Source organism: Xiphias gladius, chromosome 14 (assembly GCF_016859285.1).
Source record: "Xiphias gladius isolate SHS-SW01 ecotype Sanya breed wild chromosome 14, ASM1685928v1, whole genome shotgun sequence".
NCBI classification, from domain to species: domain Eukaryota; kingdom Metazoa; phylum Chordata; class Actinopteri; order Istiophoriformes; family Xiphiidae; genus Xiphias; species Xiphias gladius.
Window position 1 is genome coordinate 7,128,697 of NC_053413.1, and position 144,179 is coordinate 7,272,875.

Consider the following 144,179-nt stretch of genomic DNA (forward strand, 5'->3'; position numbering starts at 1 on the left):
AGCAGACCACATCCTTGAGTTCAACTTTAAGGTCCACTTACTTTTTTCCAGAGCCTACCGCCACATCTCAGGATCTTTAACAGCGGACGGAGTTTGCTCTGATGTCATGGGTGTAGCCCATTCGCAGGTCACGTGATGAGCTATCTCTCTGACAAGTGATTCAAATCTATCTGCTGATTGAGACTCAGTTGCAAGCTCAGAAAAAAAAAGTTAGTGAGCGGATTTTTGGTTAAGATTTTTCAAACTTCTGTGCTTATCTAAACTACTACAAGGCTCCATAAAGGTGCCTTATAGTAATACCAGATCAAATACAATATATTAATCTTTTTTCCCTTTCTTTCTTTAAGGCAACATCGTCAATATATTATATAATGACAATGTATCAAATAACAATGCGAATAATATTGTGTCAGCATGAAGAGTCACTCGTGATGAATCCAGAGAAAATTAGAGCACCAAACATCAGAGAGACACAGTTCGCAACTAGCTCGTGAACATAGTGGAGCATGCAGCAGGCACAGAGCCAGATATTTCCTTCAGGAGTAGGTAGAGACCAAAAAAAGAGCTAAACGAGTGAATGTTGGAGTTACATTCAATAGGTGGATAGAAACATGACACCAAATGAATAATAATGTTACTCTATAATTGTTGGATGTGTAAAAAACAACAGGTCCTCAACAAGTCGAAACATCCTTACAGGTCGTTTGTCCCCACTCTCTGATACGACCCACAGGAGCATTTGATGTATTAGCACCCCTACTGGCGGCAGGAGAAATGCAACAGATAAACTGTTAAGAATGACTGTCAGAAAATGAATAACTAACCGTTTTATGTTGTGGCAATGCTGTGGTGAAGGTTTGGTTTGGTTTAGGCACAAAAACAGCTTGGTTAGGTTTAGGGAAAGATCATGGTTTGGGTTAAAATAAGTACTTTGTTAAGGTTAGAGGACCTTTGTCATCATGGTTACAATAACAAACACGTGGTTAAGGTTACAGAACGATTGGATTAAAAGAAACAACGTTGACCATCAGTTTGAAAAGGGAAAAGAATAGTGGTCTCCTGTGTTAAAACCCAGTGTTTTGTCGACTCATGCATCTACCATGATCTCCTCCATACCCGACTTTGTCACGCTATAACAACATCACCTGACTTCTTCCTTTGTGTAATTACTACGGCCACTAGGGGGCTTTGTCACTTGAACATAACATTATGCAACAGGTAACTCAGTGGGGCACAATTGAAACCACCCCATTGTTGCTAATTCGACAACTAATAGTCACTAGATGTGACAACTTTTAAGGCCCCTTTTGCAAGATTTCTTTTCTAAAAAGGAGTCTTTGGTGACAAATCTATTGATTTTTTGGCAAACATTTGATGCTTGCCCTTGAAGAGAGTCAGTAATATTACTGTATCTCAGCTGTATTCAGTGAGTGACAGAGAGCAGGCTTCTTCACTTGGCCACACAGCAGCCAGACTGAAACACGCAGAAGAGCACACACAGCATGAGTGAAAGCTGCAGATATATTTGTTCTGTGTACCAAAGGGCTGTGTTCACGGTCCAGGAAAATTACACTTGCTTAGTCTTGTTAGCAAGTGTCATCATTGAGTCGATTTTATGTGTTCAACTGGCACAAAGTTTGTCTTCATGTTCATATTCATATTCATTTTTTTTGCTTAGAAGCCTTAGGGTATGCTATTCTATTTGACTCCTCTAAGAAGGTTATCTGATCATTTCTGTCCATCTGTGTTTGTTTTCTTTGTCTGTGATCAACATATTTTTAAAGCTAATGGTCGAATTGGCATGCAATCTGTTGTGTACATTCACACTCCCACCAGGAATCCCCACCATCAGGCCACACTTTGGATACTCTTATATGACTAATATGTCGGTACAGTGCATGTAACTGCTAACTGCGAAAAATACAAGGCTTTATCAGTGAAAAATGAAATAGATGCTACTCTATAATGCAACTGTGGAGCCATACGCATTTTCACATGTTTTGTTTTGAAATCATTTCAATTGAATCAAAACCCTGAAGAATTCTGTGGCATTAAACAGCAAGCTTTGAGCTGCGGCAAAGTAATTCTTACTTCCTGTACCTTGGCATTCAAGAAGAAATTCACGTCCTTGAAAAATATGTGGTAAAAAGGGAACAAAGCAGGAGATAGAGTGGTTATAATGGCTCGAAAAGTCAATCAATGTATTCAAGCATTGGGTTTTTACAGTGGAGGTGAAATTACCACATCTGCATAGCTTGCATTAGCATAGGGTAAGAGTTGAAGAATTACACAGTTAAGCACACTCCATTTAATTCAACAGCGTGGTTTTGAAATAGCTGAAGTGGAAGAGTGGGCAAATGTTTATGCATTTAAGGACAGAATTCATGGATGGGTGATCAGTGGTAGTTGCAGTATTGCTCAGAGTAATTACCACATCCGCCTCATAGTGGGGTATTGCAACTTCTGCAAACTCAAAAAGTCTCTCTTGGCCTCCATGCAGTCCCCATCTGTCAGTTCAGTTTTCTTGGAAAGCAGTCCTTCATGCAAAGGTTTATGAATGCTTTCAGATTGTAAAATAATAAGTTGCAGACATGAATATATACAGTATATATATGCATAATATCAATGAAAAGAAATGACCATCTAGTCAGTAATATGTGCATTTTATGCACCTGGATGTGGGATTATGATAGATTGTGCCAATATTTAACAAGGTTACTGAACAAATGTATGTTATGGATGTATTTGTCTTTGTCCTTGTGTATTGCATACAAACAGGTACTTGCAGTTAAAATTTATTACATTTCTTGTAAGTAACAAGAAAACATCATGTAGTACACTGTGATCTTTGAAAAGTCAGATGAAAAAAAGGTCTGGTAGCAAAGAAAAAAAACACTATAGCCTTTGGTGAAAAAAATTAATTGTAAATACATGTTAAATAATTTTCATTTTACATTACTACAGGCAGTATATGCACTGGTCATGAAGAACCATTGTTCGGAGACATGTTTTGTAATTACAAATAGAAAGTTTAAAAAGTTATTATAATGTACAAATATGATACAGGATGGATGCATGTAAAATCATAGGTATTGAAAATCAGTATTCCTTCTCTTCTCAAGAGTCTCTGATTAGCCCAGTCAAGCATACCTGCTGCTCCTCATTCATTCTCTCATTAATTTTCTTTGCCCATCTGTGCCGTCTCTGGGGCAGGGGTGCTGGAGTCTATCCCAGCATGCAATAAATCTGTTAAAAAATGAGTAATGCTCAATACCATATAATCAGCAAGAAACTGCGAATGACTGCAGTTTTGTGTGTTTGAACTCTTTCCTGGTAACAAACCCAACCCTTATTGCATCAGGCAAAACTTGACGCTGTCCAGCCCAAATTGAATGAAGCATCGTTAATGCAGTTTGATTCTCTGGATATGTGTTCTGAGCTTTAAAATGAACAAGCACTGCAATACAAACTTAATTTGATGTGTAAATGCCAACTAAAACCATTTACTGTATTCCACTAAACAGAGCAGTGTGTCTCTTGACAACACAAGACTTAAGATCTGGACTGTAGCTCTCTGAGAAATGTTTACATTTCCAGCTGTTATCATTTACAGCATGCAGATTTTCTAGCATTGCAAAATATGTGACTTACCGTACAGTACATGAGTAATTTTACTAAATTACCTTGTTTTTTTCAGCCTTACTGTTTCTGTACACTATATAGACTAAACCGGAATACATACACAATACAAGGGAGTCTAAGGCACACCACCTGAATTATTATGCACTATTTCAGTAGTTAATTATAATCAGTGTTCATCGTAAGCAGTTAGCGATTGCCTTTATGAAAAAATGATTTCTAAAGTGATTAACTAAATGTACATTTAAATTAAATTTAAATAAATACATTTAAATATACAATTATAGGATTTGGTAATATCTAGTGAAGTTGCAGAGTGCAACCAACTGAATACCCTCCCCTCACCCTTCCCTTTCCTAGCATGTAGGAGAACCTATGGTGGCCTTCAGGTAACGTAAAAATGGGAAAGAACCACTATAGAGCCAGTGTTTAGTTTGTCTGTTCTGGGCTACTGTAAAAAACATGGCGGTGCGACATGGTGGGTTCTGTGGAAGAGGGACCTGCTCCCTATGTAGATATGAAGGGCACATTCTAAGCTAACGAAAGCACCATGATTCTTATTTTCAGGTGATATATACACTATTGAAAACGTAATTATGAATATTATATTCCATTTCTACCAGTGGATCCCTACACACTGCTACTTTAAAGATATACATAAAATTATAAAATTTCATACATTTATAAGATTATAATTTGGTGTGCCAATTTATAATTCTATTTCATTTTTCAGCCTTTAAAAGATGACTACAATATTCTTTAATGGATATGAAAACTACCTATATACATGTATAAATTACCTAATATGTGGTATTTAAAGTCCAACTTTTGTTAGTCTGATAACTAATTTGCTTTGTTATTATATTCAGTAACATAAAAATCTCTTGTTTTATTTCAAAGACATACAGCCAGTATCTCACAAAATCAAACACAGAGCAACATTAATGGAGTCTTGTCCCATATTAATTTTCCTTTTAGCTCTGTTTTGGTCTGCGCCAACTCCTGAAAAATGACTGAAAACAGCATTATTGTGCCATATATCCAAAACAGTGAACGAAATTTGGCTAAAATGCTAAGAAAAGATGGAGAATGGGGTGATAATTCCCTATGCGTTTGTCTCTGCAAGCAAATTAATTCACACTACATGCAGTCGCTTGATTTATTATCGGTATTGAAAAAAAAAGATATTTTTTGACTGAATATTTATAAATGACCTGGAGCTGTACCTAGATTGTGGGTGTGATGTTAAGAGTATTGTGTTAGACATCTTCAGGGTCTGCAGAATGGCATTAGATAATACCTTTTGTATTATTTCACTTTTTCATCTTGAAGGAAGAGAAAGAAGTCTTGTCAGAAGGCAGGCAACTACAAAGAGCAGATCAGAGGAAAGTCCAAGTTTGTTCTTTTTGATACACTTGATGGTGCTTTGCACATACGCAAATGTCATAAAAGATCAGTCTCATCATGAGACAGCTGTGACTCTTTTCAGAGTTGGCGGTCTGTGCATTTTGCAGTTACCAGAAGTCTTCATACATGATGAGAGGGATAATGCCAGATTGCTCAAATAATGATTTGTAACTTACAGAGCCAGAAAGAACAGAAAGAAATACTAGAACAAATACAATGGCCCTATGGGTTAAGGCTTGACAAACCTACTATTCCTTTCAGGGTAGTGTGGGATTTAAACGTATCATTCTGTGAGGGTAAAGATAAAGATCTCTGATACCTCATCTCTGTAAAACCAATAGTTTTTGGTATAACAGTACGTAGTGAACACCCCTTGCCCTTTTTGCTCTCACTGAGATGGAGATAGTCATACCTCAACAGTGGGCAGTAAGGTGTATAAAACATTACCCAAGTTTAGATTATCCTGCTGATGATAGACTGTAAGGAACTGTGAGATCAGTTTGGTAGCATTCAGCAATCACAAGGAATCCCATGAACCCTAACCACTGGCATCTGAGAAAACTGATCGAGAAAAGATGATCATGGCTGTTTTATGGAAAACTCGGTTTCTGATTGGACAGTTATTAAAGCTGCAGACAAAAGACAGACAAAAGTCATGCATGTAACTTTCAATGTCATGAATGCATTTTTTTTCCCTCTTTTATTGAACTTAACTGTTAAAAAAAACTCTACACATCTTCACAGCATTCTTACAACAATTACAATTATTTTGTACAGACTCAGAGAAATGTAGTTTTTTTTTTTCAAAGGCAAAGAAAAGCTGATATAAAGGGCTGTGTGATTATTTCTGGGCATCATTTCACAAGTTTAAAATCATTATGACCTTTATTTGATCCCACACACCATGATATGGACACGTTGGGATGATAGACATCTCCCGATGGGAATATAAATTTTGCAGGACTTCTGTTGTAGCCAAAATGATCAAAGATTCTGTTGTTTTTTTCTGAGGATTTTTGTACCCCTGCCATTATCTGCCCTTAAGGCTAATCTGTTTCTCAGAAAGAGCTAAGTGCATAGTGGGTCTCTTCAGGATGGTAGACAGACTTGTCAAGGTGAAAGAGAAAGACGTGTTTTATGTCATTTTATATCATATTAAGTCTAAAAATCTTTCCCGGAGTTCAGAAATCTCACACTCATGTGATAAAAATATGAGTATTACTCAGAACCCTCAATTACATCCTGTCTCACAAAGCATCCACTTCAAACTCCTTCTCATTACTCACAAAACCCTCCATAACCAGACCCCCCTCCACCTCTCTGGCTTTCTCCACCGCCATACACCTTCCTGCAACCTCCGTTGATCAGATGCCAACCTCTTATCCCCGCCTTTCAGGACCAAGCACTGGACCCGGGGTGACAGGGCTTTTCCATTAGTGACTGTACCAACCTGTCCACGTACAAAATTTAAAAAAAACTACACAAACTTTTTACAGCTTTTAATGTCTGATTTAATTTCCCCTTCTATTTATTGTACTTTTAGTATGTTCTTATGCTTTTAGTGTCTTTTATATTATTTGGTATTTTTCTTCTGTTTAAAGTGTCTTTGAGCATCTTAAAAAGCGCTTTATATATAAAAGGTATCATTATTATCATTATTTATTATTTATAATCTTGAACAAAATAGAGTCACGGGTCTGTGTTCTTCACCATAACCTCAATCTGGTTGAAAACAGGTCTTATAAGGTCTTATAATATGCACTGTAAGTGGAATTTTCTAAGGGGTAATAAAGGATTAATGATTTATTAAGATAAAGATTTATACCCTGAACAGCCTTTGCCACTTCGAACATCAAAGTAAAAATGTTGGAAGAAGGTCTGGCAGTTTGGTTGACAGCATATCACTACTGCTGTTCCAGGATTTGTAGCATAAACAGTAAAACCCCGTGCTGTGACAGAGCCCATTTCAAAACAGTTGTAGCTTTTGATATTTCACAGTAGGAACACAGGTTGAATATAAAGTCACTAATCGATCAGAGATTCCAGATCAAATTACTTGTTAATAACCAGCAGGCAACAAAATAAATAGAGGAGGAATTGTTCTCTTTAGCTTTTTACAATTGACAAATATCCTTTCCCTTTCATTTAAAGTCTTTGTCTTTAACAGAAATAGGAAAGAAAGGGAGAGGAAAAGATATTTAAAACTAATTCACTGACATGTCTTCACAAATTAAGTTAAGAGTCAAGAAGTGTTATTATCGTCTGCACAATTAAAACACGGACGGTTACACCGCACAATGAAATTTTTACTTTGCTTGTGCACTGCGCACAAAATTAACATTTTTAAAAAATATGATAACAATGATAAAAATAAAAATACTGTTGTATAAACAAAAGAAAAAAGGCAGAGAGCAGCAATCCTGAAGTGACCAGGAACCAGGTCATAAAGTGCACTACGCATATACAAATAACAATTTAATTTACAGCAGCAGTAAAAATGATGTTAGTCTGTGTGTGGAGGGATTCAATAAATAGTGTGTTTGTGCGTGTGTGTGTGTGTGTGTGTGCGTGTCTGTGTGTATGTTAGCCAGAGTTCAACCGATCAGAGTGATGGGCTGGTGTGTGAGAGAGTCATTCACAAGCCTGATGGCCTGTGGACAGAAACTGTTTGTCAGTCCTGTTTTCTTGGACTCCTGTAGCATCTGCCTGATGCCAGCACAATGACAACACAACACAAAATCTACCAGCTTTTCAATAACCCCTATTTTCAAAGTTAATTAAAGATTACCTTTCTCAAGGACTCAGCTTCTACAGTGATATTAATTCTGCACCTTCTTTCAGCAAGTTTCCAAAAAAAGAGAAACGTTCCAAGATAATTAGCTGCCTCTTTGGAACTAATGTGAAAATAAACTAATCATCTCATACTGTTTTGTGTGTCTGCATGTGTCAGTTGGTGTGTGTGTAATCCCCTTCATAATTCTAGTCATCAATAGGCAGGGTAGTATATTAATGAATAATAAGAGTGGGTGGATCGATGCCAAGTCAGGGAGTTCATGTCAGTTCTACAGAAAGTAGAAGATATTAGCCACATTGTAAACCTGTATTAGTAGAAAAAGAGCAGCTGAATGAATGCTACCGTACCATTTAGGTTTGGATGCAGTGACCACCACACTAAAGATCTTGCTATTTTAATGGCTTTACCTGTAAAAATGTAACCAAAAACATATCTTGAAAGTGGTGCTATAGGAAAGGCCATTAGGATATTACAGTTAAAATGGTTTCTCCCTCTGAGAGCACTATTTATGACTTCTGTCGAAAGGTGACATTTCTGCCTGAAGGTGTAGAGGAATGTTGACGGAGCGTCCAGCATGGAAAGGATTCATGCTCCCCAGAGGATGAATACCTAATGGCAACTTCACATTAAATTTAGATTCTTTTATGTGTATAAAAGAAAATTATAATGTGACGGTGGTGCTAGAGGAAATGTCAGATGGGAGATGGGGACCATGAAAATTCGGAACAAATGTCGTTGAAAATTAGCCATTCGTGTATCAGATACTTTATCAAGGACAAAGTGGACAAAGGGAGATTTTGACCTGCGGGTGTGACAAGACAAACAATCAAGGGGTCAACAAAATTGCTAGGATCTATCTTCTGGGGACCACAAAAATCCTACAAGCAAGAGAGTAATAGCTGCTGCAATCCTAACACCATCTGCAAGCAATGAGTGTTAAAACTGGAGTTTCTTCTTTTATGTAGTGGTAAATTTTAATGTCAAACTGGTCATTAAATTGATTTTTTTTTTCTATACGAGAGGAAAATGTCACCTCTTGTTGGTAGTAGAAAAAAGCTCACCATAAACATGAGGACTCATTCTTTGGGGGGAGGCAAGAAAGTAGAAGTTGCTGTGGTGTTGACATTTCCAGGCTATTCTACAGTATGCAGTACTTGGACATGGATTTAAGTGCTTTGCATGAATGTTTTGGTATGTTCAGGTTAACTTATAGATCTACCGACACATATTACTTTGTTGGAGTGTTGGTAAAATGCACAGTGTGTGAATGATTTGTAGATGATTGAAAGAATAAAACATGATAAATAAATATGCGATCATAAGGACAATTAAAACTAAACTGCTCATCTTTATGGAGACCATCTGGAATATACCAAGAGTCTCTACGTGTTCCAGTTTCACCATTTTTACAGGAAACTTTTAAATATTCACTTTCAAAAGATTTACTGTGGCTCTAATTATGGACTAATTAATCCACTTGAATTCATCTGTGTCTTTTCTTTATTCAAAGACTCTTATTGCCAATTTACAATTTCTTCCTTCTCTGCCTTTAATTTTACTGACAGCTCTGTTTGCCCATCTTTCAGTGCAGCGAGTAAAAAAAGTAGCTGTGGTCTGTATTTTCCTCTGCTGCATCAGCGGGGGACTGATGACTGTGATCACAGAAAAAGGATTTGAGACAGCTGGCTTATAAAACCTACTGAGTCTATAAGTCTGTAAAATATATTAAAAAGTTATCTTGAGACCGACTGTGGTATTTTCATTCCGTCTCTATCCCAATCTTTTTGTGCTGAAGTCTCTCATAGGAGTTTTTCGTGAGCTACTGTAGCTGCTGCTCAATGGGAAATTGAGCCTAATATGGAAAATGGAAAATGCAATTATTGTGGCTTGTAGTTGGAGAAAAGCCAGTAGAATACAAACAGCTAATAGAATTGGATAAAAAGATGCCAACCCAGACTCTATTTTGCATACAGAGCGGAAATTTTACAGCCTTATTGGCCCTTTTACAGATACACCTTTTCTAAATTAAAAGATTTAAAATTTTATTTCAGTTCAGAGACATTTTCAGTAATTTACTTTCTCTCTTGTAGGTGTCAGCAAAACTTTCAATCCATACAAAATGTTTCACGATATGTTCCTGCAGCAAAGGAAAGATGGCAATACTGCAAGAAGTTTTTTTGTATCATGTATCAAAATGCCTAGGGAAACCTCACATGCAAGACTCTCAGCAAGCCCCAGTTTATCTTATATGGCACCAAATCTTGAATTTGATTGTTTGATGTGATGGCTAAAGCCAGGGGGCAAAATGTAGGGGGCAGTAAGCGGTTTGGAGTAGAGCGGATTGACGGACATGGGATCAAAGAGAATCATCACTAACTGGGAGGAATTTGAGGAAGAAAGGTGTGCAGAAGAGTCAGGGGATGAGGGGAAAAGCACCGCATATTACCCTAAACTGTTCCCAACCCATTTGTCAAAGCAGAGCACAACCTATGACCTGTGGTAGCAGTGGTGTTGCTCTTTCTGGAATGTCGCTTTCCTGAGTGATTATGTTTGGGAAATCAGATTTAGTTCTGCAGAAACTCAGATCAGTTGAAGGTTATAACTGCCCAAGGTCTGTTCCAACAGTTTGTCTCTGAAGCCACGTTTAGTCAGAGTGTGGAGAAAAAAAAAGTGTTGAAAGCTTTAAAGGTCCATGATCCAATCGTGAAGCAAACAGTTCTCAGGACTGGAATCTGCTATCACTCCCAAATTACATACTAATTATCATTAGATGAGGGAAACACAAAATGCTGATTTCTGATTTGTAATTCAAACTCTCAAATTATAATTGAATATAGTTTGTTAAAAAAAAATACTGATTGGACCTTTATAGTACAGTTTATCCCTGAAGGATCTGTTTGGGGTCCCGTAAACCTGGGCCCTCTTTGACAGCTTAACCTTGTTTAATCAACTATTATCAGTGTTTTTGTTTATATGACCAGACCAAAAAATAGCTGATTTTGATCCACACAGGACAGAAATAATATCATCAGCATGACTTTATAGGAGTAATAACGGCAAAGCACTGAATACTCACAGTCACAAAGTAAACACATGTACATTATGTTATGGTCATGTATACTTTGGTGTTTTGAATAAACATGGCATTATCATATTTATAGATGTCTTTGGAGATAGGCTGCTCATCAGGGGCCTTACAGAAAGCCCATCAAACTTGCACAATCTTATTTGTTTTATTAGTTTTATTAACTTTGTCCTTCAGCAAGATCCCACTGTACTGCACTGTAAGTTTATAAATGTCCTTTTGTGGACGCAGTAAAGCCAGCGATGTGTTTTCCAATATGACGCAGAATTAGCTGACACAATCACAAATACAGGTTATTTCTGTAATTAAGTCAAAGCTGATCATTCTCGAAAGCATCGTGCAGATATAATCCCTTCTTTCACACTTTATCTGATTACCGCAATAAATTTTAATGAGCTATTCACTTAGTTTCTCAAATTGAAATTCCGTACATCAGTTAGTCAAATATTTCTGGAGACTGAGCCGCTGGTGTGTTAATCTCCCAACATGAAGATTCCTCAGCTCAACCTTGTCCCTGTGGGATTAGAATTTTTTCCCTACGTCCCAAATACATGCAGGTCAGGCAGAACGGAGAATTTTCATTGACCAAAGGTGTAAATTTCTATGTTAGTTTGTACAAGTGAGATAGCTCTGTAAGGAAACAGATGATCTGTGAAGTGTGTTCCCTCTGAACCTGCTGGGATGGGCCGCAGACAGCCTCTGAATGAACATAATCAGAGGGGGGTAGTCAACAATTTTCAAGGTTATCATTCCAGCAGGTGGCAGCAGACACAAACCAATACATGTAGCTGGGTGGGAATGTTTATGTCAGTGTTGCTGGACATGCTGTGGGTTTACTTTCAGTGGAACCGTGGGAGCTCTAATCAAGCGCCCGACTCTGATCTGCCAGAGCGTGGCAGATCAGAGTCGGCCCATTACTGTTACTGTCGTGAATTTCAGAAACTGTGGGATGCCGAGCAGCTCTGGCAGAGCTTACACTCTGGTCGCACAGGTCCTCTTCATTCAAGGCCAACTCTGTGTAATAGCAGGTTGAAAAACTTGTCATGGCTCCTTTAACCTCACACCACAGTGATGTCACGGTGTACGGACACACCCTGGGCTACACCTCGTCGTCACTGCAGGAGGATGAGTTAAACCACTGGAGGTCAGCATAAAGCAAGATTTTCTGCTGGAATTAAGTTGCTTTTACCATATAGATGCCCTTAACATTATCTCCATGTTGAATAATGCAGATTTTGACTTAAGTCCTTCCTTAGAGTCATGCAGATATAACAGGTAGTGATATACGGAGGTGCATTGACTACAAAGCCCCACAAGAAGCAAAGCAAACATGTCAGCAAAAACAAAAATAAGGACAGGCCCTGGAATAAGCACAAAAAATTATAGTAATACAAGTGAAGTAATGGGGATATTACAGGGCAACACAGTACACAGCCCTATGTCCTAGTCAACATCATCAAAGCCTCTGAGCATTATTGAGTCAGGATAAAGAGAAAAAAGAATAAGAGGCAGAAACAAACAGAAAATATAAACCAAAAAAAAGAAATAAAATACTAAGACAGAAATTTGATACAATGGACAAAAAAGCAAAATATGTAGCCCCACGCCAAACTACTGCTTTGATTTTGAGTATTAATTTTTACAAAAATAAAGCAAACTAAATTTAAAATTCAGTATATTCTATTTATGATGTCTATATACATGGATTGTCTTGGTCACATCCTGCAGATGTGATGTTAAAACATAACTAAAACGTAGATAAGTTAAGTCAGTGAGTAGGGGGCTTTTTCCTACTTATTCTCCACTAGTATTGTTTTACTAAACACAATATATTTTAAGCCAAACCAGGGCTATGTGCACTAAGAGGGACCGATATGTTTATTAGGCAAAAGTCTAGTGCAATAATTAGTTCATTAATTAATAGAATAATTCTGTCAGATGACAAGGATATTCTTAATGGCCACACACACACGGGCAGTTGACCAAACACTGGCTCTACTTTTTCTGAAGACTTCAGCTGTTAACATTTCTCCGTGATCTGTGTAGAACAATGAGAGGCACAGCTGATGAGAATAAATCCCTGTGAACATTTCACCGAAGGCATAACATCCCACTCAACTTATTATTCTACTCACTTCATTGAACAATTAGCCAATCTGACTCAAAGGGCTAATGAACGTACTTAACTCTGTCCCTCTGTCTCTGTGTCTGCGTGTCTATAATTGGCTATTGTTCTCTTTTTCTTTTTGTCTCGATCAGCTGTGTAAATAGTCCCTCACCTCCCAACACACACACACACACACACACACACACACACACACACACACACACACACACACACACACACACACACACACACACACACACACACACACGCACACACACAAACATGTCCACAGACTTCTCTCCCAAGTCTTCAGACGCCACGGCAACATTACCACAGATATGATCACCCTGCTCGGACCGGTCAACCAGGTCAGCTCCCAGGAAACCGTGCAGAGCAGATAAAGTAAATGACGCTCCAGACACTATCTCCCGGCCTCACCATTTAGAAATATTCCGCAAACCAAGTGTATCTGTATGTTCTCTGCAAATAAAGCACCAGCTGGACAGCTAAACAAAATAATCTGTTCTACAGGCACCAGTAAAATCTCACTTAGGCCAGGGTGCTGTACTGCTTTTGTGGGCCCTGTCACTGGATTAAGTCCTGGGCTAGATCAACTCGCGTGGTTTCCCTTCAGGCAAAAATCTCTCTTCCTCAGCTCATTGCTTCCACAAAGAGGACTGCCAAGGGATTCTGATGGTTTCTGATAAGAGAGCAAACTACAATAGAACTACAGTGAGAAAAGACATCATTCACTGAAGGAATTCAAAGCAGGCACCGCAAAGAAAAGTGATTTTACTACTTTAATTTCTGGGAACATATTGTATATTTTCATTGTGCTAGAGCATACAGTGATTGTTTTATTTACCACCCAATCCCTGCACGCATTTGTTAAATGGTGTTCTGTAGAATGTGGATAAGAGAGGGAGCATTGGGCTGCATGCTTAGCAGTGTCTTTGAATGATTACTGTCTGGTATTAGGCAAATACTCTTTGCTTATGCAAGCATGATAAGGGATTATGTCGCCTCAAGTAACACCATGTCACCAAAAAGCAAGACAAAAAGAATTCCAATGAAGATTACTGACTAATAATGCCCCCCCTCTGGCCTGTCCTTCCCACTGAGCCATGGTTGGCCAACAATGCAGAAACGAAAACTGCAGGCTCACCACCATGTATCTCACATAGGTTGGATTATTATTCCAGTGTCCGCCATCAACCAGTGGGTCACTTTAATTATCCACCTCCTCCATCCATTGCCCCTGGCTCTGAAGTGTAAATACCTCTTGTGTAATTTACTTTGAGGTTCCCATTCACTAATTACCCCCTCTAATCCCCTATCACTACCACCACCACCACCTTCCCGAAACCAACTCCTGCTCCAGGTCTCCCCCTTTTACACTATGGATTCCCTGTCGGCTTGCTATGGGGAGATCGAACTCTAATTAAGATTTTTAATGAAGATTTAATTTTCCACTTCAGATGAGCCAGTGAACTCTGAGTGCGTCCCTGGTGAAACGCATGAGCGTGAAAGCGCGAGAAGGAAAGAAAGAGAAAGACGGGGAGGTGAGGGAGAGGAATGGGCAGGTGTAAAAACCACAGGGGCAGATGGTGGTAAAGGCTACTTAGGAGGTTGTTAGACTCTAAGCTACGGAGCAGGAAGACGTCACAGCCACAAAGTTACTCCAGCCTTTAGTTCCACAGCTGTTGAAATTCACCTCATTCCCTTAGACTTTACTTGTGTTTAGAAGCTGCCTTTAAAGCCCATGCGTACTTGAAATGCAAAGATGCACAGGCTTAAGTACAGACACACGCTGTGCACACACAGAAACACACGTACACACAAGCACTCACACTGAGCTGAATAGCCAGAGGGATTCTGTGTCAGTAAGGTTCAAACAGAATGAACAATCTCCATGTACTTGAATTCACTAACACATACACACACACACACACACACACACACACACACACCAGCTTGTGTGTTCTGTGATGCAATCCTGCAGCACATTGTGTGTGTGTGTGTGTGTGTGTGTGTGTGTGTGTGTGTGTGTGTGTGTGTGTGTGTGTGTAGCTCTCCAGTACAGTGGATAGTAAGTTGCTCCCAGGTGTATGGCTTTAACACAGCCTACTTTATCTCCAGCGCCGCCATTAAACTATGATCAATTATGCAAACTGTAATTATTGACAGTGCCATGACAGCTCATCTCACCTAGAACGCTGCATTGTAGTGTTGATGCTTGAGGCAGACTGATAATCGTACATATAGGAGTCATAAATCGATAAGAGAGTTGTGTTGGTTACAAGCTGATGTATTTTATCAGTCTGGTGGCAGAGAGTGGGGGGTTAAAGCAAGTCGAATCTCTGTTTTGCCTCCAACTGACTTCATACCCTCTTAGATGCAGAATGTTGTTTCCGTAGGGGGCAGGTCAACCCACGAATCGCATAAATATGGGAATGCACAGACAATGATTGATATGGCGAGGGCTTTTTCTTCAGCACACTGCAGAATCAGCGCTAACCCAATCACAAATACAGTTTTATGTAATGCAACAGACTTGCATATTAACTGGTAATATGGTTCTTTCTGTCCCTTCCCTCTCCCTCTTTCTCTCCTTCTCCTAACTTGAGGCGGGTATTATCATTGTAATCAAGCGGAGACCCAGCTAACATGATCATTCTCTAAACCATCATGTAGAAATAATCTCCTCCTTCATATTTGATTATTGTAATAAATCTTTTTAACCAGCTATTCAGTCACACAGCAATGGCGCACATCTCCCCGATCCATCATTCAGCTGGGACGACCGCTGCAGAGTACAGGAGGGCTGCAAGGGTTGGAAAAGGGGCCTCTTATTATTTGGTTGAAGCTGTCAGGTCTGCTCTATTTGCTGCTGCTCTGGAGTTCAAAACATCCTTTTTTTCCCCTCTTTTTTGCCAGCGAGCAAACAGAGAACTCTCCCCCTTCATTTGAATTTGTGATTGCTCTGCAGACCTCTCTGTCTGTCCACTATTACTGACCTCACATCCCCCCATCGGGCTGGATCCCACCAGAAAAGGTGCTCCTTCTTCCTGCACTGAAACATACACACACACACACACACACACACACACACACACACACACACACACACACACACACACACACACACACACACACACACAAAAAACCGTCTGTGGTTTGGAAATTTTAAGGGGCCAATTTGACAAGGCACACCGACCTACTCACAAGACACATGCTCACAAGGTGTGCACACATTTGTATGCACTGCACAGCACATTTCCCATTTGCTCTCTGTCGCTTTCTCTAGCAGACATGCACAAACATTAGGCACATAGAAGCAGCAGAAGTCTGATTATCCAGAAATTCAGGAGACTGCGGAAAGGAGCACACAGCAGATTTGACTCATCTCTTTGAAATAGTTCCTTTTTTATTCAAATTTACAAAAAGAAAAAGTACAACAGAAATAAATACACTTTGTTCAGCACGCAATTGTGGAATTGTATCAACATTGCGCTGGAGCAATGAAGTCATCAGGGGGCGCAGAACCAATGGGGTCTACTTGTTTGGGGTCAAGAGGACTCTTAAGGTGAGAAGTCATGACCTTCACCCTGCACCCTTAAGCTACATATCAACATATTTAGATATTAAGGTAACACTCCTGATAATCCTTTGAGTGGGACTCCATCCTTCTCAGTATAAAGGTCTTTTATGACAAAGCACTTGACAAATCGCCTGACCGGACCACTTTCGTCTGTCGCCTTGAGAAGGCGTATCTGAGTTAGCTAAAAGAGTGACAAAAGAGCTGTGGATTGCTGCAGACACTGCAGGCTTTTATTCTATTTAAAACAACTGATGCAACTAATCACGCTTTTGATTGAACCAATTTGCTGGGCTCAGGAGGTGGGATAATCAGTTCCGCCAAGTGGTTTAGTTGGCGCAGCACTCCAGAACTCTGAAATAAGACAAATCAGGAGAATCATCACTTTGATTTTAACCAATCAGCCAGAGCAAAACTTTGAATTAGACCAATCAGCAGAGATGAAACACCTGGAGCCAATCAAGACTGTGAAATAAACCATATAATTAGAATGGCAAGAAAGGTCACTTATTGGTATACCGTTCTAATTGCTTTTGTTATGACTGCCCAAAAATTGGCAATGCTATTATGAAAATGAGGATAGTTTTTACATGTGTTGAGAGACAGAGACTCAGAAAGTTGGCACATTTCACATAAATTCTAGGGAAAACATTGCCCACATGATGATTTGGCAAAGAAACACATTATCTCTCTCTACAACAATACTTAATCTCATAATAAATACTTCCAAGTTCATTTTAGGTGTACCAGACAAATTATGATTCCGGACATCAACTCATTCTAATAATTCTGGTTTATTATGACTTGAGTCTTGTTTTTGTTGTTTTGACCGTAATTTCTATCGGTTGTGATAACATTTTACACATCCGATTAATTGCTGAAAACAGAGATCATGGCAACATTGCTTCAACAAAGTCAAATAGGGCAAAAAAGACGAGAGGCCAGACAAACTGATAGATTGTAAAAAAGTAATTTAGTGAGATTATCTAAAAGAGTTTATGTGGCGGTAAACCAAAAGTGAACACACCCTAGGCCCCATTTACACTTGTTATTTCAAGTGTCTCATATCCAGATAATATCCAGATGATATTTAATATACTTTCATTTACACTACATTTACACACATATTGTATATGCTACTTCGTTGCCTAGACCATGAAATCTGATTGCAATCTGTCTTGGTTTTCTAAGGTTTTGTAATAAAGTTCATCTATATATATCTAACCTGCAGGTTTGTTTAAAACCTATAAGCTTGTGTTTCTTGCTCCACTGGACTTCTTTTAGTGATGTTGCCCAGTCCCAGATCTCAGAAAGTAACTTGCTGAATCCAATGTTATTATTACTGATACAACAAATAGCAAAAACTATGAAAATAAGATGCATGTTTTAAAAAACGAAAAAAGAATTGTCCTTCAGTTTTGGCACAGAGTATAATACCATGAAAGGTGTAAAAACCCATATGTCTTTATCACTTTGGATTACACTTACATACAGTAGCCAATGGAAGGTTTAGGAAGCTTTAGAGTGTTGAGGTATTGTTGATCAGCCAAAAGTAATTATAACTCAGATCTCCCAAAGGTTCTGCACCCCCCCACTCTTCTCCAGTTATTGTGCGGTATTTTTACATTGGTCCTGATACCATCCACTCTGCAAGGTGGTACTGTATGGACAAGTCTGTGGCTCAGGTACTGTAAAGGGTATAGAGGTGTATATAGGTTTCATTTCGGTCAGTCTGTAGCCTGACTTCCTGATTGGTTATCTAAATGCTGACAGTAGCAGACCTTGACAACACCATTATGTTGGACAAAACTGGTGGACACAAGCAAAGCTGGAGCTCGACTTATGTAGGGGGCTTTACAGTGAACCAGTGATAAACGGTGACATTTCTGCGATGGCACACCAAGGATGTCCACATTCAGGTGGGGTATGAGCAATATTCATGTCTGGACTCAAATAACCTCAACTCAAATTTGACTGTTTGGTTATTATTCTACAAAATTACAAGAATTTGCAAGAGATCAAGATATTGCAAGATGCACTATTAATATGGTCTTTGAGTTGCACTGCCAAAAATGTATGAAAGATCAAATTTGCTGGTCACTTCCCTCACTACTGAATTTTAAAAATATTCCTCTTAACTTGCACAGTTTATTGTATTTCTAGAGAGAAGTAACTTTGTTCCATATCTCTCAGGCAATGCAACAATAATGACAGCAATGTCCTCAAAAGTCCTTCCAAATTCCAAATTAGTATATTACTCTGCAGAATCATAATCTAGATTTTAGGGAAAATACTAATTTTTTTGTTGTATGCCTAGTAGGGGAATTTCTTCTCACTCCATTGGATTTTCATCAAATTGGTTCCTTGCTGGGACAGGGTAGCTCATGGGCTTCCTGTAACTAATATTTTGCACAAGAAACGTCTGCCAGAGGCCACGTGTACACCGATCAGCCACAACATTAAAACCCCCTGCCTAATATTGTGTAGTTCCCCCTAGTGCCACCAAACAAGCTCTCACACATCAAGACATGGATTCCACAAGACCTCCGCTGTCCTGTAGTATCAAGCCCCAAGACATTAGCATCACATTCTTTAAGTCCTGTAAGTTTTGAGGTAGGGCCTCCGTGGATGGTTTTTTCAGCTCATCTCACAGATGCTCGATCAGATTGAGATATGGGAAATTTTTGCAGTGTGGCAGGGCGCATTATCCTGCTGAAAGAGGCCATCCCTGCCATCAGGGAATACCGTTGCCATGAAGAGGTGTACTTGGTCTCCAACAGTGTTTAGGTAGGTGTCAAAGTAATATTTACATGGATACAAGGACCCAAGGTTTCCCAGGAGAACATGGCCCAGAACATCCCACTGTCTCCTTCAGCTTGTCTTCTTCCCATAGTGCATCCTGGTGCCATCTCTTCCACAGGTAAACGACACGCACGCACCCGAACGTCCACATGATTTAAAAGAAAACATGATTCATCAGACCATGCCACTTACTTCCATTGCTCCATGGTCCACTTCTGATGATCCTGTGTCCATTTTAAGTGCTTTCGATGGTGTATAGGGGTTAGCATGGGCACTCTGACCGGTCTGCGGCAACACAGCCCCATATGCAGCAAGCTATAATGCACTGTGTGTTCCTACAGCTTTCAATCATAGCCAACATTGAGCTTTTCCGCAATTTGTGCTACAGTTGCTCTTCTGTGGGACCAGACCACACGGGCCAGGCTTTGCTCCCAACGCACATCAATGAGCCTTGTGTGGCCATGATCCTGTCACCGGTTCACGGGTTGTCCTTCCTTGGACCACTTTTGGCAGGTACTAATCACTGCATACTGAGAACACGCCACAAGACCTGCTGTTTTGAAGATGCTCTGACTCAGTCATCTAGCCATTGAATTTTGGCCCTTGTCAAAGTTGCTCAGATCCTTTTGCTTGCCCATTTTTCCAGTTTCCAACACATCATCTTCAAGAATTGTTCACCTGCAACCTAATATATCCCCCCACTTGACAGGTGCCATTGTAAGAAGATAATCAATGTTATTTACTTGACCTGTCAGTGGTTTTAATGTTGTGGCTGATTGGTGTGTAATTGAATCCTTGGCTTGTCCATCTCAGATGAGAGCTACCACAAAGCAAACCTAAACCTGCTCACTTATACACAGATGTTGAAAATGGGGTTTTGTTTTCAGTCCAGGAGGCTGTTAAATCCTGCTCAGTTAATCCATTTATAATCTACAGTACATACAGATAATCCCAACAGTGCTCCATTTGGACATTTAAGGTTGTTTTTTTTTTCACTCATTTTATATACTCTCTTTTAGCAATAATATCAGTGGTATTTACATTTGAAATGCTTTTACATACAGTCAAACATTATATCTTTTTGTTTAATTGACATCTTATAAAACAACTTTAATCTTTGACATTATTTATTATCTATTATTGAACATCACACAGTATAAAAGTGAATTCCAGCAGAAAACTCCAGCTCATTTGCATCCTAACCTTTAACAAAAACAAAAAGCCTATCAAGGGATGTCTCTGTGGGGTTGTTCCCCTATAATTTCATTACAGATCTGTGGAAATTTTTATTGGGCGGTATGAGTGTTAAAAGTGAAAACAGATTGCTGTTTTAGATTTTTTGTTATTTTCAAAAATCATGCATATTTTGTCCTCAAGATGTGTCAAATGAGACTATGGGGGGCTACACATAAAAAATGGGAGACTTCTTCCATAAAAACATTTATTAACAGAGTCATCATTACTCCATATAGTAGATGGAATGCTTATGATTTACTGTAGTACAATCGAAGCCTTATGGTGTTCATCAGTTCTTTTGTGTCTGTGTGTGTGTTTGTGTGTGAATCTTTGTAAACATACCAAAAGTCAACTACAAAAAGTCCGGGAATGAGAAGGGTGGGGGTTAGGCATGGCTGTGTGAGAGGTTTTTTTTTTTGGGGGGTCACATCCCTAAATAATTTAAATTTTTCATAATGTCTGTTTTCCTTGTGGGTTGAGAGGAGGGAGAATCTTTTGCAGGATTTAAATGATTCATCATTTTCATTTAGAACGAAATAGTGAGCTGAATAATTCACTTTTCTGCCACCGCAGATGGAATAAAAAGTAACTGTTTCTGTACAATCGTCTCACTTCCCCGACCATGTCTATTTCTATACATCCTTCTCCTGTCCATGTGTTATCTTAGTTTCTAAACTTCCTTGTTAAATGTTTACTCTTGCACACTGTCCCGAAAACTAATGTTTCAGCTTATGTATGATCAGTCATCAGTCTCATTGTTAAAATGTCTCTTGAAATGATGATTTCTCCCTGCCACTCTTCCTCCGTCTATGTTAGATATGCACATATACACTCACGCACACAAGTGCATACATGCACTCTTGCTTGCATATCCATATTCCTTCATAGACTTTCGTCACACACAAACACACATGCAGAAAAAAGAACAGACCAACACACGAAGAGGAATGCTTTCCTTCTTGTTTCCTGCTGTTTCTCATTCCATACGTGACAGTTGAATTAAATCGAGTCTTGGATGTTTGGGTTGTTTTTCTTTGTCCAAAGTGTTTAACAAATTGTTGCTGCCCCCAGCAGAAGCAGCCTCTGCATTGTCTCAGTATCTGTGCTCAACCATATCAGCGTTTCAACACTTATTGCTTTAAATTACATCAATCACTCCCTCCCCTGCCTTCGCATTCTCCATCCTCCCTAGGCTCATTTTTCTCTGTCTCGTTTTATTACTTTGCCTCTTCATCTTTCTTCCCTTTAACTTCTCTTCACATTATTCTAACTCCAGTTGCCTTTTCATCATCGACCTCTTCCCTCTCTTCCTCTCTTACCCCCTTTGCCCCTATTTGTTTCATGTTTATCCTTCCTCAGTCTTTTCCCTCTTCTCCAGCCTGCTCTCCTCTCTCTTTTTGCTCTTTTTTCTCTGGCTCATCTTTCTTTTCCTTCTCCTTTTTGGCACCATCTTCAACTTTTTCCTTCTCTTCCCTCTCTTTCTCCCTTTCTTTGTAGAGTTGGGCTAATTTCTGGAACTGGGGACCCCACTCTTCCAGCCCTGCCCCCCAATCCTCCTTCTCTGTATCCTTCTCTCCTTCGCTCTCCAGTGAGCTGAGTGATCCAGCCCTGGACCCTGTGCCCTCCAGGCCGTACACTTGCACCGAGTCATACGGTGGCTGTGAAGGGTCGAAAGTGACCTGGGCAAGACGCAGACGTAAGAATTCACCCACCCTTAGTGCCAAAGAGGGACCCCCAGGCCCGGGTGCCCCTCTCACTCCCTCCATTCCTGGAACCCAACTGGCCCCAAAGCCCATCACTCCACCATACGCTCCTCGAGGCTGCCCTGGGAAGGGCAAAAGCTGTGGGGTCATATCCCTCCTGCCCAAAGCATAACCCCCCAGACCCACCCGATCACGCCAGTCCCCAATAAAGCCAGCTGCTTCTGTGTAGACAGATGGAGTCCCAGTCAATGACATCCCTCCACCCTCCCTGTCTGGCCTCGCCACCACAAAGTTGCTCCCCATCTCCAGTCCTCCTCTCCCTAAGCTGCCGGCATAGTCCCTTTGTCCAGATACCTCCCCCTGCAGCACAGTGGCGTAGTTGCGTCCACTGGCAGGTTGCTGTTGTCCCTCTGTGGAAGTGCCTCTGGTTCCATTTCCACCTCCATTTCCTCCTCCCCCTCCTACTCCAGTACCTCCTCCGTTGGAGTCAGACTCAGCCTGGTCAGAGCCTGTGCGTTTTGGGGACAAGCCGGCGCGGGAGGCCCTGCGTCCCGCCAGGGGGAGTGTAGCTGAGTCACTTACCCAGCCTCCTGCCCCGTGACCCTGGCCAATCATGGAGCCGGATCGGGTCATGACGAGATTATGCTCCCTGGGTAATGTCTCCGACTGCACCTGGAGGGAACGTAGGTGAGCACGAGTGGTTTCAGTTCGGGGCTGGGGTAGGGTGTGGTACTGTTAGGTATGGTTACAGTAACACAAAATGGGATGAGAACAATTGCCCAAGCAGGGGGGATAATTTAATAAGAGGCATAATAATAGCAGAAATAAGGGGGGGTGTGATGACAAAGTGTCCAAATAGAGGAAAAGCAGGAGATGGCAATGATAAAAAATGAGAGGAAGGAGAGACAGAAAATGAGCAGAACAGAGTGGAAGAAAAAGCAGAGTTGGAAGAAGCCATAGATATTAATTGATCACTAGAATGAGCTAACACTGCACTGTGAGAGGGAGATGGAGAGGGAAGGGATCGAGAGATAAAATATTTGAAAATTAAATAAAGAAAGGACAAGGGAGCCTCGCTATGGCCTAATAAATAAAACAAAACACCAAAAAGATCATGAACAGCAGGATATAAATGTGCTTATATGTCAGAATCATCTTCCCCCAGCACTGTCCTGGTACCGTACAAAACTAAAAATTATTGTGGTGTTGCAATCACTGTAATAACACTGTATAGTATAGCAGGTTGAATGCAAACTTCATTATTATTTTATATTTGCTTAATTACTTTCTTACTTACTCATTTGCTTGTTTGATTGAATAATTAAGTAATTCATTCAACTTTAATGCTTTCTCCAGTGCAGCCATCTATCATTAGTCAAGTAATTTATTCAAATTTAATTCATTATTCAATGCAACATCTTTCAAGTTTTCTCCTTCCAGAAACATTTAGCCAACCATCCATCCATGTATTAAACTGTGTTGCAGTACAGATTCCATTCTATATGCCAGTTTCACTGCAAATGGACAAGTATGCATTATTTGCACAATGTAGACTAAAGGATGAAGATCCTTTATGAAGATTACCTGAAGTATTACCATGGAGTACAGTCTAGACCTGCTCTTTATGGAAAGTGCCATGAGATAACCCCTGTTATGCTTTGGCACGATATAAATAACATTAAATTAAATTGAATTGAGTCTTACAAAATAGCTAACTACAATGCTACAGACTACATCGAAATTTAAACCTTCACATTATTAATTTTCTCACCTCATATCCCCCATCATCTTTCTAAAGTCACTCAATCGTAGCCTATAGTTACATAACTCTTTCAATTAAGGGATGCAAAAAATTAACTCCTCTATTTTCCTCTACAGTGAAACTGGCACCATCATAACTTCTACCTACTATAAATGTCAGAATGCTATTGGACACTTGTCATGGAGGTCAGTGTACCTGGGATCAAAGTTTAACTTAGTTGAAAAACCTGGAATAAAATAAGGATTGGCACACACAGCTGATGAGGACAACGGAACCAGCCTTTCACTGAAAAAAAATGGCCTTGCTATGTGCAGTGTCAAATTGTAATGCTTACCCAGTCCACATCTTGACTGTGGTTCACTTTGTCCTCATTGCTCCCCTCTGTGTAGTTGCTTACAGTTCTTGTCCCTCCTCCTCTCTCTTGGCTGTCACTGGTTCTTGGCGTTCCTCCATCTGAAGTGCTCACTGCACTCTGGGGTGCGGTCCCATCGCGGCTTCCCGTGCGACTCCCTGTTCGGCTTCCTGTGCTAAGGTCTGTGGGGGCTATGTAAACTGCCCCGGATTCCATCGGCCCTACCATGGCCCCCTGGTTTTGGATGACCAGGGAGTGGTCTGGCTGGCCTCCAGGAAAGCGATATCCCAGCTCTGCCAGGCCTGGCTCAAATGTTCCGCCTGGCGTGCGTCGGAGAACAGGTAAAGTGTGGCTGCTGTAACAGAGGCGACCATAGAGGGGTCCTCCTGGTCCTGAGTAGTTGTGATCCACACCTGGATTCTGAGCCCAGCTATAGGTACGAGCTTTGTCTTGGCAACGATGTGTGTAACGTCTGTAAGACACAATTCAAAGTTCTCCATTTAACTTTGGTGAGTGTGGTTGTATTTGCAGAATTTTTTACTGTAACTGACAGAGGAGAGACAGGAAATAATGGTCTCTGGTGTGGATCAGACTTGGATATTGCATTGGGAATGACTGTTATGTGTCTTAACTTGCCGGCCCACACTATCTCTGTTCAATTTGAGAGTATTTCTGATACCATGGTTTGTGGCATTGCTTTACTCTAAAGCATTATATCCTCCTTGTAAAGTACAGGGCTCCATCCAGACTGCAACCATTTAGTTGCATTTTGCGACCATTTTTAGCAATAGTGCGACAATATTGCCCCCCCCTTTTTTTTTAATCATCATTGTATATCGTGTGAAACACCAGGAGTAAGCAAGAATTTGGGTGTGTGTGTGTGTGTGTGTGTGTGTGTGTGTGTGTGTGTGTGTGTGTGTGTGTGTGTGTGTGTGTGTGTGTGTGTGTGTGTGTGTGTGTGTGTGTGTGTGTGTGTGTGTGTGTTGGGAGGTGAGGGACTATTTACACAGCTGATCGAGACAAAAAGAAAAAGAGAACAGTAGCCAATTATAGACACGCAGACACAGAGACAGAGGGACAGAGTTAAGTGTGTGTGTGAGTGAGATAGAGTGATTAAAGAGCTCCAGCGAGAGCTAAAGCGAGGCTCTCATCATCTTAACAACGCGTGATGGAGACAAATCTGCATGGGATGTCATCTACCTGTGTCTGGACTGTAAGTACTCACACTCTTGCCTTGCCCTTTGGTGACAATTAGAAAAAACTACTACCCTCCTGTGCCACTACAGTCCCAAATTTCTGATGAGGACAATTCAGACGAGGCATCAGCAAGTGACCTCGTGTTGAAAAAGGCAAAGACCTTCTCCTTCCGGCAGGAATGGCTCACACACTTTAAAAGGCTGAGATACTGCAAAGAAAGGAATGCCATGTATTGTATGTACTGCTCTCGGTTTGGCCCAACATTTGCGGGGAAAACTAACTTTGCCAACTCAACCACAAACTTTACAAAAAAACACACATAAAGCACAATGACAGCACAAAGCATAAACTGTGTGGGGACAGATGCACTGATGGAATTGCTGTGCCTCTGCCAGCAGCATTTTGAAGGCAGGAATCTACTGATCAGTCTGCAGAAGAGGCTGAAATGACAATAAAATTCAATACTGCCTATCAGACACTGAAAGAAGAGCTGACATTCACTAAATTCAAGGGTAAGATTGAATTGTTAAAAAATAACAGAGTTCAAGCGAATCCGACTCACAGCAACAGCACAGCACGTGCGCAGCACATTGGAGTTATCACAGATTCAATGAAAAGGAAGACCAGTGAAAAGATAAAGGAGTCCACTTACCTGTCCTTGATGACTGCCGATGACATTAATTGGTCAATCAAAGAATGCGAGATAGTCTACGCACAAATGCTGCATCAAGGGAGGCCGGTGAATATTTTGTTTGGCCATTTTCAAGTACAGCGTGCGAATGCTCAAGGTATGTTAAATACAGTATCAGGCCATGGAATGTAGATTTTTTTATCAGCACCTGTGTTACTACCGGAAAACGTCATCCTGGGGCCCTGTATTTCTGTTATTTTGTCCACCTTGGGAAAAAAATAACCAGATGGATAAAAATAACATTACAGGGGTGCTCCAGTGATTTAGTTTTCAGTTCCATTAAGCTGGGGGACTTCTGTAGACTGAATTGAAAAAAGTCAAAATTGATGGAGCCGAGGCCAAAATATACTGGCTTTTAGCCCCTAGTTTGAGGATGAAATTACAAACTGTTGTAATGCAGGCATCCTATTAAAAATTTGTAGCCTCCAAGCCCAATCCAAGATAAGCCTGACAGTAGCATCAGGGCTACTTTCTCAGACAGATTTTACACAACAGAAATTCATGTGTTTCTGTACGACCTTACCAATGCAATACGCCAGAATCGCAAACTACAGCTTCAAAGTTACCCTAAATTATTACTCCCTTGTGACACAGTGTCAACAGTAATGAAACATTGAAGCTTCACAAAGGTAGTATTTATTGCGGGGATATTGCATTGGATTGCGATAGATTTAGATTTAGACGTTTTTTCATGTTGTTGTGTCCACCTCGGAAAATTGCGAGAAGCAATTTTCAATACACTTAAGGCAGGCTTTGTACTTGTTTATGGTTGCTCCATATGACTTGCATGAATTCATCGGAGCTAATTATTAGTCCAAAGGCAATAACAATGTTTCACAGAAACATCAAAGTGGGTGTAAAAAACTCTCTGATGTAGCAGAACATAAACAAGCTTTAACAAAATGAGCACAACAAAGTGGTCCCCCAGGACTGCAAGACTTGATAGCCTTCTGTCTCAGCATTTTGATCGGTGACTGATTATGACCTGGGAGTTAAGGCTCGATCATTTACTTAAGTAGATCAATTAAGTGCTGGACAGAGATGAAAGGTTTTACCCTGAATGGGCAAATTTGTTCCCTTCCTGCCTTCCCTTTAACATTTAATAAGAGGCCAACCGTGATGTAAGTAAACAGGCACTGTTACGTATGTATCACCAAATGTAAACAAACTCTCCGAAACACTCCTTCTGCTACTTACATATTCCTGCTGTCCAGTGTGCGATAGCCATGTGAGCGCGAGCTGTGCGGAGCACTCTGGAGCGCTGCGATGTCAAAGGCAGCTGTGTCAGCCTCCCCCCCACCCTCGTCATCATATGTTATGATGTTCTCACGTACGTCGTCCTCCTCCAGTGGTGACAGGGAGTCACGCTTCTGACGGCGCAATGACAATGACAGGGCACTCACCGCTGCAGAAAGGGTGGCAGCGGGAATAACGGATATTGAGGCATAGGAGAGAAATTGGAAAAGGAATGATGAACAAGGGGGGAGGGGGCACAAGTCACAAGGGAAACAAAGGGAAGGACGAAAATTAGAGCATGAGCAAAGGAGAAAAATTCAGGCAGACAAAGAGGTGAGACACACACAGACAAAACGGATACGGAAGAGGCCTTGGGTTAGAGGGCTGGTATATCATATCAGCAGGCTGCATGCCTCCGCTCTGTAATTGACTTTGAGCTCCAGCCAGGCAAATGGACACTTTATTCTCCCACGACTCAATATTCCCAAAGCAGAAAGTTACATTTGACCCAGGGCTGTGGGCACAGAACCAAGCTATGGTAGCTTTTCAACAGTTGTCCAACAAGGCTATCTGTGTTAAAATCAACCTGAAGAGATGCATTTGTTTTGCTATAGTTATGTACTATTTGAATCTTGAATCTTTTTTTAAATTCAATAAGTACAGAAAAAATATATAATATGGGGAAATATTACACTTGTATAATGTTAATGTTATAGAGAATTTGTGTATGTACAAGTCCAAACTTTAAGACCCAATCCAATATCAGACCTGTGGGAAACCTAAGCAAATGTTATGTCAATAATTTATTTTTAAAAAATTCATCTGATCCAATAGGGACCCTGAGCATAGTCAGAATTGATCCAAAAAGAGATCCAAGATTAATTGACCATTCCGTAAGTTTTGCGAACTTAGGTACTCATGGTACACCTATCAAGCTTTCCATTCTAGCAAAGAACATATACATCTTACAGCAATAATGATGGAAGATTTAGCAACCATAATTTGCCGTAAATTTTTGAAACAATAGGTCTATGATTTCACGCAGAAATAAACAAAAGCAGGCTTCTCATTTGTGGCAAACCAAGGTGGATTTTCATCCACTATCAGCTATAGCAAGGTAACATAAGCTAATGCTAATGCTAAATTGCTACAACTGACTACTTAATGTTTCCATCTGATTTGTTTCAAAACAACAGCCCCGAAGAAAGGTTTTACATAAAGAGCCAGACAGAGCTGCTATCCTTACTCTAAACTAATATACTGGCATCTTATTAATGGATTTAGCTAACAAAATGCCCTTTGCCTGTGGAAGTAACGCTAGGTTACGGCTGTAGATATTAAGCTAGTTAGACAGACATGCTAGTGTTTCCAGCTTTTTATTAGAGCAGATGATCAAACTGTTTTATTCATTCCTCACACTTTTTTATTACACTCTTGTGTTTTTGTTTTTTTAAAGGCTAAATAAACACCACCTCCAAACAACAAAGATTGCAAGCTCTCATCAGAGCTCAGAGATAAGCATTTGGAGAAAATCAAACCTTGACAGATCTGTTGTGCCTACTTATGTCTGCTAAGATGACTGGACAATCACTGTTTGGGATAGGGGTTTAGCGAACATTCAGTTACACTGGATCCATTTTGAAACTACTTTTATGTCTCAGCATGTGCATATACTGTTTACTGTTTACTTACTGCAGTAAGTCAATCTACAGCCGTATTATTGTTGGAGGGTGCATTATTTGATTTCCATGGAACTAATCCAATGTGCCCCAGAAGGAGTGGGAAAACTTTAATCCTTCAGAACAGTTTGAGGGATCACCTTCATGCTATGATGTACATGTATTTCTCTCTTTATCAACAAGGCATGAGTGGCTACCCAGTGGCTTTATATCCACCTTATGCACGCCAAACCCTTTTTTAATAACCAGATGGGATTCTGATGGAGCTATTGTCAGAGCTTCTGTAAGAACATTTGGCATTTTGGGGAGGGCCAAATTATACTGTTTGGGATTAGCACGGACCTTTTATAGACAGGAAAAACAAAATTGCACAAGCATAAAAAATAGCTCTGTTTTAAAGCTACATACTTGATGCAATGCTAAAAAGTTGTGTGTATTTCCTGGTATAGTTCATGCCCTTGTCACTAAGGGAAGTGAATTCTAAACTCCACCAAAAGCCACTCAGCATGATCACCTTCACGCCATGTTGCATTTCTTTCTTGATTGAGCTGGTCTCTTCCAGAATGATAATGTCCCAATCAACAAGGCATGAGTAGTGATCCAACAGACTGAATAGAAATGACAATGTTGCTGGCCATAAGCCAAAGCCTTCTCAGCACCTAGACATTATCCAATTTAGCATTTGAGAGTTTCTGCAAAGGTGGCACTGACATTTTATTATCCTGCTATCAAAAACCAGAGGGCCTAGATAATCACTCACAATTGTTATTTTAGTAGCGATTAGTGCTGACCTTGCCGGAGGAGATAACTGGACCAAAATTGCGAGGAAAAGTAAACCCTGCTATTGAGCAGCTGAGGCTAAAAGAAATATTTACGCTGCTGCTTCAATTATTTTCATATGCAGATTAAGCATCCAGGGATGTAGTTGAGGGTAAACAGCCCTAAACACTATTTACTCATCTTTTTATTTGTAGATTAGCATTAAACTCCTTTATAAGCAGTAAAACTTAATGATATAACTTCACTGTAGACATAATACTAGGAGCTGTAGTAAAAACATAATATAAGTTCTATAACTGTCTTTCAAGGGACAACACACTTTTAGTCTTATACTGATCTCAGACTTCATCACTACGTATCTTCATAAACTCTATGTATCACAGTATTTACCTAGTAGTGTAGCAACACAAGCCAGGATAGCTAGCAGGGCGGCTGTACTGAGCCCAGGGGATGGCAGTGTGGACTGCTGAGGGAGACACACTGCCTCTCTTTCCCAGTCCCACTCGCCTTCCGTCTGTTTGTCCTTCTCTTTCTCCCCGGCCCGTGCCCCTCCTCTCAGGCAGGGACAGACAGACACAGTGACCGTCCCAGTACTGGTGAGGCCTGAAGTCCCGTCCCTCAAGACTAGCGGCACGTAGAGCGTTAGGGTGGAGGATGGGGAACGGGACAGCGGCTGGAGCTGGGACAGCAGCACCAGGCTGGCTGTGGGGCCTAAAGGAAGATAGACAGAGAGAAGGATAACTAATCTATTGGTAACTGCATGGTGCAATTTCCCTTGTTTTGTGTACTAAATGGCAGCAGGATGTTACAATTTGGAAATTATACACCAACGTCGTTGTGCACATGTTTTCAAATTTGTCATTCCAATCAACGATTTATATTACAACGGAATGAGGCAGGCCAAAAGATCTAACTTTAGTGTGTCCAGCCTCTTCCTGTATCATTAGTGTTTTGTTTCACATGTGCTTTAATTTGCAAACTTTTACTACCACTGAACCTAAATTGTCTCACACCAGAATAACAGAGTGTAGAGAGTGTCTCAATTATGCCTCCTCTCTACTGCAGCCACACTTCATGTTTTATAACTCCCATTGCCTAGAAAACTTACGCTGTCAAAATATTGTTTGACTTGTTTGATATATATATATATATATATATATATAGACTACCATCATAGCTATCTGCATTGGAGTACTGTCCAATACAAAGACTCAAACCTGTCAGCTCGCACCTGTCCTGATTGACAGTGCAAATAAAGTATGTGCAGAATAAAGCGTGTACATCGGAAGCATCAAGTTTTACACCATGTTTGTATGTTTTCGAGCATGGAACATCGTACGCCCACAAATCTTTCAATTTTTTTTTTTTTTGAGATATTCATCAGCAAAGAAAAAGAGCTATGGAGTGTCTGTGTGGAATATTTTTTCCAGATTTCTTCTAAATTACATGTACAAGTTCACAAAAATAAGGCCACAGATAGGAGGGCTCAGAGAAAATAGTGTGGAAAATAATAATTAGCAAAGCTGTACAAACGTGATTCAATTATCAAAGCAATCTTCTGTCATCCATATCACAGATCAAATCATTATTTTAAAAAAAGCATGCCTTTGTCAGACAAGATGTCCATATGAGATCAGAACATGTTCTCTTTCTCTGTTCTGGTGTTGGATATCACATCACAGAGGCGACTGATTCCTCATGTCAGTGAGTTGATCCCCCTGATCCTTAATCCAACCAGAGCAGGTTCACTCCTCATGGTTTTGCCTAGTTTAGGAACAATTAATGGGGTGTTCACCAGTATGGTGCCAATGATAGCCAAAAAGTACTCAGATCATCAGCTGGAATTAAACCATGCTGTTTAATGTGACAACACTATCAATCATTAATTATTAAAGAAAAAAATATCTACACTAAACAGTTCCCAGTGAACAAACAAACAAGCAGCATTTTCATCATTTACAAATAGGTCAATTTTTTTAGAGCTGCACTGATCAATCTTCCCCTCGGCTCTTCAGATCGTTCATTGGATTTCAGCTAACTGTTTTGGATTAACAGCACTCAACTTTACTGTTTTGGTTCACTCTCACCACATTCAGCCACCTGGGTTTAAACCTTCTGTGCACTACACAGGCTACGCATTGCACCAAATGACGGACAGACAAAAGTTGCAATTAGTTGGCAAACATAGTGGAGCTCTGAGCAGCTAAAGAGCCAGGTATTTCGCTCAAGAGTTGGTAGAGACCAAAACAAAGCTAAAAGGAGTGTTAATATTGGACTTACACACATAAGGTGGCCAGAAACATGACCTTTTAAGTGAATCCTAATGTTGCTCTGTGTCTGCTTGATTTGTATATAGGCAACTGGTTGCTAACATGTTCAGCATATCAACTTCATACGGGGATAATATTGTATGTCATGTTATATTTACAGTTTGCTTTACCAAAAAAATAACAAACAAAAAGAAATAGTACTGATTAAATTTGTTAGAATATGATATGGGACACATCAACATGCTACTGACATCTCTAGATAACAAAACACATCATTTCAAATTCAAATAGTAAAAGTAATAACAGTAACTTTGACTGAGTTGAGTTAGTCCTTTTAAGTGGAGAGAAATGACCACAGTGTGTGCGACTGAAAATGCACACATTAAAATTATCCTGTGGAATTTTTTCACCTTTTTTGGCACATTGTTTTGATTTGCATTACAACCCTGCATGCAAATGTATAGTGAAAGCTGCAAAGCACCCCAAGTTTCACCCTGTTCCATGAACTGAGAGTTTTTGGTTGTAATGTGCCAAAAAATGTAGCAATACAACAACAAAAGAAGAGAAAAGAAGACGTCTAGCTGATGTTATCAGGGATGTACTGTGCAGTAAATGCTAGAGGTTTCAAAATAATCAGTTTTGCAGATGTTTTATGTTTTATTCAGCATGTTTGTTAGGCCTCAAGCATGCACACAATGTGTTTTAGTGTGAAACACTGACTGCAAACAGTACTGTGCTTGTTCACAAGAAAACTCCAAAGGTGATGTATAACTCCAAAAATATATTTGTGGAGCAATTATTTTGTTTTTATGTGCAAAAAAGTTAATATGATATAAGATACAACATGTTTGTGAATGTAATTTAGCACAGTGTATCTGTTGGACTGAATGTGTTGAATGGACAAACTTATTTATTGTAGTACTAATTTGAAGTTTTGTTGAGCAAAAATAATGTACTTCTAGGAATGGATGCTTAGTTAAAATAATCAGTAGTAGATTACTTACTTGAATTAACAAACCCAATATGTGTGAAAGTATACGTTTACATGTTTGTACTGTATATGTGTACTTGCACGTGTGTGTGTGTTGTGTGTGTGTGTGTGTGTGTGTGTGTGTGTGTGTATTTGTGCAGTAAAAGGGGCCAAAGAAAGCGGTGCAGACAGAGAATGTACAAGAAACAAATGCTAAGTAGCTAAATTCAATTCAGTTGAAGTGAATTAAACGAAGCAGCTCTGATTTCTTCAAAAGCTTTTCATTGGATCTGTAAGTATATGTGGTAGCTGGGTGGAGAAGATGGATGTAGGGGAAGGCAAACAGGAGGGACTAACAAAAGAGAGGAGAATAACAAAGCAAAACAATGGGGCCACCAGAGTTGGGAGATGGATGGTGGAAGAGAAAGGCAGAGACAGAAAAGGAGAAGTGGGAGATAGAGAGGAGAGGGTTTGAGAGGAGTGTAAAAGAAAGAGAAAATAGGAGAAAAGATAATGATAGAAAGAGAAAGGTGGAAAGCAAATGTGGGATTAAGAGCCTTGAAAAAGTGTAAAAAAACAGTGTTTGTCTGCCAAGGAAACAAAGAAAAAGGGTATTTAGAGAAATACAGAAAGACGGAAAGATTGAGTGCCTACCACCACTGTCCCTGATGCTGAAGTTAAGGGCAACGCTGGACTCCGGAGGGATGCTGAAATACACAGTGCTGTCATTCCCTCCCTCATCTCTATCAATCGCCCGCAACACCTGCACCACCTGAAACACAGAGATAGAGAGAGCAGAGGAGATTGTGGGTGTGTGTGTGGAGGGGGAAAACCACAAAAAGAAAAAGAAGGTAATGGGAGAAACACTTACACAGAGATTGCTTTTAGCTACAAACCATTAGCCAACGTCAGCAGGAATCAAAACGGGCCAAACAATTAGTATAGAGACACTAGCTAATTGTGTCTGATTCCTCGCACCAAATAAATAACTGTGTGTGACGTGAATCACCTTTCAGTGTGGCTTTCTATTTAGTAATAGCATCTGCACAAGTCTAGAGTAGCAAACATGACTAAATTAAACTAAAAGAAATCTCCCACTGCCTACCCTGATGGGTAATTTCTGTTTAATGAAAAACTCTGGTCGTCATTATGCAGGCCGTTGTTTCAGAAATGCTTTCAAGTGCTAGTTACGAGACTGAAAGCAAGGATGAAGGGTGCCGCATGCCCTCTGAGTTAGTCAGTGTCTCTAGGCCTTGAGAAGATTTGTTATGTACAGTCGGTTGTTATCAGTTGCTGCATGTGAGCATTCAAACGCGTTTTGCCTAATGACTCGTCATACAGAGAGATGCATACCCAGCCCCAACACATTATAAGATATCATAATCTTTCGTTCTTTAACTGTGTCCCACTCACTCACATAACAGTATTCACAAACAAAAAGATGAACATCACAGGGCAAAAACAAATCAACTTCGTTGCCATAGAATCACAGATTTAGTGGAGAAACAACAAAGACACAAGCAGAGCAATGAAAACACCAGCAAAAACAACAGATGGGCCCAGACACCAAATTATGGCGATGGAGCCAGCAGGGATGCTGAAGATGGAGGAGAGGAAAAAAGAGCAAAGGATGGTTTCCAGAGAGAGATTGAGGAGCACAGTGAATGATTTCTGTAACTGAGATAGGATCAAGTAAAAGCACCGTGATTCAGAAAGATAGAACAGAATTTAAGCATAAGGGATAGCAGGAAGGAGGGAGACAGTGTAAAGGGAGGCTCGAGTTTAATTACAATGTGAATAGCTGCTGTGTTGTGATAGTAGGCCATTGAGGATTGACCTGCCTCTATAGTGAATGGGTGAGCTGTAGCTTCATCCTGCCACATCTGAATAGATAGAGCTTTCTACTCTGCATGCTCCTATACTTGAATGGGTATGACTTTGTATACTATGCGTCCTTATTTGAATGGAAACAGCTTGGAAGGTATGTTAAATAAACGTATGTTACGTATGTTTATTTACAGGAGACGTCACTGAAGTCACTGAAGTAAATGAATCAAATTCTTGACAACTGATAGCATTAACCTCTTATCTAACTCCTTGTCTGACAAAATATTGATGTGTTTACAGATTAGCCATTTTGTAGTTATATGAGTTGTACTTGAACATAAAGTACAATGTGTGCGTATCTTGTCTGACATAATAATGGCAACTTCTGGCCAGATTTATTATGAATATTTGTATATACTTTGTGCTCATACCTTACCACAACATACTATATGGTTTATACATGGCGTATGAAACAACCATATGCAAAAGTACAGCGTATACAAAAATACGAATCAATGAAATCTGTATAAAAATCCCAGTGACTATGCTGAGATTATGTAAAAATTACAAAATAAACACTTTGTGTTTTAAAGCTGAGGCTGATGAGAATGTCATTAGGTTTGCTGGTATTTATAAACCAAAGTTAATCAGAATTTTGACCTGATGATGGCATCTGATTAAAAAATAAGGTATCACCAAAGTTATTGCAATTCATTCTGAGTGGAGGAATAATGTCTGTACCAAATTTCCTGGTAATTTATCCAGTAGTTGTCCATACATATCACTGAAAAGCATAAATTTCAATGGTGGCAGTAGAAGAAAAATTCGTCTTGGAGCCATGAATGTCTGTCCAAAATTTCATTCTGATACATCCAGTAGTTGTTGAGATATCTCAGTCTAGACCGACTTACATTGCTGTTCAAAGAGCCATGCTTCTAGTGAGGCTAAAATGTATTCCGACCTCAAATTTGGCATCATCTGATGGCCATCTCAAAAAAGACAGCAATGCATGCTGATCACCCCCTCCAGCACCACCCCCACCACCCCGGATCCGACCCTGGGACACTGAGATGGATGTTCTGAAAGAAACAGATACAGCCCTTTTCCAATTGAGGAACATAACAACCCATAACTTGAAGCTTCCCACAATCTAAAAAACCTTGTGAAGCTCAGGTACGAAGAATTTCCTTGCATTTCCACTGTATTTTATAAACAGGGATGTTTCGGATATACGCGATTAAAGGGCCAAAAGCAGGACTGACTATTCAATTTCAAAGAACACAGAATGTGCTGTTTGGTAAGTTAGTGAAGTAACCTTTTGTGGAATGCACAATAATAGAAGAAGTGGTGTGAGTATTATTGATTTTCTTTCATGTTACTGAATCCAAGGTATTGTTGGGGCCAGCCAAATCAGTCACTGGCCCAAAAGTGTCCAAAGCATCAAACATTTCCTGCACTGCATATATTATGATTTTCTATCATGTAGATTCAGCTTTTTAATGTTTTCCCACTTATACTGTATGTTGAATCCACATTTTGAGAGCCTGGACTTCTTTTTTTTACAATCAGCTTTATCCATTCTTTTTTTTTTAAGTATTTATTGTCCTGGTCAATGCAGGTGCAGCACTAAAAGGGTGGTGGTATTCACCCTTGTTGTGATGTGACAACACATCTGCTTGAACAATCACGATAGAGGGCACTCCCAGCAAGCCCTGAAAATATCTGAAACTTTCATTCATTATCACCCCCTGAGCAGTGCAAAGATTTTGTTCGCCAAACTCGTCCCAAAGGCGGGTGGAGAACAGTGGAAACAAAAGCAGAACCTATGACAATGGCTACACTTTAGACTGCACCAGATAATCTCATTTTCATACAAAGAAAGGCTTGTGCCAGCAGAATAATTTGAGAGATGCTATAAAATGTTTTTTACACATGGGGGCTTTAAATCCTAGTTTTGGAACAGAACTCGTACACACAAATACACTGACATCAAAGGTCATTTGAACACATACTGACCTGCCCGATGGAGGATGAGTCGCACATGGCTGTTGTATATTGCCTGTCCAGCTCAGGTGCATTGTCATTCAGGTCTAATGTCTCTATTGCAACCAAACCTCTGGACACCTGGCTGGGATTGTCTGAAAAGGCCAGTCAAATAGAAACATATTACAATAGAGCGTCTAAGATGCACACACAGCTGTATATGGAAATTATATGAATACAATTCCGCATAGCAAAAAAACAGTAGTGTGTAAACACACTGAGGTGCAAGTTTGCACTCCATTAATTCCATTAAATTATCCTCAAAGGAGGAAAAAAAAAAAAAATTCAAACCCACTCAGATCACATTAGCGAGCACACAACTGGCTAAATATACAGTAGTACATTTGGTTTAATTTGGCTTGTGTTACAGCTCACGGGGTCCCAGCTGGAGTATAACTGATGTTTCCATAGCAGTCAAATTTTTCCACATCAAACTGTTCCATTCTTAGCCAAAGCATCTAACAGAGTTAAGTGTATACGTGTATGTGTATGTGTGTGTGTCTGCACACGTGTGTGTTTCTAAGAACGGCAGAGTTAGCAGAGGAGTGATGTAGAAAGTAGTCAATCTGCATGCAGTTACACCAGGGCACAGTTTAAAAAAATTTGGCAGAAGGTCTCCCACACCCCGTTCACTTGGATGTACGTACATTGGAACATCAAGGTCCACACTTGAAACGCATGAAGTCATAGTCTGAGCTGAACATTCACCATTACATTTTAGGCTACTCTTGTGTAGGACACAATCCAGGCTCACCAGCACACATCTTCACTCATTTATCCAAGCAGGCAACCTTGCAACACAGCTTGGGTCACACTTTCTGTGACATACACATGCACTCCCACACCATGTTCTCAAGCCTATAGCAGTGACAGTGTGTCACGGATGACAGCAACTGGTTGCCATCGTCAAAAAGCTGAAAATGAGCTCTTGCTGTAATGCCACTGGATGAGCTGGTCTGCCCGTGGCCATGGCAGAGCTCCTACTATGCTTTATGTCAACACAGTCTCCAACAGCCTGTTTATTAGATAGAGCTCATTATTCAAGACAGGCATTCACTGTGCTGCCTTCACAGTCCTACCAACACTGATGCCACAAGGAGCTGTGAGTAGATTTTAGGTAAAGATTAACTTTGTCCAGAGCAAGCCTTGGCAGGAAAACAACTTCTCTTCTTTGCACACATTGACCACTGGACGGCATTCTTCAACTATACTTTCACTTTTACACCAACCAGTTTGATCGAATTTTTTTAGGGCTGAAAAGAACATCCAAAATCTAGCTTGTTACCTGCCAAAATAGCTATTGGAACTTAGGCAGGATTTAGCAGGAGGCTGGTGTTATCAGCAGAGTGACATCGTTTGTAATCAACTTCAAAACCACAAAATGCCATAAAATTGATTTATGACTGTTTTCTGTTCTGTCATCACTATTGTTAAGGTTTGGTTTGGTTTAGGCAAAAAAACTGAATGATTAAGGAAAGATCATGGTTTGAGTTAAAAGAAAAGAACTTTGAGTATTGGTAGAAAATGGGATGCAAACATTGTGGCCTTTGTTGTCAAAGTCAGATGCTAAAATACCATCACACTACTTCCACTTTTGCCTCTGAGAGTCATAATTTGCAGGGTTAATATTAGTGCTCGTCGGGTAAGATTAAACAGAGATGGTTTTAGTCAGCTGAATAATCATCCAAGTTCTTACTTTCCGACCAATGACTATTGTAGCGGAAGGGCATTTTGAGAATAGGCGATCTGGTGATAATTAATGTTTTTATTCGTTCGTCAACAAATTCCATTAAAAAGCAAAAACAAAATATCTGTGCTATAGACCTCCATTGCTGTTGAAAACCATATCCGTGAAAAACACTGTTGCACTGGGTTACATGTTCCTTCATTACTATGAACATGGGCACTGTAGTTTATTTTGGGTCAATCCCCCATACATTGTCCTGTTGCCATAAATACTCACTAGAGCACCACGTGTAATAATCCATGGCTGAAAACAGATCTTCAAATGGCCTATAGGGTTTTACTACTATGAATGGATGCAGTTTCTTGATAAAATAAAACTGGTGCGATGAAACTAGTGCAGCGGAAGTTCAAATTGTGCCTGTCAGTAAGGGCTGATTGCTATAAATCCTTTCCAGGCTGCGGTGTGTGTGGTCAGTCGGTCTCGATTGTTACTGCTGGAGTTGGCTGCTCTGCTCCGCTCCGACTGTGTCTGGGTGACAGCATAGAAAGAGCTGTCATAGTTGAGTTCCGCCTCTCTTAAAAAACTGGCATGTTGACACTGCAAATTGTCCGGTTGAAGCACTACCCTCATAGGGTAGTTCCGCCTTTTTCTTCTCGTCAAGTAACATATAGAAAAGCAATGTTTGAAGCTTTCTGAAGAACCTATCCTCTAAAAAACCTTCAAAACACTGCACTTCTTTGGGTCCTCAGAAATACACTCAGGAAGTTTGAAGTCGATTGGATGAGCGGTTGTCAAGAAAATCGAAATAAAGACAGAGATTGCTTCATTTATAGTTAGATAAAATATCTCATTTTTGAGTTTCAATGTTTATTTCTGACCTTGGAATCAGCAGTTAACAAAACAATCTCAACTGATCATGACTGAAAGCTCCAGAACAGGTAATAACTGGACCCGTGATTGTCCTGTGATCTGCACTTTTGTTCGATTGTGGTGTCTTTCCTGAATTTTACCTGTGAAGTGCCTCAGTCTTTTCTGAAACTGGGTATCCTTTCTTGGAAACTGAAATATGTTTACCACTCTACTGCAATCACAGTGCGCCTGTAAAGCAATTCTTGTCCTTGATTTGTTGCTTTAATTCTTTGTTTCCAGTCAAATCCTTATGAGAACGGATCTATTGCAGCATCAGATAACTCACACAATATAGATCAATTGATTCTCAGGAAGTGCTGTAACAAACTATTTGTGGTGCCAAACAACATTCCCCTCATGGCTTGATGATTTGAGAGCTAAGCCGCTTAGTGAACTGCATCACACACTGGATACTGTGCTTTTCAGACACCACACAATATACCGTTTAAACTCCCATAAACCAGTAGGTGCAGGTGTCACAGGTGGTAAATGTTGGCTTCATTGAAGAGTTTTAGCTCTTAATAAAAGAAAAATTAAAGTGAATAAACTCTAACAATGTCTCAGTGTTAAGCGGTGTCCAAAAAAAAGGGACCTCTGACCTCTCTGGGTTGCAATGACAGTAATATTGTGCCAGTGTTCCCGTTCCCGGTCTAGTTCCATGGCGGTGGTGATGAGGCCGGTGTCTGGGGTGATACGAAACAGAGCCTCTGGGTCTGATTGAGGATCAATAGAGAACCTGACGAAGAGAAAATAGGGTAGAAGGAGAGAGATAATTATGTTTTAAGAAGGAAGGTGAACGTAAGTGAATTGAGGAAGGGGCAGAGAAAAGCATATGAAGAAAGAGTGAGGAGAAGAACTAAGCAGAGGTGGCAGTGGGGTGCAGAGTGAAAGAAGTAGACAGGGCAAATGTGTGAGAGAGCGATAAGGAAGTCGGCATTCAAATGGCCAAAGAATTAATATAGAGAGATTATCGCATCTGATAGGAGCTCTTTTGAAGTGCAACTGATTATCTAAATATCTCTGTAAATATACCAACTATCATTCCTCCCCACACACTCACTCTAAGCCTTTTTGCCGATGCTAATTGGGACATGGTTTTCTGTAATTGTTACAAACAAATCATTCACCCCCTTCTTGAACTATGTGAGACAAAACCTACAACAAACACAAATGAAATCATGGAACCTACAGGCTTTTGTGATTGCTGTCTGGTTTATGGGAACAGGGAATGGGTATTTGGTTAGCTTATATTTGTTTGGTTAGCTCCTCTCTGTTTTGTCTGGTTTCTTTTAGTTGAAAAGCTGGGTTTGGATTTCAATTCCAAAAGCATTTATATCCCTAACTTAAAAATGCTTGTGCTTGAGATTCAACAATTATTATTTTTTTTAAAAAACAACCCAAATTCTATCCTCAAAAACATTAAATGAACTGAGAAATTCTAAGAAAAACTTTCTGGACCAATAAATGCAAGGTTTTCATTTAGCTGTGAAATTCTTGTGTTGTTGATAAAAATAGCACAGATCATTTCATAAACAATGAATAATTAAAGGAACATTATGGGAAATACACTCCCTAGCTTTCTTCCTGAGAGTTAGACGAGAAGACTGATACAAGCTTAGCTCATCCTAGCACAAAGATTGGAAACAGAGGGGAATAGCTAGCTTAACTCTGCCCAAAGGTAACAAAATCCACCTACAAGCACCTACAAAGGTCACGTTATATCTTGGTTGTTTAATCTGTACAAAAAGAGCCAAGCTAGCTGTTGCTAACTCTTGACAAGAAAAAAAAATGTGTATGGGTGGACAGAAAAAAGGAACATAAATATTAACTAGCATAGCTAGCAGAGTAGACGTTACTGCCGCAATTTCCGTGATTTGATGTGGTTAATGTACCTTTAAATCATATATTCAAAATGTATTTTATTAAATATGAATTTACTGAATTTTTTAAATAGTTCAAATGTGAAAAAAACAAGAATGCATTTTATTTGTAGACACTTTGTTTTCACTTTCCAAACATAGAGTGTAACATTAGAATCTAAGTGTTATTTCAGGTGTCATGTAAGGTCAGTGACAGTAATTAATAATCAGCATAAAAAGGATTAACAGGTTTTACAGCTTGTACTGAATATCTGTTACACAGTTCAATTAAGAGCCTTCAAACTTCATACCTTTTTTCTCTGCTTCACTGTTTCTGTAATTATTAATTCTGCACTTTGTAAGTGGGTGTATGTTATGTGAGGAAAGAAACCTATTACTTCACCTGATATTATTGGTCAGACCAGTATCAGGGTCTACAGCGCTGACCCGGCCCACAGTGCAGGCTGGCGGGCAGTTCTCAGATACATCCATGTGATATCGCGCCCGGGAAAACCTTGGGGGCTCATCTGCATCCAGCACTGCTACTCTGATGGAGGCCCGGTCTTTGAAGGGGCCTCGACGCAGGAAGCGAGGGTCCACGATGGGGTTGAGGACCTCCACAGAAAAAGAGTAGGAGCTCCGGCTCTCATAGTCTACGGCCTGAGGAGGACAACAGAGAAGGGTGAGCCAGTAGGATTAAAAATATTTAATGTAGAAGTAGCCTATATAATCATTCAAGGTTTAAATAAACACTGTAAAATGAGTAATAATGACAAATTTTATTAGTAATAAATTAAGCAAAATGTAATTTTCACAAACGTCACATACAATAATGTGTTTTGTGGTTTTATAATGTGTTGTTGATGTTTTAATTTGATCCAATTCTAACATAAAATTTTCCACAGATGACTACTAAATTACATATAAAAAGCAGATGGCCAATAATGAATTATCATATCTTCCCACAGATAACAGCTTGCAGAGGCTAGCGAATGGTCACATCCAAAATCAGCTGAGGAGGATTTTGAGTAAATAATAGCACGGTTACCTTAACATGTTGTGACATTTTGATTTATGATGGGATACTTTGAAAGTTGTGGGTGGATGCTTGGATCATAGGTTTTGTGTGAAGTAGGGAAGACATTCATGAGGTGTTGATGTTAGAGCATTGCCAATGAGATTCCTGATGCTCAAAGAGTTGAAAGGAATTTTTTAGAGCTCCGACACTGACATAACTACAGTACATGTTTGAGCGTTGGTTTGACATTGCTTATCGTTAGTGTTTGGATATTCTTGACAGTCTTAGACTGGAGGATATATAGCTGTAGCATTTACTGCCGGGACCTTGAATGCTGGCGGTGCATTCGTGGGAGTTGTATAAGATTAGCGTTGCTTTCTACATTGCAGTACAGACAGAAGCAAGTGGTGCTTCACGTTGTTGCAATGAACACTTGATCTCATTTCGACATCGTTTGGTGCTGCAGTGTTGGCAACACACTTGGAACGGTGTGGGTGGGTACCTGGCAGGTATTGTGTTTCGTTATAATGTTACAGACATGTTGGTAGGGGTAATTTCAGACCTTGTGAAACATTGTAGGAGTGAAACTTGGACAAACTTGTTTTTTGTGAATCTACAGTATGGATCCTGAGTTTGTTTCAAGAGGTGGTTCAGATCGTGTACTGTGCTGACAAGTAATTTCCACCAACAATAGATTTTCCTATTACAGAATTTAAAACAAACCCACGCTCCCGTTTTACACCATCTCTATCACCATAGCAACTCTACCATCACCATAGAGACTCTTACCTGGCTATGAGGAGCGTCAAAAATTCCTTTGTATCCTTGCATCTACACGGGTAGAAGAGATTTCATTTGGGATAGGTGCTCAGGCCCCCGAGATTGTTTTTTTACAGAGAAGTTATTGAGCTTATATGTCTGAGGTGTCCATGTGATTGCGTGCCACACTCCCACCAGCAGTCTGGCTCTGAAGCAATGAGATCTCTGATCGGGTTTGCCGAAATGATTGGTAGCAAGGGCAGATTCACACACAGGTAATCACATACATCCACCATTTCACACACAAAACCTGACATTCACTTGCTGTTGATTAAATCTGAATAAAGCAACATGTTTGGGTCTGGTTCAAAATACCTGTTAATACGGGTATGTGTGTTTGTGTGTTCGAGCTTGTGTGCAAGTACAAGTGGTTCTTTTGAGCCTGTGTGTCCTCAGATCCTCTGTCAGAGTGCGTGTGTGTCCTTAAAGTAAGTGTGCATATGAATCATCGCAGTGTGATTGGCAGAGAGAGCCATGTTGGACAGAGGATAAATAGGCTCCCTGGCTATGCAGAATATTCGCTGTCAGATTCAAACAGGGGGAAAAAAATCATTCTGAGGGTCCCAGCAGCAGTGGGAATATTGATATCCTCTCACTCGTGCTCTTTTCTTCCTGTCTGATCTCTCTCTTTCTATTTCTTCATCTCTTTTCTTCCTTTTCTTTGAGCTGTAAACCAGAGTAAACTGCTTCATGGAAAATCAGCAGATTTAGAAAGAGGTGAAGATTGATTAAAAATTATGCAGAGAAAAAGGTGAATGAGAGGCATCAAAATGCGAGCAATTTGGGGAATATCTCTTCAGAAAAAATAAATAAACAATCATTGTCAAGGGGGATAGAGAGACAGAGATTGTGAGAGTAAGTGTGTGTGCAGAGGGGGGTTTAGCCGGGTAGACGGAGGGAAAAAGGTTCGCTGACTTGGTCCCCATTACAGGGAAGGAGAGGGACAATCTGTCTGAGGAGGAGAGGTGTCACTTACACTGTGAGCACACACTCATCACCCCCCAACCTCCCTCCATCAGCACTCCATCACTCCGCTCCCCTTCTTTCGCTACCTCCTATACTCCATCAACCCCACTCCCCTTCCCAGCCTCAAGCCATCTGTTTTTTCAAGCGTGTGTGCAACAGGACGCCAGTTCTGACAAACCACAGCACATACAATCATCCTTCTCCCTCATTCGCCCTTATAGTAAGCACTTATCACACGACCCGACTGGTTTTTCTGTTTTTTGTATGTTTTTGTGTTTTTCTGTCTCATGCACGTGTGGATGAATGGATGTGAACGCTCCTCACACATGCTCTGTTGGCTCATGTAGACCTTGCACACATGCATGTGGCGTTAAAAATAACAGCTTAACACCACATTTTAGCAATTTTCAGACCTTTTAATACCTCGATATAACATCTAACGGTCAAGAATTTATAGAACACTGGTTAAATATGTAATGTCTTTACAGACGTCTTTCTTACCGACCAAACTGAAAGCATTGATCGTGACTTCAGAGCTGGTTGAACTGCTAGCTAACCATTAGCTTAGCAAGGCCTCAGCAGAGGTAGCAGAGGCAGTGCAGAGTGAGAGAACAGGGGATACGAATGAGTGGTAGTGACGTTTTAAATTTGCCTCAGACACTATAACACTGATCAACCCTATAAACGACTTGCTTACAATTAGTAAAGCTAGTATTTATTAGAGCTGCAGTCTCCCGGTCGAATATACACTCAAAGCCGTTACACTTGAGGCTTTTAGTGTATATTCTTCAACTGTTCTTGCGCTGGGATCGCCACATGACATAGTTCTATTTTCGGAAATTATATGAATATTGGCAGGTGCACACTGGTCGGCTGTTAACCCGTTGTTATCATTTCAGTATAAAATAATTAGGTTAGAATGATGTAATATACTGCTCTTAATATACAAGCTCTTTTTGTTTATTTATAATTCATTTAGGCAAATAAGGCTACCAGGTAGAGTGCACTCAGTGCACCGTGGCCGATTTAAGTAATCTAGAGATAAAGTACAGAGGTTTTTTTTTCCCCTGTGGGCAAGTACTCGAGAACCAATCAATTGGTTCAAGAGTAGTTTTGATTTCAGCTGACCATTTTTTTTTCATTTGGTTGACTACAGCCCTAATATTTATACTACTGCAAGCTACAGTAAGTTCTATTCAGTTTCAGGGGCCGAGGTTCCCGGGTTACGGCATAAATTTTTCATACATTTTTGGTGGGTCTAGAGGACTGAAGCACTGAATCTCCTCTGGAAAAGGGAAAATAACTTCTGTTGCAATGAACACTATAAAATAGGATAAGGATCAATAGATAGTGTCATAAAGTGACTGTACATGTAATTTACTAACTCAAAAAAGTGGTTTTAGTGTGAAGTTCCTCTTAAATCCCATTTTCCTTCTCTGAAATCTTCTACCTCTCCTCTACACATTTTCTGTCACATAAACAAATGCTGGAAAGATGAGTACATGCAAATGCTTACATTACAGTTGATTATTTGCTTGGTCGGTTAAGAGAAAGTTCATCAACAAGAATTTTGATAATTGATTAAATGGGATTAAAGGGGCAAAAATTCACTGATTCCAGCTTCTCAAATGTGAGAATTGTCAGATTGTCTCTGTTTTATATTATTAGAAATTGAATGTCTTTCTGTTTTGGACTGTTGGTTGGACAAAAAAAGCAATTTGAAGACTTAATCTAGAGCTCTGAAAATTTCTGATTGGCATTTTTTCAATACTTTGTGACCTCTTACAGATATAAGCGATTACTCTACTAATCACAATCAACAAATTAATTGAAAATAATCGTGCATACACACTCCCTTATCTACACACACACACACCCACATGCTCAACAAGTGTAACCTTCTCCTGTCCTGCGATGCGATGCGCCCACAATCCTTTTTGAAATTCAGATTTCTCTAAACAATTTCCCTTTTAAATTCGCTTCACAGTTAGCAGATATTAATTAGCTAACCTGCATGCTAGACTGGCGATACATAATGCATCTCTCCTCAAAGAGGCCGTCCCATAGGCATACATGGTCAATTGCGAAACGGTGTGTATGTGCTTGCTTTACAGTAAATGTACATTACAGCAGGGTGAGGCTTTAAAGCACAGAGGTGGTGCTTCTCAGTGACTTGTCTGTATTTGATGGAGAATACGTATCCTGTAAATGTGTGGGAAATCAAGTAAGCATATGCAAAGTTGTGTTCACCTACGAGCACATCTGAGAGTATATATGGTCTCTGGTGTGATTGCTTGTGTGTGTTCAGCACCCTGCTGTCCTTGGCAGCCTGAGTTCTGTCTTGATTTTGTGCATTCTAAATCAAGATCATACAGCACATTTGTCTGATGACAAACGCAGCTTTGGACATTTCTGCCAACAAGCACAACTGCAGGGATGGGAGAACAAAGACTCTTCTAAATCTCCCTTTTGACTTTGTTCTTCCTTTGCTGCTTTCCTTTCCGTCTGTCACTTGTCTTCTGTCTCTGTCTTATGTCACTCTCAGATGTCCTGTGTTGTCCTTTTTTTCAATGTGTTAGCAAGACATTGGTCTCTCTTTCTCCTTTTCTCTTTCTCTTTCCCTCTCCATCTCTCTCTCTCTCTCTCTTTTTCCCTCAGAGAAGATTAACACAATCTCTCCTCCGTGTGAGAAAACAAACACAGATAATCCTGGGCGCGCTGCTGGCGTGTGACCAAGGATTAGCCAGCCGATTTAAGTGAGAGCATATGGAAATAATAACGGCAAACTGACACATGCGCAAGCTAGCTTGTCCCCCAGGTAAGAGGAATGAAAGGCGCACCAATAGCAGGCTTACACTGCTCACAGTACCCCGAAAACATACCTCAAAAGGAAACCTCATGAATTGGGATACGGCTGGATTCATATTAATGATGTTGTGACATGCCTAGTGTTGCGTCTAGTGATGCCACTTTGTTATATACATGCTATTAAATACAGTTTACATGTGTAATGATGTGCTGTGAAATCGGGGCATTATCCTAGTTTGTTTTCAAAGTTTTTGTGCTGCCTCAGTTGTTATAAATGCTCTAACAATCAAAACACACTGAGCTCTTTATTGACTCATCACCTCACTGATTTGCATCTGAAGTATCCGTGTCCATCAGCTGATTACAAGATTTCCTGTGTCTTTTCCTTTTGATTTAATTGCTCCTCATTGCAACAGTTGATTAGAGTTTGATTAGTTGATTGATTTCAATGAAACCTTAACCAGCAGCCACCAGTTAAAGCTCCCGTTGGCTTGAATGTTACCCTCTGGCCATTAGGGGGCACTGCTGCAGAGCAATGTCAAGAAGGCACTGTGCTGGAGACTGTTATGCTAATTCTTCAATTACCTGCTACTTACACTGTGGCCTTGTTCATATGCTGTATCGTAAATCTATTAGCAGCAATATGTACAGTCATTAACAGCAATGAGTAATGAGTAAATAAGTGGAGTGGAACAGAGCTGATCAGCCAGGGAGCATAGGTTTAGAATAAAATAAATAAAAATAAAATAGTGGAGAACCTTGAAAGAGGAAACCTATTTAAAATGATTGAATTAATAGTCCATTTGTGTGTTAGTATTCGACTGATTTTGTGTGCATATATCTGTATAGATATGTGTGTGTGTGTGTGTGTGTGTGTGTGTGTGTGTGTGTGTGTGTGTGTGTGTGTGTGTGTGTGTGTGTGTGTGTGTGTGTGTGTGTGTGAAAGTGAATGAGGCAGACCTGGGCTGAGTCAGAGCCACAAACAAACAACACACACTGTCTGACATGGCCTCCAGACACAAAACAGAGCAAGGACGAGATAGGGTGGGGAGGGCCTGTGTGTGTGTGTGTGTGTGTGTTTGTGTGTGTGTGTGTGTGTTTGTTTGTGTGTGTGTGTGTGTGTGTGTGTGTGTGTGTGTGTGTGTGTGTGTGTGTGTGTGTGTGTGTGATTGCATTTACTTGCGTTTTAGCGTGTGTGTCTCGCCCTGCATATTTGGACATGTGTGGGGAGATCAGAGAGAGAGAGAGAGAAACGAAATGCAGAGAGACAGCAGCAGATGATGAGAAAAGGGGTTGAGGGTGGGGGTTAGTTAAATGGGGGGAATAGAGGAAGGGAGAATTGGAGAAGGAGAGAAATCTTTTTATTGCTGGGGGTCTCTGTGGGACTAACAGTAAATAAGCAGTGATAAGCAGCAGGCAGCTTGAGTCGGCACCCAGTCTTGAAGGCTTTTAATGACCCAGCTTCTCCCGCGTGTCCCTGCCTAACCCTTGCCTTTCTATGGATTTACCATGTTCTCCCCCTTCCTCATCAGCACATCATCCACAGTCTTCCTCGTCTTCATCTGTCTGATTTTCTCTGTCTGCCTTCCTGTCCATTTTCCTCCTAGCTCCATTTTGCCATCAAATATTCTTTCTGGGTCACATTTTAACTATCTCCTAACTCTTTCCTCCAGCTCAGTCACTTGAATCTATATATCCCTAATCTGCTATAACGCCCCCCCGACACACACACACACACACACACACACACACACACAAACCCCCAGAGTCTCTCACCCACCTCCCATATAACAGATCAGACAAGCACTGAGCACTGCCGTGTAGCGTCCCTCGCCACCCTTAAGCGAGCTATCGTGCCTCTTTGCTGCTCTTTGCCCCTCATTCCCCACAGTTTAAACACAAAGACCTGCAAGGTCAAGTTTGTTATGTTGATGTGTGCCTCTGTATACAATATATCTTTGTGGTTTACTGGTGCTTGTGTAGGTGTGCGTTTCCATTATGTGTATCTGTGTTTTTATGCGTGTGTGTGTGTGTGTGTATGAGAGAGAGAGAGAGAGAGAGAAACGAAATGCAGAGAGACAGCAGCAGATGATGAGAAAAGGGGTTGAGGGTGGGGGTTAGTTAAATGGGGGGAATAGAGGAAGGGAGAATTGGAGAAGGAGAGAAATCTTTTTATTGCTGGGGGTCTCTGTGGGACTAACAGTAAATAAGCAGTGATAAGCAGCAGGCAGCTTGAGTCGGCACCCAGTCTTGAAGGCTTTTAATGACCCAGCTTCTCCCGCGTGTCCCTGCCTAACCCTTGCCTTTCTATGGATTTACCATGTTCTCCCCCTTCCTCATCAGCACATCATCCACAGTCTTCCTCGTCTTCATCTGTCTGATTTTCTCTGTCTGCCTTCCTGTCCATTTTCCTCCTAGCTCCATTTTGCCATCAAATATTCTTTCTGGGTCTCATTTTAACTATCTCCTAACTCTTTCCTCCAGCTCAGTCACTTGAATCTATATATCCCTAATCTGCTATAACGCCCCCCCGACACACACACACACACACACACACACACACACAAACCCCCAGAGTCTCTCACCCACCTCCCATATAACAGATCAGACAAGCACTGAGCACTGCCGTGTAGCGTCCCTCGCCACCCTTAAGCGAGCTATCGTGCCTCTTTGCTGCTCTTTGCCCCTCATTCCCCACAGTTTAAACACAAAGACCTGCAAGGTCAAGTTTGTTATGTTGATGTGTGCCTCTGTATACAATATATCTTTGTGGTTTACTGGTGCTTGTGTAGGTGTGCGTTTCCATTATGTGTATCTGTGTTTTTATGCGTGTGTGTGTGTGTGTGTGAGAGAGAGAGAGAGAGCGAAAGCGTGCATCTTAGATCAGCGGTTAAAGAGATTCAGCCCACAGCAGCGAGATGACCAGCAAGGTCAAGGCCGACTCTGTGGCAACACAAATTGTTCCGCTCGGAAATCCTTCCTTCTCCGGGGGCGCGCAGCTCATCTCATTCACCCTGTTAAAATTCTTCACAGTTTGAAAGCTGCCTGACTTCGGAAAATGAACACCGGAGCATGTAAGTCAATATTAACACAACCTAAACATATGCAAACAGCAACAAAAAAACAACAAAAAAAACATGGCTATTGTATTTTGATTTAATTTTTTTATTATTTTGTTTGTTTAACGAAGTGGAAACTGAGGGGGAGCTTAGCACTAATTTTACGCTTTGTTTATTTTAATTCTATTAGAGTTGTAGCCAATCTCACATGTTTTTCATTAGTTTTCCTGAAAGGCTAAATCCCTCTTTACTTATTCAAGCTTCTTTTTTTTTTTGTTGTCATATGAAGAGTTTACTGGAGCACACCTACCTTTACACAAAATCCCAGTTCTGCTAGGGCTACAGTGGATGTAAAAACTTATGAAATGGTACCTTACAGCATCTGAAAATATTCAATGTATGTTCCACTTTGCTTGAAATCATTCAAAATTCTTCAGTTTGATTCAATATTTCACCCATAGCAGCAATCCTGGTCTAATCTATTTCACGTTCTCTCCTGGTGCCTTTGTAGCAGGATTAAAGCAACACAAAATAGCACAAAGGAGGCCATGGTGAAATACTAATTGTACGTTTTGTTTTGTGTGACTGAACCCAGTGGGAGGAATACTGTGGGTGGGAGGTGTGTTACTGTATTTGTTTACACGTAGTTTTCCCGCCCGTTTCGCCCAGCACATGTTGAATTGTTCAATTCTCCTTTTTCACACAGCAGGTTGCTCTTTTTTCTCTTCCTTCCCTGCTCTTCTCTTCCTCACTCCGCTTGTTGCGGCCATGCTGCCTCCCTCCCTATCTCTAAGGGTTTTTTTTCTTCATATTAGCTCTTTTTTTTATTGTTTATTTTTTCATTTTTACCTGCCTGTCTTTCTGGGTGAGTATTTCTACCTCCCTGTGCTTCTCAGTCTTTACCTGTGCTAATTGTTCTCTATGGCTGTCACTGCATCTCTCTTCCTGCCTTTGTATGCCTCTCTCTCGTTCCTTCATACTTTTACTCCTTTGTCATACTGCACTCTCTGCTGTCACTGCCTCTCAAGACCTCATTTTAGCACTGCTCCCTCATCTCTACCATCTTCTCTCTCCTTCTTCATCCGTACTCTTTCCCATTATTCCTGGGTCCTCACCTTCGATTTCTCTCTTCTTGCATCTCTTACTGTATCCAGACCTCTCCCTGCCTTTCTGCTTCTCTTCAAAATAGCTCATACCAGGCTTCGAAATCCTGCTCCCATACCACCTCCAGGTGCGGATTGTTTTTAATGACTCCTACAAACCCAAGGCTGAGATCTGACACAGTGATAAATTCACACACACTCCCTACATGCACGTACACCAGTATGCTAGGCTACATGACTACGAGAGCTCACACACAATACTTGTGCACTCAGGTGCTCATCAGCACAAACACACATAACACATTTTTGAATACAAATAGCAATATTTTTGACAGGTTTGCAAAATTGTTGTTATTTTGTGCAGATTGACTCTATTCTCTGAAAACACATAGGGCAACATTTCAGAAGGACTTTTGGAGAGTTTTCAAAGGATTTGATTGGCATTTGAGTTTGGGGACTTTTTAAGTTATTTGAAAAATGTTTGAAGATATGGATGTCACTGTGCCATGGCGAAATATAATGGTAAGCGTCCACTAACTTAGCAGTAACCTAGCAGGTCTAATGGATGACCGAGTCCATCTAGCCAGTGAAAGGATAAAATTGTGTGCAGAAATGATGAGTCAATTCATCAGTTGTTAGACAATTTTGATTAAGTTCTGATCTATCAAGCAAAACTCCTTCCCGGGTTCCAGGTTCTTAAATGTGTGGATTTGTTGTATTTCTCTCTTTTTTTTATATACCTTTGAAATTTAATATATTTGTGTTTTGACTGCAGGTCACCTAAAAAAGCCCTTCAAGATGTTACCTTGAGCTCTTGGAAATCGTGAAAGTTTTTACTTTATTTCACAAGTTGAACTGTTATTTGGTTCTTCAGAAAAATAATGAATAGATATTAGAGTGCCCATGCTATTGCAATAAAGGAACATGTCATTCATTGCAACTGTGTGGCTCACTGGTGTGTTTTAAGAGGTTTTAGGCAATAATGGAGCTCTATGGCACAAAGAAATAAGATACACATCGATCAGGCTTTGGATACACAGGCAGAACTTGGCATTAGGATCAAATAATTGTTGGTTTTGGTATTTCCATGGAATTTGTTGACCAAAAAAAATCCCTTATTTCAAATTAAAGCAAATACATCAGCTTCATCATAATAAATGCACTGCATGTACAAGCATACATACGTACATGTGAGGACACACACTCGACTCCTGCATATGCAGGAATCTATCAGCCCGTGTATTAATATTACACAGCATACACAACAAGCACATAAGCAGACAAGCTCAATGACTGACATCCTATACACGAGAGAAGTGGCTGACAGGATCACAGTAGACACACATGTATTTTTATTGAAGTGTCTGAGGCACTTCTGAAGGGCTCCTTTCAAACGAAAGAATCATATTGTATCTCAACACTGCCTCCCACATAGGCCTACATTACATGTCCTTCTCCTGAGGCAGACATGTATGTACTTTAACAAGTCACACTGGAAATGAGTGGGCGTCAGCACTCATCACCCCCACTGTGCACACACTTCTTCATAAGAATGGGGTTATTTCGGGATGACAGGCCGCTTAGGGGATGACCATTTGACACTGAAATCATCTAGTATTACACTAAAGGGAACTATTAGCCAACTGAGCTCAGAACACTCTGCACAGAAAATCTTTGCTGAAAGGCAGCAGTCAAAACACCTTAACAGTGGTCAAAACATTTTTGCTGAAAAATTAGACTCGACTCAGCTGCTGCAAACATTTGCAGTTGGATCCGTCATGCTTTGATTGAGTTTCGAATGGAGGTTTCATTTTGTTTGCTGAAAACGGATGAAAATATTAATGAAAAGGAGGCTGGTTCACAGCGAAGTGAATCAAGCAGGAAATTCTGTTTTCAGAAACCTATAAAAACACTCTCATCTGATGAGAGTCAAATAAGGAGAAAAGGTAAGATGAATATGGATCACGTTTTAAAATCTTCACTAAAAAGGCTGCCGAGAGACGAGCCATGTATAATCTTATAGGCTTGTGTAGCATCTTTGTGTATTTCCATGTAGCTCCAGGTTAATGGGCTTAGGCAACATGTTGTTAGCTATGCATTGACTCATAGACAAAACAAAACTCCTCTCAAAAAACCTGCCCATGCTACCTTTATCATCTCCTCTCCTCCCCCTCATCATCTGCTCTCTTTCTCTATCCTCTGCTGTCCTGACCTTCTCCCCTTTACCCTTCCAAACCAGCACCTTTCTATATATGCTCTCTTACCCTTCCCTCATCTGTCTTCTTCTCCTCTTCTGCCATTATTTCTCATGACGTCAAAATGAACCTTCCCTCATCTTCCTCCATCTGTCCATCCCTCCATCTCTGTCATCTTTCCCTCACCTTGTTGAGCGTGATGACAGCCTCTTGGTTCACTCCGGTGATGTTGAACGTGTCCCCGGTCTCCCCCTCCAGAATGGTATATTCCAACTTGGCGTTCTCGCCAAGGTCGGCATCAGTAGCTGAAATGCGCCCGATCTCAGCACCCGGGATTGCCAGCTCGGAAACGGAGAAGGACCACATACCTGGAAGAGACACATAAAGGCACATATTAGGAAAGCAGTCTCCATATTCATTAGCGCTGGTAGAATCCATTTGTCAGTTAAAATTTAATTTTGTCTTTTGAACTGCTTTCAAATTGCTGTTTCCCACCTGTGCTGAGCCAATATTTACAATATTTAATTCAGATAAGACGCCATTTAATTTAACCGCACTGAGAGGATAAAGGAGAGAGATTAAAGAGGAGAAAGGCAGAGTGTGCATTTGAGCGCTCGACATAGAGATATTATTAAGAGTCAGGTAAAGTACGCTGTTAAAAGTAACTAAATTAAAAACGGTCTGGATTAAAAACAGAAGGAGCAGAGGAGATAGAGAAAAAGCAGTGACTACAGTACAACAAGCTGCTCCGTCTCCCTTGAAACATTTGAACTTGATGACGTGACCGGCTACCCATCACAAACCTCAACTTTTTAGTGCCTGAGTCGTCTATGCCTTCCTCCTGCTAACAAGTATTTATCAGTAAAACAGGCTCTTTCGTGTGTGCTGCCAGCAAACCAGCATTAAAACATGCTGGTTTTACTTTGAGAGCTGCTTCCGTTAAAGAGGCACATTATGAGTCATTTTGCTGGCTTTGCATTTTGTATTATAGGGACATACAGTACATTTCTCTTATGATTCATCTGATGCACGTTCCGATGAAAATATGCAGTACCAGACAGAACGTGGTACATCAGTGAACTCACATTACTGCATAAAAAGCAGGCACGCAGGCACGCAGGCACGCATGCAAGTACGCACACAAACACACGCACACGCACACACACACACACACACATAAATTCAAATATCCACCTACCACTCTATTTCATCCTAACACACACACAGCGGTAACCGGCTGCACTGACAAGACTAAGTATGATAGGAAAGATAGAAAATTGAGCGAGGGAAAAGGTAAGATATCATTATTTGGCTTGCACACACAGAACAGATAGACTCATTCAAACAGAGCTGTTATCTGCTCAGCTAAAGCTAAGGGAATCAGATAGACTTGTAAACGTGAGAGAGAACAACACTGCACAAACACATTGGCTTGACAGAATAAAAGATAGCCAGTACTTCAACCAGACAGTATCTGGGCCAACACAGAGTCAGATGAATTCTGTAAATCTGACAGCATCACAGCGAAACAAAATCTGAGGTTATTTCGCTTTGTGGATCAGTATTACAGTTCAGACATCGCAGTGACATTGGCAACCAAAGTTATCATTTTTGCTGGTGTTTGATTGTTGTCCTTTTAAGTCTGTTGATGTCAAATCTGTAGCACAGGCAATTACTAATATTGCAATTTAAAAAAACACAGAGGTTTCTCTCTCCAACAGGTCTTACCTAAACAACAAAACAGGTTGGTTGCCACTACCCGTATCATCATTTGATCTGAAACTCTGATTGGCAAGACAACATTATGTCAGTGCCTTCAAAACACATATGACTGGTTGAGAAATTGCTACATTTTCTGGTTTTCTAAATTGCCAACCCTTTGGCCAGGTTTTGGTTAAGTTTAAGCAATTAATCCCCCCCCCCACGCTCCAAACACCAAAAAGAGATTCATAACAGTGTTTCACTCTGGTGAAGAAACACTGAATCCTTCCTTATATATACTCAGTCTAAAACCACTGGAATCGGCAAAATAAATCCACCATGTGTAAATCTAGAAAGTAAACACCCCCAGGTTGCTAATCCCCCCCATATTGGTAGAAAAAAATACAGAGGGCATGACGTCAGTTTTCTCAGTTGTACAGTAGCTACAGCCCTGATTAAACTTCTATACAATGTAAGGGAATGATTGTTGTCATTGTTAAAAGAAACCATTGTTGAATGTTGGAGACAGGATTAAAACAGGGTTCTCCAGGTCAAAGTCCGATGCTTTGTGCACCCAAAAATTCAGCCTGACTTCTTCCATGAAAACTGGATTTTTGCTTGATACAAGGGGTTAGCAGAGTCCCACAGTAAATACCTGCGGTCTAGGTTTTGATTTAAATCTCAGTGTCCGATTTTCACCGGTTGATACCAGCACAACTGCAAAACTACACAGATGTATCTTAGGTGATCAGGTTGTATCATGCTATGTTCCCCACAGCAACTATATTTACATCCTTTCATAACCTTTGTGATATAGAGTGACAGCTGGCTATACACGTACTGATAGAACTGGAGTTATATCTTGTTTCATTCGCTTTAATAGAGAGCGGTGATCGTGGTGAGCAGTGTGTTTGCAGTGGAGATGTTTTTGTTACATGTGTGTTACTGAAAAGGAGAAAACTACGGAGTTTTTCTTCAGCTTCCTTAACATTGTCATCACTCTTGTAGGAGAGAACAAAACCAGCCCTGACCACCGGTTTTGTTGTGGCCTACGGCTTAGCTCACACGGTCACAAGAGGTTAAACATAAACACTAGATCAATGCTGTCCTTTATCTGATAGGGACTAGGAGGACAAGTCTGGGTCAAATTTAATTTCGTTTAAGATAAATTACCTGGGATACTCATAAAGGTTAAAGGAAAACATCAAAAGGTTAGACAACCACTTTTTAGAATAATACATGCAGAGTTAAAAAGAGCTTTTGAATTATTAAGCCTGGTGATCAAAAGTATGACGTATACTGTCATGAAAATTGGCAAAGTAGTAAAGATCATGTTTTGCAACAGTTGTATTTTTCCCGACAATCTTTGATTAATTTGCTTCTTGCCTGGAAGTCACTCCCAGTTATTGACGTTATCTTTACAGAACATAGACTCTGTTTTTACAGGAACTGAACATCACTACCAAAAGCTTTGCCCTCACAATGAAGACATCCATCAGGGAGATAAGCTCTTTGGTGGTGCTTCAAACTGAACATGATCAGAACAAGGCAATATAACTTTCCATTGCATTTATATATATATATATATATATATATATATATATATATATATATATATATATATATATATATATATATATATATATGGTCAGGGCTGCACAGGATATGGTAGGAAAACAAATGAAATATACATACAGTGTAGGTGAATGTTTTGAAGATACTTTTAGTTAAGTATAAGAAAATAGGGAGTAATAAAGACATACCATTAATTTTGGAATGTAGAGAGAGATGAATAAAAGAGAAAATACATCTTCATGAATAACAGCACTGTGGGAGTTCATTTTATGTCAAACTATGAAGTCCTATTTGGAAGCAGTGCTCCGGGACTATAGTACCTTTAAGTGATCTTGAATCCCCTTCTTCTTGTATTTTTCTTTTCAGAAAGTAGCCATTAGTGTATGAGTTGAAACCAGCCATTACATCCTGTGCATTACAGTTTTAGACAGTGGGAAACACTCCTCGATGGCATCTAGTGGAGCACCTTGAGTAAATTGTTGAAGGGGGAGAGGAGGAGGCAGCAGTTGTTCACCAGGAGGTAAATGAAGTAAAGTAAAAAAAGGAGTGGGTAAGGAGCAGCCTGGAGAGTAGTATATGTAAATGGCACCATTTCATGGCCCTTTAGTGCCATAAGGCCAGCAGGGAGCTTCATGCTACTGGCACAGTTACTACTTGTAATATGTGCAGAGAAAATGCTGTGGCACTAGCTAGCAGCTAGCAGCTAAGGCTCAATGCCTAAGAGACAGAGTTGTTTTATCAATCTCTTATCTAAACTTGCTTGGAATAAGAGGGGGACAAATAAGTGTGTGGAATAAGAATCAGGAATGTTGACTTTGAAATGTTTAATCATAATCTGATATTTAACTCCAATAATATTACAATTACACTAAAGTATATTTAAAAGTAAATATGTACCTTTGGCCCCTTAGTTCCAAAGTGTGCTTCCAACTTTGTGGTGACAGTTCTGCAAAGGACCTTTTCTGTTTTAACAGGAAAATGCCAACAGTATGTAAAGAAGTTGATTCCCCAGTTTGGTGGGGAAGAACTTGACTGGCCTGCGCAGACTCATGACCTCAGCCCCATCCAACACCTTTGGGATGAAATAGAGCACTGACTGTGAGCCTGGCCTTTTCAAAAACCACCAGTGTCTGACATCAAAAATGCTCTTGTGCCTGAATGGGTGTAAATCCCTGCAGATCATGTGGAAAGTGGAGGTTGTTAATTCAGCATAATAATGCCCAATAACACGTTCAATAATCACACATGGGTGCAATGTTTGGGTGTTACTTTGTTGTATTTGTTGTATTACCTGCTATAAGAATATATTACTGGGTTCATATTACATGAAAAAACATAAGAAAGTTTTAACTGTCACATAAAAAAACTCAAAGTAAATATTATCTGCTGCTGACAGAGTATGCCAACACCCACATGCCCCTGCAGGGGTCCGCCCACTGAAAGGGACAGCGTGTGCCAATGAATCAATGCTAAATACCAGTTTATGTGGTGTGACTACCATGCCTACCATCTGGGACTGACATAGCACCAGAAGGCTGAGACAAAGACAACTCGAACATAAACAGGCCTGTTGCTAATGAGACAGCGAATTAGAAAAGTTATTTACAAGCCAGTGACCTTGGTTTCTATTGATCTATACTATTGCAGGTGAAGCTGGTCAATGTACACCTACACCGAGTAAACAGATCCCGGGGCTCATGGGCTCTTTCTCTCACATCCAACGGCAGCGTGAAATGCTCCAGCCTCTCTCTTATACACTCTTGTCATACACAGGGAGGGCTCATGAGGACAGTGACAAAGGGGGTGTAATGCTGGCAGAGTAGGCTAGACCTAGTCATTATCAGCTTTCTGCTCACCCAGGAGAGCAGCTGGCAACACATGTAATACATCATTTCCACCCATGATGGACTGGGGGAAAATAAAAAGAGGAGATCCAGCAGCGGGGGGTGAGAAAGAGGATAGTGAAAAGGTGAGTGGCAGGGTGAGAATCCCAGCTCATTCAGCACATAAAGAACCTCAAAAAGCAGCACAGGTCTCTGATAAAATCACAAATTGCACGAAAATAGAGAGTGGTTGGGATCTGTCCTCTGCCTTTGTTCGCGCAGGTAAAGCCATTAGAGCGGGCTGTGAGGAGACAGCATGGGTGCACTGGTTCAGTGCTTCATGTCTCACTAATATAGGTGCTCCCCACTGAGCCGGCGATAATTGTGCCAGGGAGAGAAGATCGAAAGCCTTCTGGAGCTGTTTTTCGGTGCTGCTTCACAACAAGAAACTCTTTTTCCATATCAGCCAGTTCTGATTCCTCATGACTGTTTTCAAACTATTGTATACAGAATATGTAAACAGTATATACATATGTGTATATATGTACATGTACTGTATACATACATGTACATACATGTACATTTATATATATATATATATATATATATATATATATATATATACACAGATATATATTCACAAACAGAAGATACATAGATAGATATAGTTCAATAAGGGATGTAACAATTGGCCAGGGACTGGTGATCAAATGAATGTGGCCCTGTTGGCAGGGGGGATTAGTTGGAAATGAAAGACAGGTGGTGAGTGTTAACTAGGGTGTAGTTTAATACAGGTTTAGTGCAGAAGTACAGAAAAAGTGCTTGAATGGAAACTGCTGGTGGAGAGGGTTGGGAATGATCTAACAGGAGAGGGGGCGACTATAAAAATACAGATAAATGTGAAATGAAAGATGCAACACAAGAGGGACAGAGAAGGTGGGAAGAGAGAAAAGCAAAGGGTGAAAAACCAGCAGGGAACCACTTTTTGAAGACAGACGCTGACCGAGACCTGTGCTATAAAAGCACTCAGAGAGAAGAGGAGGGGAGGGTTGAGTGGGAATGAAAAAATAAGAGCATTTGACTCCGCAACATCTTATCTGAAGCAGAGGCAGCGTGTTTCTTGTGATGCTGGTGGTGGTGGTGGTGGTGGAAGGCGTCGAGTTAGGGGAGTCATTAAAAAATGTCTTGCTGGCTAAAGCGCACGCAGTGGTTTTGAAAATAGCCTGAATAAAATCTGCATCTGTTTAGGGGAAGTCCATTTACACAGGCATTCATATTCGAGAGGGCTTAACAGAAAAGGCCAGAGAGATGGAAGGGAGGATCAAGGGACAAGGGATTTAGGCAACATCATAAGTGTCAGAGACACAGAGAGGGAGCTATAGCTGGGGCAGGGAGAGATGAAAACAGAGCTGCTATCTAGGCAAAATTTTTATTCTTCCCAAGCCACTACAGGGTTAAATTAGACTGCATGCAGCAAGAGTGGATGTGAAAGTGAGAGTGAAAGTGACGCCTTCTATCTCGGTGCTAATGGGGTTAATAATGAAACACTGTAGATCTTTTCCTTCACAGGCTCCAGGGCAAGCAGTATAAAACACTGCATGTCGCAGTTGAACTTGCCTTGCGCAGAGAGGTGGGCCATTAGCCATTACTGAGCTCTGCTCTAATGCCCTATGAAGTAGGAGGAAAAGGCAGGGTGTGCCTGAGTGTGCGTGCGTGTGTGTGTGTGTGTGTGTGTGTGTGTGTGTGTGTGTGTGTGTGTGTGTGTGTGTGTGTGTGTGTGTGTGTGTGTGTGTGTGCGCGTGCGTGCGTGTGTGTGTGTGTCCATTAGTCCATTACTATGCGAATGCCTATACTTGCATACTGGCGTGGGCGCACCCAGGTGCCTAAGTGCAAACAGTGCTAAACAACGTTGACTCCACCATTCTGTGTCAATCCTGAATCAATGCTGGTTCCTTTCAGGGATGGATAAAGTAAAGCAGATATGTATTAGTAACTTACATTATAGACCTTTCTGCAGCAGCTTTTTTAAGTCACAAATTCTACATGATATTCTTTTTAAATGAAATCTAGCCTCAAGGTTATGACAAGAAGGCAATCACCACCTCCAGCCTACACGGGATATCAAGTGGCTAAAAAGCTTTACATTGACTGACTGCACCGCGCTGACAAAATGGTAAAATGACAAAGTGGCAGGCTGGCTGGTTGGCTGGTTGGCTGAATGACTGAATGACTGACTGATGTGACTAAGGGAGGGGAAAGGAGAGTTTGCGGCTGGCTCAGACCAGTTAGACTCGCCGCTGACATTCACTTCCACCTGCGAGATATTGCGAGAGAAGAGAGAAACTGAGAAATGTACAGCGGGAGCTCAAGGGAAGACAAAAAATGGGAGTAATAAGACACAGGGCTGAGAGTGAATGAAGGAGGGCTGTGAGTAAGGAGGAGAAAAAGAAAGAGAGAGGGAGAGAAAGAGATGTGACTGAGAGCAATGTCTCCAGCAGTGATTTTACTGTCTATTGAAGCAGAAAGCACTGAACTTTAGATGAAATATTAATACATAGCGAGAAAATACAGAGGGATAGAGAAAATAAAAGGATAAAAAGTATGCTGGTATTAGCCACCTCCATTTTAATTAGTTTTTCCTTTCATTTCATTTCCTCCATCTGTTATTTGAGCTGTGAAGATGTAAAACTTAATTAGGGAATAACAATTATTGGAAATTATTGCCTATTATCTAATTGTTTAGGTTATCACTATAATCATTATTACTCTTTCGCAAATACAACCGAGCATTGGAGCCAGATGAAATTAGTCAAACTGTTTTAGGAATCCAACACTCAATTTTCCCCCAGAATGTGCTGGTGCGAAGCAGGAAAATCCAGAGGTTGGGTTTAATTAACGCAAGGTGTTGTTCCAGCCTGAAGGCAGGCTGCAGACTGGGCATGGATTTACTGAGATGAGAAATGCTTCCTCTCGAGAGAAAAAGCATCATTTTGTGACAACACTGTGAGTTCTTACAGAAGGACAAGCTGGAAAAGAAGCACCAAAATAGAATTCAACAAGACCTAAATTGGGTATTTTTGCAGGCTTGTTTGTGCAAAGCGATTTACAGTGATCGCACGCATTATGTAATGCCAGTAAGTTTGAGAAATGCAATCAGGGCCCGTATTTTATCAAGCATCTCGGAATTACACTCAGGTATAACGCTAAAAGTGAACCTGGGGCTAAAAACACTCCCACCGCAGGGTAGGACGTGAGAGATATTCAGGAGTTTCCTACACTTACTTTCACTTTTTTTAAAGTTACTCCTTAGACAGAGTGTGACGTCACTGTTTTATAACACTCCCATTGAGTATAAAGTATGATGAAATATTTTTCCTGACAGTTGTGGTTTTTGAAATACTAGACAGTGGAAAATTAGAAATGCAGGAAATAGTAACATTTTTATGTGGAGGCTGCGGAGGTTACACATAACCCTCAATTCGATTAGCTGCGATTTTTGCTGAGATAGCATGTGGTGTAATTAATTCATATTTGCGATAATGGTATCTCTTAATAATCTCAGTGTCGTCAATTAATATCCCTCCGTCCACTGAATGTGCCCAAATGTGTCTGCCTTAAGGCCAACTCCTGGCAGCTTTTGACCGGTTAGGACAGTTACAGAGCTCTCTCTCTCTCCTTTAGATCAGCAGAGATACAAGTCTAAGTTGGGAAAGTTTATGAAATGCTTTTACTCCTATTCCAACAAGTAGGACTAAAAATGTATTACTCTTGAGGAGTTTTGTCCAGTTAAGAGAAGAAAAGAGAAGAGAAAAAAAAAAGGGAAGAGAAGAGAATAGAAGAGAGGAAAATTAAATTTATAACTGTAAAAGGATGATTGAGATAACATTAATCTGATCGTAATAAAATAGTGACTGCGATGCATTGTAGTTGCAGTGATAGGTCTTGAGATAACTTGGATAGAGCTAGAAGATAGCTGGTTATTGTACTACTGAGGAGAGTGAAGCCGCACTGGTGTTTTGTTGGAATTATTATAATTTTTCACATTTTACAATAACAGCTGATAATGGCGGCAGATGTTGATAACTCTATGAATATAAATTTACAGATTGTGAGCTAAATATATATATATATATATATTAAGCACTTTAAATGTAACGGATTACTTGTGGAAACCTACCTTGCCCTCTCTGGCGTTTAGTGTGTTTTATGCAAAGCAGTGTACTCTGCATTCATGCACTGTAGCAAAATGAGCCTGGTGAGAAGTGAACTCATAATTGAAAGTGCAGCGGTTACAACGCGCTAAACCACACGGGAACCTTTGTACAGTTCTGGAAAAACAATGACAGTGCAGGTGCACAGCTTCAACAGTGTTGGTGGAGAAAAAAATATAGAAAACAGAAAAAATTCAAACAGACAGAAAAAATATAATCAGACATGTTTTATTTGAAACCAAGAGTGTGGATGTTTCCTTTCCGGCTTCGAGTCGAGTACAACAATGAATAGTTTGGAGCTGTGATAACATTTGTTTCCTCCTCCAAGCGACTTTATGAGGTTAAGTTCAAGACAGGCCTTCTGTCTTCCTCTAGTCTATACCCTTGTTATGTTTTTTTTACATCTCCATTCCCTCCTCTTGAAGTTCTTACACCAAATCATGAAAGTTTGGTTAATCCAATAGCCCCTCAAAGCCCCTCCCGCCTATTTTTAACCGATTTGAACAGTGGGAAGCCACACTTTTCCCGCCAGGAGCTGCAGGGTCCGTCTTGGCATCACATCTGTCTGTCTCTGCATCCCCCAAATATGTACTGTATACCCATTCGGCTCACTGAATGATCATCTGTTTACCCAATATGGAAAGGTATTTTTATGATTTATAAGAATGCCATAAAGTTTCGGAGGAGCACTCAGTATGGCTTTGACAGCCTTTATGTTTAAGGTATGAGAGCGCAGGGCTGAGGCGATTCATTTTGCACCTCTGTGTAGAGTAGTTTACCCACCGCTGTTCTTCTGACCGAGACATTATAGTGGATGGAGCTACTTAGAATATCTGGAGGGACATGATGTGCTGGCTCACTTCCAGCTGTGTTTTGAGGAGCCCACGGAGAAGAGGGTCAAGAGTGTGGAGAAGCCAGGAGGGAATGGCAAAGACCTCTGGGAACATGTTCAGTCGACTGCACGTGGATCCTCAGAGAGTTAGGTGGGGATTTTACATGTTCAGCGAAGTGCACATCAGTGTAGTTCCTCGGTGCTAGGGGAGAAGGGATTTTAAAAGACTCTCAGAAAGGGTGCTTCTCCGTCTAACTTCTGTCCAAGGATCCATTTTGATGGGCCCGAGTTTGAAGCAGGATTTGCACTTGTGTATCCCACCACGAAAGGCAGGCTAACTCAAAGAAGAAACAAGAAAATACACCCAAACACACAGTGATGTGAGATAGCCAGCAGTGGCCCGCCACACCCCGTTGAGGATGTGCCGCTTACAGTCCAGGGACTCCATTCATCAAGCTCGACAGAGAGACAGAAAGCGCGAGAGAGGAAAGGAAAAAAGAAGAAGTAAACAGAGGCTGAGAGGTGAAAGGTAACATTGCAAGACAACAGCAGAGGGATTGAGTGCAACGGGCACAGCAGCAGGTAAAGGAAGGTATGCACAAAACAGACAGGAAGGAGTGATAGATGGAAAAGAAAGGAGAAAAAGCTTTAGACACCACCAGGAAGGTCCCATTAACATGGAAGTCACTTCCTCTTCTCCAGCTCTCCGTGGCTTGGCAAAACAAGAATGGCTTTAGCTCCTATTATTCTGCATGAAGGAGCGCACTGCCAGGTCAGATGAAAACATTAACACAAAAAAAATTTGAAAAAATGCACCCTGTCTCCCTGCCTTTCCGGTAGGTTCTGTAAAAGAAAAGGGCTCAAGCATTGTCAAAAAAAGTGCGAAGTGCGGATTCACCTAATGTCCACAGAGGTAAGAAACAGGGATAGAAAAAGCCCAGTTTCGGCGATTTAATGAAGTTTTAAATTTCCCTGGGATTCCTCTGTGATGGCACGGAAAGTCGTGAGGATGAAAATTTTCTGAGTGTGGAGAATTTAAGACCCTCTTGGGCTTCCATAAGGCGGGATTGCCCGCATGTAGGTCTATTGGAAACCTTGCGTTGTATGGAGCGATTACTGCATGATGAATCTCTCCTCACAGACTCGTTTGGCTGCACAGGATTGTGGAAGAAAAGCTCATCAGGGGAAGCGCTGCCCGCGGCTTCCTCGCAGGAGCCGCCAATTTGATGTGGTTCTAATGTCAGTGTAAAGCCTCATTTGTTTGTGCATGTACATGTGAAGAAGAACAAGAGAGAGCAAGATAGGGAAGAGAACAGAAAGCACCTACCCACGAGGGTGACTGACCCTGCTACTTCAACACGTGCGCACCCGCTGGACACATGACAGACACGTACACAATGCAGTTAGTGGGCTGCAGCACCATTCATACCCACGCATGATAAAAGCCTAGACGGAATCAGGCAGATTTCTATACTTTGCCTCCATTGACTCCAGGGCAAAGGCACTGCTAAAGCAGGCCTAATTGTGCAGCGTGATATGAGGGAGCAATTTCAGGAAAGACTTTCCGTGCCTCAGTGCTATCTCCCACTCCTGAGCCGGCTGCATATACAGATCCTGCATATGTACTGTATGTGAGACTGCATGCGTTACATGTAAATTCTCCAAGGCTGTCTTTAAACATATAGCATCAGACACAGTTTTGAATACTAAATCACATACAAGCCCTAAACTTGTCCCCTTACATGTTACGGATACATGTTCAGACATTCAAAATACAGACACATCTGTCTGCATCATGGCCATGACATACAACATTGAATACCCTGCTTCGTTCTATTTCCCAGCATCCCTTCGGCTCTGTGTGAGATGAGGTGATTTTCAGCTAGCCTGATTATCACTGTCGCCACTGTAGCCATAATCTTTACTCCTCTCCCTTCTTTCTGTTTCCCGCCATCTCTATCCCTCCATCCTGTTGTCTCCCTCCTCCCTCCTTCACGCTTTGGTGAACTTGCCCCCAGGACTCACTTTCATGCATTCTAAAGACTGCCGGCTTCTCATCTTTATTGTGCCATTCCAGACAATGGGGGACGTCAGCGCGTGGGTGCCAATCACTGGACAGAACGACAGGATGTGGGCGGCCGTGTTGGACCGGATTGGCTTATACTTGTGTTCCCTAACTCTGATGAGCCCATTACCAGTCCACAAATGCACATTAGTCCTGCCATTTAACTAAATCCATTATCGATGCACTATTGAAGAGGACACAAGATATTTTCAATATGCATCGGATTTTATTGGATGTGATTGGACTACTATTGGCTATTTTATTCCATTTATGGATTTTCTATGTTATGTAAGTGCACCATTGTTATATAGAAAGAGCTGTGAAAACAAAAAGAAGGCAACTTACTGCACAGTCCATGTCTTATTTTCTATTAACATTATTTTACATGTCAAAATTGCATAGGAAACTTTTCATTATTAAACAACAGTATCTGAAGAAACTTCGATGGCCAATATTTGCCGCAGGAATGGAAATTATTGGTTGGCAGTGAACACAAATGTTCATTAACAATAGCTACAGTAGTTTATAGTGGATGGTTTGACAAGTGGGACTTCTCACTGCAGACACTTTCTGCCACACTGACTAAAAATGATTGTCCGCTGAGGGTGTTTCAAAACAGGAACAGATGGGAGAAAGTGCGATAAGGGACACAAGGATACCGGGTGTGTGATGAGCACACACTGAGAGAGTGGGAGTCAGGACTATCTGTGTATGTTTGTTGGTGGGGAGGGATGTATGTGTGTCTCTGGGCCTGACACGAGATTACAAAGTCTGTCACCTCCCTGTCTCCTCAGCTCTGACTGATCATGAAAGTGTGCACAAATGTGTCTATGACCCAAATGCGTGTCAGAGGCAATGAAAACAAAAAAGTAGATTCCAACAGATGAAGAAGAAGCTCATGCCACAGATAAATAAAACACACACGAGGTCATGCCATTATGCCAATCTGTTTTAGCTCATCCACTCGTCCTCCTTTCTTGTCTTTCTTGTTTGTCTTTTTTTTTTGCATCCATTCTCACTAAAGGATATTATACCTTGAGCATCCCTCTTGACCCCTTCCATTTTCTTTCACTCCTCCATTCCCTTTCTTGTACATTTGTCTCCTTATCCCCTTCGTCTCACTATAGTTCCCTCTACATTTTCTGAGCCGCTTCTCACCCACTCCCTCTTTACTTATTCCCCTTTGTCTTACTTCCTCAGACAACTTTATCACACCTTTCTTAGCAACTCCAGCTTTCTCTTTTTCTCTTTCCGGAAAAAAATACACACTTAAGCACAAAATAGAGACACACACAGGAAGACATACATTCCCCTCCACACACCGCCTCTTTCTCCCTTGCTATCTCCTCCCATTCACACTCTCACTGTTATAGTCTCACTCTCCAGGGAAATGAATTAGCAATATTTATGATGAAGCCCTCTCTGAACTACTCCCTCGATCTCTCCCCTTCTCTCAGTCTCATCTCCCTGGTGCATAAAATGACACTGTTCTTATTGGTGCTACCTATGTTGTCATCTGTCAGCCCATCTATCTTTTCATCCATCAAACCACTGGGAGATGGGAGTGATGGCTCCTTGTACGTTTTTAGGTGGCGCCATTGGCAAGCCAAGGTTGTTTGGAAACCACATAAAAACAGGAAGCGGCACCTGCGTCTCTGTCAGTGAACTTGTCACTGAGCAGAGTTGTAGCTATTCAAGCAGTTCTTGCAGGCAGAGCAGAAGACCCAAAAGTTTTCAAAGAGCACAAGTTATGAGTCTCCAGATGCATCTGGCAGTTTCTGTGTATGTAGTTAAAGTATAACAAAGTGCTGTTCAAAGTGTCACAAGATAATGAATTAATGTTTTGCTCTTTGACAGCCTACAGATTCATTTGAGCTCCATAAAGGTGGTACATTTGGTGTACAGATCTTGGGGATGGGGCCAGATGACACATCAAATGTTGAAATTACACCGATAGTAAGCATAAGAAGAGTAACATTTCACTTTCTGATAATTCAGATAGAAGGCTGTGGTTGTGAGTCATCTCTGAATATTTTAATTTAAAGGATTTAGATTCAATTCAAGATCGTCTTGTATATAAAGTGAAATACTTGGAAGGCAGTGTGTTTTTAATGATTCTCTTTATGCTTTTATAGCACTGAATGTGAAAAAACAGGATTCCTTTTCAGCTGTGCTAATCATATTTTTAGGTGTTTAACTATTCAGCATTTCAGATTAGGCACTGTTCGTGAGTGGAATGTTATTTTATGGTATAAGATAAATACGGAAGGTGGATCAATAAAGGAGTACAACAGAGTCTCAAGAAATTCTCACACTTCTAAACTGCTTGATCTGCTGAATGGGCAAGATGAGAATAAATTAAAGCAGTGTGGAAGAAAGTACTTTAAGGATGGTGAGCAACCAAAGCACTTTGCTGAATGTATTTCAAAAGTTAAAATGCAATGACATTCAAAGAACCTTCATATTTTGTAATTGAAAATGGAAAATTAAAAGGTTTTGTGAAGAGGTAACCAATTACATCTTAGATTTTATGTATTAAGCTTCATTCTTGAACTTTAAATGGTAGTTTGTCAAAATGATCCCAATTCAATGTTAAAGTACTAACTTTTACCATAACTTTCAACCCTATCACATGGTCTTCGTCAGCAGTTGAGGTTTGGTCATGTGTTCTGGACATGGATCTGTTAAAATGTGGCAGTTATGATTTCATTCATAGCACTTTTAGCACTTCTCCGTGACAACTGAGCAAAATCCATCCACTGATGACGGCCGTGTGATGTGGGTGAAAGCTCTAGAAAAAGCTAGAAAATGGATAATGGATAGGGACTGTATTCTAAAACCATTTTTTTGAAGGTCGAAAATGAACTTTCATGAACTTTCAACTTTCACTTTAAACCAACGCAAATAAAAAGTCCTCAAAAAGAAGACGGAAAGAAAAAGGGAGGAAAAAGGAAGGTAGTAGGTGGACTTCGATTTAGGATAAATTTTGTAAATATTTTCAGGGAACCTTGGGATATCTTCCACAATGCACGAAGACTGAGATTGTGTGTGTGTATGTATGTATGTATGTATATATGTACAGTATGTGTACTATACTCAGCTGATCTATCTCAGTGATATGTGTTCATCGATATGTCCAAATCATAAGAAAATCAGCTGTTATGATATAGCACGTTGTTTTGTGATAAAGTGCAATAGTGGGAATCTTCTCATGCGACAGGAAGAACTGGATCGTGTTTATTTTTATATTTTGAGAAGGGAAAGTTATGTGTTTGTTCCTTTATCCTTTCGATTTTTTGTTTGCTCTATCTTGTGTATATCATTTCCTCAGGTGTTAGAGTAGGAATTGCTACAATAACAAGGCAATACTTTTTTATTTATTTTTGGTACTGTTGGTAAGAGTTGAGAAAAATAAGGTAGAAAAGAGAGAGTATCGGGTAGAGGTGGATGCCATGTTTGCTGTTTGTGTTGATATGATATTTCATGGAAGATATCTGCGATAAAAACTCCAAAAAAAAAAAAAAAAAAAGGTCTTCAAAACCCTATAAATAAGACTGTATATATTTCATCATGTGATATTAATTCATCATTCATCTTAATATTCCAGAAAAGACAGGTTATCCTCCTAAATAACCCACTTTTCTGAGTAGTTACAGTAAAAAAAAATGTTGTTCTTTGCATTAAATTTAGTGGTCATCTTATTTTTAGCTACACTTCCAGCCGCTGCCTCAGCCTCTACTTCCGTTTATCCCGGGGAGAATTCAGCTGTGGAGTACACACAGCCATAAATTATTTAGCTAAGTAAACATGGAAAAACATGTCTGAGTAAATGACTACATGGAAAGAGGACTATGAAATTTCAAATCCGCCCAATGATAACACTATGGCCATACTACAAAGCTATATGATGCTGTGGAAGTCCCATCACTTTAATATCCCTATGGGTTACCAGGGGACTAGAAAGTCATCTACTGTGCCTATCCTGAAGCTTTGTAACAAGAAGCTGATCATTTGAGATGTGATTTGATACCTAACACCCTTGTTTACTCTCAGACAATTAGCCAACCATGTATTCCACACTGCACTACCATAATAAGAGCTTAATCAGGTAAGCAGTGATGTGCAATGAGACAGTAATAGAAAGTCCCCTTTAGCACAATTTTTACATCTGTCTGCCTTGTTAACGATACATTGTAGGGGAGCATTTGGAAAAAAAAATTCATCTACTCACAATCTGACATGTTCTCATGAAAAACAGGCCCACTGAGAAATATGTAGTCCAGTGAGTATTAATGCAAATGCAGGAAGAAAATATCAAGAGTCCAATGATATTTCTGGGATAAAGACTTCAAATAATCTTTGAATAATATCCAGCAAGATACTAAAAATGATTACTTTGTCGACTGTGTGTCTAAATATTTGTCACCTTAAACAATGTTCAAAAAGTACTGGTACCTTTAAAAAGTTCATTTGATATGGATGGAAATAAAATTAAAGCTCTTCTAGCACCAATGAATGCAGCGCTAAAACATCAAAAAAATTGTTGCTGTCCAAATATATTTGGAGCGCGGTGTATGCCATTTGATAATGAGGCCCAGAAGAAAGTGTGGTTAGAGCATTGTGTTTGCCAACAAAGTGTCTGAAAATATCCCACGTTTTCCACTTATCATTTAACCAAAAAACAACTACTATTCTGTACGGTGGCCTGCTTTCTCTCGGCTATACTGCCTCCTCCGGGCATAAGAAATCCCCTGACAGCATTCAAAACTGTACATGCAACAAACCCACTTAGTTCCTGGAATCATGTGATGGAAAGGGAGAAATTCTAGGGCACTGTGAAAAGACAAGCCCACAGAGAAGGACCTGTTTTTTCTTCTTGTTAATGTACAGCTGACACCTGGTTCGTACGCTCCAATGTAATCCTCTCCCTCTGGTAAATGCCACAAGGAATAAGCAGTGTTGACCTTGGGATATGCAAGGGCTAGATTTGAGGGTGTCTTTTTAAAAGCCTGGGTGTGTAATTGAGTAGAGCGGCAGGCTGGCTGGCTTTGATTGTGTAAGCACAAGGGAGCGTGAGAGTGTGAGGGAACAGAAAAAAGGCAAGCAGAGGATCAGGGATACAAACAGACATATACAAACAAACGTGGGAATATGTGGGCTGTTCACACGCACATATCCACACAAACTGTGGGTGTAGGCAAACATCAATCAGTCGTCATCATCAGGACCAGTAGAGGCAACAGCCTGGAGGTTTGGTAGACTGTAAGGTTTCAGGGCCGCTGCTGGCACCGTGAGGCTCCTCATCACCCAGACAGTTCAGAAAGAGCCCTGTTTTTCCCCAAAAAGCCCTCTAGCCCTCACCACACAGACCAGTCCAAAACACCAGCTTTGATGGGGGTTCAACTCGACCAACAAACCTCAAATCCCAGGACATCATTAGTTCAATTTTGGCATTAAAGCCAGGGGTCTATTGGACTAAAAACCCTCATCGCATGCCAATCCAGCTGACACCTCTTGTCTTGGATCCACCTGCACTCTGCTCTGTTATGTTCTCCAGCTCCTGCCACTTACAGATGGTAAGAGTTTATTTAATATTTCAAATGGCACTGTTTGAGGTGAAAGGGTGCCGGTTGCAAGCTGGTGTTCTAAGTTAGTTATTGGAGTTTGGCTGCTTATTTGCCCTGTTTCTCAACACAGTCACAGTGCAATGTCCGTCGTAAATAAACTTCAATAAAGCCCCTTAGAAATCACATAAAAAAGATGCTCCTTATCACTCCAGAAACTTCAATCGTCACGTTTTTAACCTTTCTTCAGTATCAAAGTAATCCATAATAGTTGTCTGTACATCTGTGGGTACAATGCAAACATAAACTGCTAAAAGCTAATTTGGCGTACTTTTGATGTTGCCCGCTTGAGGTGGGGCCCACAGTGTTAAACTTTGATAATCTCTGATCTAGGTGATTGCCTCATGTCATTTTGTGACAAGTAGCCAGCAACTAGATGACAGCTTGAGGACAGAGGTGAGTGAAACCTAGTTAAACTTTGAAGCAACTCATGTCCTTATTGTTACATCTGCTCCTGGGACATCGTCTGCCACGCCCTTCACCTCCATTTCAGTGGGCCTTTCTCAAACTGGACACCCCTACTACCATTCCATCATGGAGTGTAACTCTGTTTGTAGTCACACTTACAGGTGTAGGGTATAAATACAGTTACAAGCTTAGGGAGAGTCCTGTGTGTTCTGACTCCGGTCCCTGTCTATTGCCCCCCATTTGGTCAGCCCTGCTTCTCAGACCTGGAACCCTGCAATACTCAGACCCCCATGCACCCCACTACATACCTGCAACCCCAGCCACTCACTGCCCTTGTCCCATCCTCAGTTCCTGGTTCTCAGCTACCAGCCCAAGCTTCCCATCGCCTGCTCCCAATCTTCCCCATACCTTGCAATAAATATCTTTTACCTTATTTGTGTGTCCTCGTCTGTGTCTGAACCTGGTTTCATCTGTTCTGTAGCCCCTCGTAACAATTATTTTAAGCTGGCCTTCTTCAAAGGTCTGAATCCGGACTTCCGGGATTCAGAGACGTGAAGTAGGTCTTCTCTGTCAGTCTGTGAAACTAACATCAATGCTAACTCAACAGATAAAGTGCCAAGCAGTCAACAATGTCATCAGTCAGATATCACAGCATTGTGAGACATGTCTTAGTTTAGTTTTTGTTCTGTCATAAAACAATGTGCACATAACACACCTCTGAAACTACATGTTGGTCATAAATAAACTAACTGGCCAAATATGTAGCTGTTATCCGTAAATAAAATGCCAATTTTGAATATCATGATCACATTTTTTAAGATATCAAGATATGTTAAATTCTACCACTAATAGGTCTGCTAAAAAAATTTCAATAGAAAACTAAAAAAAAAAAGTTTAATTAGAAATTGACTGTTGACTCTGTCTGACTGCTTTGAACCCAGGTAGGATGTCGACAACTTGTGACTGCATTACCTTGAAAGAGAATCATTTATGAGTAAACTTATTCAAACTAATCTTATTTAAAATTATGTAGCCTTGAGTTTAATCTATTGAAAATAATTACCATTAAATATTAACCATATTGTTCCTCAGAAAAATCACAATTAGATATTTTCCTCAAATTATTCAGCCCCTACAATAATTATTACAATTCCCTGAAAGAATTGACATAAATATTTTCACTTCGATTTCAGTAAAATTTTGATGGAAAATTACGTTATCTTTCTTATTAGCCCTTCTGAAAATCCAAATGAAGTGTAACCCAACTTCAACTCCCTTACTTTAATTTGAAGAAGATCAGCAATTATCTTGGAGACTCCACTTGCTTGGATGAGAAATGGCAGAAAGGATGACAAGAACACTGGCCATCAAGGCCACTTGGTTCCCTTGATCATTCACAGTAGGACTAACTGTCCTTCTGAATGTAATAAAGGACTCACATACCAATTCTCAAGGTACAACAAAGAATGAATTGATTAATATCAGCCACTAAGACACATCAGTGTACGCCGTCCAACAAGAGGCAAAAAATACACAGACAGGCCAGAGGAGTGCTGCACAGGGAATTGTCTAACCAGCCCACTAACGTCCTTCTGGATGATTTATAGGGTAATGTCCAACTAGGACAATGTAGTAATCCAACTTGATTACCTATTCTTCACGGTGACCAGCAGCCATTATGTAAATTACTAATTTCATCTAATTTTTGCTTATATGCAACAGTAGGCTAGGCCACAGTAGTAAGGCCTAATTGAATTTTAATTTATCAACAATATGAGTCACACAGCTACACAGGACTTGGACCTTTTCCATCTGTCCTTTGCACTAAAATAACTTCATAATTACAAACAGTGAAATTCAGTTAAAGAAGGAGTAAGCAATTCTTGAGGAAGATTGATATTTGAACTCAAATACACCCCCGCCTTTAGTACCCCTTCGGAAGCTCCATCTCTCAAATTCAAGAGAGCTAGTTGTTTAGGTTGCCTTTACAAAACTACAGTGCCAGAGGAGAGGACCGTAGGTTTGTAGCCGTCAAAGAAGGTGATGTTATATTGTTATCTGGCATAGCATTTCAAATTATGCGTAGATCAAAATAACCCCACTGTGCTAGCAAACTTCTGTTTTTAGGTCTTTGTGGCTATAAAACCCTGTGCACGTTGTACGTAAAAATACCATGATAAGTAATGTAAATTACATTCTTCTGACCTTCTCCTCTTTGGCTGTTTCTCTGTCATTTCTCCTTCTTGACAAGGAAATTATGTTTTGGAATTCAGCATGTTTCCCCCATCTCGCCTCATCTTTTTTCCCTTGTCCTGTGCACGAGCAAAAATGCCCCCTATTGCTGGTTGGATGGAATAGTGTTGTGTTGTGCGGCTCGGTCTGAGCCACTTTGTTTATTTTCTCATTTACAGAGCCAGGGCTGTGTAGGAACCACGGATTTTTTTTTCAGCACACACACACACACACACATAGAACGGACAGCTAGCGGGCCATGAGGAGATACTCGCTGAATTTGACCAAAGGTGTATTGGATTAGAATCGCTGTATCTATCTTTAAATGTTATCAAAACAGTTATTTAGGGGGACAATGTAGAGGAGGAGTCTCCTCTGCCCGACTGCTGCTTTGAGAATCCTGACACTACCTGCGGGTCAAAACGGTCTGAGAACTCTTCTGCCTTCTGGTGCAAAACAAACACTAGGCTTTTATGCAGCCTAGTGTTTGTTTTCTTGTAGCGTTTGCCATATAAAGAGTATTACAAAGTTAATAAAAGCATAACAAAGTCATTAAAAATAATTTCTGCTACCTTACAGCGATTGACAGCTCACTTGATGCAACATTGTTCTAATGAGATAAAACCCAGCCAATCTGATACTCAAAGCCGTGATGAAGTGTTTGCAAACACTGTTAAGCTCCTACATGGTGAGTGTGGACATATATGTGGGGCTGGAGGTGGGGTGGGAGGTAGTACATACAATTGCTGCACATATGGGTGTAGACAGAAAGCGCAGCGTGTCCAACATGCAGTCATTTTCTTCCATTATGTTGTGCTGCCTGTCATTCATTCTCTGTGGGCGGCTGCATGAGCTGTTGAGTAACTCACTCTGAGTGAACCGGGGAGGGTTGTCGTTGACGTCAGAGAGCCTGACAGTGATGGTGGTGGTCCCTGATAATCCACCCAAGTGGCCCCCCATGTCCTTGGCCTGAAGCACCACCAGGTACTGGTCCTGGGCCTCCCTGTCCATGTCAGGTACAGCTGTACGCAGAATACCTGGAAAACACACACACACACACACACAGACACAAAGAGTAGCAACAGGGGAGATATGAAGCATTTAAAGAAGGGGAAAAAAAGTTTTTACTGTGGCGAAATGGAAGCAAATGACCAAAAGGGTTTTTTGATCAAAATTTATGACTCAATGATTACCAGGCAGCAAACCCTCTGGCTTCCAAAATGTACTGTCTGGCCTGTGCTCTGTTTTTGGAACAGAGGCTCCCTGCACATTGGGATCTCATCCAGCTCTATTCACATTTTGAACAACAGAGAATCTTCTAAAGATAAAGAGTGGTATCACAACTTCTTTTTTTATCATGATAGGTTATGTCTTTGCCAGACACTTCTAGGTATCACTCTCCAATAAGGCAGGTATGTTTACAAGCTGTAACTAAAGGCCTTATTCTTGGTCAATAAATCATTTATAATTATTTAATAATTATTTTTGGTCTTACATTCAGCTATTTAACTACAGTTCATTTATTAACACCTCTAGACTTGATGGATTATTATAATGTAATAACTCCTTATTAAAGATTTTCTGATATGTCTAACTGCAGACCTGAGGGCTGATTATAGAGTGACCTTTTTATCTTTGTAATTGAGATGTAACTGGATTCACTGTTTTCCAAGAGTAAAACAGTGAATCCAGTTGACTTTCACCAGGTATCCTATGAAGTGGTGGACTTAATCTCAATAGACGCCATGACCTTTCATTAATGACTTATTAACATTTATAACTGCAGATATGACTACCCATTATGAACTGAGAAAGTCATGACCCATGATTAAAGGCTTCATCAAGACTGCAGTTATACATGTTAGTAAGTCATTAATAAAAGGTTATGGGTTTCTTGCTTCCAATTAGCCATTTAGCCTGCACTCCCAAATGTTAATATGTTGTTATTTAATGGAATTTGGTCCAGATGCTCTGCAGCTGTTTTCTACAAGGTAACTGGTCAAACAGTCCATTAGAGGGGTCTAGTCAATGAATTAAAGAGCTACAGAGACACAATGAGGTATGCTGAAGCCATATGGATTTTCACAACCTGGCAACCCAAAAGTTGTTGCTGGTAATGGCTTATTAGAGATGGCGACAGACCAGTAAATCAGCTGGGCCATCATATCAGCTGATATTATCCTATTGCAGATATACCTCCTGACACCACTATCTCCAAGGTGTCTTAGGCCACATTTTTTTAAAACTTTCATATTTCCAAACTATGTATTATAGCAATCATTTTCTTAATTCATATTAATCACACTACTAAGAAATCGTAGTACAGAAATGCCAAAGACATGTTTATGGTAATTTAGAAACAGTATAACTAACAAGCTAATTTTTATACCGTAGGATTTTCCATTCAATACTTATTTTGACAAGAAGAAAAAAACTATGTTGTGTTTATGTAAAAAAACAAACAAAACAAAAACAAAACATATTGGCCAAAATATTAATTTTGCATTTTTCTTTCAAATAATAATTCTGTATCAGCCTCAGAAATCCAGTATCATTTGAGCTATAACTATTGTTTTATGAAGCAATTATAAATAATTTAATAGCCATCAGTAAATCCATTCATCTTTATAAGGTATGTCTCATTAGAATGTTGTGCCCATGTCAATTAGGTACTGCACTATGATAATAGGGCTATATCCTTAGTTATTTACTTAATTTATATAATTAGGCTGTATGCTGTGGCATAAAACTGTCAGTGTTGCCAGCAGTCGCTTGATCTTTATCAAAGGTAAAAGGTCCTCAAGCTGCTGTTGTGTGAAAACTCCATACAGTAGCTTCAGCTTTAGTAATCAAAATGTTTTCACTCTAATTGATGGATCAAGTTATTATTAGATCTCTTAAGCTTTTGAAGCCCTTTCAAAACCTATTGGACAATATCAAAACGGATTGTCATCAGGCTGAAGACATGGCTGCTTTTCCTGACAATCTGACAGCGTCTCTGACATTTTGGAGCCACTTGGTTTCCATTTGACAGCGACAATATATAACTTAAAACCCACACATATGTAAAGACAGATATGTGAGGAAGCTCATATGGAAAAAATAAATCAGCACACGGCGACAGCTGGACATGTTGACAGAGCGCAAAATCTCGTTTGTTATCTCACACTCTTTAGCGGCACACCAAGGCGCATCACTTACACGCATTCAACATTGATCACCTCCTCTGTGTAAATGGCCTCATTCTGCTACATATGATTGGATGTTGCACACAAAGGGCTGGCTGCTCTCACCCAGCATCACCCAAGACGCCAGCCTGCATGACTTGGCAGCTCAAGGTGAATGATATTCAACACAGGCTGTTTTGAACGCTAACAAACAAGCAGGACTATGTCTAGGTTTCTGAGCAGAATTCATAAGCAAACAAACTGAATGTATGAGCAAATGCGCTCACCTCTACGTGTACATTTTGAATAAGACTGATGGTAATGGAGCCAATGAGACACAGGGTGATTGAAAAAGGGAGATAGAGAGCAGAGAGAAAAGGGGAGGAGGGAGTGGACACGTTCAGAATACTAAAGCTTGTGTAACAGCACAGTGTCATTGCTAATACACACTGGGTAGAATTAGGCTTATATTCACCAATTAGCATTTCAAAAAGCTCCGCAGCTCTCTTTGCTTGTTGCAGAGGTCCTCACACGTCAAAGCATTCAATAACTAAACACTGGCGTTCAACGAGCAAAACACAAGTTTTGGCCACCTGTGACCCATGTGGGCAAAATAAACACTACCATGCCGGAAGATACAAAAAAATATATATATCTTCAGCAGCCACATCGTGAGCTAAAGTTTTTCTAAGCAAACTGTCAATCAAAACACTATCTGAGGCATCAGACAGTTAGAGCTCCATTTCTGAATCAACAGAGCTATGATTTCCCTCCAAGGTATGATGCTAAAAAAGTAATCATAATAAAATATAATAAACCTATAAAGCACCCTCCACCCTTCCGCTCCACAAAAACATTTTGCCCTTGGGTGACATGCGAGACACAGAGGTATATTGAGAACACACTCAGCAGACAGGTCCTTTGAGCCCTCTGTAATCTGTCCTTTGTTAATAGTTCACATACCTTTGCTGACATCTCTCTTTGAAAACGTCTTTTTGTTTTTTCTTCATCCTGAAATAATAACATTAGGCTGCTGCTGTGTTTTGTTCGGTGCAAGCAGGCCCTGGCAGCATGAATACATTTCTGCCAACTCATACTAGAGCGAACCGGGGAGGGCGAAAACTGGGAGCAGGGGAAACATTTGTGTGTGTGTGTGTGTGTGTGTGCTTGTGTGCGTGTACGTCTAAAAGAGTGTGTGTGTGTGTGTGTGTGTTTAACAGGAGGGTGTTTCAGCGGGCATAGGAGGGAAAGGGAAGTGGGAAGGATGGATGACTAAGTGTGACAAGGGAACTAGGGATGCACGGGGGAAAAGTGTTAGTTTGAAGGTCTCTGCGCGCGCGCGCTTGTGTGTGTGTTCTTCTATCTTTGTGAGGACCAGTTACATTATAGATCTTACCAACATTTTTTCCTCACAACTTCAAAGGGCTGTTTGAGGGTTAAGACTTGGTTTTAGGGTTCAGGTCAGAATCAGGTTTAGGTTAGGGTACGACTTGGGGTTAGGAATTCAGTTGTGATGGTTAAGGTTAGGGTAAGGGGCTCGGGAATGCATTATGTCAATGAGCGTCCTTACAAGGTCAGAAGTGCAAGCTTGTGTGCGTGTGTGTGTGTGTGTGTGTGTGTGTGTGTGTGTGTGTGTGTGTGTGTGTGTGTGTGTGTGTGTGTGTGTGTGTGTGTGTGTAACAGACAGAGCGAGAGCAGGAAAAAAACAGAGAGATGTTTCTCTATTTGTGCATTAAGCTACACACTTTCTTGAATGTTTAACTCTGCCTGTGTTTGCACGCTCATACATGCTTGTATGCACAGTACGTATGTGTCCCTTTGATCATGTCCGTCCACACAGACATGTTCGGCACAGTATGTGTGTTGTTCATGAGTCAGAACTGATTTCACTTGTTTGCTCTTCAGTATCTCGAGGATATTTGCTTTTCTGCAGCGTGTGTGTATTTGCTTTCCGACATCTGCGCATCTTTTGCATTTCTCCGTCCATGTGTGTCGTGACGGCAACACACACACAGATTCCGCATATCAACACACTCACCTGTCTGGGGATCCACAGAGAAGTACTGTTGGCCCTGCACCAGTGTGTACACTAGCTTGGCGCTGTTCCCATAAGTCGGGTCATCAGCATCTGTCGCTGTCACCTGGATTATAGACGTGCCTGCAGGGAGGACAGGCAAGGAAGGAGGGAGGAGAAGGGGAAAATAAAGAAGAGGAGAGGGCGATGAGGTAGGAAATGAAAAGAAATGATGAAAAAAGGTAGCAGAAAAGACAGGAAGGAAAAGAGAAGGCCACTCAGAACAAGGTTGAGCTGGAACTAAGTGGACAGAACCCGCAGCACTTTAAGAGCATGAGAAAGCTTTATAGCAGGGCAACCTCCGCTCTCGTCTCCCACTCCTTCTTCTTCAATCTCTTTCCGACGACACTGTGACAAATACTTTATACACCGCCCCACACACTCACCCTCTCCTCCTATATCCTGCTGCTCACCTTCCTCTTTTCTCCCCTCGATTCCCTCTGTCTCACTTCACTTCTCTTCATCTCTGTCTCCAATTCCCTTATGCTACCTCTCTCAATCGGACCGTCTGTCTCTTCAGAGGTCCTCCCTCTCACTCCTTTAAATCTTCTTTCTACAGCTCATGGTGTGTCAATTTGGCAGGGAATTTTTTTGAATTTGCAGACAAAAATTGAAATATATGAATATATCAAATACAGTAAACACATTTCATATGTAGCGTATGTGTCTATATTTATACCTAAGTGCAGGGGGAATGTTTATTCCCACTGGGACTCGAACTAGACAAGATAGGAGGAAGAAGGGGATTTGTGGGAACAGCTGCCACTTTATTTCTGATCAAAGGCATGACAGTGGGAAAAATAGGTGGAGTGTGTGTAAATGTGTGTGTGAATCTGATTAAGGAAAGTAGGAAGGGGGGCATGGGATCATCTGGTTGCAGATCCCTTACAAGTAGTTAAGAATCAGAGAGGTTATTGACAGATGGCAGCTGTAAAGTGTGCAAAGACTTTACCGGAGAGAGTTTGAGAGGGAGCAGGAGCCAGTGTTTGCGGGTGTGTGTGTGCGTGTAATTCTATCTTTGTGTAGACTAGTTGAGTTATATACCTTACGGAGTGAGGACATTTTGGCCGGTCATCACAACTTTAAAGGGCTGAAGATTAAAACTTGATTTTAGGATTCAGGTTAGATTTAGGTCTAGGTTAGGGTTAGGGTAACAGGCTAGGGAATGCATTATGTCAAGGAGAGTCCTCACAAAGATATAAGTACAAGTTTGTGTGTGTGTGTGTGTGTGTGTGTGTGTGTGTGTGTGTGTGTGTGTGTGTGTGTGTGTGTGTGTGTGTGTGTGTTTGTGTTTGGGAGGAAGCGAGTGAGAGAGAGATTGAGCCCGTTGTGTGTTCACACAGGATACTTTCAAGTTTATTAAATATGATAAGCTTTTAACATAGAAAAAGATTAAACCAGTGGTTCTCAACCTTTGAGGCTTGTGACCCCTCACAAAAATGTAGTGTCTACTTGGCAGCTCCACCAAAGAGACTTTTCATGGTTGCATTTAAATAACCGTTTTTAGTCTAAAGGTTTCAAATTACCCAAAATCTCACAAAAGGAACTAATATTAGAAAAAAAAGTCCAAAGAAATGAATACAAATTTGTGTAGCAATACTTTGTTTTTTTCTAAATTCCTCTCCCATAAATCATCCCATGACCTCTTAAATTTATATTGGGACCCTTCGGAAAGGGCTTTACGTTGGGTGGCACTGAACTAAAGCCCCTCAGTTGTATCTGAAGTACTTCAAACTAGCTCAACCTCAACCAGCTACAACAGTGTAATTCTGCTTGCACATTGATGCGTCAGTATTACAAATCTAATAATGTCATTTATAATAATATCAGTTGTCAGTCCCCGGGGCCATTTTTCTGAAGATCACCAGCTTTTACTTTTGATGCTTTAAGTACATTATGTAGATGAATATTTTTATACAATTATACTTAAGTAAGTTTTTGTATACAGGACTTGTAATGGAGTATTTTTATTTTGTTTTAGGGTACTTTTACTTACATTAATTGTGGGATCTGAGTACTTCCACCACCACAGTTACTCGTAGTTTCTGTTGGTTATGATAATGTATTAAACAAAGTAATGTCTGGGATCTATGATCACCGCAAAAACACTGCAACAACCGCAAGCGTGTCTATGATGTTGGTAATATACGTCAATTGCACAGAAGTATTGGTGGCACACAACTACGGTCAGTACATTGGTTCAAAGTTAAAACAGGAAGTCAGTCTTTAAGCTATGGTGGATGTTTATGAGAGACAATTTTTCCAAAAGGGTTTGGCTAACCTGCTGGTTTCTTAAAAACCTGTCTGGTCATCTGTGAGCTAATTTTTTCTTGCCCCTTCTGATCGGAACAATTAACTTGGAGTGTGCAGTGTTACAATACCCCACAGAAATGATTGTCACACCTACAAAAATAACATCAGTCTAAACAAACTGGAGTTATAGTCAAGTCTCTCAGCAAGCATCATAAGAAACGCTTGATTTCTGAATGTGTTGTTTATGTGTTCTACTGCCTCCCAATGCAATGCCCAAGGGAAATGAAGGAGCTGATAACAGTTGCAAAAAAAAATTTTTTAAATCACAAATTGTGGATGATTGTGGAACAACTCGAGGAAGATCTCGGAAAACAAGAATTAAATTAAAATTAAATTTTAGATCTCTGTGTGAAGTTTAATCAGCTGTGGCATTCCAAAGTCACAGTGACTGACGCTTGTTGGCGCGTGATGCATTAAACATGTTAAAACACACTGATTTTTTTGTTTACCAATTGCAATAAAAGTATAGTATGATGCTAGCTGTATGTATGCTAGTTCACAGTACATACCTTGTATAATATGTGGAACTCAGACACACTAAGAGAGGAGAGTGGGCTGCTTGTTTTCAACCTGTTTTTAGAAGTTAGGCCATTATTTTTAATCCATTCTAGTTTAGATTTCTTTCTCCATTTCACACATTTTCGAGCCAGCTATAAAAAAAATTCTGTTACAGACTTTCCTGTTTTTATTTCAAAGCGCACACTCACCGTGTCCGTTTGGCTCACAGACTGGCACAAACTACAAAGTGCCTGCTCTTGAATCTCTTTATGTTTTAGGCTTTCTTTCCACCATATATATATATACACGTACTAGATAACTACAAGGGGACATCTGAGATAAGTAGGCAGGCATGTTTCTTTTGATAGCAGTAAAAAGTTAACGGACATAGGGATCAAACAGTTTAGCTCTGAGATGAATGTAACAAATGCAAGGTAAAGCCGACTTTATTGGTATGCAGCCTACCAGCTGTGCAGCCAGTCGCACTGCCATGCATCCATCTGTAACACATGTTAAGGAGTAGGAATCATTCCTTAGTTCATATAAACATACACATATGTATAAACCTTTGTATGTATAAACTCTAGGTTGAACTTTAAATGTGAGTCACTCGCTCTGAATGCAGATACACATCTGGGAAGATGTTTATACCCAGTCGAGTGAAACCGACACTAAACACTTTGCAGACACAAATTTCAAGCGGAGAACTGACTCAGTTCCAGCACACCTTGTATCAGTGTCTCATCGCCGTAGATAAGACATCGACACCCCCCCACCACCACCACCACCACCCACCCCCCAGCATCACCCTTAAATGTCTCACATAACGAGTCTTTGATAGAATCTTCACAGCAGCACTATCTCCTCTGTCACGCACGCTGCAAAGCGCCTTGGTAAATATTGAATCGTCAAGTAAATATTGAATCCATGATTGACTGAACAACTCAATCTGAAGACTGAGCTGCTATGAGGAGCAGACAGTCATCGTGCAGCTGATAGGATTACTAAATAGCTTCTCCATCACCCCCTCTCCTTGGACGCTGCCCTGGCAGGCTGCTGGCAGGTTCATTATGTTAATCTGAATTTAACCATTCAGCGCAGGAGGAACCTTGATGTTTTGAAAGAACCTTTAAGAGGTAGATGGCAAGAATCTCGGGCACAATATGCTAAACTTTTCTAAACCAACTGTTTGAGTGGTGAATTATTTAAAATAATACCCTGTTTTCTAGCAAATTCAAAAGCCGTCCTGAAAGCAATTCTTCCTTTTAAAAGGCAAGAGGGCTCCTCGAAGTAGATCTCGTTTTCGAGGGGGAGTGCAGAGTTTAAGTGGAGATTAGAGCACTTTTTGTACATACAAACAGTTTCGAACAGGCACTCTGCAGTCATGCGCTGAATTACAATGTCAGACAGCAATTGTCAGTCCAACATCTCACTGCAATATGAGCACAAAAATCCCCCCCTATCTCTGCCCTTACATCTTGTTTCATTTCTATTGTGAGCACTCCTCTCACACTGAACATGATCTTTCTGCAGTCACAGAAATATTATCAGGTCACTGTGGCTGTGACATGCACTCTGTCACCACTTTTCAAATGAAATGAAATGAAAATTATTTTTTTGAACAAGGCAGATAATTTTATAATCCTCTATCATTTTTTATTCAATGGGAAAAGAGATAATTCCTCTTGTTTGTATACAGTTACACCCACATCTCATATTTCACAGCTTTCCAAGAATGACTCTCTCTGTCCTCATGAATCTAGTTGATGAATTGAATCATGTTTTTCAGGAGGCAGACAGTATCTAATACACAGACATTGCCATACATCGAAGGAAACAGAAGAGTAATTAAACGGGAATTTCAAAACTGTACCCTCAGATATAGATTTTTTTTTTAATGTTCTACAACTAAGGTATCCAGAATTGCTTTTTGATGAACTTTTCCCAGAAAACCACGTTCCTTTTCTACCCGATTTTTTTGAATTATGAAGAGTACACAATTTCTGCGACAATAAAAGCATTTCATAGTGTATTGCTTCCGAACTGAGGGCTCTATTTTCCTGACACTGGGTGTAAGCACAAACACGGGGTACAAACGCAGGTGGGTGTGTGACCAACTAATTTTGGTTTGTAGTGCAATGTGGAAAAGAGGCTGGAGCAGAATGAATACATTATTAGCAGGTGGAATAGATTATTTGCAGGTAGAGCCGGCGCGGGTTTCAGTTATGGCCAATCACGTCAGCTCCTCATCCTGTTTCAAGGCAGCAGACAGTTTCCTAATGAGCTGAGAGGAAAGTCTAGGCCAAGGAAAAAAACTGCCCTTCTCTGGAAAGAGCAGAGTCCCACAGCAGCAAGACAGTATACACCACTCAAATATGAATTGACAACAACCCTACTAGGCAGTTTATGTCCTTCTTCTTATGAAGTACAATAAAAGCTTTTTTTATTTATTCTGTATTTCGCATATATTTTTGCTGTGGCATGCCGTCAAGACAAGCAGTGCTTGACCAGTTACAGCTAAAAATAGACCTCAATTAGAACGATACTGAAGTGGAAGCGATATCTCTCCTTTCATCTCAGAACAGCGCTCTGTCCCGTAAAGGATCCAATGTGCGCATTGCCTGTTTTTATTTTATTTTGCCATTTACTGCCCTCTTGTGGCCGCAGTAGGCTGTTGTCTCTGGTAGCTAGGTTGAATCTGCAATTTCTGTCGTTTTCATGGGTGTGACCGTGTCCCACTGACAAAGGCCCGGGCTTGTCCAGCAGAGGGAGGAGCAGCATTTTTTGGACATTTGCGCATGTCCGTTGAGGATAATCCTGGGATCTTTGACGGGTCACTAGCTATAGCCACAGGTGTGCCCGTCAAGCTGCCCTTGACTCAGCTTCCACCGTTTTAAGATCAGTTATGATATTGAACACGTTATTATACACGTACGCAGATGTGTGTGGAAAAACTGTTCCAGCGCATTAGAAAATTACTTCACCAGTCTTCTCCTCCTGAGTGTTAAGAGGTAGCAGTAGCAAGTAAATGAACAAATTACACTAGGATTGATCATCTCAAATCAGTATAAGTTATTTTATGAATCACCTTGGCCAGCATGTGTGACCACGAGGAGCTAGGGTGTATTGTTCAGCAGGTTTTAGTTACTCCTTTTGCATGGAAGGCTTTCACGGACTTATTTACTCAATTTTCACATTTACATGTAACCACCCAGGCCTTTTAATTCCGTTCTGCCTTCTAGTCATCATATTAATATCTTTTCTACTCTGTTCATCAAGGTGCAGGGTTTTCTGCACAAGATCTGCAGAAAGTTTGAGAGTGTCTGAGACGGCATACTGAGGCAGGAAAACACAGGATTCTGCATTGTCACTGGTGTGTAGTTGGTTCTCTGGCTCTGCTTGCCTCTCTGTAAAGGTAAGCGCACGCCACTGTATTTTTCTCTACTAATGTGATTAAATATATTGTATTCACTTGGTAATATCTGTGTAATACGATTTTTTATGAATACAATCAAGTCACAACTGCAAATACTGAGATAAAAACAATAGACTGTTTAAGCAATTTCTATGATTACATAACCTGGGAGCTACCCATAATAATAATAACCATATTGTCATTATAAGAGCCCACACTGTTTGACCTGTGCATAATTACAAGCTGCACATCTCTTAAATTAGGGACTGCAGATGAAGCGTAGTGTATCTACTGTATCATTCCTGCTGCTTTATGATGGCTAAGGGGTATTTCATAAAGAAAAGGGAAGGGCCTCATACATCCTACAAGCAGCTGTGGTGACATTATTATTAAAAATCACCCATTACAGATTCTGCCTGCATTGCATTTAGACTGTATTCCCATTTGCATTAGATTTTTGGGTTTTGGGAAAGTGTGTGAGCATGCATATCCATGCCATCTCAAGCCATGAAATTTCCTCTATGTGGTATGAGCATGCGGAAACAGAGATGCAATTTCATGCCAAAAAGAGTAATAAAATTGAACAGCACTGCCGAACCTGCCTGCTCCCATTAAAAAGTGTAGACCAAGTGTATTTCAGCACACATCTAAAACTTCTACAAAAAGTATGTATCTGTATCAAAACCTTATACAAAACATTTTTTATGAGCGTGGACACTGTTAAAGTGAGGTAAAGCGTGTGGCCCACATGTAAAGGAATCACAGCAGTAGAAATGTCCTTCACTTTGTGTGGCTTTTAGCTTGCAACTGCACTTACGGCCCTTTAGAAACTACATCTAGATGTTACAATCTGAAAAGGGCACCCAGGAATCCCAGGGTCCTTTTATTCTGACTCGTGCTACACGGATACAACGCTCTCTTGGAACAGTTCAGATGGGAATATTTCCCTTTCTGCCCTTTTGCACCTGTCAACCAGTTTGCCAGATCTGTAACATTAGTAAATGTTTGCAGAGTGGATCTCAGAGTGCCTTTGACTTTGCAAAGCCTGAAGAAAAACACAGATAAGATCAAATGGACCTCTTATGAACATATCATATAGACGTGCATCGCTGAATTGTTTATTCATTAGACCCAGAGCTGGTAAATCTCTTTTTTTACTTAAGTATATTCCAGTGTATTAAGTGTTGTAATTTGGCAGTTGCACAAAGCAGAAGATGTTGCTTGTTTGGAATACAATATCAGTTTGGCTCATTAAAGTGAAACTCCCAAGACAGTACAGTTTTAAAGTGAAGTGAATTATACTGAAGGCAAACCATTCTGAATAATGGCCCATTCAATGTGAGATGAAATTTATCTCACCTAGTGTCTAATGTAACCATGACTACAAGCCATAAAGGTGTTGATGAAAATGTGCTTGAGGCTGTATTGTTAGCAGTCTTACACGCTTTTGATAATTTACCATAGAGTTTAACAATGAGAGAATAAAATGTATCACTTCTAACAGCAGCTTTGTTTAATAATTCCATGTTAACCATTGGAAGTCACACCATTTTATTTAGGCTTGTTTGCTGCATTACAGTCCCTGAAAAGTTAACTTCAAATTTTAAGTATTTTTAATAACTTATAATAACAAACAAGCAACACCACAATTGAAAAAACACCTTATGGTATCACGTAATGAACATTATTGTGTATTACATTATTATGCATTAGAGTTTAACACTCTAAAAGTCAGTTAATCTGCTTCATCGTGACTGTGTGTGTACGGTTTGATCAAATTTGATTGACAGTGATGAGACAACCTACCAACTGTCACCAGATTCTCATTCAAATGTTGCTAAATCCTGACTGGTGCACAGATGTAAGAAGTTGAAATCAGCAAATCCGTCCATCACATTTTTTGACTTAGCAATAACTATCAAGGGATACTAACACTATGTTTTACAGCATTTGAGCTCCTCACCATCCAGCAAATTAACAGATTAGCAGATTTTACTGGCTAACGTGTGTGAAAACAGGCTGGGGCTGAATTTTGTTCCACCAACAGGATTAGCGTTGCAAAGTGATTTAGGAAATATTTTTAGCAGCCATATAACAGGGTATTTTATGGACCTAAATTAGTATTAGAAACATATCTGCAGCATAGGCTTCGCATTTAGCCAGGTAAGACAACTCATGTGTACCATAATATGATGGTGAGTGTTGATCGTTAACGATCATATTGATGTAGACTATCTAAAATAGGATTATAAATTATTACCCTAAATAAAGAGTTTAACTGTAAGGACTTCACAGGCTCCGTGGTAGATAAATTTTTACACAATACGTAGAATATGTTCACTGTTAGTTATTTATTCTTTATTTTACCAGACTCTCAGTCTTTTTACATGGACATCAGGAATATAACATATATGGTTTTTTTTTGTTTTCAGTTAGCCTATAGAGATGTTATTTGACAGGTACCACAAAATGTTATTTGAAAATTGTTCTACTGTCAGTAGACAGTACTATGCTGTCAATATGTCAGTCTCCTGCAATGTAACATTTCTTCAACAGTGAACATCTCCGAGTGTTGAGTACCCTCCTGCAACACAGACAACCATGGAGGAATTCAAGAGTCTGATATAAAGACAAGACTGAACACAAACCAAGACACTCACACTATATTCATATTTTTTAAAGTATTTTAAAGCTTCCAGTGTAGGGTTAATAAACACATAAAATGATATGGAAGTCAATTATAAGATGTGCATTCTGGCATATGTAAAGATGGGAAACTCTCACTTATTGCTCACCGGATAAATGTCTATAATTTTTGCTGTGAAAGCTTGTCGTTGTGTAATAATGATCCTTTTTAAGCTATAAAATGTTGGGACTGACATAGCTTCTGTATATTATCAAAACCTGCTTGTTCCCATAATAAAAGCTATTTACCTATTCGCATTTCTCACAGTATAGCGATTTGTGGATGAGCATAAACATCACTATACCTGTATGAATGAGGGCCTATTAAGTAGGTTTTATTTATATTAGTACATAACTACTTCATTTAACTTAATGTACGGATCATTATTAATAATGACATCTGAAAGTCAGAAAGATGCTTTTGGCTAAATTAATTTAAAGATATATTAATATGTAGAACATCAGTCGAAGATTTACAACACACAAAATGAGTTTGCGAGACTGTACAAGTCATTAAATCCTGTTGTTCCCCAACTCTCTCATCTTAAGGGCTCTGTATGCGACATTTTGAATCTCAAAATGATCATGTAAATATATCTTTTTATGTACATTTATTTAAAAAATTTCCAAATATTCTGAATATTTAATCTCACTTTATGTTTGACTGGGCAGAAAAGGGAGTTTGTTTTGTAATAAATTAAAGCCATCTTTGATAAAAATTCCTGCAAATGTGGGAAAGGGAAATCATGGAGATTGCTACATTTGCCGTGACCACGGTGCAACGATACGTGGCCCAAATTACAACCATCATCTTCGGGGAACAGTCCATCACAATTCAGGATTTCAGCTGCAGTAAAGTCTGCAAAGTTGTTGGATATACTCGACTTTATACTCAACGTTGTATTCTGAAAACTATCCAGGTGTTGAACCTATTGTACTGTATTGAATCTGCTAAAGCACAGCAGTTTTTCCCACATTACAAAACCCATTTATTCGTGATTCATTTTTACGAAGGCTAAGAGAACTGTGTATAAAATGGTAATACACTGTGAATGGAACCCTAGCTGGCACTAATGTTATGGCAGTGCGGTGTTGTATAATGGCTCTATAGCTGCAGCTGTGACATCTATGGCTACTGTAACATGCTTGTTGTATTTCAAGTATCAGTTCATGTGCCACTTGAAATGCTTTTCATAATAGGAGTTTATGTCACAGTTCATCTAATAGAGGTTTTAAATTTCCAATACTGAGTCCATTATTGGTTTAATTTAGCTTCCGATAACTTATATTTTTTTCAATATATCACGATTCAATTCTCAGTGTAAGGGATGTTTTGGTGCAGGCTGTACAGACTACCATTTCAAAGCTGTTGAATAAAATACATTCAGACAATCAGGCCCTCTGAGATAGAAATAATAAAACACACTATCTAGCTGTGGTCAAGTAAGACATCCATCATTTTGGGGCCTGACAGCAGTGACCGGCTGGGACTTTATTCTAGAGCCTTTAGTTTGTTTACACAATGTGACTTCAGTGACCCACTCAATCTAGTTCTGTTCAAGAATTGGATCAAATTCTAATCCCAGCTATTGGGATTAGTCTTTATCATTTTTGCTCTCATTACTCAATCAGAGTATGGACAGGACAAGAATGAGAGGTTTGAGAAATGAGTGTGGATTTTCAACAAAGAATCCAGGCCAAATTTGGGCCATAAGCCAAATGAGCAACCAGGAAACACCCCCAAATCCAGGACTGTAATTTTGTTACCTCATGTTCAGCTTTGCATAGAGGTTACCTGGTCAAACTATAATAACAATACCTCCATGTTGTCTTCCGCTCTAAAGATTAAAAGTAATCATCTTTCTATCATGAAAAATGTACCTGTCTGGATGGCAGATGGCATTGCGGTAGCAATTTATTCATGTTATAACTGTGGGAGAGATGCAACAAATTGGGTTTCTGTGGTCAACCAAGCAAAACAGATCACAGCAGAAAGTTGAAATGATCATATTATGGGGCAGCTCTGAGCAATTTTCATTGTAGATAAAAAAAGTTTATGTACACAAAATCATTTTTGGTGGGTACAAGGACATGTAAATAATAAACTTAAAATAAAATGTGTGTTAAATGTACATTATGAGATAAATAATACTATGAATACATAAAGTAAAATACCATTTTTTTTTAAATTCAGTTAATTATTATGAAATGTTATTTTATAATTCTTAATTTGAAACTACCAGAGTGTTGTTTGAGTTCATTTTTATTTCAAAATGCTTCTTTTTTTGTCTGTTTTTATTTCTGCCCTCAGCCTGCCCGTAGGTTAACCAGCTGCTTGAAAGCTAGTTACATGTTAAAAAACAGAGACTATGGCTGTGCCTGAAACCACTTCATATGTACTATCACGCCCTTCAGTTTATTTGCTGTCCATTGTTTTGTTTGAGTGTCTGAATTATGAGTTTGAAATTCATGAAAAAAAAGTGCCCTCAAAAGTTCCCACAAAAAAAACGTAATTTTTCTTCTACCAAACTCTAAATGCAACATGTTACATTTTATAGAGGTGAAAATTACAGATTCAAATGAACTTTGACGCTCACAGATACAATTTGAAGTACTATAATTAGAAGTGAATTAGTGAGCAAGGGAGTGATTTCGGACACAGCTTCTGTATGTTGTTGCTCTCCTCTGAGTTGTGTGTCTTTCTCTGAGAACATCTTGAGAATGGCAGTGCTGCAGAGCCAACACCAGCTAGATGTTGAGTACTGAATCCCAGCTCACAAACCTACCTAGATAGTTACCTGGCTCGTGTAGCATGTGTAGCCTTGTCAAGCTAAATAAAAGAAGAGGTTAGTTACTGTACCGTAACTGTGTTTATTTACCAGCCATTTGGTAAGTGTAGGTTTGCCGGCTTCAAGTCTGAGAGCACATGTGATTGGCTTTAGTTATAAAATAAAAATTAATGACTTTTAATAATAATTACTTTAATTTAAATCATAATTCATTCATTTTTACTCAGCTATTAAATTATTCAAAATTTATTGTTTCATTTAAATATTTTAATCAATTTATTCGTTTGATTATTCATTACATGTTCTATTTATTAAATAACCCTTTCAGGCTCCATAATCTACACCTCCTTGGCACTAAATAAATTCTAAACCCACCCTCCCACTGCCCAACCAGGGTCCAGTACCTATATTTGCCATCTCAGGCACGGTGGCGCTGTAGGGGCCTTCATCAAAGACAGGCGGGTTGTCATTTATGTCCTGCACCCGGATTATAAACTGTGACGAGGGCTCCAGGGCACGGTCGGTTTGCCTGTCGGTGGCTGTGGCAATGAGACGGTACTCGTCCTTCTCCTCACGGTCCAGCGGCTTGGTGACGTGGATGTTACCCGTCTTTTCGTCTATCACAAAGACCGAGCCCGCCCCCTCGCCTCGCAGGACATATTTTGTGCGTCCATCATTCCGGTCCATGTCTGTGTGGAGCTAGGTGAGAGAGGATGGGAAAGAGGAGAAAAGAAAGAAAGGAAGGCAGACAAAATGGAAGCAAGAAGGGGTAAATAGGCGGAAATAGAACAAGAAGAGATGTGAAAGGTAAGGACAGACAGGAACAGAAAGGGCAGAAAAGAAAGACAAGAGTAAACACCAGTTAAAAATGAAATTTGCTTTTTTGAGGCAGGCAGTGAAGACAAAACAAGCAGATTATCCTCTACATGCCTCCGGGATAAAATGAATTTAAACAGAGACAGACAAAAGAAATATTCACGATACCACCCTCTCTTTCACACACTTTCATTCCATTGTACTACGTCTCATCTCGCTATTCCTGCAGTATGAGTAGTTATGAACCAAGATCTCCTTAATCTCAGTGATATCCAGAACACATGCTTAGTGCTTACTCTTAAAGCCTCTATTCACTTCCTAGCAGCTGTGGATGGCGAGAGCTTACTAGTCTGTGCACATGCAGCCCACTGGCTATTTAATGAAAGCACCGAATCAAAGAAATAATGAACAGCAGGCCAATCAATTATTCCCGAACTAATATGTGTGTATGGGGGAGAGTGGAGGGCTGCATGGCAGTGGGACATGCTGTATCGATCACAGCTCTGTGTTGAGCTTTACTGGATCAGTGCTTGGCAGGAAGGCAGAGCCGTGCAGCAACCAGCGTCCTCTCATGCAGGGACAGGTAATATCAGGGAAGGCTCCACACTGTCCACCGTCCCCAACAAGAGAGACACATCAGCGGGGAGCACCCAGCACATCAAGACTCAATCTCATTACCCCGTACCTAGGCGGATCAAATAGCAGCTGTTACAAAAAAGAGCATTAAATTACTCCCCCCCCCCACCCCCCGCAAGAAAGTGTGACATTGCGAGTTCAGAAGGAGAGAAGAGAGCAGAGAACTGGCTGGGGAGGGGATGGGGGTTTAGCTTAGGCAAGCATTGTTGCGTGGCAACAGCTAAGCACATTTGCTAAATGAAATGAGAATGGATACTGTGAATCGAAATGTTCATTTACTTTGAGGATCGCCATTTTTCAAGGGGGGTAATAGCATGGTTACGCCAGCTTCCCGGGGGGTAAACGATAAGTGCAGATGTTGACAGGGTTGTTTATAGCTAAGAAAGCAATCATCAAGTTCAGAGTGTCTGAGGCTGAAAGCTAAAAGTGTATGAACAATTTTACACAAAGTCAGAAGTTAAACAACACTTCACCTTCAAAAGTTCTCTTTATTTAAATGACAATGCAAATGAGAACATCTGAAAGCACTCTCGCCAACATAGCGCGTTTTGTGTGAGAGTATTATGCACTTAACAAACTGGAAATAGACCTAGTGCTGGTCTGAAGGCTTTGCTCTATGTCCCTGCACCTTGTAATGTAACTGAAGGGCATTGTCTTTTGCAAGAGCACATTTATTCTAGATCTGTTCTTTGGTTTCTAGGAACTATTGAAAGTGACCATGTGTGGAATTAATACTCTACCAAATCTTTTACATATCAAGCACTTGTACCCGGTAAGCTTTAAAGGTAGCTGTAAGAACTTTGTAGTGGCTCGTTCACAGAAAAAGGAGGCAAGTCTTCACGACGGGAAAAGTATGAAAACATCAACTGAAACCACTTCAAACCAATCCTGAAGTCTCAGGAGCGAGCTGTTCCTCCATAATGACATTTTATCCTTTAACAAAAATATAGCTTAATACACTAGATTTCCTCATGAATAATCATGTCAAGCCCATTAGTAGGTGTGTGTGGACTCATTAAGAACACCACTGTTCCACTGGTCACAATGGAGAGCATGAGTTTTGCTATGGAGGCTGTGCATTTAGTCATATGTTGGGAAAACACACAGAAAGAAGCGGAGCAGAGCAGAGGAGTGAATCATGATGCAGAGGGGCCTAGAAAATGTTCTGTTGACATTTTGATATTTTTTCCACTGTGGAGACAGGATTTGAGTGATTCTCAAAGATAGATTTTGAGCTGCAGATCATTTTAATGTGTTGTCACATAACTTTTCTCACTGTAGACTTGTCACGGCAAAAGCCTCGCACTTGATTTTTACTAATGTTCTTAATGCAGAGGCCTTTTTCACAGCAGATATTTTGGTTTGTCGCAGTGGAGAAGGCACAGGTGTTAATAACATTAACAATGGCTCCATTCTGTAACCCAGTAAGACATGATAGTCAGCCAGCATGCTCAATATGAGCCAAATTCATTCATCATAAATGTACAATTCATATATGTGCTATCCTACTGTGACATGTCACAATGTCTTCCATGAAAAAAAGCTTTCTGTACAGAGCTGTACTCATTCTGTCCAGCAGACAGCCCCGCATTCCCCTTAATCATATATACATATACACACCTATATCTTTTTTTTTTTTGCCATTGCAATCCAGACATTTGTTCCTGTCTGATTTTATCTGTCTGCCTACTTCCCTCTTGGTACTGGTTGCCCTTTCTGGCTGACTCCCTATTTTCTGAGCACTGACTAAATATGCCTCACTTTTATCTTGAGCCCAGGCAACACGTACCAGAACTATGACAAGGCTTATTATTCATGGCAGACTTAAGACCTGGCTATGTAGATTCAAATACAGTATACAGCATCTGGATTTTGACTAAGACACACTGTATTGATACATAGCATCCACATAGATCTCTAGTCAATCACTCTCCATTGACAACTTGTGATCACATTTCACTGCCCAGCTCAAATGTGTCGTATTGGACCATCCATATATATAGTAAAGTGGACAAATGACCACCCATGCACCTTTTACAGCCAGCCCTGGTACAATATACAAACCTGGCAGAAGCGGTGTAAACAAAGCAAAAGCAAACAGAGCAAACAGACAGACATACTATATTCTGGTTGATGCCTGAATATCACTTTATGTCAAAATGACACAAGGAAATGGTGTACAATCAGTGGAAGGCAAGCAAAAAAGAGGCAAATGACACACCTTACACATCACTATCCATAGCAAAATATAGATGCACACAGCCGACAATGGGCCAATATCTACATTACTTTGGCAACCTGCAGCTAAACTTTACTCATATTACAATATGTTATCCAACCATAATTTAGGGTTGGCCTCCCACAAGCTATTTTAATAATTTGTTTTCATTATAATACATATAGTTGTTGTCTCATACTATATTTAGTACAGTTACTGGTAGTAACAGCACTACAGCACTTCTGTGACCACTACAGGTCACAGAATCCTGGGAGCAGCAAAACAAACGCTTGTGGTTTTAATAAAGAAGTCAGGCAATAATTGGCCTTTTCCCATCATTCTGTGAGCAACCGGGATCTGGTTTTACTCTGCACACGGCACGAGTCTGCGAACAGCAGGGCACAGTGAAAGGAGCGGGTTAGCTCGCTGGGAAGGTGGAGGTGTGGAGCCTGTCGCCCGCAGCTCCTCTTCTAACAGCTCGCTGTGGCTGCTCCTTCGTGTTCCATTACTCCCTGCAATATTTCAGAATAATCCGCTGTCCAAAAATGCCAATAAATGACCGCTGTCTTGTTTTGCAGATGCATTTTGATTTAAGAAAGCAGCTTATAGCGCTTTTCCGGTCTGATCGACCTCTCAAAGCTACTTACACTACATGCCACATTCACCCATACAGTACTTTTCTATACATACAGACACTCACACACCGATGATAGATCAGGGGCAATTTGGGGTTCACTATGGTATCAAACCAACGACCTTCCGGTTAGTCGACGACCCGCTCTACCTCCTGAGCCACAGCCACCTGGTAAGTGCTAAGCTCACTGACAAACACATTGCATTTCCTGTGACTACTTCATAATAAAGGTCAACTCGTGTTTCACCAGTTATATGTTTTTAATCTGAAGCTGCAGTAGTAGTAAACAGTTCAGTTTGCATTAGCAGTGACTTAATACAGTATTTCTTCCCAGCAATGTCGCCACGGACACCCAGTTCCCAATACTGCAAATATATAAAGATTGCAGTACTTTCATCAGTGGGCCATAGGCTCAGTCGTCATATTTGCGTTACCTCAGTCAGCGATAGATGGGAACTAAACAGACTTTCATTTTAAAGAACATTTTCGAGCTTGCCACTTTAATGTCACTTCTATTAGAACTATTGTAAACTGTTTTTCTGAGGTCCAACCCATTTGCTCTTCGGTCCATCACCAGTGCACCTGTGTAGGTTTACAGTTTTTTTTTTTACTAAAACGAACTGTGTATTACTGCAGCCAGAGTAGCCATAAGTTCATAAGAATTTTTTTACATTTTGACCTACACTGAGTTTAGGTATCTTCTCATCTTCGCTGGAGGCCAACTTGGACCAATTGATCAAAACACCTGGCTGGTCAGGACCACCAGGGGAGCTTGGTTTTTCACTCTCCTTGACGAAGAGCCATTAACAATCAAAGTCTTAACAGCCCTGCAGCTTAACGAGGGGACTTAATGAGCTTCTTAATGAAGCCCCCGCCATCATTCCCACGGTGATTGGTGGCAGCGCTGTTTGAAAGCACCGCTCAGAGTCATTCTGGAGCAGGAGAACCCAGCCTAAGGAAACCAAATCCATTTAAGGCTGACCTCTCACCCTTATCTGTCCCTCCAAGATTAATAGGAAAGTATAATAAGCAAAAAGCACTTAGCCAGATGTAATGGCTATGGATATTTATGGCTACAGAGATGGCACAGTTTGGAATGTCTTTCAGCCACCTGTCAGTGTGCAAAAATATACAAACAATATAATGACACAACTGGCTATCAGTATATTTCACGTCCGCTTAACGTGAATAATATGACATTTCATATCCCCCTGATATACTATCAAATATATTAAGAGCCAAACAATATGAAGCCACTGGCCACAATAGCCAAATTTACTGATGTGTCACCTCTGCTTGGAGAGTGATTTCTGCCTGATAAGCTTCCATTTCCATTTTCCTTGGCGCCTCTTGTGTATGCAACATCCAGCCTCCCCAGACTCCTAAATCTCGTCAATTACTTATATTATCATAAGGTAATATGCTTATACTCATATACTCAATTTCACATTTTTGCAATAACCATAAATCATCAGGCGAGGAGGAAAAGCTCTCTCTGCCAACCTCTAAATCACTTAAATAACTAATACCCCATATACACAATTTCACATTTCTACCACACGATAAATCATAAAACAGTAGGAAAATGCATTTTTTCCACAGCTGTGCATTAGCCTAATGAATGTGGATGTTTTCCCGCACAAATTCATGTGTTTGTGTGGTCGCTGTGCTTGTTTGACGCTGAAGGGGAGGGAAGTTATGTAGCAGGAAAAAATTACTAACTGTGGAAAATCGGCTGGCAGCTCACACGAAACGCCCATAGGCATACAGCGGCAGTGCAGGGCACCACTGAGCCCCCTGCGACTGGCAGTGAGGTTCAATTCCCCAAACATATCAGGGAGAGTTCGCAAGGGCACACAGGCAGCTGTGAGAATATCCCCAAATCTTGTCTGGAAGCCCATCGTAGGAGGGGAAGCTATTCATCTTCAGTGTGGCAACTACAAAAGCTCCGGAGGCCTACAGGATAACCGCGAGCCCCACCAGCCAGTTGGATTCCACAGCAAGCTGGGTGGAGGTATCAACAGGGGCTGGGACTGAGCCACCTCTTTCATATCAGCCGGGTAGTGTCAAGCAGGGCAAAGGGGAGAGTCAACCAAACAATAGATTTGGCGCAGACCCACCAACTTGAATGATGTCTGAAGAAAACAGGCCGATCAGGAAAACGGCAGGAAAATGAATTTGAGACCCACTTGAAATGAAACTGTTTGTGGCCATCTTACCTACCACTGAAATATCAATAGTTTTGCTTCAGGGTATGTGTAAGTGTTTGTGTTTGTTCCTTTGTGTGAATGTGTTTCTTGCACTATACGTGACCATTTTAACAACAGTCCTTCCAGGTGGGTGTTCGTGTGTGGATTGGCCACAGTAACTTTAAAGAAAGAGGTGTAATGACTCTCAGTCTCCTTCTGTCCTGACTAAACCTCCGCTTGGCACAGTCATTGCGCAGAAAGAACAAGGAGCCAAGGCGTGACTAACAATACGTGTGTCTGTGTGTGTGCGTGCGTGTGTGTGTGTGTGTGTGTGTGTGTGTGTGTCTGTGTACTTTGTGTGTGACCTGGAGAGAGAAGTGAGAACAGTTGAGAGCTGGCCAGGAAGTGTGGAGCGGTTAATAGAGCAAAGCACAAAGCGGAGGCCAACATCTAAACAGTGACTAATAATTAATGTCTACAACTCTCTGGGCTGGCTGTGATCAGCTCTGCCATCCTCAGATGTCTTCACTCTCCCTCCCATCTGGAGAGCAATGGATCCCCATCTGGACCTCAGGGGAGCAAGATACTGTATAACACACACATACACACATATATACAAACAACAAACAAGTGTGTGGACTCAGGAACAGTAGGCTTACATGAGGGTAAGGGTGGGATAACTGCATCAGTACTATTCGTATGTAACAGGTAAGGGATTGTGAAAATGTTTCTGGGATTGGGAAAGAGACTGAACGTTGGGTTTTACCTACCCTGCATTATTAACATTTTCTTTTCTGTCTTAAAATTTCCCAAAAAACTTAAATTTAACCTCCATTTTTCACAAAATATTTTTCATCTACCCAATTGAAAATTAGAAGTGGAATGATAGGCGCTTTATTTTATTGGTCCAAATGTATGAATAGTTCTCCAATACATTTCGTGGAAAGAAGAGATAGGATTTTCTATGAAAGAAAAGCTTAATATAATCCCAAGTAAAGATACATTCATTACTTACTATTGGAAACTTTATTCTCTATATATGTTGAATCGTATACTTACTGTAGACAGGACATTTATTAGCCGTTTTTGCACTTTCACCTATACCTGTTGTGCTGTGACTAAATCAGTTTCTAGGTTACTCTAGCAACTGATGAATTCATTCACTGGAAGCGTACCAATTCATCGTACCAATTTTTCCTCTGATTGCTATCAAATGACATAGTTCTTTCTGGGAAACACCTTGGGAATTATCAGAAAATAAGTCAGAAATTATGTGCCCATAAAATAAACCAAAAACTGAAGTAGGATTTGCCAAAATTATACTACAACAAACAACTGTTGTATTAACAGTTATACCAGTATATATCACTTTTTACCAGTCAGTGGATTTGTGAGTACTGACGCACTTCAACTAGATAATATTTTTGCCAACTGCCAGATTCTGTAAAATCAAGTGAAGTTGAATTATATGAAATTATGTTGTAGCCTGATATGCATCAGGTCAGAAATCTGACCGTCCATCATAACTCGGTCAAATACATGATTTCCATGTCACATAACAAGGTTTGTTGAATACTCAAAAGGGGACTAAAATGGCATCTAAATATTCGCATGCAGTCCCTAATATGTCGCCGATGATATTCACAGAAATAAATTACAATTTGGGTTTTACTGTCATATTTCTGAGCATTATTTCAGCCGGTGATGGTAACATTGCAACATTTGTTAAAATAAGCCAGACAAGGTAAATGATAAAGATAGTCCAACAATTATTAGCCAAACTTATTTGAAAGAGAAAATAAGCTGAACAGTCAAAGTTAATACCAACATTGGCAACTGTAAACACCTGCCACAGTTTACAGACCAAGTGATGGTCTGGTTCAACTTTACCCTACTGTACTTGCAGTATTTGTGCACACAGTTTTTCCTAGTGCAATGGATTATTTCCAACAGTACAGGTGCATGCCCTTGCAATTTCAGCTCAGGATAAAGTAGGCTAGATAATTTAGCTAAAATTATTTTCACATCCTCTCTGATCATCTGGCTGCTTGTTTCTTGCCCTGTCAGATTTCTTTTGTCAGTATAATGTCATCATAACCAATAGAAATTATGCCAAAACAATGAAAATAAAACAAGTTATAATTATCCATTAATTTTAAAATTCTTTCACTACAATTCTAATAAAAACAATAATTGTCATGATGTGAAAGCATACCCTACTAGGCTAAGACAAACCATTATATCCACATAAGACAACCACAACCATAAAAAGTATGCAAATAGAGTTTCACACAGGTGTGACACACCTGTGTGTCCAAATGCACGCACATTTCCATGCTGTAATTTCCCAGCTCTCTTCTCTAATCAATGCAGCAACACATCACAGAAAAGCTTTCCACTTAAGCAGAGGCACTTGATAAGAAACCCCTCGCAGAAACCAGCCAGCCGCAGAGGAGCAGTTGAGACTTCAGAAGACAGACCTTCGTACTGTGAAAAGTTTTGAATTCCGTCTGAACTTTCAATCAAACCAATTCTCGTAGCAGGTGTGGGGGGAATTTCTCTCTGTTCTGCGATCACAGTAAAATGTCAAGACGGTATTGACAGTAGTCTCCTCTCGCTGCCTGTCTGTTTGTCTTGCAGCGAGACACGGTCTAAATATGTCATTAGGAGCAGCAGTTAATTGTTTAGCATTGATCCGCCATTGATTCAGCATTGACGTTTGGTTAACGTCTATTGCCTCTTTAATTCAGTTGTGGTGTGGACATGTTGCCCTGTTCTCGTTTGATCTAATTCAGTCTGTCTCTGGAGGGCGCGCTGTGTGGCCTCCACTTCAACACACACAAACACAGACTGCGAAATCCTCATCTGTCACACTCACACACGCCTTCTCCCACTCACACACTGTCTAATAGAACATTCATTATTCATCATTATTAGACTTTTCCTTTAGCACCATAAGCTGTTCAATGCATCTCACCACTGTTCCCTTCCTCTGCAATACATTATTCAGGGCAAAACTGTGCTTTTAGCCTCAGAGTATGCAAATCCCACTTTTGATTATCAAAATCAGCTGATTTATGAAAGGGTTTGTGTGTGTGTGTGTGTGTGTGTGTGTGTGGTGGCTGGTCAGATGATTGTTTGTGTTTTTTATTCAGTGCTCCACTCTGGTGGTGTATACTTCACATCATATTTTTAGCCGAGGGAGACGAGCTTGGAAAAGGCCACTGGAGGCTTAACTCACTTCTGTACATTTAAAGGGCAAATCGCCCACATATATGCCGCTGCCAAGAGGAATGGCTTTTACCACTGGAAAACCAAAACTCTGTGTGTTTGTGTGTGTGTGTGTGTGTGTGTGTGTGTGTGTGTGTGTGTGTGTGTGTGTGTGTGTGTGTGTGTGTGTGTGTGTGTGTGTGTGTGTGTGTGTGTAAAGGAGGAAGAGTGTGCAGTAATGAAAGGGAATTTCAAGCACTCTTTATTATCTTCTTTCACTGTGTTGTTATTAGTATTGAGTTTTTGAGGAAAGATTGATTTTTTTCTTTTCTGGCACGAATGTACAATTGTGCAACACTTGTGTAAAAGAATGGCTACTTACATATAAATTAAGGAAAAAATACCGTGTATTTTGTTATATATTGTTTCAAAAAATATATAATATACAGTGTGGTACTGTCACAAAATGTATGTGCAGTGTCCATACTGTCAGACAGACTTTTAATATATTATATGATAAATGTACGGGGTGTACAGTGTGTCCTGTATGCTTTATTAATACTTAGTGTGTGTGTTTGCATGGCCATGCTTCTTCAAAGGCATTAAAAAATTAACCTGTGTGTCGGCATGTGTCAGCAAGCTAAAGAAAAGACCCCCCCCCCCTTTCTGTTTCCTCCGCCGCTGCCTGTCTACTCCCATCTTCCTCTTCCTACTTCTTCCCCGTTGCTACCCACTCCCATCGGGTGCCACCCATCGCCCCTGCACTCTGCTCTCCCCTGCCCTCTCGCTCGTCTCATCCTGAACCTGCTATCTTCTTCTGGCCTGCCCTCGCCATACGCCTCCTCTCTTCCGCGGGGCTTTTCCTTTTCTCCCCTGGTCTCCAATATTCACACCAGCTGTTGTGCACAAATAATAAGCGTTCAAAAAAACGCCATCTATTTATGTTTTTACTACAAAGCTAGAGTAAACCGTGGCAGCCAAAGTCCTTTTTGTGCCTAAACCTAAACCATAGCTTTGTCGCATCATAAAACAGATTAATTTTTAAACAGCAATTTATAACAGCTTAGGAAGACACAGACAAATGATGTTATCCTGCTCATAGGGGCAACAGATGAGAAAACACTTTTATATGTCGTTCCAGAGGGCATAGACAAATGATGTATTTTGTTGCTGAATTTGGAGAAATTGTTACCTAATTAGCAAATGTTGGTATGCCAACACAAATTCTGAACTAGGATGGTGAGGGTGAGCGTGTTAGCACAAACTGCCAACACAACAACCACAACCACGTAATGTTGACTTTGTTACAACTGCAAAGGACCCAAGCTTCGCCAGCCTACAATTAATTTTCTACACAATGAGCAGTGCAGACTCACAGCGCTGCCAGCTCGACTGGAGAGAGAGGACACTCGTTCATTTGATTTGAATTGAACAAAACTTACGGAGTAAACTGATGTGTGAGATGTTATGTGACTAAGTAAAACGTGTTCTGATTAAGTAGGAACTTGTTACCATATTTAGGTTACCAACATTGCTGCCTTTAGTGCTGGAATCTACTCCAAGAAACATAAAGCTCAAAGCTCAGAAGTTTGCCCAACAACCCAATTCATGACAGCATTAATGTTAACATGGGAGTACACCACACTGATTAAAGTAAATATTCATATTTTTGATGTAATACTTTGATATTGATAATGTGTTGATTTTGGGGATAACTCTTGGAATATTCACGCTAAGACTGGTTGTTGACACCCCTTCAGCTGTCAGGTTCATAGCAAGATATTGATATTGGACTGGCATGCCACAATGTTTATCCACTTTTAAGTTGTAGCTTAAAGTTCAAATCAGTAGTGTTGAGCAACAGTGATGACTATGTGACCAAATCATATGATTAGCGGCAATAATCTGTTCCGTTGCCCGAGGGTGAGTTGTGTCACTTTACAGCCTTTGCCTCCTTTGCTTCTCTCTCTCTCTCTCTCTCTCTCTCTCTCTCTCTCTCTCTGTCATGTGACTTCTTCTCTTTTTTAGCCTCCCCTGCTCTTCTCTCTCGCCCATGCCCTGTGCTCCCTGACTCACAAGCTCCTTCAGGGCCATGGGGAGAAGTGGAGTGCAAGGTCCAGGCCAACGCATAAATATTAGCTCAAGGTCACAGTCACAGAGCTCACACTGGGCTATGCATAATCATGAATTCAACTCCTGCAAAGCTTCCTCACTTCACATATTCACTATGTCACATTGATGCTCACTGGCTTAAAGACACACTGTATTTCTCACCATCGACAAGGCTAACCTTGAAGGGGTAACCGCAGGTGATAAACCAAATCCAACTCCAATTTGGCCATTATTTTATTTTATTATATCACTTTAGGTTGTTAAGGTTACACGAATACTAACCCACATTTCCAGGGTTATCTGCAACTGTATTTTTGTAATAAGTTGAAAACGGTGGAGATGTATTCTAAGAGGTTCATATACTCCAAGAGATAAAATGGTGCCATTCTCACATCCGGGAGAACGATGCTTTAAATTCAGATGCTCGCTTTGCTGATTTGTTCGACATTATCCCAGGATGAAACACAGGGTATAAAGGAAGAAGTGAGATTGGAAGTAAAGGAGAGAAAGGAAGCCTGTGTTTCCTTTGAATTCTACCTTTAATAGACTCCACAGATTCTCCCCTTTTCATCCTCTTCTTTTCCCCTTCTAGCCTTGTTCCCTCAGTCATCCCGTCTATTATTTTCTCTGTGTGATCCTGCACCCACTCAACACAGAGGCACATTTGAATGTGGCCTCCATAGGGGCTTGCAGTAACATGGTATTTAACTGCTTTCTCCATTCTCTCACTCTTTCTTTCCTACTCTCTTGTAGTTCCTTCCACGTAAACCTTACCCGTCCCAGCGCTGATGCCCTGGATTCCAGACGTTTCTCTCTTTCTCTCTCTCTCTCTCTCATCTGTCTTTTGCCATCTTGCTTCAGGCCTTTACAGGCTGTGAGGTCAACTTTAGAAACGTGCGTGACCTTCCACTCTTTTTCCTCATCTCTTCCTTTAACTGCCTCACACGTTCTTCCTCTCCGCCAGTTGTAAGCCATTAACCTTTCCTCACTTTCAACCACTCTTACTTTTTTTTCTACCCATCCACTCTGTATATTCACGTGCCATTAATGCTGCCCTCACTGTACCGTACATTCCCTTTCTTTTTTAACTCCTCTCTGTTCTCTTCGTCTGATTTTACCCCTCCTCTTCAGATTAATCCCTTTTTCATCCTGCATGGTACTCTTGCTCGCCTCTGTCTTGTTATCTTCCCCTCTCCTCCCTCCCTACAACACTATAGTCACTCTCTAATTGCTGTCTCACCCCTGCTGTGCTCAGACCCGCAGGCTAAATGATTTCTACAGGGAGAGTAAGACTACAGGCACATAAAAACACAGAACTGTTTGCAAGGACTTTTTTTTTTTTTTTTTTTTATCATCATTGATGAGTTCTTTTGTCAGTCAGCACTGCCCTCATACTGGCACAATCACAAGTTCTTCTTATCTCTATTTTTTTATTTGTGTGACTTTATGCGTCTCTACTCTCTCCTTTCTTCAGTTTCATAAAGGACAATTTTATCTGAGTAGTGTTATTTACGACTTTGAAGCAGGACTTACAAGATTCCTGCATTTTTTGATGTGTCTGGGTGCAAACACAATGTGGATTTTTTTCAGTCTTTGACATAAATAAATTTTTAGAATTTACACATGTTTGTGTGTCTTCCAGAATGTGGGTGTAGGTCCGTCTACATTCATGTCAGGGGAGGAAATTAAACCTGCTTACAGCAGCAGTGGAAGAGTATTCATATCTTTCACCTAGAGCAAAACCATAGTGTGAAAATATTCCATTACAAGTTAAAGTTTTGCTTTCAACATTTTTCTTAAGTGAACATACAAAAGTATTCTTGGAGCATGTACTTAAAGTTATAAGATTTCAGCTCAGATTGTTGAGGTGAAACCTGTGGTTATTGGTGGTAAGGACCAGAGGTCTATGCAAAAATGACACATTTCTCAGTCACTGGGGGCAGGAAACGCTCTTTGAACACTTACTCTGTCAGAAATACAACAGAAGAAGACGAGCAACTAGTGCAACCTGTGATCTTTATCTTCTCTCTTCAAAACACCGGGGACCTGCGTTTCTGCTCTTCCAGATTGCGACATTATGTTACAAATGTGAATGGGCACACGCTACAAGCAATGTGTGAATTTGGTCCAGTATGTGCATGAGTTGTTTCCTGTGAATTCCTTGTGTTGTTGAGTAAATCCTTTAATGCCAATGGCAGAATAAATGTCAGCCACAAATACTATCAAAAATTGAGTTTGGCAATGTGAAAATGTTGAGGATTATAACTTTAAAGGGGTAATCCAGCTTTTTAGTCATAAATGTATAGTTGTTTCCATAAAGTTGCAAGAGAAAAAAAATAGTTATATTCAGTGCAGCAGAGGATGAAATATCCCTACTTTCAGTGCTACTACTATGGTGGCGCTCCAAAAACATTAGATGCGGGACACCACACTTCCCATAATGCAACTCAACAATGTCTTTGGTCGGCACCACACGTTTCAAAATCCACACTCCAAGTTTATAACGCAGACTTTCTGATCAAATTTGAGGTCTGAAGCCCGAGCTGAGATATTTTCTCAGACTTTATCCATGGAAGATTTTTTACAACTGCTTTCATAGTTTGATCTTCATGTGTAAAATCCATGTGGAATGCCCCTTCAAAGTAGCCTATGAAAGATTAGTACAAAACTCAGTATCCTTAATGGCCCCTTTTAGAGTATCATATTATCATATATATAATATTAGTGTATTATAATTTTGAATCTATTTTCGTCTAAGCAGATTTTTAATGTTGAATGTATATATTTTGGGTAGTTCAATATCATCATATCATATTTGTTGATATGGTTTGTATGTAAAATCTGTAAAGTAACTACAGCTTTGAAATAAATGCAGTGGAGTAGAAGAATAAAGTAACATAAAACAGTACCATTGTTAAGTAAAAGCACTGTTCCTCAAAAATTGTACCTGAATAAATGAATTCAGTTACTTTCCACCACTGTCTTGTAGCTAATGAGGACAGGGCTTTGCTAGAGTGAGCATCAGAGAAGAACACGGTGTGCACACAGTCTCAAACACCAGCGCTTCACTTCCTGTGACAGCCTCCTTCTCGGCTTGCATCACACCGCCGACTTCCTACGAGCGCTTTCGCAATATCAAGTGTGCGCAAATTGCACCCAGAGGTGCCGCACTGAGGCACAGGAGTTATCAATAACAGAACAGTCAATAGCTGTGTTATTTGTATATCTTTCAATGCCTACAGGCTTAGGGAATCTTTTAACTGCATTTTGCAGAGCAATTTTCAGCAGTGAATGTTAATGAATGATTCAACATAATAAGAAAACTAAGTATACGCTACTCTGGAGATTGGTTGGTATTGTTCAATGTGTCAGAAGCCGAAAGTATTTAATTATTGTTTCACATTGATATCTAAACATTTATTATTCATACTGTGCTGTACTGCGAGTGTCATGTGTGGCAAAGACAATAATGTTAATTGTGTAATACAGGCATATTTCACTAATTATGAATTATGTATGCTCATGCTGATGTTAATGATATGCTAATGATGATGATAGCCTAGGTCCATTTCCTGTTGCACTGGTGATTTACATTTGCATGTTCTCTGACTTGCTAGGTAGCTCATAAACTTAAGTTGTTATAAAGGTGAAACAGAGCTAGATGGAGACATTGGAATTTCCTCACAGAGAGGAAGAAACCACTATATAGGTCCCGTTTTCTCCCCACACAAGGTCTTAGCGAGTTTGCATTTCAAGAGGAGAACGAGGGGGGAAGAAAAAGCTAATCAGAAAGGGGTGTTTTTTTCCTAATCCCAGCTCTGCTGAGGCGCCTTTTCTCCTCAAGAAAAATCTGTGTTTCTTTCACACTGCCTCTGCAATCACTTGAAACCCCATTACAGACCATGTGACAGCATCAATTAAATTCACAATTATCATGGGGCAGATACACTCCAGCGTGAGAAAATATAGTAACATGGCATCGTTCCTGTGTGTGTGTGTGTGTGTGTGTGTGTGTGTGTGTGTGTGTGTGTGTGTGTGTGCGTGTGTGTGTGCGTGTGCGTGTGTGCAGCCGTGTGTTTGTGTATTTGTGCGTGCGTGGGTGCGCGCATATGTGTAAGAGAGAGATAGGGAGAGTGTTGATTGAGAGCAGAACACTGAGTCAGACAATTCACTCTTCAGAGTGTTTCTTGCCCTTTTTTGGCAACTCTTATTAACCTGAATAACTCTCCAAAAAGCAAGATACCACAGTAAGCAAAAAAATGAGATCTTTGACGGTATAAAAACATTTCAAGGACCACTCCAACAACTGCGAATGAACAACTGGTAAGTCATCGACTGCCTGTTCTACATTTCATACTAAATGAGCTGTTTTTGATAATTCTTGAATCAGTTTGAAATCAGAGAAAGTGCTTATAAATATCCCTAGTAAATTACACTGGGTGCTGCCACTGTGTCTACAAAGTTGGCGCATAATTCATTATCAGTTTAGCAGCAGAGCATTTGTCTCCCATTGACATCACAGATTAGAGTCTTGGCTCTTGTTTCCAGCTTTAGAAGAGATTTATCCAGACCAAACTGTCCGAGATCACACAAAAAAACAGCATGGATCAGTGCTGGGGCAGAATTTTGAAAGAACCCACAGTTAAATACAGAATCCCACCTTCAAATATACATAGTTTGTGGGTCTGAAGGTGTGCATGAACACGGTATAGTCGAATGAAGGAGAGATGCATCTTATGAGTCACAGGCAACGGTGGTTGCAGCTGATTGAGCCTGAATTTCGGACTGTGTCGGATCTGGCCGGTGGAGCTTTTTTGGCCTGTACAGTCAATTTCTTCCCGCTCTCCATCATAGCTCTCTCTATTAAAGCACAATCAGGTCCCCAAAGGAGAAAACACAAGGAAGCCAGTCCGCATTGATCTCTCTACCTATAAGGCCGGCGTACACTGGAACAGAGCAGGGATTAAAAATTCATAAGCGTATTAAGATCTATAAGAGCATTATTCATGTGTGCCGCCACTGTCTAATACAGTTGGGTACTAATCATACGCATCTCTAGCCCAGCGTACACACATACATACATACACACATTCACAATACCATTCTGGGTGTACTCCAAGTGTCAGCACGACCATACAGGCATGTGTGTGTGTCCTGGCGTCGGTCCCTCCTTGAATGCCATACAATGTGCTGGCAGAAAGACCTGCTTGACACAGCAGATTGGCGCTAATGGCTTTACACACAGTGCCATCTGTAAGCTCTTGCATCTTCTCCATGTCCACTAAGAGTGATTCATAGCATTCAGTTCAGACCATCATCAGTTAAAGTTCAAAGGCAAAAACAGCCAAATTGAAATCGATGCAGTCAAGGAGACTGTACATGAAGGCTGCAAGGCTCTGCCCATCTGGATATTAAAATCTAAAAACACTAAGCTATTTGGGCCATTTTTTCTATCGAATGTGAGGCACCTCCCACTGAGCTGAAGATCTTTACCACCAGTCCAATTTTGAGCACTCACACACATCCACATACCAACTTCTTACTCTGTGGCTTCCAACAGCCTGCAGCAGTCACGCAGGGATCATTACTATTCATTTGCTCAGCAAACTGGCCACCCAGGCTTATAAATTAGCTCATCTACCACAGCTGGGTACTGAGACAGTTGGCGCATGCTGAGGACTGAAAGCACAGCCATTACAGTGCAGGGCTGCAAGACACCTTCTGTCCAGCCAACGTGACCTCCTCCACACTCATCTGCTCACTCTTTCAAAGGAGGAGGGAGTGTGCGCTGGGCACTGGGGGTGAGACATGCCCAGTCAATGATTCTAATAAATTACATAGCAGAGCAATAGGACTACAGCCCTTTGTGAGTTGTGCTGAGGTAGAATGCAGCAATAAATCCTGTCAAACCAAGTGTAAATCAGTCAGCATGAAATAGCATTAGCAGGACCTCTGACCATGAGGGGAGAGAGCAGACAGATCTGACCTACAGGGAAATGAGGGATCACTCAGACTACTTTTGCTTTCTGCCTTGGGGGAGGATCAATGGTAGAAGAAATAGTAACGCTATTAATTCACCTGGATATGTCAATTCCCTTTGGCGGGGCAGATTGGTAGTGATCATGACTAGCCCCTTGGGCAGACGAGAGCTGGGGCTTTTGTTGCGCCTCAGTACACCATTGATTCATTGAAGTTTTTACGGCTACCTGGAATGCACCACATTGCACTGGAGCGATGTAAATCAATTCCAATTGCACGTTTATAAGAATACACAAAGAAACTCGGAGCATGACTGTATAAGATGTGGTCTTGAGTAGAGGACCTAAGGTTAAGAAATCCATGTAAAAGCCTTTAACAGTGTCTTAAATATTCATAAAACATTCATGAAATAGTTCACAGCCCTCGTAAATGATGAATGACATTTTTCTTTTCTTTTCTTACCCGTCCAATGAGCACAGGTTCAGGCCCGGCATATTCTTCGATCACAAAGAACTGGTTCCAGATCCAGCTCCTCCTGCTGCGAGAGCGCGACCCCTTCCCCTCCATACGATCACGCACCTCCTTTTTCACCTCTGACTCTGCTTCCTCAAACACAAGGCCTTTCGCATTTTCTGGATGTTGCATCCCAGAGTCTTTTGCCTCATGACTCCATTCGGGAGCTGGGTGGAGCCTCAGGACATGACTGCTGTTGACAAGTTTGTTGTCTTCGTCTGCAGGGTACTGAGTTGTGCTAAGTTCTGTTTGAACAGTGTGAAGTGACACTGTTAATGACTCTCTGTGGGGATCTGCTGCTCTGTTCCCCGGTCTCAATCCCAGGTGCTGCATTGTCAGCACAGATGGAGGAGAATCATTTGTTTCAGAGGGAACGTGCAGTGGGAGATGTTTTGTCGATGTAAATGGTGGTTCTGTTTGGCTGATCATTGCTTCTTTCTCGGGGCTGAGACTGCGAGGTGTTGACAGTACACGGACGAGGTGTTTGCTCTTGCTCTCACCATTATCTGAACCCTGCATTCTCAAGTTGTCCTGCCCTTTACTTAAAGCTGGCTTGACTTCACTAAGAGGATTAATACGAGTGTCAGCACCCTGGTCTCGATTAAGATCTGGAGTGGTAACTGGACTTACATAAGGAAATGCAGTTTGATTATCAAATCCAGTGTGAGACTGAGTGACAGCCATATCTTGTCTCGGCACTCTCTGAGCCTCTAACTGTCCATGATTGACGTCAATCAAATCTCTCTTCCTGCTTCGGCTGCCCTTACTCGGAAAGCTTAGGCTGGGAACACTTTGCATTTGGGAATTGACGATCCTGACTAAGTTCTCTTTTGACAGCAGCTTCAGAACCTCATAACTACCAGTGAGGTTCAGTTTTCGGTTTGAATCTATGCTGAATCCTTTTCCTGGCACACCTGTGGTATGGACACTCAAATCAGGTCTGCTCCTGGATCTAGAGCCTGATTTAAACCTGGTTTTATTGGAGTGTAGATCTGGTTTGTGATGGATTGTGAATGTTGTGTCTGATCTCCCTGATTTGGCAGTCTCAACATTCTTGGTGTTGTTCTTGACTTTCTTCATGTCCTGGTTTAACTCCTTGTTATTGGCTAATTTTCTGTTGACTGAGTCAACTTCACGCTTGGGCTTGAAAGCTTGCCTCTCCTTGTTAGCTACAGATGGAGCAGCATGATTCTGGAAAATTTTGGAATACGAAAAAGATCCAGTCTCACCCGCCTGCTCATGATTAATCAGGTTTCTAAGAGTCACCACGGGCTTTGCATTCGCATCCACGCTTGCATCCCATTGGTCCACGGCTATGCTTTCTCCTCGCTTCACCATGTGCGATCCGCCCACTCCTCTCCTCCGTACAATCTTACTGGCCGAGGCACCTCCCGCAAGCCCCTCCCACAGGCACAGGGAAACCAACAGGAGCAGATTTCTTGTAATCATCTTGTCTTGGGGCGAGATGTCCTAGTTTAAGCGAGGTTTGCTGTGAGGCAGGCCTTGTTTTCCAGTTGTCTTCATTCTCTCCTCTGTTTTCCCTCTTTTCATGCCTCTCCTCTCACTCTCCCATTCTGTGCCCTTCACACTGAGCTGGAGGGCAGGTGTCAGTCACGCCTTCTCTTTTTTTCACGCTGTCTAATATCTTCCACTATCTCACCAAGCCTCTCTCCGCTGCTTTTTTCCCACTCCTCTTGCGAAGCGTCTCATTCAGGTTCCCACGGAGGTTTGAACATCCTGAGAGAAAAGATAAAGATAATTAAGTTAAAACTTTAATCATTGCGCTGTGTTAATTAAAAGTGGAGCTGCATAGACAGGTAGGAGAACTCACAGACAAGCAGGCAGGAAAGACCTTTTAACAGAGCAGCAATCACATTTTCACAAGCACATAGGGCTTTTAAGGTCCAGCACACACATCAATTTATACCTTCATAATGACCCAGGTGATTGTTTTCTTATATCTATTAGATAGACAGGGACAAAGTTATCATCATACTCTTCTACATGGAAAAAAGATAGGATAACACCATTAGAAATCGCTCTGAGCATTTATTAGTGGAAATGACTGTCAAGGATTTGAGACTGCAGTGCAAAAAGCAACCAGCTACGATATGAGACTAGCTTTGAATCACTTTGATGCCTGATTAATTAGCTTGATTAATATTCTGCTTTAATCAGTCAGTTAGAATGTCAGTACAGATGCAAGCTGTGGATTCAGATGTACTTTGTTGTACACAGCGCCTTGAGCGATCTAAAAGGTTCCTCGGCTCACACATGTCTAACTCAAGCTCTCAGCGTCTCTCATGCACTCAAGGCTCAAATGAGACCCCTACACCAAATCAAAATGTCAGATATCAATCAGCATGCTTGTTTTAAGATAAGAGCAGATATACTTCAGTAGTATTTCAGTAACATCAGCCTAACAACAGTAACATTCCGCATCTAACGAGTCAAAGTCAATGTGACTATTTGCCAGAATGCATCAACATAAAAACCTCTTGTGCATGTTTAAAACAGAAAACTCTAATTTCTAAAACACTGGAGGATTCAGACAGATTTTCAAAACAATAGCCAAAATCAAACCAGCAAAGACTGATGAATCGTGAGTTTTAGTCACTAGTATGGGTCAAGCTCAGAAACACTGGATCCTACATTTCCCACAATGTAACTCAACAGCATTTTTCATTTGACATCCCACCTGCCTGGTAAATGGCCAGACCTTTATCACCATGTTCGAAGTCTGTAAAACAGGGTTTCCGTTGAACTTTGAAGCCTCAAGCTCAATGATGACATCATCAGGGGCATTTTCTCCAACTTTAGATGAGATAAAATTGTCGAAAACATAGTTTTTTCATGCATTGGTCAACTGTTAGATTTCTGGCTATTTTCCTTCCATAACATGTCTTCTTTCAGACTAGTGGGGAAAAAAACATGTGTAAAATACACATTTAGGTGTTTTTTTTTTACTGCACTTTGTCTATTTGCATCAGTAGATTTCAATTAAATCAATATCTTTAAAGGCCATTTTCTCAAATTGGCCTTTATCTGATCTGTGTGAAATATATGAAATGATATGCCATTTGAGTAGCACTTACAAACACCAAACTTTCCAGTTTGATTCCTATCTATATTCTGAATGCTTTTACAGAGGGGCTTGTTCATGAATCATTCATAGCCTGATTTATATAACATTTTATTCCAAAAACATGGTGAAAATTGATTTTTTTTTTTTTTTTTTTTTTTTTTTTATGGGTGTTGACAGTATTTCTTATTTATAGATCGATAAAAAGAGATATCCAATCCCCTCTGTAAAAACCTTTGGCTCCGATATGTCACCAATGAAACAAGAATTTTGAACCTGGCTTTATCCAATGTTCAGATTTCTGTTCTGGAAATGTATGCAAAGTAGTGCATGTTTAATTACATGATGCACCATTTGCATATTCAAACATAAAATTTCAGAAAACTTGTAATACAAAAAATAATTGTAATGTACAGCAAGAAACCAACTGGGGAAATTTAAGTAGTGCCAGTTTCATCTTGTCCTGTGCAGCCTGGTGTGCTCTGTCTGGGTGTATGACACTTGCTCCGCTGTGGCGCAGACAGACCCTGTCAGCACATTCACTGGGGCATGACTGAAGTTGGGATGCTCCTCCTGGAATACTTTTCACCCTTCTCTTCTCTCAACGTCTCCTCAACGTCCTCAGCTTCCACTCTCACAACCTCTCATTCTATAAGCAAATCCTTTTGATGAACAGAAAAGAAAAAAAAGATTATCCAACCCTCCCCCTCCTCTATGTTCTCCTTTCCCACCTCTCCCACTCACCACCTGTCTCTTCTTCAGCATATCTCCCTAAATCTCCCTCTATCCCCTCTCTTTAACTCACTATTGTTTTAGTATCCTCCGCTCTCAGTTGCTCGCTCCTATCCTCTTCTCCTCTCTCTCATCTGTGTCAATCACAGGGCTGTCATTGCGCCCCCTCACCCTCTGTGCACTTTGAGGCTTCAATCAATCAGCCGATCTCCCTGTTCAGCCTTGCAACATTGGAAGTGACAGGTGTGTCACTGGCTACCATTTTGACAACAGGCTACGACAACACAATTGTGCATATACACCAGTCAGCCCCAACATTAAACCCTCAACCGGTTTCAGACATATTTTACAGAATAAGTTATATATATGTTACAGAGGCCATTATAGAGGATTTGAGGCTGGGTTTGGCCGCATGTTATCTCAAACGTACAGCATGAGGAAGCGACTGGGGTGAATTCAATGACAGAGCTCCTCTCACTCCCAGAGGAACTTATCAGCCGGGAGTCTGACGGCCAGGCAATCATTGCCAGGGGCACCTTGTTAACAAGCCTGGGGCAGGTGGCGGGATGCAGGGCAGCATATAAACATGGCACTGTCACCAGCTGAGCACAAATTTATAACATTTTTGTGTGGGAAGTTCTGTCAATGTGAGGTTTTTTTTTAAGCGCCAAAGCTTAAAACTATCTTCAAGGCCGAAATTTCAGTCAGAACAGAGTTAAGGCATTTCTGTTACATACTGATCTGTGTCACAGCCTTTCACATTATGCCAAGCACCTATGGGGAGTCCTATTGTAATGCCATTACCCTGGATGCATCGGCCTGTAAAGTAGTAAGTGAAGATAATTGGGTCTTATGATTTGAAGCACAAGGGAGCTCATATTTCCTCATTAGAGTTCTATATAATGTTATATGGCAAAATCATTGATTTCATCTTCGTTGAACCAGCAAGGATCAGGACAGGGATTTCACCCATCGCCTTTACTTACAGTACCATGAATTGAAGTAGAGTAAATAAAAATGATAGGGGGCTACACTTGGTAGCTCCAGGGAGCCCTCACTTCCTTATTAGAGTTTTATTAAATGTATAGTTGAGGTATACTGTATTCTCAAAGATTTTGAACCATGTGATTGCAACTGTACAGTATATCTTTGTAAGTTCTGTGCACCTAAAGCAAGTTTCTCAGTGAACTGATTAATTAGGGCCATAAATATCTTAATTCATTTCCCCTTACTGGTCCCATCCCACCTAAAACTCAAATGATCTTTTGGATCATTAGCATTGGAGGCAGATCCTCACCATCGATTGCAAGCTGTCACCAACTTAACGAGACTGAAAATTTTAATTACGATTCACCTCCTTGCTTAGTGTCTATCTTCTTTTCCTTTCGCTAACACTCCTGTCAAACAGGCAAACACAGAGAAATGCGCCACCACGACAGCCGCACGCCTACAGCAATGAACAAACACACATATGCTGTGTGACTTCAAGCCCTGTTGACAAAACATTCTCCAGAAAAAAACATTAATTTATTTATTTATCACATGCAAAAAAAAAAAAAGAAATCCCTGGACTCACAAAGCATGAGTCCAAGGATTCCAGGGCCTTCATCCATCCTCTCAAATGCACATTCATGAAGACACACGAACATCCAGAAACACACAGAAATCCTCCTCTGTCCACTTATATCTGCGCTGGCAAGAAAAATAAAGAAAGCTCTGGGGAATGCCTCTGTGGACGAAGTGAAGTCAAAGAGGAAAAAAAAGGGAACATTCTCTCACACCAGGAGGGAATATAAAAAGCAGCCAACCCAAAAGAATTATGCATGGAGTGACAAAGGCAAGCTCAAGAGAAGAGAAGGAGGAGGAAAAGCAGGGAGGTTTGGTGGAATGGTTGTGGGTGTGTAAGCGTGTGTGTGAGAAGAGGGTGGGAGGTGTAGAGGGGCAGTAGGCAGAGAGGGGCCAGATCCTCCTTAGAAGGCTAACCAGATAGTTTTTAAGTGCAAAGCGCCATAAAGCAGCTTCGTCCTTGCCTTGAACCTTGGCAGATAAAAGCAGACATGTCAGTGTGTGAGGAGATGAAAAGCAGTGGAAGCTTTCTTCTGTTAATGTATGAATACCTTCTTCGCCTGTGTCCCTGGCCTTGTCTCTATCTCAGTATACTGACAGCAGGTGCTAACCTCTACTGGGAGGGTATATCACACCAACCAATGGACATAAGACAATTCCCCAGAGGCTGGAGGTTTCTAGAAGACGAGGAGAGAAACAACAGCAGGTAAACAATGCAACAGCACCGGATTTACACTAAAAAAACAGTGGTATGAATTTACAGTTTTACATTGCACAAAAGCTGTGAAATTCAGTCCATTTAAGGGTGGCTGTTTGCCTATTGGTGAGATTAAGACTTAAAAGACTCAGTGTAACAGAGCAGCGACAGGGGGCTTTGGATTTGCTTGGCTTTCAGCTAGATCAATGGGGTTATATTCAATGGCAAGAGTCAGGGGCTTATAGAACATCCAGCAAGAACGCTGCATTTCAAAATACAAAATGTGCACTGAAAAGAGAAAATATGACAGATGTTTAAGTCCAGTCTTGTTAAACGCCATTTTTACAATAAGATGCAAGACTGTGCTACATATTCATAAATCCAGCTGTTCATAAATCCATTCATAAATCCATCCTTCCATCACCCAGGGACAGAACAGCAGGCCCATGTTTGTAGTGCTGTTGGTGAAACACCGGTTACATTCTGTGGAAATACTCTAAACCTATGAGATCACGAAAATACCTCCGAAGGAGCACATCACTGCTGGACAACAGGTCAAAAAAATAATGCATGTATCTCTCCCTCAAGTCTAAGTGACTAAGAGCTGAAGTCATGTACTAGCCAGTTTAAATAGATATTTTATATCCAGGGTAAGTTTAAATGTATAACTTACCCTGGTGCAACCACTTCCACTTCTATGTGGTGCAAATGTAAGCTCTTCTGTTGCTGCTTTATCTTAGGCTACAGTATATAAACTGTGAGAGCTGCCATAAAGATCAAATAAATCTTGAAAGGAGACAGTCCAGAGAATCACAATGCCAGGAGACGTGCCAATAGGCCACGAGAGGGACAACATTTGTGGCCCATATTTTACGGCCTTGGAACGGGTTCAAGTAGTTCTGAGTCTGACTTGTCTGGTCGTAAGGTAAAATGCTGGCTAAGAGCATGTGGATATACCAACTGTGACAGCGTTGACCCACTGAACACCTGTTATTAACTGCTAAATTCTGTTCATCATTCAGGCCTTTCAAAACTCTAAATTATGCAGAGATATCAGAGTGTATGCATTATTGGCAAAATGGCAGGAATTCATACCATGCCAACCATCTGCTTTACGGAGTGATAAAAAAAATATACCTTAATGCTTTCCCTCTCTGTGTGTTTTGTGTTTTATGATGCATCCGACATTGAACCACTGGTTATCTTCAGTAAACCTTCACAGCACTTGTTTAAGAGTTATTACTGAAATATTTGATGTTGGATTGTTTTACAGAACTTGAACAAAATTTGTGCCAGGTGTCTGTGCACATTTGGATACAAATAGGAGGCTGACAAAGTGAGGTGACTGGTTACTTCCAGATGGCGTCAGCCTGTCTCCAAATGACCGGCTGATGCTGGTGTGGCAAAATCCTTCAGATGCTGTGAGTAGGTACAGCCTCATTTCCCAGGTCAGCAAGTGATCCTTACTGCTTTGTTTGAATTTGCTGTGCCAATGGCTGTTTCTTACATTAACCCTGAATAACTGTAAATAATTTGTTGGAGGGTAGGAACCTTTCTTTTTAGTGTTGACAGTCAAAGAGTACACTTTTAACGACTTTAAACGACTTAACACTGAATGACAGGTAGACTATGAAATGATAAGAGTCATGCCACGAGGCAACCAGAACGTCCCCCAAAACCATATTCCCATGTGTTCCTGTACCAAAAAAGACATAAGAAATCCCTCAAAGAATTTCTCTTGAAAGTTTATGTTGCAGTTTGAGTGAAAAAGGTAAAGCAAGAGAAGAAAAACATTACATTGGGATGATATATTACATGGGAGTCAAGAACTGTAAACTCTACAGGGAGAGATGGACAGTAGTCAGCTCCATGAAACTTCTGCTGAGCCGTTTTGAGCTGAAACCCAATGTGATTATTTAATAATTTTTGCTCTTTACTTTACTCTTCACCACCACACACCCTATGATTTGATCTCCCGGTCAAAACCAACTAGCCCAGACTGAAACAGACTTGGTCCAACTTGTTTCCATCCATTGTGACATGCAAATTCTAACTACAGTATAATCAGCGCAGCAATCATAATGAGTGTCCCTGACTTAATTAATCCACTCACCTCCATGTCAGGTCCTCATATATAAAAATCACTGAACCTAAAACTAAAGTCAAAATAACAAATATTATTAAAGGTGAACAGTGGCAACAACTTAGCTTTAGTAATGGAAAAAGATGTTTATCACCAAAACAAGTTTCCTTTCAGAAAACATTATTTATATTTTAATTATAAATTTAATTTAGTTATGGTCATATCTATCTTTGAGAAACAGTAAAGCATTTTACATAAAACACTAATGTTGATTTTATCTCAAATGAAGTCTGACTCTTCGTTACAAGCGCAGTAATTTTTCTGACTTATGAACACCGGTACCGATGTGAAATCTTGTATCTTTTAATATAAAAATGAAAGATAATGTTCTGCTCAGGGTGGATGATCCTGCTTCTAACTACATCCTATGGATACCACCAATTATTATGATGTCACTGAACTATAACAACATCTGACATCTCCCTACCTTTAGGCCTCTGTTCTTTTTCTTCGCTGAGAAGTTTTAGGAGCTGATCAGCTTCAATGATCTTCAAGCACAAAGGTCAGGGAATGTTTTTGTGTCAGGCAGCTCCTCTGGTTTGAGCCAATGTCTTTCTAGTTAGGCCCTCAGCCTGCCTTTTCTGAACGGTGAGTCATCAGCTGCCAAAGCAGTTACCGAAATTACACCTGATGCCTATCAAGCCTGTCTTTCTTCCTCTTCCGCCTGACTGCATGTGCAACATCAAAAAGCTATCTGATCCTTTCAGCACACTGGCTGACATTTCAGCAAAAGTCCTCTGGAATTGCAGATGGACTTTTGTCTCCCCAAAGCTGCATGTGTGTGTGTGTAAATAGTACGTGTGTATTAAGATTTGTGTGTGAGAGAATGAGAAAAGACTTTTCATGCAAGCTGTTACTGGCCGAAGGAGGCTTTTGGCATGAACTCAGCGTACACTCACCTATCATCTCAGTGAACTGTAAAGTATAGGTTAATAATCAGGTTAATAAAGTTTGTCCTTTATTGGAAAGAGAGGTGCTTTACTGCACAGCACCTTAAGATGTTTTGTCTGAGGTTTAATTCATGACACGCTTTCAGTCCACCTCTTTTAACTTTCAAGGGGTTTCCTTTCAAGAGGCACTGGTGCTGGACAAGAGGCTGGTGGAGAGGACATGGCAAGGTGGAAGAGGGTGGTTTCAGAGATGAATAAACACAACACACCCAAGGTTGTCAGTGATAATATGTGATGCATTACAGAGGAGGAGTTGGAACATTTTAGAATAGCACCAAGGCTATTGGCCAAGCAAGAGGGTGAATAATGACACTCAATATTCCACTTTAATCGGCCCAATTCTCTTTTCAATTTACATTTAAGGATCTTTTTCATGTTTATCTCCCATCTAGGCAGACGGCGACTGAAAAGAGGCAAGATCGAACAGCCTTACTTTTAATGGCTGTCTGATAGAATCAATACCCTCTGCTGTGCACTGAAAACTTTCTCTGAAAGTGTGTTTTCAGGGTTTTGGTTTCTACTAATATTCCCTGGTGGGGGCAGTTGCAAAAACAGGTGTCTAATATATTGATGATGAAAGGGTGTTTGCGGTAGCACCTGAGGGATGATTCAAAGAATCGAAGAAAGTGCGACAGGTAGCCCCAACTTCAAGTGTGGCCATTAAGAGCAGGTAAAAACACTTATACCTTTAGACATGGTCTGACACCACTTCATATGAGCTCATTCCTTTCAAGCATACACCAGCCTTAGGGCACAGCAATACTTTGATCTAAATGCTAACATTTGCATAAGTAGTGGACAAATTAAAATTCTGACCTGGTGATGGTGCTAGATGAAAGTTGAGTTATTACAGTTCATCCTGTGGGAGACATGGATGTCCTGAGGGAAACGTTGATGTCGGCACCAAATTTTAGGGCAATTCATCCCATAGAAATTTTACTCTGAACCAAAAATGTCAACATCCTACGGGTATTATAGTAAGAAGTCGGATGAGCACTAAAGTCATGAGGATAAATCTTTTGGTAACCATGAGTTTTTTGTTCAATATTTTGTGCCAATGGAGTTGGGACATGTAGAGCTTACCCTGGATAATTTTAACTTGCTGATGGTGATGAAAAAGTCAGAGGATCACCAAAGTCATTAAATCTTGCTCTGGGGAGCATGAACGTTCACAATCTTATAGTTATCCATTCATTGTTTGTACATTTTTTTCAGTCTGGACCAAAGAAGTGTAAGAATTTCCAAACTAACTACCCAACAGAACAACCAACCAACTAAATGACTGACACTGCTAGAGTCCTGCTGCTAGCATGGCTAGAAAAACAACAAGAACCGATACTTTCTGTTTGGAAGCTTTTCTCCCTCTAAACCTAAGCTGGTTTTTGAAAAGCATTACACCACAGCACAGCCTTCTATTTCAGAATATACAGTATAGCAGTGGCCCCCACCCGGGGAGCAGTATTCACGTTTGTATTCGAATGCAAGTGTTGAAATGGGAAAACCATTCTTTGATTGAACTGCTCACAACTCACAGACATGCAGCCTAAGATGAGGAGTCCAAGACAGACATTGCTTGGTACTGAGGAGTCACAATTCAAAAAGGTTTAGATACTCTGATATAAAATTTATCAATATAATTCATCTTCCTAATTATAATTTTCACTTATGTTCACTGGGTCCCACTTTAGGAGCCCTGGAGGCCCCTGGCCCACTCTTGCCAGAACCGCTGCTCTACCAAATCACAAATATCACACAGTACTCCGCTTGCTCACATCTATTCAACACTGACTCGTTATCAGTGTTTTGTCAGAACAATCTGTCCCAAGGATGTTGTTGTGTCCTGTTCCCTTATCATAGCCTGCTGCATTCACGCCTCTGCTGCGCTAGTTGAACGTTGTGTGACCATGAGGGCCTGGAAGCCTGTACTGTCACAGTTGTTAATCCCCCTTGCGGAAGTCTCAGCCTTATTAGCATATACACTCCCTCCCCTGATTGTATGACTTTCATGCTCCCTAGGTCTTCTCCTGCTTCTGCACCATAACTGACAGTATATTTTTGTAATTCTAATGACGTGACCCCAATCTCAAATTCATTTTACTTTTGTCTCTCTCTATTTGGGTCAGTTTGTTTTGTTTGTTTTCCAGCAGCTCAGGGAGACAGAGCAGATTGCAGCATGTTTAAGTCGCTATCACTGGCAGGTTATAGCAAGGGGTCACCTTGGGTGAGGATTGGATAAGGGATGTGGAAATTAATACTGAGTGCTTTGTGCAGCAAGATGTTGTGCAACGTCCAGTAAAGCATCAGTCGTGCCGCAGTTGTTTCCTTTTTAGCTGGGCAGTGATCAGCTGCAACAACAGCTTCTGCTACGTGGGCAAGCAATTCACTATTTTCCCTTTTTTTACTGTCCGATAATATTTGCAGCAGCGTTGTGTTTATTGGGACGTTTTCCCATTCTACTTCAAAGATGTACAACGAAGCTGTGGGTGTATGTTGAGGGAAGATTTCCAAGTTGCGTTTGCCCGTCTCAGCGGTGTGGTGCAGGGCAATGTAGGAGATCAAAGTTTGGCAGTGTTATATTTTCAGGGTGATTTCTTCTGCAGGGCGAATTCATGCTGTGTAATGTTTGGGATGTTCTGGTGCCGCTCCAGCACTAGGACTATAAATTCTGTTTAAGACTTTAGGTGCAGAGTGTCACACAGACACACCACAAGAAACATAAGAACATAAATATCCTATCACCTCACACCGATCCCCGCATCAAAAAGAAATGAGCTGCAAGGCTTTTGTCCCCTTCCAAGGTCATCTTTTCCTCGGTATAGGTGCAGTAATGATCCCTTCTCCAGCATGTGAGGGCACATAGGTGGGAGCTGAGGTCGCCGTTCAACCTGTCCCCTGGAAACCCCTTTTTCCCTGCTTCGGGGGTAGAGATAGCAGCCATCAGACAGTGAAGGCCGCAGGGGGAGAATCCCCTCCACTCTCCTCTGCGCTATGCCTTTGTCTCTAATGTGGAGCGGGGATAGCAGGGGCCGATGTGTTTAGAAAAGCCCTGTGTTTCACCCATAAAAACCACATCTATGGCCGTGGAGAAGCTTACACTGTAATCCTGCATGACGGATTGAGTCTGCCACTGCAGCACTCTCCCTCTCTTTCTTTCCCACCTCATTTCCAACAGAAACTTCTGTGGCAGCGGGTGTGTACTTGAGTGTGTGGGCACATACATTCGTTAAAGACAGCGTAACGTGTGTGCAGGCATATAATTTGTGCGCATATGTCTATGTGCACTTTGTGCATTCCTTCCATTTCCTTCCATCACCCCTTCCTCCCTTAAAAAATGTATGGGAGCCTATAGCTGTGTCTGTTGAAATTTTGCATCAACAGTCAAAAGAGAGAATAAATAGATGTCAGTGGCAGGGGATGGAAAATAGGTTTCCTTTTTGCAAGTGAAAGAACAGAATGTAAAAGATACCGTAACACAGACTTGCACAGTACAAGAGAATGAATCCCAATGGGAAGTCTCAGTGAAAGCGAGTGCCGGAGAGGTATATAGATGACCTGGATTTTGTATCCATACTCCCATGGCATGGATTACTGTGCACTGGTAGAAATGGCCTCTAATATAAGGACATTTATATGCTCACGGATCACTACTATTAGGGCCCTCTGAGCCTGATTTGCTCCTGTCTTTATCTATCCATCCTCTTGTCACTCCAGCTCTTTGTCTCTCTCCTCTTTCCCTGCACATTCACTCTGTGCGTTTTTTTTTTTTTTTAACATCTCATTCTGTTTCATAATCTCCCTCTCTGTCTCTCTCTCTCTCTCTTTGGGTATTAGGCATTCAAAGATCTTTCGGTGGCATGTGGTAGAAGTTATCACCCCCATCTCTCTCCCTCCCTCACTCTATCGCTCTAATCTTCCTTAATCTTCCAGCCAAGAGTGAAGTGAGAATTAGTTTCTCAATCTCCCTCATCAATCTCTTGCGCCTCCCCTTCTTCTACTTCCCTCCCGGTCTGCCCCCCCCCATCCTCTTTCTCTCTCTCTCTTCTGGATCATCCTCACCAGCTGCTTTCTTAATCCTCCTTCTTGCTCAGTTTGTCTCCCCTCGCCTCTCTGGTCTCTCCTCTCATTCAGCTTCATGTCATCAACCAAAACTGCGGTCATTTCTGCTTTGCCCTCGTCTCTCTCTCTCGCCTTCTCTTTCCATTCCCACCTCTCGCTCTTTGATTTTTTTTTTCACACTTTCTCTTCAAGAGGCTCTTGAGACTTTTGCATTCAACCCAGCCTGTTAACCCTGAGCTGTGTCCTCACCTGCTCACGCTCCTCACTGGGCACAAACTTCGAGGGCAAACAGATGTTTAACACCTGCTGTCCACAGCCTGGTCTCACCAAATGGCGTATGAATAATTCATTTTCTTAAGTCATTTTGCGTGTTATCACTATGCATTTTTTTGCTTTTGCATGTCATTTCATACCACATAATTTCTCTATAGACTACTCTATAACCCTCCACCTACACATAACCCTATAACCAAGACAGTGTTAAATGACACATAAAAAGGAGTCAGGAAGCATAAAAATACTTGTATTTAAGGTCAGATTTATGAAATACTCAATTCAATTCAGCGTACTAATCAAAAAATGTTCTTATTCAAAAGCACACATTTATTACACATTTGATTATGTCCTGTTTTTCAAAAGCAGCTTTTCATTTTTAACTTTTTCAGGGTTTGCATTGATGAGTTTTGACGATTAGACTGGATTGCACTCAGACTCCCTCTCTGCTCTTCAATGTGCAGAAAGCACTTATCACAACCATCAGCAGCAGCAGCACTGTACACTCTTGGCAGTTTACAGCACCAAAGAGAGGAATTAATAAACTGCAAAGTTAAAGGCCAGGAGTGGAAACTGTCCACTTCAGCACATCACCTCACAAATCCAAAAATATATCTTTTCACCACAACTTCAACGTAGTGGTTCAACATAGAATGTCAAAATTATGTAAGGATTAGAAATACATTATGTAAAATTTCCTGTTCTAATTTTCGACCATCCTCCATGTGAGGGCTGTGTGGGGGAACCACTCATTTTTTCTAATACGCACCTGATGTTATTTTCAACTTCAAACCCCAAGCGGAACATTTTACTTAAAAGCACAGACTGAGCTCAGAAGAAGCACAGCTACAAATGCAATGCATGAGCGACCACCAGTATAATGAGGTGCGGTTTTAAAAATCTAAATATGTTGCCTTTTTTTCTCCAAGTTGTGCCAACAAAAGTCTTTTGTGGCTCTAAAAAAAATCCTTCACTTAATTAGCGAAACAACTTGGCCATAAGCGCTACTGAGGGAAAATAACATCCCCTTGCACTAAATGCTCCTCATGTTGGATTGTCTCTACAGTGCTAAAGAATTTTGACTTCTAGATCTTACTAATAACAACACTGTTAGATTCAACAACAACAAAGGCCATATTCAATGAGCTACATGGTTGAGGAACTCACTAAGTTTCAAAGTAACGGCACACACTTTCACTTTGAATCACACTTTGATTGGACTCATATACATAAGCCGGTGTGCCACATTAGAGTAAATCCATTTACATTTTAGAGTCCCAGTGGATGGAGAGCAACAAATGAATATTAATTCCACTATTTTTCATTATCAGGGCAGAATAATCATGATGAATGCCATCCTGCGTGGAGTGAGCCTTCAGGATCGAAAAAACAAAAAGCAGTAGTTAGGCTGGAAATACTATATGTTAACAAGCAGACAAAAGAAAACAAGGCTGAAGAAAAATTGCTTTTCAGTCCTGACCTTAATACTAAAAGTGCCGCTGAAATACCATTCATTGCTGAACTAGGAGCTGCGGCATTTGAAACAAAACTGAGTCCACAATCACGCTAGCAGCTCAATGGGATGCACTTAGGGCAACAGTGCTTTGAGCAAAATGCTAATGTCAGCATGTTAACAGTGACACTGTTAACATGCTGATGTGTAGCAGATATCTTAATTTAGCGTGTTAGCATCCTAATCAGCTCTAAAAATTAGCTGATTAGCACTAAACACAAAGGCTGATGGGAATGTCAATAGCTTTTTCAGTTATTTGGTCATAAACCAAAGTATTGGACAAATTCAAATGTTGACCTGATGATGCTGCTAGACGAAAAGTCAGGGGATAACCAGAGTTATTGCAGTTCACCCTGAGGGACACAAAAACATCTGTACCGAGGTTCACGGCTATCCATCTAATAGTTGTTGACATATTTCACTAAAAAACCAAAAGTGTCAGCCTACAGAGCCATGCTATGTACATGCACATGTACATAAAGGTTGCAGCTATAAGAAAACAGGCTGCTTGGGCCTTGTTATAAATATATACAGTAATAATCTCTTCACAATAATATCATATGTTCCTCTACTTCAGATAAATATTCCAAATCCTGTTTGTGATATAAACTGTCACCAAAGACCTTAATACTTGAGGCCAGACCTGGCTACTAGCCGTATCTACTAAATGTATCTCTTAGTTCCTGTGCACTCAAACTTAATGCACAAATGAAGAGAAACCTTGAGCAAAGGCAAGGAACACATGACAGTGGGAGACCCTAAGGTCAGATAAAAGCAACAAAAGGCATTAATGCAGAGAGCACGGGATGGTAGCGGGGGAAAAAAATCAAGATTAGCAAGAGTGGGGTAAACAGATAAGGAGAACACACACGTGATGAGCAGCAACAAAGTTAAAAAGATAGAGGGATGAGGGGACATTTGGGAAAAAAGAGAAACGGGGGTAAATGAGATGGGTTAAGGCGAGAGAAAGATGATTGAGAGATGAGAATCGCACTGAGCCAAAATCCTGATTATGGTGTAGATGAATGCTGGGTCAGGTTGTTGCCTTAATCAGGAGTGGATTCGGGTGTATTTTCAAAATGCAGCTTGAGGAGTTAATTCAGTGCCAGATGAGTGTTTCAAGAGAGAGCTGTGGATAGTTTGTGCTGCCGAAACGAAAAGAGAGCTGGGTGCTAGTCATTAGCATGCATGCAACAAAGCACGAGGAGTGACATTAATCGCAGGGAATGCAAATGACAGTGATTGGCGTAATCACAGCAACACAGGCGGAAGGTGTGAGACAACAGGAGGTCAGCCATTTCTCTGGTTATTAATCTTTCATGTTATTCCACCCCTGCTGATGTGGCACATCGATAAATAACGCCACTTTGTCTCGCATCCTACTGCTGATGATAGAAGTTACGCCACTAGCCTATTAATCCTGATGGTTGCTGAAAACTGTGTTCTTATAGTCTAATTTTAACAACTTTTTCATCAGTTTTTGAAGTCAAAAGTGACGGCATCATGACTCAGTACCAAAGCATCCCACGTCATTGCAGCTTCCCGGCTGGTACTATTTTTCAGCCCTCCCTGTTTTATGTAAGGACTGGATTGCAAACACTTTTTTCTATGCGTGTGTGTGTGTAGGCGTGAACAATGTGCATGATTGAGAACAGCTACCGCAATAACAAATGGACTGCAGGTTGCATTCCCAGCGGTACAGTGGAGCTATATCCACAATCAAAGCAATTAACCTGTATACGTCTGCTGGGATCTCCAGCTGTGGGGGAAACTGAGTTTAACACTGTAACCTACTAAAGTCTAGCTGGTAGAGGGCATCTGTTCAACAAATCAGCAAAGCTACAGTATGTAATCACGTTTCACACCACGCTAATCACTTCAGCCTAATTTATCACTGCTATGAAAACAATCTTATGCGCTATTTAGGGAGAGCAGACGAGGAGGAGGAGGGGAGATAGAGACACCGAGGGATGAGGAGGAGGCAAAGCTGCGGGATGGGAGACGGAGAGAAGAAGAGTGGAAAAATGGAGAAAGCAACATTGTGAACATGTCCAAAAGGGCTCTGATTTGTCTAAAGCTTACTAATTCAATCTTGGAAATCCGATGGAGTGACTGAGCCATCCCCCTTGCCCTCCCTACACGTCCTCCTCCTCCTCCTCCTCCTCCTCCTCCCCACCGAGGCCTCATCTTCACCATTTGAGAGTAGAGCTCTCAAAGTCCCTAATCCGGTTTCTGATAGCAACACCCTGCAAGGAGGGAGACATCAACACCATACAGGGGTGGGGAGAGAGCATGATGAGTGGCAGAAGATGGTAGGCTGCAAAACAGAGGGGAAGGCAGGCGGAGAGGAAGAAGAGGGGTGAGGAAGAATAACAGGAGAGTGTTTGGCAATTGAACCCAGTCTGTTGGTCGCATCAAATTCCTCTTTAATTAAAAGTCTAAATCCTCCTCACTTTAAAGCCCCCACTTTATAATTAACACTCTGATCTTGTCCCCCCTCCCTCCCCTCACGCAAAAAGAAAAACAATTAAAAACTTTTGCAATTTTTACTTCAAAACCAATTAATTAAAAATCACCAATGAACAATGGTGCAATATTGAGGCAGGCCCCCACTTTGCTCATTAGCCGCTGGTTAATTGATCCTAAAGGCAATGTTTACCAAAGGGATGCTAAAGAAGAAAAAATTATCATTCTACCTCGCCTAAATGCAGTCTTTGAAGGGGGGGGGGGCAAAGGGGAATTTCTGGATGTTTGAGATCATAAGGAAAGTGGGTTTCAGAGGCTCCTCTGGGGTTTTGTCTCTTTGGGTTTGCAGTCCTTTTATAGCACTTAGAAAAGGTTATGGGATATTCAATATTACATTCCTAAACAATTTAGTTCGAATTAAACATGGTAGGTATAGAGTACCAGAAGCAGGAGATTGCTGTCATTTTTGGTGGTCAGATATCGATATAATGGAGTCGGTCGTACCCGCCCTCCACTCAGACCCCAGCACAGGCCAGACACCACTCATCCATCAAAACTCCATTACCAAAGATCCATCATAACAGCTCCCAACAGCAAAAACTGAATGCTTTTATTTTTCAGAAGACCATAAATACACTCACAACTTCCTCAGTATTAACTTTCTTTTGGCCCCCTTTTTCAAAACAATTTCGAGTTTTATTTCGTCCTGACTTCGTCTCCCTGCCGTTTTCACCCCGGGTCGGGGGATGGCTAATGAAAGGCTGCTCTCAGAGTAACATGGGTGAGACATATCATGGTGTCTCTCAGCCATCTCACCATCTCTCAGCCGACTATAAAAAATTCAGGGCAGCTTCTGCTGTCGCCACCAGAGAGCTTGCCTCTGTTTTTAAGCCTCAGGTGCAGCCTGATGCATCTGTCTTTTTCCTATTCTCTCTTTTTCTTCCATTGTTCAGTTCCAGACATTATCACTATCTTATCAATATTCAACCCCCTCCACTGGCCTGGTCTCTCCTCCTTTTTGCATCAGAGCCCTATCCTCCTTACCCCCCTCTTTCTTTCAAACTCGTTTCCACTTCCTTCTTCCCTCCTCTCCTTTCTGTTTTTTTATTTATTTATCTATATATTTTATGTCAAGCAGAGCGTGATTTGACCCTGATTAATATATTCCTTCTCCCACAATGGAGCGGAAACAAGGTGCAGATGCAAAAATTGATTTTTTTTCCTCAGTTATGGTTTTTTTCTGCCTTGTTAATACCAGCAGAGAGAGAAAGGGCATCGAAAAAGCATGCAGTGTTATTAACATGACTGATGATGTCGTTAGCGTGATCCCCAGACCTGTCTCGTCGCGTTGTTAGCATGTTTGCAGCGCACCGTGACAATTTGATTAGCAGCTTTGGATGTGGAGCCATTGTGCTGCTAAATCAAGTCTGTCAAAAGGGGCAGGGCACAGATTGACTGCCAGCTCATGTTGACTCGCAAATTCACAGTAATAAAAAGAGCTATGAGCACACTGAGATGCAGATCCATACCTGCACAAACACTAAATGAATGTGCACTTATCCCAGTACACACATGCTTTGTCCTGATAGCAGTTTAAAGTTGTCTTTTTTATTGTATTTGCTTGTAATAAATCCTTTCATCATATATCAGCTTCATCATACAAATTTATCAACACTGTCTTGATTTATTTACCTGCTTTCTTTTAAAGGATCGGTTCACCAAAATTACAAAAACACATTTTTCTCACTTGCATCTATCTAGTCTTTGGTTTTATGTGCCAAGTTTCGAGAGTCCCAACCCCTATACAGTGGAAATGAATGGAGTTGTGTTTATGGTGCTCACAGCATTGAAAAATTCAACAGCAACATGTCTTCCAGGAACTGTTTCCTTGTTTGTCTAGATAATCCACAGACCTCGCTGTGCGCTGTATTTATTTAGATTACCTTCAACAGAAGAAATTGTTCCTATGAAAATGGTCGCCAGGTCTTTGGGCTATACAGAGTAAAGGCCCAGTCGCACCAGCTTTTAAAATGGTTTTAAAAATTTTTGTACCAAAATCAATTCACATAAATGGATTTGCAGCAATCAATGGATTCGCTCATGGGGGCAAAGTAAATCTGTATAAATTTATCGTGTGGAGTGCGACTTTGACGCATGACTGACCGATAGCAGACTGTCTTGACCATTGCTGACCTTGGGAATGTAGAACCAGAAAGTCCAAAATGAAAAAAAAGCTGTGATGATCCATCCACTTTTATTCAACCCTCTTCTGTCTGGGTTTAAATTGCTCCACTAAACAGAGGAGGTTTGCAGACAGTTACGAGACAGGAGTCAGTGGAGCAAATACATTTTTTGAATAAACTGTGTGAACTTAGAGTTATGTTAGCAACCAAGCTAATGAGAAAAAGAAGAAAGAAACTCAGAGAGTTAGTGCGACTGATTAGCGCTAGCATGGTCACACCTTTCTAGTGCTACAGTAGTTCACCAACTATCCCTGAGTAGTCGCTAACTCATCAAGCCTCTTGTACGAGAGCAAGTGTGGATGAATTGTACCATGCTACTTTCTGGTGTGACAGGGCCCCAACTGGGTCACTGATATCTGAGAGAGGCATTGCTGTTGAATTTTTTAATGTGTTTTTTTATATATTTTTTATTGAAAAAGAGGTGAATACATAAAGAGCAATTCCACAAAGAAAAATGTTTCCCCTATTCTCTCTCATTTTTGTCTCTGTAGTAAGCCTCTTCCTACCCAGAACACTCTGAGACAAAACGTGAAACTGGCAAATATTTATACCTAACCTATCTTTGTAGAATCCCCATCATGATCTAAACATCAAGATCCCCAATAAGAGTCAACGAAATTTGAAAAAGAATCAAAGACAACCAAAGCAAAGAAAAATAATAAATTTTCGATGCTGTGAGCACAACAAATTAAAATCCACCTCCTTTGTATTGCGATGGAAACTGAAATCTTGGATATCTCAAAACCTGCACAAATCATCTTCTTGGCAAAGTGAGAAAATGTGTTTTTTTTCCCTGTAATTTAAATGAACCAACCATTTAAAACCCTGCCTATATTTTCTCCCTGTGTCTATATTTCCTTCTCTGTGCTTCCCTCTCCTCTCTGGCAGTCCCTTCTCGGCTTTACAACCCTCATTTCCTCCCTTCTTCCCCACTCAAACAGAATGTTGTCAATTATTTATTCATCTCTCCACTCAATAAAAATGTCCTAATTGTCCATGCACCTCTCTCATGGCTCGTCACGCTCCTTTCAGAGTACTCTCTAAGCCACTGCCTTTCACACTTTCCACTTCACCTCGTCTCCCATTTTTTTCTTCTCTTTCTCTTTGCATTTACACTCCATCCTTCACTGTATGCATCTCCCCATTCTTCTATTTTTCTCTTTTCTTTTGCCATTTCTCTGTCATCATCTTTCTTCCTCTCTACCCTGCCATCACTCCCACTCCCTGTCCATCCTTTTTTTTTCCCAACTCTCCAACCGACCTCCTGATCGTAAGGCCATCAGCGGTCTTTTTCATTCAATTAAGGCCTGAGCGTTGCTGTTATTGTTACCACTAATAATGAAGGCCCTACGTCTAGCTTGCTGCCAGGCTGTCAGAGGTACGATCATCAATAGGTGCCATCCCTCATCTCCATCTCCAGCAATCACCGGCCTTATTACTATCATCTGAGAAGAGAGGAGGGCACACACACTAAGACGCACTCTAAGAGACACAGCACTGTTTGTGTGTATGTGTGTGTGTTTGTGTGTGTGTGTGCTTGCGTGCAGACAGAGTGAGACAAGTAGGGGGTGGACGGATGGATGGAGAGCCTGAGGAGAAGAGAATGAGAGAAATGGAATGGGAAGATAGTGGCGGAGAGTGACAGCGGAGATTTGTGTGTTCCTAAGCATTTGTGTGTGAGTGGTTACTGGGTGGAATTGTGTTTGGCTGGTTGGTAGGTGGGTGTGTGAGTGCGTGTGTGTGGGTGACAAAAAGAGACAAAGCTAGAAGGAGTGATGAGATTATTGTGCGTGAGTGTGATACGTTCGCGCACAGTGCCTGTGTGTGTGGGTAGATATGTGTGTGTGTGTGTGTGTGTGTGGTTGTTTGAGAATGCTGGAGTGGCAGGCAAGCAGGGAGAGATGTTGAGTACGTACCAGGAGAGTGAAGGCCCCTCAAGGCTGTTGTTGCATTTTGAATCCAGGATGCACACTGACATGAATGTAATTGGTGGAAACTAGCTTGGTTTGTGGTTATGTGGAAATGGAGACATAGTAGTCCTCTTACTATCTGTCTCGATTACTTTGTCTCTCTTTGTCTCTTTCCGTCCTACACCACCTCCATACACTTTCTGGCTCCTTCTACTCTTCCCTCCTCCCATTTCCTTGTCTTGTTGATTTTGTTTTATGTATTACCAAACCTACTCATGTGTGAGACAAATTCCCTTTGGAGCAATTAGAGTACTTTTCACTTCTGTTCTCATTCACAGTCCCACCTCCGCTCCCATTTTCCCTCTCCCTAACGTCTACTCTTTTTGGTCCTTGCCATCTCAAAGATTTGCATAGCCTCACAGTGGGTAAATGTGAATTCTCATACCTCTCCTTTGACCTTGGCTCACTATGTACACTCTCCCCCTTCCGCCGCTTAACCTCAGCTCATACGATCTTGACCCGTCTCTATTATTCTCTAGATTAAATTCAACATTTGCACTTTTTTTAAAAAATCACTTTCACATATCCTCACTGCTGTATGATCCACTGTTGGCCACTCAGCAGCTTCACTGGAGCATTACTCATTCACTAAAACCAATCTCTGGTGTCAAATGTATGGTCATCTTTGACATCTCCATCGGGACAACACGTCTTCCTATGACCTTCCAAGGGCCACAAGTTGCCATTCATGTTCACAAAGTTTTGGAGAAAAGAAACGGAATGGAAAAGATTTGAAATGCTTGAAAAGACTGCAAAGTTCCTGACCTTAGCATGATAAGGTTATGTCTGCTTTTCCCTGTGAGATTCAGTGTCTTAATAAAAAATGGTTGTAAAATGGGTTCCAAGTCAAGACTGTTGCACCAAATGTCAGCATGCTGGATCATCAAGGACAAGTCAAGATTAAATCCAACATCTGCACTTTTTTATTATTTTCACCTATCCTCACTGCTGCCAATAATGATATATCCCTTGAAGAGTGAAATATGCAGAGAAAAACAAAAGGTTATAAATGTTTCTTTCTTTTTCAGAAAAGAACTCCAGTGACCATCCAGTTGGCTTCCTTACTGTGGTAAATAAGACAGCTCCACTGCTCACGCAGAAAAGTGTTTAGTTCTTTTTCACTCCTGACCCATCACTCATGATAAATCGCAGCAATAGAGGTGAGCTACAATGGTCTCGCTGGCCCCAAACTCCAAATATTTCCAGACCCACACAACAACTTCCTCTCACCCAGGGGCAGCCATAACTATAGCTGAACTTCACCAGCCTCTTTACCAGTCCTTGGCTGAGAGAGCAGAGGTGTAAGGGTTAATCCCTGAACTGTGCACTGTTACTTTAACATTCAATTACCTCTTGTTAATACGCCCGTTCAACCTTCCCTGTCAGTGCAGGGGAGAAGCCATTTCCTTCTTAATTCTGTTCAAAGGAGTGTGTCTTCGAGGAGAGCCAGGTATAAAATGCTCAACATATTTCTGAGACTAGTGAGGCAATAGAAAATTATTTCGTTTCATAAACATGTTACGCACAGCAGATTCACGCTGATTGGTGTCAAGCTGATTGATGGAGTGGGAGGGAAAGTTAATATATGAAGCACCAAGAAGGCAAGCTGTGAAGTGCAGAAGTTGACTAAAGAGATGCAGAATGAAAGTGTCTGCCATTTGAATGTTACGCTCCCGTGGGTGTGCGCATGCATATACAAGAGGCTTAAAATGAATGCCCCTCTTTAAAACAGTACACACATACATTTGCACTCGAGCGCAAATGACTCAGAGCGTACACTATGTCTTCTCACCCAAATATAATAACACACATACACAACACTATGTCTCCCTCACCACTGCTGTGTGTTTGTGGGCTGTGTCTCTGGGTAAAGTGATAGGACCCAGAGTTATAAATACACAATAGGAAATATATCTCTGAAGGAAAGTACCGATACAGAAGCAAGTGAAACTGCAATGCTTCCATTTATTTCTAAACTTCCTTCCGCTGCTTATGGTGAAAGGAAGTTTCACCAGAAACACAGGAAATCAGGAGCAAAGGAACTCAAAACCATCTTTAAAGTCATTCACTTGTTGGACATAACTCAATCCCTGCCAGGGTAGAATAACAGGGGCTGTCTGCTGTGTGACCGAATGACCTATCAATAGATCCTGATTTTATATGACACAATCTAGAGTGATGACAACAGTCCCTGACCCTTGATTATTTATCCAGGGCAGACTTTTGCTGAGTGTGCATGCTTTTTTTTTTGTAATACCCTGCTTCACATTCATACAATTCCATATATTCATGTCCAAGAGCTGCCCAGTACAACCACAGACATCCACCGTTGGCCACTCAGCAGCTTCACCAGGGCATTACTCATTCACTCTCCCCACTTTACTGCCTCACCAATAGGCTTTCATTTCACTGCACATTTCTCTATTTCAAAAACCATCTTGTTCACATTCAAAACTTGTGAGGCGGTCATACATCAAGCGGCGGCAGTGCCTTATTGGGCCGATTGCGCATTGCGGCTTCACAGAGTCACGGTGCATAACAACCGCAGTTCCATTAATTGGAAAAGTATCTTCTTTTCGGGGGCTAGATTAAAATGTAGTGTGCTGTGTTTTTGCGATAAAGACTCAGGGAGATGAAGAGATATGAGGTGAGCTTGCTCAGAGGAAGGAGAAGAGAGGAGAGGCCCCAGGGCCTGACATGCTGGGTCGCAATCCAGCCCCTGCAGGGCGTCATCGACCAGAGGCGGAGCATCATTTGGCTGTATGAAAGCCGACTAAAAGCCTGCATTTTCCCTCTGCGGGCCTGTGAGAGACAGCACAAAAAGGGGCCTCACAAAGTCCCCATTCTGCTTTGTAAAAGTCCACAAGAAGGAGTCCTCATGGCAAGAGGTAGTTATAGATTTAGCCTATGGTTACAGGGATGACATTTCCAACTACAGAAGAGCAAATGTTCTGACACAATAATACCCTGTTTCACAGCACTGAGGATATAAAAAAGAAAATCTGAGTTTCCCCTCTGAGATCCCTCACTGTCTTTCATTCACACTGCGGCTCACTGGCTGAATATTTATACAGTTCACACTTTAACACAACCTGATCTCAGCTCTGCCATATTACACTGCTGGTGATACTCCACATGTGAATGTGAGAATAAAGTTGGATGGAGAAACGGGAGTGTGTGTTTTTATACACTCCCTACTTCGTGTCCCCGATGCCATGGTTTGATCGTGTGACAGGCCCTGGGATGTAAAGAGCTGCTGTGGAAATAGGCTTGGCTAGCTGTTCTGGCTCCACTCCCTGTTCCATATCTCTAGGGGTGCTTTGCTACCCCTCTCCCATGCAACTCATTGCACCTCAAGGTAGCTGGATAGTTATCCATCCATGCTCCACAGCTCTCAGCTACCCCCAGGCCGGACTGGCTGCATACTGGGGCCAAGCCCTGGCTGCTCTGGGGACGGAAGCAGCAGAGCCGGGCTGGAGGTCCTCCTCTGGGGGGCTCAGCAGGGGCTAAACTGGAGCCAGGTGGTGTGGATAGATCATTGGTAACCACAGGGTTGGTTAGAGATGCACAGCCTTCAGAATGAGCACAGAAAGACTTCCCTACATGTCTTCCTCACCCTCAGCTCAATCAGCTGCAGACCTCAGCAGCCATTGTCAAAATGAAAATGGGTTCCATTTGTTCAGGAGCAACTTTGTTCAGGAGCAGTGAGCTGAACAAAGAGGTAGAGTAATTATATGAGCTAGAATGGGCACTCTGATTGCAAAATAATGTTTCAGGGAAGAATTTTGAAGCAATAAGAAACAGCAGGAGACAGAAGAGTGCAGGATGAACTTTCTCTGCAAAAAAGAAGCAAATTTAGATTTTGTCTTCTTTTTAACCAAAAAATGTTGTTCTATGCAATTACCGAAGCACATTTCTACAACTATAAATTCTTAGGAGGATCTCTTTTTGCTGTTTCCTGTCTGTGCATGTGGATCCTTTTATCTGTACAGTGGCAGGAACTCTACTCTAACCTATGTCTCTTCCACTAAACGACATGGCCCCAGCTGGTTTCAGACCACTGGCAGAAAAAAACTAAAAAATGTTGTCCATTTCCCGTCTATGGGGACCCAAGGATCATGTGGTGGCAAAAATACAAACAGAATCTTCACCTGGTGTGTTGACTTAAACATCCATGTATGGAGACACGAGATACATGCAGTACCTCAACGCTGGTCTCCGCAAGTCATCGATCTGAGGCTCTGAGACTTGGCCAAAGAGCTATCAACCTTTTAAAGTGTCAATTTAAGAGGGAAATGGATTGCCGCAGTAGGAGGGGAAAGAGGAGAGAGACAGACACATGAGACGTGGAGGATAAGATATCAGAGGACAAATGACTGGAGTAATCAAATCACTCCCATTAGAAGCTCATCATTCATAACTAAAGAGCTCACTTCAGTGCATGTGTGTGTATCGATGTGTGCATTTGATAACATTGGGTGTCCTAGCATGTATGTTTAGGGTCGTAAGTTAATGTGTCTATGTTTTAATTGTGACCTGCCAAGGGACTGCAAATATAAATAAGCTTTAAGCTAACTCTAGAACATCAAATTGCAACATTTATATTGAAAATAATAGTTCAATGACAAATTATTTGCTTTCACTCAAGTGTGACATGAAAAGATAAACTACAACTTTATTCATTCGAAAGGAAATCTTTGAATTCCTGATCGATTCAAATCTTATTTTTGTGTGCTGAAATCGGGACACATTTAGCCTAGGTTAGCAGACAGAATGGAATCAGGAGGGGGAACAGCTACCTACCTCTATGGCTAATTAAAACGTATTTCCTGTCTTTCACCCATGCATAAATATAAACGTAAAAACAACTAATTGTGGCTTAAGGGTAGTTGGATGCTGGATTACAGGATATACTGACTCTAACTCTGTGCTTATGCCAGGTTCACATCATATCATTCAGACTGTAATTACAAGCAGTCAAGTTGGAGAGATCTTTCCCGTCAGCCTCCAAGGCGAAGGTATCAGGAATTTCTGACAGGTAGGATATTAACCATTTAGTGAAAAGAACAACACAAGTATCAACAAACTCTGGCAACATCATTGTGAAGCCGCCATCCTTGGCCGTTATATCGATACAAATCCATTCTAATCACTAAAATAGTCTATTCAGCTAATTGAAAAGAAGCTTTGCACTGTTTGTTTCTGGTTTCACTCCATCTCAAGCGGGTTTCACTTGTTAACGAACCACTCCAAATTACTGCTAGTGCTTTTGCTGTGTTATGTCAAAGTAAAAGGGGTATTTAACTGCTGTGACTACAAGGCGAGCAGAGGGTAACCATTTTTGGAATAATGTGTGACCACTCCCAAGGTAGAATAACAGGTGTTTTGGTTTCAAGATGCTTTACCTTTCTTTTCATATTGCACATGGTACCTCTCAAAAAGTCCACTTACTAGGTTTTGCTTTTGCTTTACCGGCATCACACAACAAACAAATTAACTTTTTTAGCATAAGCATACTTATAAACAGAATGTGCTAAATGGGCTAAAAATATGCTTTAAAAAATATAGATTAATAATAATAATGATTTTTTAAAATATACGAGGATTCAAGCTCTTTAGAATGACTCAAATGATCTGTTCTAAGGATGACTTTGTAAAACAGGCATACACATGCACAAACCCACACAGATGTGGTCACAAAAAAAGTAGCTGAGATTGAAGCTTTTGATTTTATCAGCCCAGAACCACATCTTGCCTTTTCTCAGCTCTCCCACTCCTTTATCATATATCTCAAGCAGTCTTTTAGGGTAAAAAGTTATCTTATTTACTTACATATCTGAATGCAACTAAGGGAAAAATGGTTTTCATCTCAGAGCAGTGTTTGTTTCCCCAACGCTTGAACTAGCTCAGCAGTGAAATCTAAACATACAAAACAACATCTTACCAGTTCCTTTGCCATAGTGCTGCTAATGGGGGCATATGTGCAGGTGCATGTGGGCGCGTCACAGTTGACATTAAAACACCGGTACAACTTCTTATTATCCACTGATAAGCTTTAGAGAGCATGAAAGTGTTCTACAGCCTTCAGCACAAGCTGTTTAAAGTGTAGCTGAGCAAAGAAAAGTAGTACACTTTCTTTGTTTCCATGCTCGCATGTGCACATGTACATCCATGCATGCATGTGGGTGTATATAGCGTGCCCGTGCTTACATTATAGAAGTTAGTTTGGAGCGTTCTACTTTGCTCCTTTGAATTATTACCCCATATGTTGAAAACTTGGATAATTCAAAAAGCCCAAGCAGGCTTTCTGCCTTTATAATGTTTCATTTATCCATTCTTTTATGTACAGTATACCATTGTTAACAGTGCACACTTAAGACCTGTTCTTCTGATCCATTTTAATTTTGTGCTTCCTACAAGCGTCAGCACAACAACAAAAGTCCATAAAGATTTATAAGTTTATTCAGTTTATGGAGAGAAAGGATAAGGTGGAGGACAAAGAGACAGACACACTTCTTCTTTGTGGACGGGTCAAAACTTGGCAAGCACTAGTCCAATTTTGCATTCATCTCTATGAAGAAGTAGAGAGGGTGTGTAATAGGAAATGTTCACACATCATGGATTTGGCAATTATTTTGATGAGAGAAAAGTTGACATCAAGAATAAACTTTTTAAAATGGAGTGGGAGAATCAAAGTTACTCGGCTGGCTTGGCTAATGGAAGAGGATATTAAAGAAGGGTTGCTTGTTAAGGCAGCGCTTCTGTCAAACTATTTCAAAAGGTGGAATTGTGGCATCGTGATGAAGAAAAAAGACCCTCTGGCCATTGGGGACCAGTAGAGGACCTGATAAAAAAAACCCTCAGATAGACACACACAGAGAGCAATAACATAAACTCACACATGGCCACGAGCAACGAGGACTGTACTGCATGAACACACGAACTATATATCTCTAGAGGTAAAATCTAAAGCCCTGACAAGACAAGTCAAAGGGATCCAACGCCTTGAGGCAGCAGAGAAGAGAGGATGAGGAGAGGGAGCAAAAGGATGAAGGATAAGGGGTAGAAGTATTCATGGGGGATAGAGAGAGTGACACCAGACAAGATGAAAAGAGAAAAGGAGGCAGAAATTGGTAAAGGCAGACCGAGGAAGTGGAGGCAGTGTGGGAGGAGAGATGCAAAATAACAGGAGAGGAGTGAAAGTGAATGGAGAGGTGGAGGTATGAGGAATGAACAAGTGTGGGAGGAGTGGGAAAGACACAAACACCAAGTGTAAAAAAAAAAAAAAAGGGAGAGAAAAGAGCGAAAGTGGAGCTGCATTTCAAGGTACTAAGTGAGTCCGAGGACAGGGCTCAGGAGGAGAAAGAGAGATGTGTTCTGTATGCGCCTCAGATGAGAGCGAAAGAGACAAGGAGATAAACTGTCAAGAGAAGCCAGTGAATCCGGAGCGACAGAGAGGGAGCATGTATGCATTTAGATGTTAGTCTTGCATGTGCGGAAGGCCTGAGCGAGGCTAAAATATCCGGCGAGAGTTGTCTGAAAGTGGGGAGAGAGAGAGGCAAAAGAGGGACAAAGTGAGTGAGAGGGATGGTGGCAGTGATTCGTTGATGCTATCTGGGCACAGGGAGATGCGTGTGACACAATCTTAAATTGGAAATCGCTGTTTCAATCTCGCCTCACTCTTTGGCTAACCGCTCCACTGATAACAAGAGCACCCTAATTCTATTAAAAATATCCCGTGAGTGCAGTGGTGGCTGAGACGAAGACAGCGAGACAGAGAAAGTGGAGAGAGGAGGAGGATGAGGGTGAGTGACAGTAGGAGACAGAGGCCAAATGAGAGAGAGAGAGAAAAGAGAGAAGGCTGACTGACTGGCGAAACAAACCCGAAAGACCACAGTGAGCCTTGCGCATGGAGAAAGTTTCGCCTGTCTTCTACCGTATCTCTGTGCCCCATCTGCCCATCATCTCTCCCAACCTCTCCATCTCGGTAAATCAGCCCTTCCATCTATCTAACTACCCATCTGTCTATTTATCACTCTGTCCATCTGCCAGCTCTTATAACTCCCCACAGGTTAGTAGTCTCAGTTAGGACAGCTCTCTCTTTCTCTTTCCCTCTTTTTTCATCTTACCTTCCACTAAGTCTCTCTATGCTCCGCTGATTCATTTTTTGACTCTTCAAATCCATTTGCTCTGCTCGTTTTTGGGTGCCAAGTCAGCAATGGAAAGCCAGTCTGACAGCCACTTGCTCTTTCATCTAGCTTTTTAAACTCCTTGGCAAACCAGAGTGCTTGGAAAAGTGCTTTGTTTCCCTCGTTTGACTAAAGATAGAATTAAGTGGCCGGCTAATCACCAATCAGCGAATGGATCAATCTGAATTCACCAAGGGCTGCAAGGGAAGCAGTCCTGGTATAACTTCTCATCAGCCAAATAAGACTTTTAAAAAGTCCTGCCTCCATAACAGTTGGCCAGCTGAGAGCGCAGATTGTCAATAAGACAAAGGATTTGACGAAGATGGGATAAAACTAAGGCCAGCCAAAGAGCACTCTGGGACAGTATCACCTTGCTATGGCATGCTTAAAATTGTTATCATTTTTGCTATTATTTCTTAGGCTGTGGAGAAAAAGCGTAAAAGGAAGCAAGAGAGAGACAGCCAAAGTGTCGAGAGGAGAGTGTGTACATAGGGAAAGTCTATAATAAAAAAGTAAACAGCTATGATTCCAGCAGCCAGGCAATATACTGTCAAGCCAATGAATTAATCAGACAGTCATTAGTTTCTATCGGCTTTGGTCCAAACTGGCGACTTTTTCTCCTTCTCTCTTCCTTTACAGACAGAGAGAACGGTGCATGCAGGGAGTGAAAGCTCATTCAACTGTGAAAGAGACTGTGTGTATGAGTGTGTTTGCACGTGTGTGTTCACCCACTGCCTGCATGCCTTTATGCTGAACCACGGATGGTAGCGTGCATGTGTGCGCTTTACGCTTTGTAGCTTCTGCTGATGATCGCCTGTCATACCAATAAACTCAATCTGAAGCCCCAAATGTGAAAAGAGGGGATGGTGTAGAGAGCACAAAGGCACAGTCAAGGAAGCAGGGACCGGAGGGGGATGGAGAAACAGACAGCAAGAGGAAGAGGAATTAGGTGGACAGTTGGGAGACAGTCAAAGCTGAGAGATAAAATACTTGGATTAGCGAAGAGAGAGCAAGAGAGTGAAAGATGAAAAGGTTAAGATACGGAGAAGGGCAGTTGTGTAATCTTTGGCTTTAAAATGAGTTGGCTACTGCTGTGGTCAGAGGAGCTATAAATTGAGATTATAATGGACAGATTGTGGAAGAAATACAGTAGATAGCGATACGGAGTCACTAATAATGACAAAGATAAAGAGTTCTGCCAGCCGAGGATCAAGACAATAGCTGTTTATGAATCTGCAAACTGGCTGATACTTAATCCCCCCTCAAATATCACTTTATTTTGTTCAAGCAGAGCAAACCGTACACAAGACACAAATTCATAGAAACACATAAATAAAAACTCAGTATTTGTCTTAGATAAAAGTCCTTGTTTCTGTAGCTGCCTTTGTACAAAGTCAGTCTCAGTGTTTTAACCTGTAATACTTACCTCGGTAAACAACACACCAGTACACAGACTGTTCCAATGATGTATGCAAATTGAATAGAAATGAGGAAAATAGGCTACTGATCCCAAAATAGCAAAACAAACAAGACAGAATAATGAATTTAAATTGTTATGGGTCCACCGCCATAGAGACAATTATTTAAACAAGAGAGCGGCCACTTAGCACCAGTCACTTGAGTTCTGACCAGTAATGGTTGTTTCAGCCAGAGCTTTCACAAACAATCAATAGACTAATAACCAAGGATATGGAGTTAGGTGAAGCCACATAAATTAGTTCACTCAGGTAGTATTAGCAGGACAGAGGTTAACTATCTTTTAATACTGACTCCTAAAAGTTTTACACATGATCTTTAAGGGGACTTTCGTACCTAACCTGCTTGGTGCAGTTTGAACACACATTTGTCCATTTGGTTGGGTTCACTTAGACATGTTCATTTTCACACCTGCAGTTAGTTCATTTGTCCCAGCCAAGGAAAAAATGATCCACTTTTTCCTTTTAGTCCTGGTCCAGTAAATGTTCACACTGACTTATCGCCAGTGAATCATGAGCTGTATATATAAAGTCATATGGACTGACAGGCCATTGATTGGACAGTTTTGGCGATGTCATCCTGCATCATCAGCTCTACATGGACCTACGTGGGAAATTCAAGTTCAGCCAAGTAACAGTCCTCCTGCACTTTACTGATCCAGATATTGTGGACAGTGTTGTCAGTCCATATAAATTCTCTGGTCTATTTTGCATACCACAGCAAAGTTCACTTGGAAGACCCTCCTTTTCAGGCAGCCCAGAGTTCAGTTTACAACCTTCACACCAGCCCAAACAAACTGCACTGAACAAATGCTCCAGTTTGTATTAATGGAACCAAACAGATTAGGTGTGAAAGCAGTCTTGGACTGGATGAGAAAGATCTCAATTGAACTCTGGTGACAATTCACACATCTGCTTCCAAGTGGATTGTTTGTTTAATATGAGAAACCATGAATTAGCATAACTTGAAAAGCTTAACTCCTTTGCATTTATATTTCTCATCATTAAGATCATCTGGTAACCATGGTAAGGTACAGTATATGCGTTATGCAAGTGTGCAAACTCTCCCTAAACAATCTGAAAATGATGATAAAACAAAAAAGGTATATAATATCACTAAACAGTGTATTTTTCATTATTTATAACAAGAGGTCAAATGGCAGTCTTGACTAATACGGCACATAGTCAATTATTTCTCCATGCTCTTTGTTACACCAGAGAACATTTATATAATACATATTTATATATTCTTATATACATTAAAAGCAGTTCAGTCCGAGAGGCTTACACCAAGGAGTTGACCATTTATAGCAATGATGGATTTGCCGGAAAAGGCTCTGCTCTTTGAAGGAGTACTCAAAGAATCTGAGCAGCAATGAGGATTCTAGGGCAGCTAATCCCCCCTTAATGCATACATACATGCACATTAATTCTTACTTAAATCAACAAAACTAAAAATATAGCACATAAGGAGGAGGTTGGGGCGGCAGAGGAATCTGCAACATAAATTGGCATTGGCATGAGTGTATCAGCAGGGTAATAGAGAGAAGTGTCAGGATATACCTCTTGTGCTACATACCTGCAAGAATATGATTGGACATTACTAACCACATGGTTGTAAATGAGCCAAAGATTGCGAAACAAGTATGAAGCAGCTGATGTCAATCAATGAGCACAAACGTAATTTCAGTGCTTTACCTGAACCATTGCTATACTCATGTTGTCAGTCCATATAACTTCTCATTTACAGCACTTGGTTCATTTGCGAAAAGCCAATTTGAACATGAAATGGACTTTAACCAGACCAAGACAGACAGACAGATAATCTAAACTAACATCTAAAAACCAAGCTCGAGTGAATGTTGATGACAAAGAACGCCTCTCTCTATGATCGATGACCAGACCAGACCACAAAAACGAAGGATGATTGGCATTTGTCATGGATTTGATCTATCTGGTCATCTCCATACCTGTTCCCCTGTCTCTCTGTTGCAAAGAAAAAAAACTGATCAATAGAGCCGATCAATGGCTTTAAAGATTTAGTCTAAGCTCTGCTCCATTCTCAACAGGCTGTCATTCACCACTGGCTGCCCAGACACATCTTATTCCAAAGCAGACAGCTATTCACTTTCTGCTTTCAACTGTCTGTGGAAAGTAAAGCACTCCCTGTCGCCCATTCTGAAGGATTCTGACAAGACGCAATGGTGTGCCTTTAGGGGGCTAAGCGCAGAGATCGGAGCTCTCGATCGAGAGGGAAAAAAGGGTGGGGAGGTGGAGGTGGCACTGTGGAGAGGCCTGGCTGTGAAAACAGACGCTTGCAGAGGCTGCGCTCAGGAAATCGTCAAACAGCAGTTGGTTAAGGGTCTCTCTTGTTCTACGGCAGTAAAGGGAACCTGATGATGTGTCATCAGGCTGAGCGGATGAATGTGACTTTTGGCTCTGGGAATAGATAGTCCCATTTTGTTCGACATGGGCCGCCTTTCTTCCACTGGCAGCAAGCTGAATGGAGGCTTGGCATTTGAAAGGAAGCTGAGAGATTTGCTGGCGGATTAATCCTTTCATTAGGGGAAGTGAGAAGTTAATTGCGGCAACAGCTGCATCTCTCATGTTTACAGGACTGACGGTTTAAACGCCATCCCTTTAAACGGAAAAAAGCAATTATCAATAAATGCGGGGCAATCTTGCTATGATGAATTGGGTTCAAATTAGACTTTCTTCTTCTCTGCGCCGCATATTTGGGGCACAAACAGCCATGTTGGCTGGCAGCACGTGGTCTCTTGCAGAGTTGAATTATCACACAACAAAGATAAAACACTTGACTTTGTGCACAGAAGAGTTCCCAGGGAAAGCGATCCATTGCGAGCCAGAGTCGTGATTTCTAGCTGATGAGGAGAGAGGGCAGATGAGGAGAGAGTGCAGGGAGGCAGGGAATGGAGGTGTAAAGGGCCCTAACGAACTTATGCAGACTGAAGGGGAAGAGGAGTCGGGTGTGTTGACATACTGTGGAACAACAACTTCAACAGAAGAAGAGTATGCAAGAAAACTACAAGTCAAATTATTCTAGCAATTGAAAAACTGAGACAGTGTGGTTGTCTACATCTAGAATTTTACCTTAAAAATGAGTCTCAAGAAGTGAGAAAATTCAAAGAGGGGAGAAAGCTGTGGAGGAAGTGGGACATGGATGGAGGTTAAGAGATGAAAGAGAACTGATAACAAGGGCAGCGGGGTGTCCAACAGCGAGAATGGATGGATGGAGGACAAATAACGCAGGGAGCACAGCTGTAGCGAGAGGAGAAAGAGGAACTGAGGCGCTGAGGAAGGCAGGGTAACATTCACCGTTAGAGCCAATCAATGTCCCATGCCCTCAATAATAGATGTCATGAGGACGGTGGGCTGTTATCTGTAAGGCTTGACCGACCGAAATACAATCCCCACTGGGAGCACATACACTCACCTACACGCACGCGCACACACATACACACACACCTATGCAAGCTCACACAC

At 41.0% G+C, this 144,179-nt stretch overlaps 1 protein-coding gene across 1 annotated transcript; it reads right to left on the bottom strand.

The window, feature by feature from the left end:
* Positions 1-16,925: 16,925 nt before the first annotated feature.
* Positions 16,926-109,365, bottom strand: LOC120798926 (cadherin-24). The gene is made up of 14 exons (XM_040143720.1): positions 109,270-109,365; positions 91,418-91,712; positions 79,278-79,397; positions 74,942-75,109; positions 53,788-53,969; positions 42,037-42,293; positions 40,374-40,510; positions 37,152-37,273; positions 33,963-34,080; positions 30,459-30,779; positions 27,571-27,778; positions 24,468-24,957; positions 22,116-23,043; positions 16,926-16,984 (listed from the first exon to the last, which is right to left on the bottom strand). Exons 2-14 carry the CDS (start codon positions 91,698-91,700, stop codon positions 16,926-16,928), a joined length of 3,393 nt encoding a protein of 1,130 aa, XP_039999654.1. The 5' UTR covers positions 91,701-91,712; positions 109,270-109,365.
* Positions 109,366-144,179: the final 34,814 nt, after the last annotated feature.

Coding starts and splice junctions, on each gene's coding strand:
- LOC120798926 (XM_040143720.1), bottom strand. CDS start 91,700: ATGGACCGGAATGATGGACGCACAAAATATGTCCTGCGAGGCGAGGGG. Junction 24,958..27,570: donor ACACTGGACAGCAGGAATAT/GTAAGTAGCAGA, acceptor TGTGTCTTACAG/ACGTTACACACATCGTTGCC. Junction 16,985..22,115: donor GAAGGAAAAAGTTGAAGATG/GTGCCAAAAAGG, acceptor GTCTTATTTCAG/AGTTCTGGAGTGCTGCGCCA.